The 144,179-nt window shown below is 41.0% G+C and overlaps 3 protein-coding genes and 1 long non-coding RNA gene across 10 annotated transcripts; 2 read left to right on the forward strand and 2 right to left on the reverse strand.

Moving 5' to 3' along the window:
* Positions 1–16,234: 16,234 nt before the first annotated feature.
* Positions 16,235–19,909, forward strand: LOC141740582 (uncharacterized). The gene is made up of 3 exons (XR_012586073.1): positions 16,235–16,547; positions 17,345–17,392; positions 19,487–19,909. It is a non-coding gene; the product is annotated as an uncharacterized LOC141740582 (long non-coding RNA).
* Positions 19,910–27,782: 7,873 nt separating this feature from the next.
* On the reverse strand, positions 27,783–32,073 carry NENF (neudesin neurotrophic factor). Its single transcript, XM_074579481.1, has 4 exons — positions 31,805–32,073; positions 30,527–30,587; positions 29,229–29,332; positions 27,783–28,582 (listed from the first exon to the last, which is right to left on the reverse strand). The coding sequence occupies exons 1-4, from the start codon at positions 31,952–31,954 to the stop codon at positions 28,406–28,408; spliced, it is 492 nt and encodes a 163-aa protein (XP_074435582.1). The 5' UTR covers positions 31,955–32,073; the 3' UTR covers positions 27,783–28,405.
* A 2,481-nt stretch (positions 32,074–34,554) lies between these two features.
* Positions 34,555–64,423, forward strand: PACC1 (proton activated chloride channel 1). 7 transcript variants are annotated; one of them, XR_012586076.1, is made up of 9 exons: positions 34,556–34,733; positions 38,580–38,676; positions 40,317–40,526; positions 42,643–42,797; positions 44,312–44,454; positions 50,675–50,819; positions 53,994–54,098; positions 55,882–56,142; positions 64,407–64,423. XR_012586076.1 is itself a non-coding variant. In XM_074579486.1 (8 exons), exons 1-8 carry the CDS (start codon positions 34,698–34,700, stop codon positions 56,041–56,043), a joined length of 1,053 nt encoding a protein of 350 aa, XP_074435587.1. In that variant the 5' UTR covers positions 34,555–34,697; the 3' UTR covers positions 56,044–56,612. The 7 variants fall into 7 exon arrangements, 4 of the variants coding, with proteins under 4 accessions (XP_074435587.1, XP_074435584.1, XP_074435585.1 ...); XR_012586074.1 differs by lacking the exon at positions 64,407–64,423 and adding an exon at positions 57,190–58,133; XR_012586075.1 differs by lacking the exon at positions 64,407–64,423 and adding an exon at positions 57,658–57,846.
* Positions 59,206–107,056, reverse strand: PPP2R5A (protein phosphatase 2 regulatory subunit B'alpha). The gene is made up of 13 exons (XM_074579482.1): positions 106,112–107,056; positions 87,587–87,783; positions 82,302–82,403; positions 75,272–75,364; positions 72,788–72,918; positions 72,516–72,575; positions 71,181–71,289; positions 68,706–68,759; positions 64,544–64,594; positions 63,703–63,822; positions 63,480–63,607; positions 61,260–61,361; positions 59,206–60,446 (listed from the first exon to the last, which is right to left on the reverse strand). Exons 1-13 carry the CDS (start codon positions 106,260–106,262, stop codon positions 60,314–60,316), a joined length of 1,431 nt encoding a protein of 476 aa, XP_074435583.1. The 5' UTR covers positions 106,263–107,056; the 3' UTR covers positions 59,206–60,313.
* Between the last annotated feature and the right edge of the window lie 37,123 nt (positions 107,057–144,179).

Consider the following 144,179-nt stretch of genomic DNA (forward strand, 5'->3'; position numbering starts at 1 on the left):
TTCTGGGTGTCATCTCAAAGCATGTGGAGGAAAAGAAAGCTATCAGAAGTACTCAGCACAGATTCACCTAGGGGAAATCATGTCTGACTGGTCTGATAGCTTTCTACGATGGCATGACTGTCTGGATAGATGAGGGGAGGGCAGTGGATGTTGTGTACCTTGACTTAGCAAGGCTTTTGACACTGTCTCCCACAGCATCCTCATAGGGAAGCTTAGGAAGTGTGGGTGAAATGAACGGACAATGGGGTGGATTGAAAACTTGTTGAAAGATGGAGCTCAAAGGGTCACGATTAGGGGCACAGAGTCTAGTTGGAGGTCAGTGACAAGTGGTGTTCCCCAGGGGTCAGTACTGGGTCCAGTCCTCTTCAATATATTCATCAATGACCTGGATGAGGGGATAGAGCGCACCCTCAGCAAGTTTGCTGATGACACAAAGCTGGGGGGGTGGCTGACACACCAGAAGGCTGTGCCGCCATCCAGCGAGACCTGGACAGGCTGGAGAGTTGGGCAAAGAGGAACCTTGTGAAATTCAATAAGGGCAAGTGTAGGGTGCTGCACCTGGGGAGGAATAACCCCGTGCACCAGTACAGGTTGGGGGCTGACCTGCTGGAGAGCAGCTCAGTGGAAAGAGACCCAGGAGTCCCGGTGGACAACAGGATGACCATGAGGCAGCAATGTGTCCTCGTGGCCAAGAAGGCCAATGGCATCCTGGGGTGCATCAAGAAGAGTGTGGCCAGCAGGTCGAGGGAGGTCATCCTCCCCCTCTACTCTGCCCTGGTGAGGCCGCACCTGGAGTACCGTGTCCAGTTCTGGGCTCCCCGGTTCAAGAAGGACAGGGAACTGCTGGAGAGGGTACAGCAAAGGGCTACAAAGTTGAGTAGCGGACTGGAACATCTCTCTTATGAAGAAAGGCTGATGGACTTGGTTCTTTTCAGTCTGGAAGAAAGACGACTGAGGGGGGATCTTATCAATGCTTATAAATACTTAGAGGGTGGGTGTCAGGAGGATGGGGCCAGTCTTTTTTCAGTGGAGCCCATTGACAGGACAAGAGGTAATGGGCACAAACTTGAACTTAGGAAGTTCCATCTAAACTTGAGGCCTGGACACGTTCCTGTGCAACCTGCTCCAGGTGAACCTGCTCTGGCAAGGGGGGTGGTCCAGAGGTCCCTTCCAACCCCTGTCATTCTGTGATTCTGTGAGATGGGAAAACTCCCACAGGTGGGATTTGAGGAAGACAGAGAGGGAAAATCATGTGTCCCAGACAAAAATTTGGATTAAAATAATCACCAAGGATTGTAATCAGGATGATGGAAAAGTCTGGGCTAGTTTTGTTTGTTTTTTTCTTTAAGAATGTCCAGGGCAAAGTTGACGCATTTTTAAATGCCGTATGTGCTCAGTCATTTGGCTAACATGCCTACTTCTCTGTTACCACCAAATTATCTAACGTGGTGGGATTTAGCTAGCCTCACATGCTTCACCACAGTGTGGTAGGTCATTTGACAGTATGAGGAACATGATATGGTAATTAGGGAATCTGTCTTTCTTCTTTTTTCACCCTCCAAAATAGACAACTTCATGCTTGTGGGAAGGTACCATGCTAGCAGTTCTGGGAAGCGACGCTTTCTCTTTAATCCCTGAACAGATACAATGCATAGAATTACACTACAGGCTTTCCTCTTGCTGGCATGACTGCATCTCCGTTCTCACGTGGAAATGCAACCTTTAGGGCTGAAAAAGCAGTTCAGGCCAGCTCAGCATTTAGCCCATTGTTATTACACCTTCTTGCTAAGACTAGCAAAACTTTAAAACCAGAGAACTCTTTGGAACTTCATCCAGAGCAGACAAGAGTCCGGGTTATTAACACTGATGCAAATGTGAAGCCCCATCTGCTAGAGATACTATCTTTTACTTGAGACAACCCATGTCCTTCTTGTAAATCACACAGTCCAAAACCTTAAAACTGACTAATACATCCCCAGGCACAGCTGTGATGTAGGAAGGCAACTGCATGCGCATTAAGCGATCACGTCATTAGGTACTAGCGTATGGACTAAAGTAAAGAGAGAGACAGCTCTATTTGCAATACTGGTAAATCTGCTGTAAAGTATTTGGAAACTCAATCCATATTTAGGATTCTATCAGGAAAGTACCAGGAAAGAACTTTTTTATGATACTCAGCAACTGAAAGCTAAGCAATTTCATTGATACATTTCTGGGCCGAGGCCTCGGGTTTCTTCTCATGACAAGTACAATTGCAGTTCCTCTGCTCTGACCTTTAGTTGGCTTAATGTAGGCATCCAAGCTTGAAAGTTGTACATTGTACAAAGGGAGTTTGAGTTTGGTTTTCTCTTATTACACCTACAAGTGGAATGCCAGTGTGATGTGCTCAGAAATTAATATAAACACTGAGCAGAACAAGTAGAAGCACTGTTGGACATAAGGGTTCAGTATAACTTGGGCACCATAACTTCATTCCTACAATACCATCTTGAAGATTTATTTTTTCCAAGCAGAAATAAACCTAAATAAATCTATTTTTCAGCCTTTCATCTTCAGTTGATATAGGAATAATGTATATGGAATTGAACAAGTTTTGTCAATTTTACAGTGCACGTCTTTGGAGTTACCCTCCAATGTATTTATTGACTGTCGCTTCATTCTAGCAGCCACTGTGTTTTCTGCAGCTAAAAGAAGGTGTTAAAACCTGATTTGGAATATGAACTGACAAAAGTTGGAAGAGAGAAAATGTCTCTGCAAAGCGTCTGTAATTACTTAACTTCAATTTTGCAATATACGATCTTAAAAGTTATTTTATCCCCTCTTGTTATGCACAAAGCTTATCTCCTTTTGAGATCAAAATTTACAGTAGTCAAGGGGAAAAACTAGGACTAGTGATTCTCCTTAAATTTGTTTTTACAATTATTTGTATAAATTCTCTTCTCCTATGACCAATTTAAGCTGTTTGTTTCATATGTAATTGTATCCAAGGGGAAAATGCAGCTGTATTAAAGATATGTGTTTATGTGTGTGCTTGAATAATCTATTATTAACTAGTGAGGTGATTTCCTGCAATAAGGAGGTTTTACTGATGCCCTTTATTTTATGTAATTTTATGTTAAATAAATTATATTGTATTTTAAAAGACAGTCAGGCACATCAGCAATTCTGGAAAAAAAGAATAAGTGCAAGCTTCTTAGATATTTGAACAATTTGGACTAATGGGCAATGCTAAGCAGTCTTGAAAGGGGGGGAGCACATATGCAGAAGAAAAAGAGCTGAGTTTGGGAACTAAAATGGAAAAACCACAGAGTGAGTAGGAAGCATATCTTGGGTAAGAGTAAAGAAAAGCTGAGCAAGAGCTTTTGGGGCAGCATCCTGCTTTACCAGCTGGGGGCACTTTAAGCTGTCTCATTTGTTTGATTCTTGCACAGCTGGAAAAGATCTGACCCTGTAAAAGGCCTTGTTAGTTTTATCTTGAAACTATAGCTGATAAATAAATTGGAGGGGGGAAAATAAAAACAAACAAAGAGTAAAGTCAGTTCTTGTTTCTGCCTTCTGTCTGTGGGAGATTTATACCTCTTCTGCGAGAGTGAAAGCACTCAAACAGCCTGTATTTGGCACAGCTGAGAGGCTGAAACTGCGCTGAGGAGCACGGCCTGGATACAGTGTCAGAAGTCTCCTAGAAACGATCTGGCATTGATGATGAAAGTTTCTGTGCTCTCAGCAGCAGAGGTGCTGCAGAAGAGCCCCACTCCTCCCCTGGCCGCTCCCTCCTGTCCCCTGGCTGTGGCAAAGGCTGATCCAGCAACCTCTGCAGCTGTGCTCAGGCTGGTGGGGTGGAAAGTCCAGTGAGCAAGGTAGAAGGTGGTAACAGGCATGAGCGGATGGGGGAATGCCTCAAAATGATAATGCTAGTTATTAAAACTAGTTATTATTTGTGAACTTGATAATAATTAAACCAGTTACTATTTTGGAGTAAAATTCTATACCAGTATCTTCTAACTGGAAAGACCTGAGTTTTGTCTATGTGATCAGGTAAAAATGTTAAGAGCTAAATAGTTCAGCTGGTGCCAAAGTTAAATGTGCTTCAGCAGCAATTAATGATCAGATTCAGCCTCCGCTGAGGCTGTAGTTTCACAAACCCTTCTTTCTCACAGTATTGCCATCCACTCGCTGTTCATTCTGGCTAGCTTCCCACCTTCATCCACATATTCACTTGTGCCAGTATAACAGTTTGTGTGACTGCACAGGGAATTAGATCAGGAAACTAATTCAGTTTTTTAAAAAATCTTTTTTATGGGGGCAGGGGAGGGTTATTTTCCTCAATACAGTTCAACGTGTGCCATACCAGCAGGTGTCCTGGCACAAATAAGGTTGTGGTGTAAAGTGGGAATAAGCTGGAGGGAACAAGGTGTTAAAGCCAGCACTGTTGCTGAAAGAGATGTTTGTGAAAATACACCTTGTTTTGGTGCAGAGCAGCAGGAAAAAGGGTGTAACTAACTCTTCCGGGAATTGCTGGGTTATACATGGTCATTTTGCTCAGAACAGAGACCTAGCTCTGAGTGCCTGTGGACCCCCATTCAGATCCCTCTTTTCTGTAGTAGGCTGAACAGAAATCCGATTGCTTTTAAGCTCTGGAAGAGTGTGCTGTATGAATGTAAGTTTATTCACTGATAGAAAGAAAAAAACCCCAACCAACCTAAAATTTTCTGTATGATACTGTTGGTCATTGGTGCAGTCATCTCATTGTCCTTTTCTCCATTGTGCCCTGGGCACTGCTGCTACAGGAGATGTTGCAAATGGCCCATCCTGCTGCACAGATATATGTCCCTTCCAGGTATTCAACTCAAATCTGCCATTCCTTGTGCTGTAAATCAGCCCTCCTGGACTGCAGTTGCTGCACACACAGCCTGTTCGCTCCTGTGTATCTCACAGCTTTCCCTGAACTGTAGTTCCCTCAGGTACAGGGGTTCCTTGCCTTCCTTTTTCTAGGTGTAATATAGGAAGATCTTGTTCTTTATCCAGTGCTTTCTACTTACGGTTCTCACAGCTAAATAAGCACCTTCTCATTTGTTACACAGAAAAATAGACATAGGTGATTGTCGCAGATTGACCAACATCACAGCCTGGTCTCCACCAGAGCTTGGAATAGTTAAATAGCTCTCCTCACTGCAGGTCACTGCCCAAGTCGTCTGCGTCTTTACAAGGGACCATTCCTTCTGGCAACTTTTTTTGCTAGTATTCATAGTTGTTATATTTCTTTGGCATGTATTTTTCATTAATATGAACTAATTGGGTCATTAAATATTAAATAATGTTAACAAGCATCATGGTTTGGGCAAACCTCAAACCAGGACAATGAGAGACAACCAAATTCTGCTGTATGCCTGCATGCATCTCTCATTGCACACTGGAGACCACGCTCACCTGTATCACTTCTCTTATTCCAGGCCTAAGTTCTTCTGGTGCTGTTACTGCCACCGTATGCACCACTGTCCTTGTGCAGTGTAGATAGGCACCTGCTAAACCCCTTTGGTATTGTGAAGCTCACTTCACCTGGGCCCTAAGGGAAGAGGCTCATCTCAAGTCCGAAGCGGAGAGGAGCCTGCGCATTGAAGTCAGTGACTTGATTCAGAAACCTAAATGGGATCAGAGTTGTGCCATATAACACAATGAGAAGGTAATGATATTAAAGAATAAAGAACAATAATTATCCCCTGATGTATTCTTTATTATTGATAATATTATTATCAATTTTGTTATAAAAACTGATTGATCCTTTCAGTTCTGTGCATAATCTTTTAACAGGTCAACTGCTCGAAGCCTTACTCCAGTTTTTACTCAGTTCTCAGTTGGGCAACTTTCCCATCAAAGTTGATGCCATTTTGCCTGCGTAAGAGGCCCAGTAAAAAAGAAAGAGCATTTTAGGATTTGTGCCATGTAGTGGTGTTAAGAGTCTTTAAAGCTTCACCTTAATCCCCAGCCTGACAGAGAAGCAAAGACACCCTGTCGGCTCTGCCTGGCACTGGCAAGTGTGCTCACACCCAAGGTTATCATTGCCGTGGCTCTGTGTTGGTGCTCCTGTCTATGTCACAGTAAATCAGTAATGTGCCATTTTTTTTCTCCTCACTTTACTACACAGAGTCCTCTACCTTCAGGTTGTCAGATTTCTAAAGAAGGTTGAAGCCACGAGTCTTCTCTACCGAATGCATTGTGTCAAGGAGGTTACATTGGACTGTCCTCTAGTGGTAAAATACTCTGCGTGCAACCTTATCTCAAAAGCAGCGTGCTTTCAGACACATCCTTCTCTGTTATTCACACGTTAATATTGTTCTTGAAGAACCATCTTGCTTTGAAAAGGTTGCCTAATAATAAAAACATTTAGGAAGAAGTTCTTAACAGAGGAACTTTGTAACAAAGTTGATGTCAACTGTGGTAGTGATGATTTGCCAACATAATTCAGTTTCAGGATTAGTTTTGATTGGCTGACTCAGCCATTCTTCTGTGTTATTCCTTGAACTTCCAAGTGGAAGAATGTTTGTTGGAGAAGCACAAAACATCAAGTTGAGGAATTTGAATTATTCCTCTGTTTCAACTGTAAAGTGTTGGCAAAACTTTGGATATCTTTTTTCCATACCAGTTTCTGTATGGAGAGTGGAGTGTCAATAATAGCTACTTCATCACAGTGTTTGAGGGCTGTTGATGGAAACAAGATCCTCAGGGCAAACAATATGTGGCGTAAAAAACAGTAATACATTGCCTGTTACAACAGGACCAAACACTTTGAGAGAATCCTGTCTCAGGAGTGGTATTTTTTATATGTATGCCTAAAATCAGGGTGAGCTCTTGCCATATGTAGATGACTAGTTTAAAGTTCTTTGTTTTTCAGTGAATTCTTACCTAATATCACAGACTCCAAAGCAAGATGGGTGCTAAGGAAAAAAAAACCCAACAGATTTCAAATGTTTATTTTCCTTTCTTTACTTTTCATATAGGTATATTAGAATACGTTTTGTTAATATTTTTACACCTAAATGATTAAATCATTGCTTAAAATCAGTGTTAATCACCTGTTGATTTAACCTTTAAATTAAAAAAAAAAATTAATTCTTTTGAGATAACTAGAAAGTAATAATAATTTCAGGTTACTGTCTGGTATCCATCTAATTAATGACACACAGGTGAAAATTCCACCAATTACCTTGTTGATAATTAATAACTCTTCTAATAGAAGAAAACTCACATGCATTTTTCTGCACTCTTCCACAGGAACAGGTATAGAAATAAAGAATGTCATAAGAAACAGAGCGTCACCTCCAGCCAGCGTCACCTTTTTTCCCCCAATGGAGCAGTAATACAAGGGACTTTAGATGTCCAGAGTACAGCAATTAGGTAAGACTTAATGATTTTCATGAGTCCAGACTGATGGGAAAGTGTCATTGTACAAAAGAAAAATCAGCATTCAGGTTGCTGTTAACTCTTGGAAAAGTTTTCATCTATATATGTTCCAGAAGGAGCCGCTGATGATGAGTAATTACGGCTCAGAGCAGTCCAGTTTTGTTTGTTTAGCCATGAACGCTAATTGTCCTGTGGCCATCAGGACATCGCTAGGAATTCAGTTGCCATTTGGCCATCACTTAACACTGACCTAAAATCTGCCTGTAGACAAAGCTGCCTCATGGAAGACATATCCTGAATATCTTGCTGAACTGTATGACCTTGATGTGAAGCGCTAGTGCCAGGGTTGGAACACACAATGACTTTGTGTTTCATCACCAAATTGCTACCTAACAAGACCCAAATCATTGCTACAGTGTTATTCTGACATATAATAGACTGGACCTCTAGATTAGTTGTCTCCTAGCGCCTGTGTGGATCATGTAGCTTTCTTTTGTGAATGGGCAAACAAGCCTGGGTTTTGTCATTAAATGCTTTGAAGCTGAAGTGTTTTTGTCTCTCTGTTTTCCGAGGCCACTATTCAGGACTCAGCAGATGGACAAATCCTCAGCTTAGGTCATTTCAGTGAGGCAACTGGGCAGTTAATGTAATACGGATCAAAGCTAACTTGAGGGGTGGTAGATGGATGCTGTATCTCAGTGTGTTTCAAAGTATTTTTATAAAGGCATCACTGAAGGATTTGCTGTGGAGGAAATAGGAGTAATGTAAGTTCTGTGATTTGTCAGACAAACCACACTCTTCTGTGCCTGCTGTCTGCTTGGGTGACTTGCTTTGTATGTAATGCCTTTCTGACATATCCCTAAGGTGAGTCAACATGAACAGCTCTGCCTTACAGCAAGTCCAAGAAACATCCCCTTTTAAAAAAGATTTCAAACTGAAAAATAGGTCTACCACATGTCTAATAATTCTCCAAATGTCATCTACTCTGGCTTGGATATGTCCTTTAAAAACACAAGAAGAGGAGCAGTGTTTTGATAAAATATTTTAAGAATTAGATTCTTGTCCAAAGGTTAAAGAGGCTGCATTTGATTTTCAGAACCTGAGATTCTGATTTCAGCTTTCGATTTCTATTGATACAGCTCTGCTGCTTCAATAGAGCCTGTCTGGCTTTCCAATGACATCAAGTATGGTCTGAAATCATAAGGGAAAACTATTTGCTCTCATTTTTCAGTCACAGTAGGGTATATCCAGAAGCCTATGAATATATTGATTTACAGTCTTTCTGAAAGTAGATTCTAATGATGTTAGCAATTGAAATCAACCCCCATGGACATTTGGTAGTCAAGAAACGTTTTATTTAATTCAAGCACAGAATGAATGTTAAGCTATACCAAGCAAGCAATTCTCACTAAGCAGCAGTAAGAAGTGCCTTGTGGACATTTCTTTCTTTACACTCTTTTTTTTTTCTTTTTTACTTTTTTTTATTTTTTTGTTTGGGACGAGTGTTTTTGTAGCAGCACAGTTAAAAAACCTTGCAAGGAAGTGCACAGTAGAGTGGTAGAGTGTAATATTTAAGCAGAGGGCACATCAAAAGTCTTGAGGCTTCTTCTGTTGTTGTTTTTTTAGGTGATTTTTTTGTTGTTGTTTTTTTTTTCTTTTTTTTTATTAGGAATAATTCTATTTAGGCTTGATTTGTTGTTTGGCTTACGTGTGATGGATTTTCCATACATATGTGTTATAAAAAGGAAACCAAACTTCTTGTACTGTCAGTTTTTTCATAAGTAGCTAATTTTGTGTCGTCACATCATATTAGCTTTTTTTACCGCATTGGCTGCATACAGTTTTCTCTTTAGAAGCTGGGAAAGTTGCTCATAGCCCTTAACTGTATCCTTCGCATCTCAGCTTACATTGTTGTAAGTGAAGTCAGCAATTGCCTGCCTTCAATTCTTCACTAAATATGGAAGAATTAACCTATTCCTTACTCTCTTATCAGAACTTTTCATACAGATCTTTCAAGTTTGTAAGGGTCAAGCCCTTTAAAAAATGCATTATTTAACAGGTAGCGGTGACAAAGTTGATTTTTGAAAATTAATTACTTCTAAATTAATATCGTTAGTACTTTGTTTATCCCTATATTTCCCTTCTATTTATTTATTCATCCTGTCTTCAGATTTTTGAGTTTCTAAGCCCTTTTGTGCCGATTTATGTTTCCAAATAAGCTGTATTTCTATATATAAGAAATAGTCTAGATGTGACAGTAAAGATATGGATTCTTTTTCATAACAAATACAGTAGATACTACTAATTTATATTACTAAATTTAATAGTCTTTTTCTCCCTGCTCTTAGATGAAGATCAAACCACTTAATACCAGGATTAACCACTGATTCTCTGGAATTTTATATCATTAATGACTGGGAAGTCTATTTACTATGCAAATAAAACTAAGTCATACAAATAGAATTAAGGTTACAGAAAATATTTGACTAGAAGATAGTAGATGTGAAAAGTACATGTTTGAATGGCAAGACGATTTGAATGAGGTTCTGGGTTGACACAAACCATTATAGCTTTATGGAAGTTAATAGACCTATACAAATTCACGAGTTGAGAATAAAATAATGAAGTTAAGCTTAAGAGAAAAAGGGAGAACTGTGTCTGGAACTTGGAGTCCACAATGAGGAAGTCTCTAGGATGCAGGAAAGATATACAGCAGAGCTGACAGTAGTGCTCCAGCCACTGGAATATTTTTGTCTCTGGCTCTGTACGTCTGATAGTTGGCACATAAATGGTTTCTTGTACATGCAAGAACATGCAATAGGTAAGAACGTCACTGAGTTTGTCTCTGGTCAGGCTAAAAAATACACTTAAATGATGCAGCCGCTGGATGTCTCTCTTGTTCTGCTTATGGGAATGAGGACTGGCCTTTCCGAGTGAAAAACGTACACCTCAGAAAGATAAATGGGTCACTGTGGAAGGCTAGCTGTCCAGTGCTGCCCAGCTGACCGAGGTGCTTTGACACCAGTCACCACCATATAGTGGAAATGCACCAGGTACGTTTTCTTTATTCCTGCCAGGGGTTTCTGGCTCAGGTCAGTTGAAGTTGGTAGTAACTTTAGCTAGACAAGCAACAGATTTCCTTCTATTTCTTTCTCTATTCTGAAACAGAAATGAGAGACGCATTCAGATGTTTCTATAAAATCCTGTTCTGGAAAAATAAACACTAGGAGAGACTTTTGGTTACCTGTGTGAATTGAGGGCACAGGACCAGATCTGTGTTTTGCTCAGCTTCATTGCTGAAGCAGTGGAAATCTTTCTGCATGTGCATTATCGGCGCTTGTTTGTTTGATGCATCAAAAATAAATGAATGCAGGAAAATGCTTAAGAAATCCTTTTGAGGTTAAGAACGTCAAGGTCTCTGACTTGTGTAGAATCAAAGAGTTTCATACTGCTTCATAGCACATAGCTTTCAGTGATTTGAAACATAGGGAAAGAACAGAGTGAAGCCTCAGGCAGTGATTCCAGAAGAACCTATGAAGGTGAGCACTGAGAATTTAGTTTCAGAGATTGAGCTAGGATAATACAGGAATTTGGAGTTAAGGAGGTATGCAATAGAGATCTTTAAATTTCAAGGTAATGTGGGGACTAGGTAATTTTTTCCATTCTTCAATTCTCCACACTATTTTCAGAAAGAGTTTCATCTGTATATTGTGAGACAGTATGTTTCCTTACATGAATGTTATTTGTTTAATTCGTTAAAACCAACTGAGATTACAAATTCTGAATGCTAAAAGCCTGCCATCTTTCAGAATTTTGCTGGATTTTTCTCTTTATCTCTCAGTATACATGAAAGAAGTTACATAACTTTTTACTTTAATGGTTGGCCAGTATTTGAGCTCTTGTAGTTTATTTCTGTCAAAAATGTTGATATAAAGTGATATATCTTTGTGTACATTCTTTGTAATCAAAGTGGGATTAAACTGAGGTCCTGTTTCCTTGAATGTAGCAGGAAAAAAGACAATAGGAAACAGCTCCTTTGGCAGTAACCCAAGCTTCTCTTTTCAATCAGCACTGCACTCAGAAAACTCTCTTCTTCTCTCTTTGTGGGAACTCAGCATCATTCTACAAAGTGTTTCACTGTTTTGGGGTGAGTTTTTTTGCCTGTACACGTAACATTTCTGACTGGGTCACACCATTTTGCTAAAATTATATACACACCTTTGTGTTCACATCCATGTGGTTCAGATGTTTTTTATTTGCTTGTCTTGTGGCTGGTGCTTGGGAGGTGATACCTATTTGTCTGCATCTTCTGTTTTACCACAGTTCTAATTCAAACCCATTTTCCTCTCTAGGACTACAAACTGGTTTCGTTCCACTCTGTTTCTGGTCGGTTTTCTCTGTAGCCTGTAAGGAAATCAGGCAGGGAAAGTATGCTTCTCACTTCTTTGTAAAAGGTGGGTTTATGAACCAATCGATTACTCTGAAATGTGCCATTATCAATTCTTTTGGGCTTCCCTTCTTTTTAAATGACCTAAACAGCACTAGGTTGTCCAAGAAGTTTTGCGCTCTCTTGTCTTGGACAGTGAAATTTTAAGAATATCAGAAGTGTTGTTTAACTGTCTAAACTAAACTGTAAACAGAGAATGCGCTCATTGCCATGTTCGTAAAGTCTAGGCCAGACAAACCCGCATTTTCCTATACTGAATATTTTAAGGCCTCTACTCCCTCTGGATTTTTCCAGGTTAGCACTGGGAAAGATCTTTGCCTAATCCTGATTATGTATTAAACAATAATCAGAAGTGCTTATTTAGTGCAAGAGACAGATTGTATGGTTGTTATCTTAGACTGGCAGTGAAACCCCTGGAGAGTTATTTAATTTTGTAAATTAGCATGCAATTAGAAAAAGAGGTTTGCTTTGAGGATTTTTGGAGCATGTTTGTGGGTTTTTCCCCAGCAAAATCAAGAATAAGCATCATCATAATGTATGGTTTTGTTCTATAGCTTTCAGCTAGATTTAGTTATTGCTTCAGAGTTCATCATTAATCCTATACTGTATCTTGCAACAATATTTGTCCTAGTGTTGTCAGAACTCCCTGTAGTGTGGATCTATTTAAACTCTGCAAAAGGAGACATGAAGGGAAAGGGATAATAGAGTACACAGATGAGTGCAGTATGGAACTCTGAAGTTCCAGTGTATTTTTAGTCAAAAGCAAATGTCTAATTCAAGAATTATGGAAGAAAAGTGGATCTGTAATTATGTTCATAATTAGAGAGGTCCTTTTTTTGGTGCTTAATGTAAATAATGTAAAAAGTGTAGGTTTCTGAGCACCATAGAAAACATCAAAGCTGATAATGTAGGAGGTTATTGTGGTCCAGCGAAAGGAGGGGTGCCTGCGTTCTAAAATAGTGAAAATCAGCATAGCTCAGTTGGAGCTCTTTATTTCTGTTGAGGTACAGTTTATGACTATAAGTTGTATAGAAACAAAGCAAACCAAAGAAACGGTTATGAAAGCATCCATCTAGGAAAACACTGTGGGAAGAAAAATACAGTGAAAACAGAACTCTTTCTAAATTAAATTTACTATTAAATTTAATAAAGTTTCCTAGTGGGGAGTTCCTGGAAAATATGGGCTGAAATGTGAAGCAAACTTTGACTGCGCTTTTAGCTTTTTAGCTGTCTTGATGGTATACTTACAAGAACTGAATTTCTTTTTTTTTTTTTTAATTATTTCCAAAGAAGCTTTCTAGAGAAAAATACCCCTGCTTCATAACCACCTTAAGAAGCATTTGCTATGGTTGTTTCCAAAGGAACAGCTTCATAGTTTCATAAATATCAAAGTTAATAAGCTCCTAAAAGCAAGGAGAATTGCCCGTAGGTGATTTCTGCTTATACAGAAATAGCTACGCTCTGAACTGAAACTTTCTCTAAACTTTCTCTGTAGGCCTGTTACCTATTACAGCATACTTTGCTGTCCTGTTCCTACTTCCTTTAGCTGTTTTGAATCAACAGGCGGTAGAGCAATACTTAAATGAAATGTACTTGAGGGTAAAACATGATCTAACAAATTATAGAAAATAAACAATATTAAGCATAGCTTGTGACTACAAGGAGATCAAAAACAGTCTAATGGGGACATGCTTTTTTTTTTTTTTTTAAATGCAACAGCTATGCCACATCATCATAAAGCCATACTTATGGCTGGCTTTGAAGAAACGATAAAATCTTTCAAAAAGTGGCTTCCAGAAAGGAGTCTGAGAAAAATTGTATTTTTTTTTCTTGTCTTGAGTTGGTATTTGGAGGAGCTGCTTCTCCTTTATTTTTGCTGTCTTTTTTTCTTTTATTTTAATTTTCATGGTGTTAAGGCACCTAACAGTCTTGATAACCAGCTTTTACTAAAGATATAAAATCATTATTTTCTGCACAAACTTGGTAATGTGTATAAGCCTCATAATGGTCATACTTAGAGAAAACAAGAACTCTTTCCGCCCCTTAGAGGTGCAGGGGAACCCAGATGCTGGCAAATTAACTTACCTTGTGCTTTGCTCTTCTTCCATTTAATATTTGTGTTGTACTGGGGGGAGAGAGGGATTATCATTATTAGACAGCGCACAGAATCCCGTTTATGAAAGGACACACGAGGCATGAAAAGAGATGCTAGAAAATTGGGTGTTGCTGTTAGGATTTCATAACAGGCTTTGAGTCCTCGTGGACTTGCCACTGCTAGAGCCTTAAACCAGTCTAAATGCAGTAGAGTTGATTTTACAGAAGGCAGCAGGAGACTGAAACAAGCCTGAGCAGAGCTGTTGTATGGCACGGGAATGGTCTGGTGAAAGCTGCTGGCACTCTCCCCATCGCCACTGAGCTGGTTCCACCCAGGAAGTGCAGGTGAACTGTGATTTAGCTCAGGGTATCTGCGTCCCTGTTTGGGGTGCCCATTAGATAGAAACTAAGAGGCCCTTGCCCTACTCTTCTTTACTGTTCCTGGTTTTAGGAATTTCATTTTATGCATAGACAGCTCTTCATTGTGTTAGAGATTTGTATTTCACATTCCTCAGGTCTCCTAAATTCTTTGTCAGTGGGGAAGAAACATTCATAAAACTGCTTATACACTGGCAAGTTTTAGAAATCTGTTATCTAAAGTTTTATGTGGAAGCTTTTATCAAATTATTTATTTTTGAAAGGTAATTCTAGAAGTACGGTGTTACTAGGATCACCCCTGGGAGACTGGGGAGTCTGGTTCCCTGCAGAAAATATATGCCTTCTTAGAAAAGATGATGAGATGTCGTAGTCTTGACTTAGGAGTGAGCTCTTAATTCCCTCGACTGCTGTTTTTTGACAAATCCATCCCTGATGCTCCGTTGCAGGGTGTGGTGTACAATAAGGAAAAACATTTTTTCTCCTTCAGGCAACACGTAAGCCTCTCCCTCTTTCCCTCTGTTCAACTGCAGTTGAACGAAAACCAACCTATAAACATAGAGGGAGAAACAGAATTCAACATATATTTCTTCTAATCACTAGGTACAATATAAAAAAAAAACAAACCACACCTTAATCCCCAACAGTTCTCTCTTTAAAATGCGCGTTATCTTCTTTCCCCACTATGCTAGTCTGAAATTATGAGGCAGGAACCAACCATGCAGTTAGGCTGGCTCTGTTTTCTCTTACTCTTGCTGTGGCTGTCAGCATCAAAATTTCTATTACCCCTCTCTCGCTTAATTTTGGGGGTCCTTCTCTACTCTTATTCTCCTTCTTCCACTGATCACTCCCTTCTCTGTCTGACTGGGGAAGCTGAAACTTAGCATCCTTTGGATTTCTCGGGGTGTTGTGTAATTGAATTGTCTAGAATGTTAATCATCATTTAATTATTCTGACATTCTTGATGAAAAAATATGTACATTAAAATCATAATGTAATTACAGAATTTGCTTTTAGCGTGAATATATTTCTTCTTGGTGACATTGAAATTATTTACTACTCCCAATATTTATATATTATTTTGACAGATATGCAGTGGGTTATGAGTAATTTTAAGGTGGCACAGTTTACTCTGTGCAGCTTAAAAGTAAGGATTTTCCCCCTCTCCTTTTGCCCCATCACATTTTATTATTAATGGACACATTTGAATTGTCAGCTTTCCCAAAGCCTTGGTGTATGGGCTGGAATGATCAAATTAATTTAATTGCTTAACCATGTCATTGCTAACTAGGAGTACTCAACACCCTCTTGTTCTTGCTTTATCTTTTCCCTAGCAGTTGTTATGTTTTGGTGGTTGGTTTTTTTTTATTCTTCCTGTTAGTTTAAACATAAGCATTCCAAGCCGAAATAGCCTGTAATGTGGAAATGTAGGCTTCCAGGAGCTGTGTGGGCTAGGAATAAACTTTTGACTTTGTCTGGAGGCAGGATGCTAAGACGGCTCAGCTGGCAGGTTTAATGATGATTGTCATGAATATTAAATGATAGAACCAAAACAAAACTCCCAGAGAGACACTTACGGACAAATCTTACATAGCAACAAAACCAGCTCAGACAGCTGGCTCTCTGTAGACTTTCTTGAAAGAAAACAGTGCTGAGGCATATTAGGATGATTTTTATAAGCCGGAAAGCCAATTTGTGATGCATTGTTTGAAAGTTAGAGGCCTTAATGATTTATAGCTTGAAGCAGAAATCTGTTTTCTGAAGTAGATAAATAACAGGTAAATTATGTGTGCTGTTCTCCCTTGTGTTAAGTGTTTCAGAATATTTTTGAGCTGTGTACTCACTAAAAATGTGTATGAGGGGTAAGCCTTACTGTTAAAGTTCATACCAGCTCTGTGGTCTGCAGCTATAGTCCCACTTCTGCTGCTGAAGTTACTCTAATCCCTTTTTTCATTTTATTTCCTTTCTAAAAAGACCACATTTCAGGGCACAGAATAATGAACTACAGTTGGGTTTCTTTTATTATTTTCTTGTGATTTGTCCCAGATAGGGTAAGAGCTTGCTATTTGTAGAGTTCCTCCTTCAGCTCCAGTGGTGTAAGCTAACTCCTGCTACATGGAAAAAATTAAAATTCAAGAAGCTTGGATTTATTTGAAGTAACACCAACACAGATCTGGGATGATTCCATTAACAGCACTGCAGCCATGCTGTGTTTCTAAAAGGATATCTAAAGGTGAGACGCTCTCTATGGCCTACATGGTAATCTTTGTTACACTTTATAAGTTAGGATCAGATTCTTGCTCACGACTTCCTTGACTTTTATGGCTATGTAAATTTATACCAACTTAACATGTGGTTCAGTGATTTTTCAGACACCAAAAGGAATGAGCTGAAATAACACAGGAGGTTTTCTCGGATAACTGCATGTAGGCATGAACCATTTTGTGGTGGTATTCCCGAGTATAAAAAGATAAAGTAAATCTAAACTAATTTTAGGTGCGATGAGTCAATCTAAATGAGTTGATGGAAAAAGATATAAATGAAAGGACAGTCTAGTTAGAGGAAGTTATGGGAAGTAATGCTTTTATATAAACCTTCTGCAGAATTCATTTGGCTTTACAAACCCTGTCTGTAAATCAAGAAATGCTTTCCAGTGGCTCACGGAGACCTCTCTAGTCATATGGTGCTAGCTGTCTTTGTTTTCAGTTCAATGGCGTTAAGAACAAAAAATATTTTTAAAAGTAGAATTTTAGAACTATTTATGTAAATAATTGATGCGGTTATTTCAGTGATATTACGTGACTATGAACAGTGTGTGCAATCAGAAACAGAAGTGGCCAGCAGGTTCCCAGCTGTGAAGAAAGCACATTCAGTGAGACAGTTTTTCAGCTAGTATCAGAAAATCCCCTGATTTATTTCTGTTGTTGTTAAATCAAACAGTCTAGTGGAATGGGAGTGATTTTTTTTAAGAGTAACATAAACCAGATACATTTAAAAGACTTAGACTAGCTTATATTTGTGTTTTCACAGCACCATGAGGAATTTACACGCATACTCTCTGAAAGGGCTTGCAATAAGGTGAGCTACAGTATTTTGAAGTAATAGTTTGTAACTATTTCCCTATGTATTAAAGTTTCCATAAATATATATTACTTTGTGAAGCAGATACAGCTAACATAATTATTCAGATAAAATCTTGCCTAAGACTTTACTTTTTTTCAAGCTGAAAAGCTGTTTTACATACTTAGGGAAGTTCAGGTTAATGTGTCTTAGTCTGCAAAGGCTACAAACCAGTTGTTTTGGGATTAGAGGCCCACTTCCTTCTTATTTGAAACATCTAGTCTATTTTATCATAAACTAGCTAAGCCTAGTGGATGAAAAGTTTACCTCTAGCTTCCAGCTGGACCTTCACTTTGCACATTTTGAATGTATCATTAAAACTCTTGACAATGTTGTAAAACACCTTTTATACAATGTCTTTAAGTGGCTGAGCCAGAAATACTGTTGGCGTCATCAGTATTCTATCAGTTTCTGTCAGTATTTCAACAAACAAATGACCAATGTACATATAGGCAAATTCCAAGTGATGACAGATGTGGATGAACATGGGTAAAATATATTCACTTCAGCTGAAAGATGAAGCACCACAAAGTGATACGTCTTTGGAGAGAGAAAAAGCTAGAGCTTCAGAAAGTAGCATTCTTGGTATTACAGCCACCTTAGGGTTCCACCAGCCCAAAAGTCCAACCAACATTACCTTCTTCAAATGCCTGGAAGTCCCAATAGGGATGAAAGACAAAGGAAATTCAAGGGAAGCATCAGCTCATTTACCAGCCGGGAAACCTAGCATTAAGGATTGCAAAATTGTAGTTAAGCTGAGAACTGCACCTTCATCTCTGTGTCCCAGGTCACCTCTTCAGCAGCAAACCTCCAGCCTTCTCTCGTGAACTAGAGTGGGCATTGTTTAAAGACAAAATGAGAAAAATTGCTAAATTTTCAGTCCATTGCTATGGACTGAATAGCAGCAGTGTAATTTTCTATGAATCCAGGCACCTGCAAGGTATCAAAGCAAAAGGCATCGGTATTTTTGGAAAATGAGACTGAGGATGTCAAGCAAGGAACCAACAGTCGTGAACTGTTTAATTCATGCTGATTTTCCCAGAACTGTATCCAAGGAGGATGTCACACTTTTCCGTTCTCAAGTTCAACCTTTTCTCGGAGTGCATCAGCAAGTTTCACCTCTTCTGAAACTGTACTGCCTGCGAGTTATTTATAATCTCCTGCTGCTGCCCGTAAGTAGAACTTCACTCACCTTCCTTCTCTCTGCCGTGGATTGTTATATTCCACTGATAAGCTTCTGCTTCAGAATCTTTTAGCAGCCTGTTTTCTTCCACTCCAAGACTTGCTAAACTCAAAGACGACCATTCAGAGAAAGGAAGTATTTACCCTGTTGTCTACAAAAGAAGAGTGCAAGGCTTTAAGTTCAGCTTTACATTCAAACACCGCTACAAGTTTAGGTCTGTTTGGATTCAGTTCATGTGTTTGACTCGTGGTCATCAGCCTATTATATGTGGTGTTGTAATCTCTAAAGCCCAAGTAGATATGCCAAGAAGTGGTCTCAAATTTTCACAATGCAAGGGTTAGATCCAAGTCTCTGCTTTATCTGCTGCCTTTGCACAATATGAGAAAACTTTCAGCAAAATCTGGAAGGTAAAATATGGACATTGGGACATCGATTTCTTTTCCTTTTTCAGAGAGGTTTCTTTAAGTTGAGGGAAAATTATGTCATATTTTGATTTTTCTTGGATGGCTTTGCACTCAGGTTCTTCTAAACTTTTAACTTCTCAGAAAAATAATGTCTCATGTCAAGAAGAACTGCAGAACGCTGCAGAACTGTCCCTGCCCATGGCAGGGGGGTTGGAACTATGTGATCTTCAAGGCCCCTTACAACCTGAACCATCCTATGATTCTGTGATTAACGTGGTAATCTGAACATTCATTAACAGTGCAGAATTTCTGATTGCAACAGCTACAAATAACCCTGGGGAAACAGGAATTGTTTATTCAAGAATAATTCCTGTGTCTCTGCAGTTCATCCAGGTGCACAAGCTCTATTTTTCACAGAACGTTAATCTCAGTTTCTATCTGTTATTTTGGATTTCTTGTCAACAGATAACCCCAGCCAAGAAGATCTAAGCATAAGTTTTGTAAACAAATAAATTTGGACTCTCACCTTCTACTGAACAGGAAGAAAAAAGCCAAAACAGAAAGTGCTATGTAAAGACCAACAGATGGGTAAGGGTACAAGTTTACATTGTTATCATTGACAATATTTGACAGAGGCAAAAATAGGAAGCACGCTGTCTGTTATCAGACCTGCATGTACTGCTCTGCTGTATCTATCTTACCAGTATAAATTGTCCCAGTACCACACTAAGACACATTCTCATTTCCCACCTATTCAGTTTTCTGGGTTAGGGTTTTTTTTTGGTCATGCCAAGATGAAAATCATGCCTATGCTATTAGAGTACTTCTAGCAATGATGCCCACCTATCATACCCTTAGTTGTTTGAGACTGATTGAAGAGAGTGGGGAAAAAAACCCACCTTTTGATATGGCACTGATTTTTCTGTCAAATCAGTCAGACACATTCTATATTATAACTATCTCAATCAGCATTCACACGTAGGGCTCTGAGCGAAGTAATTATTACAAATCTAAAAGTTAAGGTTTTTTTTTTTTCATTTGTTTTAACCAAAGCGTTTCCTGTATGGACAGAAAAATATTAAGCAAAAGAATAAATGGATGATGGATAACAAAGTCTATGATTGTCATCGCTTACGTCAGTTCTGGGGATTTCAAGATATCCCTGAGAATATCCAGTGTTCATCTGAAAATACGCAAATACTAATCAGAGCTACTTAGCACATCTTACTGATGTGCAGCTGAATCCCACTGAATGGCAGCTTTTTCACTCACAGTAGTAGTCAGAAGTTTTTTTGAAATGTTTTCCTCTTGGTTTAACTAGATCAGCTGGAAAATTAGTGTTGGACTTCCTATGTGAAACTTTTCACATCTCTTCCGTTTTCTCTCTTTGCATCTTGCAGATGCAAATTACATTGAACATATTTCAGATAAGTATATTTATCTATAAAAGAGACAGAATACATTTGTAAAAATCAGCTAAACCGTTTTTTTTTTTCTTGTCTTCTCTCCTGCACCGTCAAGTGAGTTCTATGTGTTCTTGGGAGTCTTGCAAGGGAAAAACTGCAGTAAATAAATGCCTTTCCAAACTATCATTTGTTGAGTGTGTAGCCTGATGGTGGTTTTGAAACAAAAGTTAAGGGAGGTGATTTACAACTGTGTTGAGGCTTCTCCTATTCCAAAGCACTGTACTTAAACAGATAAGCATCCTCTTTTAATTTTTACTGAAATGTGGAAGTCTGGCAGGTCTAAAAGTGCAGTCTAAAACATGATCCTGCACTGATACACTGATTCCTATGTTGTTACGAATTCGCAGCCAATATCATCAGACCACAAAGAACATGGCTACAGTTTTCAAAGAAACATAAGACCTTTTCTGCATAAGAAAATTAATACACAAACTAATTCACTTAAATTAATGAAATGCTCATATTTTGAGAAAGGAACACAAAAAGAATGGTGTCCATATACACATTACAGTTAGGAAAGAAATAACTTTGGTTTATGTCTAATCCCAAATTTTTGGAGAAATCTCAGACGCTCAATCTGCAGGATTCGGAGTACCTGCACTCTGGCAAGTGGTCTTGTTCAGATTTGGATGCAATAACTAATAACTGTGACAAACAGCTTCTAACCCACCTTACATGTTCTTAGTATGATTTCACTTAACTGCAATCTCTACAACTGCAAAAACAAAACATACTTTCATCTGCATTTCATAACCCCTTTAGTTGAATTTTTGGTTGCTTTTATTATTAGTCCTGTTGCTCTAGTTGTTAATCAGAGAAGTCCTTCTTAAAGCATGGATGATGATAGAATCTATCCTGCCGCAACAGTTGGTCAAATGTATTAGGATCAAAGTGAGGCACTAGGTGGGAAACAGCAACTCAGGTTATGCTTCCTTTAAGTGATGAACTCATTTGATAATTCTTAATTCCAAATTTCCTATAATTCCAAAGATATAATTCCAAAGAGTAAACTAGCTAAAGTAAGGCAATTCTTGGCACAGCAATTCATTAAAACCTCAGACCATTCAAACACCCATGTTAAGTTAGAAAGATGCAGATTAGAACCAGCACAGCAAAAATAATGACATGTGCAATGTTATTTGGAAGCAGCAAGCAAATTGAAAAGAAATTCTTCACTCTCCAAAAGAGGTGTGGGGTAAGAGGTGGGCTACAATAGGGCTTTACATAGCTTGCTTATTTTGAGTGCCATTTATAGATACTGAGGGCACCTGTTTTACTGTAATAATACAGAGGTCAGGGAAGCGCAGCTGACTGAAAAAACAAGGATAGCATACAATTTGCTTGTTGTGAGAGCAGTGTATACATACAGTGAGGACACCTGCCTTACTAGAATAATACAGAGGTCAGGGAAATGCAATTTACTGAACAAAACAACCATAACAGACAGTTTGCTTTTAAGCAAAATAAATTTCAGGCTGTTGACAAGTAACAACCTTAGATATAAAATAGTGTCATTAAATTAACACTGAAAGAAATACTGTGGTACTCTGAATTAATTTTTAAAAAGCAGTCTATGAAAACATGTTAAGGATATATGCCCACTTAAAGCCTTATTATCATACCACTGTTCTGCTGAGTGGGAACCTCAAGTGAAATAGCCTAGGAAGTGATTAAATGTGAGTGCTTCAGTTCCCAAACTGAAATAAAAACAAAAAGGAAACATTTTGCATTCTAAAATGCACTCAGTTGTGATAGTCTTGTCTTTAAGAACAGAAAGGAAGGATTAGAGCATCTCCCTCTGCTCACAGACATGAGTGAGGGCAGGTTGGATTCACAGGGATCTCACACTACAAGAGTGGGGTTTATATCACCATTTCCTGTTGCAACATTTCTTCATTGAAATGAACCTGAAATTTATTACAAATAGAAGCTGAATTATCTGCTTTGAGATCAGCAAAGGTGACCTTCATCATGACCTGAAGTGTCATGGGCCCACTAAAGTAGTTCACCCTTCTGTTTACAGTCCTAATCTATTTAGAAAATTTTAGCAGCCTGATCCACGTGTTGATTGTTTTGATGTTCCTCAGTGGCCTGACTTTTGGGTATGTGGGCATTTACATGATGTACCTTTATGACTAGTTTCCCTAGCTGGTCAGCAGTATCTTGCCACAATTCAGCAGCCCAGATAGGTTTACCTCTGCGCTGACAGTTGCTCTGCTTCCACTGCTTTAACCACCTCCACAGAGCATTCGCCACCATCCATGAATCGGTATAGAGATAACAGTACTGGCCATTTTTCTCATTCAGCAATGTCTAAAGCCAGCTGAATGGCTTTCACCTCTGCAAATTGACTTGATTCACCTTCTCATTCAGCCACTTCTGCGACCCATCATGTAGGACTCCATACAGCAGCTTTTCACCTTCAATTTTTCTTACAATACAACAAGATCCATCAGTGAACAGAGCATACCACTTCTCATTACCTGAGAGTTCGTTATACGGTAGAGCTTCTTCAGCACATGTCACCACCTCTTCTGCTGGCATTACAAAGTCTTTGACTTCTGGCCAATATGTGATCACTTCTGTGATTCCTGGACGATTGGGGTTTCCTATTTGAGCTTGCTGTGTGATTAATGCAACCCATTTACTCCATGTAGCATCGGTGGCATGGAGAGTAGAAGGAACTCCACCCTTGAACATCCAGCCCAGTACTGGTAATCGGGGCACCAAGAGGAGCTGTGCTTCAGTACCAACCACTTCCAAAATGGCTCTAACTTCTTCATATGCTGCCAATATTTCTTTTTCAGTTGGAGTATAGTTGGCCTTGGAGCCTTTGTATCCTTGACTCCAAAATCCTAGAGGTCAACCTCACATCTCTCCTGGTGCTTTCTGCCAGAGGCTCCAGGTAGGACCATTGTCCCTGGCTGCGGTGTAGAGCACATTTTTAATGTCCCGTCCTGTTCAGTCTGGCCCAAGGGGTACTGCATGCGCAATCTCTTGCTCAATTTATTCAAAGGCTTGTTGTTGCTCAGGGCCGCACATAAAATCATTCTTCTTTTGAGCCACTTCATAGAGAGGTCTCACAATCTGACTATAACCTGGAATATGCATTCTCCAGAAACCCACAACACCTAAGGCACCTTGTGTTTCCTTTTAGTTAGTAGGTGGGGACATAGCTATTATTTTGTTAATCACATCCTTTGGGATCTGGTGATGCCCATCTTGCCATGTAATTCCCAAGAACTGGATCTCTCTTGCAGGTCCCTTGGCTTTGCCTCTTTTTATAGAAAAACTAGCTTTCAAAAGAATTTTGATTATTTTCTTACCTTTCTTAAAAACTTCTTCTGCTGCGTTACCTCATACAATGATGTTGTGAATGTACTCTAGGTGTTCTGGAGCTCCACCCTTCTCCAGTGCAGTCTGAATCAGTCCATGGCAAATAATAGGGCTGTGTTTCCACCCTGGGGCTGTTGATTCCAGGTGTACTGGACACCTCTCCAGGTGAAAGCAAACTGTGGCCTGCGCTCTGCTGCCAAAGGAATAGAGAAAAACGCGTTAGCAATGTCAGTTGTAGCACACCATTTGGCTGCCTTTGACTCCAGTTCATATTGGAGTTCTAGCATGTCCAGCACAGCAGTGCTCAGTGGTGGTGTGACTTCATTCAGGCCACGATAGTCTACTGTTAATCCTCAGTCTCCATCAGACTTTCGCACTGGCCGTATAGGGCCGTTAAAGCATGAACGAGTCTTGCTGATCACTCCTTGGCTCTCTAGCCAAGGAATTAGGTTACGGATGGGAATCAGGGAGTCTCGGTTGGTGCGATATTGTCATCAATGCACAGTGGTAATAGCAATGGCACCTGCTGCTCTTTAACCCTCAGCAGTCCCACAACAAAAGAGTCCTCTGAAAGACCAAGCAAACTGCTATATCAAAAGCCCACCGATACCCTTTTGAGTCTTTAAAATACCCTCTCCTGAAGCAGTCTATGCCAAGGATGCATGGAGCATCTGGGACAGTCATAATGGGGTGCTTCTCCCATTTATTCCCAGTTAGGCTCACTTCAGCCTCCAATACAGTTCTTGAAATCCCCCGTCACTCCAGAAATAGTGATGGATTCTGCCCCTTAATGATTCGATGGCATTAGGGTGTACTGTGCACCAGTGTCCACCAGGGCTTTATACTTTTGTGGTTCTAATGCGCCAGGCCATTGAATCCACCCAGTCCAATACACTCGGTTGTCCCTCTCCTCCACCTGGCTGGAGGCAGGGCCTCTCTAATATTGTGCATAGTACCTGCTATTAACAGATGGGTTCACGCAACTTCTGTAGTGGTCCACAAATGGGTTCATATTCAGACCAGAGAACCGCTCACTGTAGACCAGGGGATGGCAACTCGCGTATTCGTGTCTGTAGGATTGAGGTAGGTTGTCCTTCCTACTTTCTCATATCCTCTCTGTATTCGTGGAGAGTGGACTACAGGGCACTTTGTGGCATGTACCTTCTCTCTTGAGCCAGTTTTGTAGGAGGGCATCTTCTGCTAACAGCTGCAATGCGGGTCCATACAGGGGAAGTGTGGAATCTTGTCTCCAGCCTGGACAGTTTATCAGACAGTTTTTCAAATAATTTCTCAGTTTTCTCAGTCACTTTCTCAGTCATTTTCTCATTTTCTCAGTTATTTTCTCCATGGCTGCAACAGTGAGGGGACGAGAGAAACTGTCTTCATACTCTTGTACTCTGCTACACCAACTGTAAATCAAGTGGCTATCGGCATCAGATCCTCCCCAGATCATTGTTGACAATGTATGGGAATACGTTGGTGGTGCACTCTGCACCAACTTCCATGACATAGGTCATTGGCATGGCATTTCATCAAGGTCTATAATCACTCACCAGTCACTATAAATTACCTCTCACACAGCCAGTTCTCTCAGGTACTTAATACCTTTCTCCATGGTGGTCCATTTGCTGGGGCAGCATTTGATATCATCCTTCAAGGGATACCTACACCTTACGGCTGACAAAAGTTGCCTCCAGAGACTGAGACTTTGTGGCTTTCTCCCAAGTGCCTTGTTGATGCCTCCATCTCTGGCCAGGTTCCCCAGCTGCCTGGCTTTTTTACTGTCGGAGTCTATGGTATTGGCCCCATTATCGCAGCATTGGAGCAATCAGGTGATAAGCGTCTCACCTTCACAACAGCTGAAGTCCTTTCTCAGATTACACAAGTCCTTCACAGAGAAGGACTGAATGATTACTTCTGTTCCCGAGTCATCCCTATCCATTGACACTGCCTGAGAAGGACTGTCTCCTGGATCTACTTTAGAAGAACCCTTTCCTTTACCTGTTTTAGAAGGACCCTCTCCTGGATCTTCGTCAAAAGAATTCTCTCCCGTGCCATCTGACTTGAGCTGGTCTTTGGTATAAGGGGAAAGGGAAGAAAATGAACTTCTTGTTGGAGCTGGAGTAGTGGCAGTACTGGTCAGTACTGGTGTCAGAGTGGCTCGTGGGATTTCAGCAGCAGCAAGTGCATGTCTTATAACACCTACTCCTGCACCAAAGTATAATATAAAGCCCCTGAAACACATTCAGGAGAGTCAGTAATGAAATCACGATTTTTGAGGACATAACAATCATTTCCAAAATCCCCAAGCTCTAGTGGTGTCATCTTGGGATAAAAAGAAGAGGTAAACTTTCCCAAGGTAAAATTAAACGTGTAATCAGTAACAAAATCCACTAGGTGACGCCCGACGTGTGCAGGTATAGTCGTGGCCCAGTTTATTCCAGCATAAATTGCAGTAAAAAACCATAGCCAAATAGCATGTTTTGCCCAGCACTCCTAACCAAACCACCACAAATAAACACAATGCACAAATGAATAATAGCACAACACATACAGCAGGTTAAGCAGCATTGCATCAACTAATTTTAAACAAAACTCTGTAAAGACACGATACAATATTTTGCTCGAGAACAACATGATGTGAGCTGCCTGTTTTAATTTCAAACCCCTCAGGACTCTCAGAGGAAAAAATCCGATACTCTCTCAGCTGAGCAAGCTGGAATTCAAACTATTCAGGCAATCTGTCAGAGCCCTGCTCCTGCCTCACGTTGGGCACTAATAAATCTGTCATGGTTTAGGCTGGGCTTACCACTAAACAAATGACAGATGCTCTCTTTTAAGCTCTCTCGCCTCTCAGAAGAGAAGAGAGAGAATAAGGGTGAGAGACTTAGGGTTGAAAAAGAAACTACCACTACTTTAATTAAATATAATAAAAAGAAAAGATAATAATATTAATAAGAAAATAATGAAATTTATACCTTACACACAAAACCAATATCGAGCACCCAGGATGGCAAGAATGTCACCAGCAGGCACTGGGAAAGTCCCAGACTGGACTTGGTGACAGACAGGAACTGGGTTCGGGAACTGGAGTCAGGAACACACAGATCAGGATCAAAGGCAGAGACTGACCCCTTTGATCCCTCAGCTTTTATACTGAGCATGGGGCAGATGGGATGGAGGACCCTGTTGGTCAGTTTTGGGTCACCTGTCCTGTCCTCTCCTCCCCGCAGATGCAACCCCTCTACGCTCTTCTGCTTCCAACCCTCCAACAGGGCACACAATAGAGTTAGTTAACCTTGGCTGTTACAGCAGTAAGTGTAAGCAAGCACCTCTCTGCATACCATTCCTTGGCATTAACTATAAACATCAGACCTTATCACTCTGAAAGCAGACACCGTCTGAAAAAAACACCGTACTTACTTAGTTAGAAGAGACTTAACTGAAAAGTAAAATTACTGAAAAGAAAATTGGTTCTGCTCTATCTCAAACCAGGACACACATGCTTTTACGGTCCTCTTGTTGCTGAAAGACTGCCAGAGAAACCTGATAAAAGGGGTCTGCTTTCCTAGCAGATCCTACAGGATCTGCAGTTTTATATTAGGTTAAAAGCAAGAGGAACATACGAATGCACGCTGCTTTGCAATAGGAATGATGAAGTCAGAGTAAGAACAAATTAAAAATAACAGAAATTAAAAGTGAGAGCTGAAATTGTCAATATAAAGATGCTAACAATATCCGCAGGATACTGAACTACTATAATAAACTTGTGTTGTACGAGTATGTGGTAAACAGGGGGCTATCATTTCCGGGTTTTGTCAGAGAAAGAGTGGAGGAAGCTAGAAGGAAATCATCATAATCTAATATAGATGACATCTTTTATAATTATTTAAAAAAATTAAAAGTGTCATTTATTCAAAACTAACATAATAATAGTCTTACTTAAAATGTCACAGTAGTTCTCATGGGGAAAAAAGATTTATTTTTCTTGGTTTACAGCTGTAGGCTTTGCATAAATACTCCACAGTAACTGTATTTCAAGAGATTGAGTGGTTTTACATCCAGTATTCTCAAACCTATCAAATATTAAATCCCACAATGCTTTTTAAAATGTAAGCCTCCATTACACCCGTTTGTACATGTGATAACCTACCCTCACTTGAAGCACAGAGAATTGATGTAAACTCATTCAGATAACGTATTCTCACTTTTCCAAGGAGTGGGAAACAACTTGGGATTTACAAAAAGACCAGTCATGTTTCAACTATTAAAAACTTCCTTATCTCTTCTAAGGAATGTAACTGTACATTACACACTTGTAAACAAAGAAATCCAGGCAGAAAGAACTTTCATATGAAAAAATTCCCGTAATTCAGAGAAAACAGCCCAAGTGTATGACACTAATACAGATCTACTTGTTTCCTGGAAGGAAGAATGCTATGTTAACTATGTGTGTACACACATAGATATTTTCTAAACAGAAAACTTACTTATGATAGCTAATTTTTGTACTGAACTCCAGAAAACAGAGAATCAATCCAATATTCTATCCCCAGGCATTCTCTAGGTTCAAAAAAGTTCCTCAAAACTCATCTTTAATGTTGAAATGTGGCTGATCTTCAGGTTTAAAGTCTAGATTGGGGCTGCCATCCTCATTCAGAATTCTTCGAGAAGTATAGCCAACAATTGGATATTTGGCCTTATAAACATTATTGAAGATATCATCCAGGGACGTCAGTTCCTCTTCTGTGAGTCCTGTCTAAATGAAATATGAAAATGAAAAGTCCTGTCTCAAAGAAATAAAAATACAGATATTTACATGCATTTTTCTTTTTTATTAATTGCTATAAAGCTTAGGGTTAGCTTTTGGGTTTACTTTGCAGAGCATGATTAACAAAGTTGATAGTATAGCCTGTAATTTTATTCTTTTCTTTCAAATTCAGTCCTGACAAAACTTTAATATATTCAGGTCAAACAAACGAGGGTTAATCTCCCTTCATTTTCCCTGCATAAGTAAATCACACCTCAAACAAGCAACAAGTCACTGCCAGAGATAGCATCCACCGCCATGTCAGTGACACAGGATACACTAAATCAACTGGGAAAGAAAGTGATTTACTCTCTTTGGAAGCATCTTTTTAAACAGCAGGTAATTTCCCCTTTATATGCTTATGTAAATTGTATTTATTCCACAGATTAAAAACTTTCCTCTTTAAGGCTGTTAACACTGTACCTTTCATGAGCAGTAAATGCATATCCATTTTATGTATTTAAAGAATATTAATTAATTTTATTTTGACAGATGTGAATCGCATAAATTAACACAAATATTTTAATATTATCATTCATCATCTTTCAAAAGAATATAACTTTGCAAAACAGAATTAAACAGTCTATTTTCTTACTATATCATGTGTAAGATCTGCTGGATCCAGAGACATCTTTGCAACTCCTCTTGTTGAGTCTTTTCCAACCAAAGCATTGTATGGGGCTCCTTTTCCATAAAATTCTGTCAGATTAAAAAAAAATAAGATAATCCAGCGATGATCTGACAATGTACAGCGTATAGTCTGCCTCTACTTTTCACCAGCCTGTTATACTTGTCAGTGAACTGAAAGAAACAGCTCAAGTCTAAGACTCTTCTTTCCAAAACTGACTTTTCATTTCCTGCTTTTTTATAATATAACCCTGTCTTTAAAAAAAAACCCAAACCAAAACAAAAGACAACAGAGGGTGGGGTTACAAAATGCAACCGTTGAACTCCTATACTGCGGTCTTAAAATATACCTATTATTTAGGGAGCTGCGCTTTACATTCTCATGAGAGGTTTGTAGACTCCAGACTTTGCAGTGGCAAGCCTTGTCTAACTTAGGTTTTGAAGATCAGCCAATGCGTACATCCAGACAAGCTGCGTTAACAAGCTTAGTACAAAGCAACAAGCCATTAGTTTGCTTGTGATGACATTACGGCAAGTGTCCAGGACCCCCATGGTACCTTCAGACATTTTACAGGAAATCTGGATTAAGTAGCAGGACTTCAAATTAAAACATCTGTAGTTCTTAGGGAAGGCACAAAGAGCAAATACAGAAATAAAAGGTTTAGGTGTAAATGATGAGACAAGAAACCTCATTAAAAAAGAAAATTTTAAAGGAGAAAAAAATTACTTAGCCCCCCACTCTCCTTTCAAAATCACAGTCAACTCTTCCAAGAGTTTTGACCAGGCCACTGGACAGCACGGGTAGGCAAACACCAGCACAAAAGGAAAAGATGAAGCTGCAGCAATGCTGATTCTGTGTAGTGCAATACAAGGACATCCAAGTTCACTTTGATGTGGTCAATTCATGTACCCAGTACAATAAAATGCTGTAGTGCCGGCTTGCGTGTGGCCTGACCCCACATCTGGTGAGGACTCAGGGGTCTGGGCAGGTATCTTCTGCATTTCTTGTCAGCACCCAAGCTAACTGGACTACACTGGTTTGTCTGTCTACGTGTACTGTAATCTCAAACCAGTGTAAGTTCTAGACAAAACCTGAGTGGGGGAGGTGTCAGAGGAGGAAAATCGATTTTTTTAAAAAAAGAAAAAAAGTATATTCTTTCTGTTGCAATTGAACTGCAGGCTTCTAATACATTGGGAGTATTTAAAAATAAATGACCGAATAATAGCATGAGAACAAAGCAGATGGCAGAGGAGAAGCAAACTCACCTTTTCCAGAAGTGACATCAAATACTACTCCCTTCACCGCCAGGTAAATGGGCTGTCCTTCCTGGAAAGAAAGCCATCAATATATCCTCAACACTTAAGCGCAGGCAAAAGGCAATTAGTTTTAGCTATGAAATTCATAAGCACTCAGGACACAAAGAAGAGAATTAAATTATTATCTGTTATATGTTTTCTCTTGTTTGTGTGTGTATACTAGCATACACATTATCTCTCTTGAAAGTTCTTGCTTGTGCTTTGAACTGTCCCTGATTATTTTTTTTTAGAATTTAAGCATATAGAATGAGAGAATCTTTTTAACATAAACATCACAATCACAGAAGACGTCCCTCTTGCAAGTCACCTCTCATCTGCATGCTTGTCTGCTAGAAGATGATCAACTGCGTCTTTCCATTCCTAATGCAGATGGATATTGCCCAAGATAAAAGGGTGTTTGGCCAACAGCATTCTTTATTTGATTAAGACAACAACAGATAAATACATAAACACAGACAAATCTGATCTGCTGACATCTGTTTTACTTAATAAGGCAGTGCTTCTGCTTTGTCTTTCATCCACAAGATGTATTTTTAGTCAGATGCGGGTTAGTTTCTTGGAAGTGCCTAGAGAAGACCCTGGGAAGGTCAGCCAGCAAGTTTTTCAAAAGAGAAGACAGATGTTTATCAGTATAGGACCTTATTGTTTTGAATATGATCTTCTGCTGAGATTTCTGCATCACAGAAAGCTAAAAAATGTTAAGTTGAAATTGGTTTGTTATTTCTATAATCTTGTAGGGGAAAAAGAGGGTCTAAATACATGGTTTAATTAATTATTCAGAGCAAACTACTTTGGCTCCAATTTATGTTAATCTGAAATTCACTGGCATGAGTGCCTTGTCAAGCAGGCAACGAATAAAATCAGAACATGCCATCTAATTGTACGCAACCTCAAAAGACCAAAAGCAGCAGCTGCCAGCAGGACAAATGAATATCAGGCTAGCAACACAACAACGCCAGCAAACTTCTGGCGAACGCCTAAAAAGCAAGTTATCCCGTATTTACTGGGAGAGAGGGAATAGCACAGCAGCACAGCAGGAGAAACCCAAGTTCTAACGTGGTTTCAGGGCACCGAGCAGCAGGGAAGGAGGCACCGCCGGGGGCTGTGCGGTGCGGCGCCCGGACGCCCCACGGGCCCTGGTGTACCGGCCCGGGCCCGGCGGCTGTACAGACCCGGCCGGGGAGGCTCGGGGGCCCCGACGCGGCTCTGCCTCCCGCCCGCCCCTACCTGTTGCCCGTCGTATCTGGCCAGCTCGGGCTCGGTGAAGAGCCGGACGGGGGCCTCGGCCGGCGGCCTGAAGCGCAGCTCCCGCTCGGCCGCGGCCGGCAAGGCGCCCAGCAGGGCGGCCAACAGCAGCCGCGCCGCGCCGCCCGCCATGCCGCTGAGGGGAGGGGGGACGGGACGGGACAGACGGCCGCCCCGGCCCGGCCCGGCCCGGCCCCGCCTCCAGGCCCCAGGCCCCGCTCGACCTCGGGTAGCGGGGCTGACGGCGGGGAGCAAGTTCGTCACCCGGCGCTTCGGTGGGCTGGTTAAATGGAAGTCGGTGGGAAGAGTTTAAGGCACTGAGGTTAAATAACTGCCCATGCCCGGCGCTGCTCCGGGGGGGAGCTGTGAGAGGGTCAGGGCTGCAGCTGGGGGGATCGGCTTACAGCTGCCGATAAAAGATTCCTCCTTTTCCTTTTTTTTTTTTTTTCCCCACCTTCTGGAGTTTCTCTGCTTGCTGTTTTAAATGTTTATTCGGAAAATCAGCACACGTAGGCTTCGTCTTTCTGACTTAAAAATAATAAACTGACATTGTTAGCCTATAGGAAGGAGAGAATAAATAGGAAATGTTCAAATTATGTGATTTCCCCGTGCTATAAATATAGCATGGGAAAACATTCTGGGCTGGCAGAAGAATAAACAGTTTGATGTTTGTGATTCTATAAAGAATTAAGAAAATTAGAAACTTGCTACAATTTAGATACATAGATCACATCCCTCGCTGTAGTACTGGCAAGTGAGGGCTTGAAGGATTTAAAGCCTGGATGTTTGATGCTGCAGCGCCCGGTCTTCCCGACTACCACGCTGCAATTCAAATCCCTGTTTGGTATCTCCACTCCTTGTACAGTGTCCTATGAAAGCTGAACCATTCCGAGAAGGATCTGAACAGTAAATAGGAGATGGAAATGGTTTTGATCTTTGTTTTAAGGATTGTTTATAAACTTTTCTTGCATAAATTCCGCATGCCCACCTCTGAGGACACCTGTTCCATGTTGCCTGAGGTAACACCCTTTTCCATAGGCTGTCCAAAGGCAGCGCTGAAGTAGCTAATCCAAAGCAACTTCTCCATAGTTCTCTTCTGGATGACAAAAGCATGGATGAGGCGCACAGGGGAGTGAGGGCGTGTCACCACAGTATGGACGTGACAACCCATGAGCCACTTCCCCATCCTGGTGCAAGCCTGGTGCATCCTGGTGGCCACCTGGGAGCTGACTGCCACAGGCTGCTATCTGCTGTGCAAGCTGAGCATTGGTCCTGTTGGGGCGAGGGATCACAAGGTTGGTACTGAGATTCTCCTTAAGCAGTGAAGTTTGCCTACATGGCCTAAACAATAGCTGGGCTTCAGAATGGGCTTCCTGTCCCAGCTGTCGGTCATGTCCACTTGCTGACTCCACATGCCACAAGACAGATATGGAATGTCAAGCAGAAAAGAGACCTTTAGTAGGGCTTTGGACAAAACAGCTCCTGAATGCTCCTGCTATGTGTGAGAGAGCTCTGGCATTTGCCTGCAGATATCCCCCGCACGGCTTGCCGCAGAGTCCCATGCTGCCGGGAAATAGGCAAAAGTCTACTTTGTCAGTTTGGTTCAATCACATTATAGATTTACCTTTTATTCTGAAATAATTAGTTATTAGCATCTTCCCAGGGGAGGGCTGCACATGCTGAATCCTAGCCAACATCTGTCAGAAGTGTTACTGATTTGGGGGCGAGTTAGAGCCTGCCTTTGAACAACAGACACGTGAAAAATTAATAACAAGACTTAAAATGTTCTCTTTCTGAAAGGAGAAGCTATATATTAGGATTGTTGTCAAAGGACTTCAGACCTTGGTTATTAATTTGCTAGATGTGGGTCTCAGGCATAGGAAAATGATCTCCTGAGCGGAGACTTCCACTACAGCGTTGCATCTCAATGCAAAGAAATGTTGGGCATGCTTTTTCTTGATGATGAAACATTAACAATTACTTCCATGCAGGGGAAGAAAAATAGCTGTGTAGGTATTTGTGGATGGGTGGCTCGTGAGTCAGCTCTTACGTGGCTTTGGCTTTTATCTTCCCGGAGCGCCCCATTGCTGCCGGCACAGCGTGGGTGGGTCTTCGTAGGAGCCCTGCAGAAGTTTTGTCTGGTTGCCAGGCGAGCCTGTTGTTTTGATGTTCTGCTAGCAGCCTTGAGCAGCAAAATATAAAAATAATAAAAAAAAAAAAAAAGTAATACCGTGTGCATCTTGGGGAGAGCTGGCAAAATTGTTTTATATTGCTTTTCCAATCTAGTTCAGTCTCGCATAGGAGAGTTTGTGTTGTGAAGTGTGTGGTGTGGAAAACACTGTCATTACACTGCCATACACAGCACACTTTTGTGTTTCCAGTAGAGTGAAACGTTCCCGTAAACCTTATGAAAAACCCGCTTTATGCATGCAGCGACCGTGGCGCTGGACGGCTTCATGCTGCCTAGAGCAAGGGAGCTGCGCAGAACCTGCGAAGTGAGCTCTGGAAGCTAAAACAAGACCCGGCTCCTCCATGGCGTTACGAGCCGTGTACCAACGGGGGCGAGGGCCCCCTGGCTGCCCGTCGCTGAGGCGAGGCCCGAGCTCCGCCACCCGGCCCCTTCCCCACAGCCCTTGCCCCAACGGCCGCCCGGCGGCCGTTACAGCGGCTCGCGCCGGACTACGCCTCCCAGCAGCCCCCGCGCCGCTGTGGCGAGGCCGCGGCGGCGGGGCGGGAAGGAGCCGGCGGGCGGGTGGGGGGTCCCGGCGCCTGCGTGGCCCTGCCCGGGCAGGGCGGCTCGGCTGGGTCGCGGTGTCGCCGACCCGTGCGGTACGGCTGGGCTGCCTCCCGGCCCCCGCTCCCCGACGCCGATGCCATGCTAAGACCAGAGGTCTCCGCATCCTACCAGGAGGTACGGGGGCACCGGGGCAGGGCTAGTGGGCGGCGGGCCCCAGCTTGCCGGGAGGGGCCGGGGCAGCCCCCGGGCGGCCATGCCCGACCCGGGGCTTGCCGCTCGCCAAGCGGTTACACTCTACGCTGTCGCCGTGAGCTCAGTTCGGCCCCGGTCTCTGGCTCTGCGGCTCGGCGGGGCTGGCCGCGTCGCTGCCGGGGGCCAGGAGCCCTGGCGAAGCCGGTCGCCGGCTGTAGGGAGCCCTCCGCAGTATCGCTTGCCCTTTCTGGCCCGTCTGCCTCTGCTCGAGGGCGGCTGAGCCGGGTGGGTCTCGCCGTGAGGCTGTGTGCCTTCACCTGGCTGGTGCTGCCCCAGCCCTCCTTCCTCCTTAGCGGGATGTCAGGTTGCACCTCACTCGCCAGAAAGAAACAGGCGTTTTGGGCGCGCTTAATATCTTGGTTTAGCTTTAAAGATGGTTAAAATAATCGGCAGCAGTACTTCTTAAGTGTACGAGCTAGGTAGAGCTGGCCGGTGAGCTCCGTAACTGGGGATTTCCTAACAAGGAGATGGTCTGTCGGGCGTGAGAAGCGACTTTGGTCCCAGAGCTCTCACGTATGAAACTGAAGGCCCCATTATCGTCCTGCCAAGAGCCCGAGTCAGCGCCTAGTTTGCATATCAATGTACAGACTCTAGCAACCGGAATTCCTTGCTCGCTCCTGTCTTGCACACTAGAGATAGAAGCTATTTGTGCCAAATTCATCAGCGGCAGAGACTTGCAGTAGGTCACTTTTGTTTGCAACTTGCAGGCAAAGGGAATGCAGATGTTTGCCTTCCTCTGCATGTGATGGGTAGTTTGGGGCTCTGTTTTAATACATTCTAATTTAGTTTAGTACTGTCTGTTTAGTTTCAGCTTCTCGTTTTTGTGCCAGGCTAAAACGCATTGGAAGGTGATGAATCAGTGGACCTGCAAAAGGCCTGTATGGACAAGTTCTCCTTTTATTTAAGAAGGTTTTATCCAGTAGGAAGGCTTTATCCTGTGATTATCAGGATGAACTTAACTCGTGTAAGGGCTTGTGTGTAGGAGAGGTACTTGAAAGAGTTAATAAAGTCACATTGATGCTTGAAGTTGCATTGACTGGACTATGCATGTTGTGTTTCCGCCTATGTTGTGTTTCTGCCTTGTGTATCAGCCACCATTGACATTGCTCCGTATGCTTGGGATTGTCCCAAACTCTGGGGCACAAGTCTAGATGATGTGTAAGTGCAGCGGCTCTGTTTCCATCACTTCTCTGGCACCTGGGGCAGTTTGTGATGCTCCTGCTCCTAGCAAGGATGCTCAAATGTTTTGAATTGCCTCTTCTGAGCTTCTGTTTGTCCCAGTGCTTTTCTGTGTGCAGGACTGAAAAGGAACTGCTGGGTCACGGACAGGCTCCTGCAGTTGTTTCTCACTTAGCTGTACGTGCAGAACAGAGGAATGCAGAACAAAGGTCTGTCTCATGCCCTTCCTGCTCTTGACATCTTATCCTATCTCTGCGTCCTATTGCAAGCTTAACTGCCCTGCAAGTTTATGTTCCTTCTGCATTAGCACCGTGCCTTGCCTCATTATCAAAAATAAGATGTAGGAAGAGCTGTCCTGTGAGGGTGAATGTGGTTGGCGTGTGCCAGGTTCACTGCTGTCATTTGCCTTGATTTGGGGATTCTGTCAAGTATGAAGAAACTCGAATCAGCTGTCATGCAGTAATACTCTGCTGGCTTCCCAGTTGTTAGGAGACTGTAGCTCAATATGTCTGTGAATTACTGGGTTTGTAGGTCTATGCTGCTGTGCCTTGCAGAGTCAGTGTGCTGAGTGCTGTACGCTCAGAATGTGGTGTCTGAGCCATAAACAGAGATAGGCTCTCGGTGGTCTGGAACAGGCTGCCCAGAGAAGCTGTGGATGCCCCATCCCTGGAAGTGTTCAAGGCCAGGCTGGATGGGGCTTTGAGCAGCCTGGTCTAGTGGGAGGTGTCCCTGCCCATGGCCGGGGGGTTGGAACTAGATGATCTTTAAGGTCCCTTCCAACCCGAACCATTCTATGATTCTATGGTAAGAAATGTTGCATATTGTGTTCTTGTTTAAACTTGTGTTGGGATCTCCTTGCTATCAGGAATAGAATTTACTTACTCTCTGTATAACCTCAGTTGATGAGGTGCCTGTGTGTGGGGAACTGCGGCTGAATCAGGGTGGTGTGGGAGTCAACTGAGAAACTGCAGTGACTTTGTAACTTAGGTTAAACTTTTTGGATCAGCTGTGGCATAAGTATCATCTTAGCTGTTTTTCTTTTTTAATCACCACAAGAGGTTCAGTGAATATTCTTCTTACGTCAGAATAGCTTATTTTGGATCAGGTAAAGAAATAAAACTGGTGTGTTTCTACAAAAAAGGAGCAGAGTTTTAATTTTCCCTTATTTTATTAAGATATTTGAAAAAAAATATTGTCTTCAGTTGGAGCCTGGTAAGTCTCCTGCAAATGAGCTGAGTTTAGCCTATTAGTAACCTGTTCACTTCACACCTCACACCATGGGAAATCATGCTTTATTTATGTGCAAAGCACTTAAAAACAACTTGGTAACTGCTTTCAACTTGCTTTCTGAAATGAATACAGAAATACAGCAGGAGGTGATGGAGACTTTACGTCAGACTTCGAAGACGTAAAATGAGTGGACTCTTTCCTAATAAGTGCAAATGATGATCTGTTAGTGGTATAATGATGATTTCAATACTAAATTAAAGTTGGGTGAAATAAAAGCACTTCCTTATGAATACACGCAGGTTACTGTTGAGTAAGTTGGGGATGTAAAGTTTAATAGCATTCAGTATGGCTGCTGCATTAACTGTGCCCCATTTTCCTTGAAACAGGAACAAAGCTAGTCTTCCTTACCTAATTAGGTAGGTGATACTGAGCATTTAGCTTGGACAGTTACTGTGTGACACATGATGCGCTGCAAGCTTATGCCCTGCTTTGCCTTGCTGTAGTTTGTACGTCAGTCCCTACCACAAAGAAAATTTGGAAAACATAGAGGAGGTGCTTTATATATATATATAAAGTCTAATGCTTCATGATCTCATGTGATACCTATCTGATGTGACAAGCTTCTGAATTTGAGGGAAGTGTCTTGGCAGTTTGGGCCCAGGGCTCTGAATAGCAAAACAAGAAAACATCTGGTCTCTGTTGCTGTTTTAGAAACACTGGAAGACTAATTAGTTGCATAACCACTAATATATAATAATATGTACAGTGAGCTCAAGTAAGTACCAGAAATGTGGGGATGTTTGACTGTTGTCTTGTAATGACCCACCTGCCTATGTGTCCGAGGCTACATTTGAGTTACTTGCCCTAATACCTGTCAAAATGCAACTTGCTCTTTATGCACCTCTTTATTAAGAAGTGCTAATGCTCTGTTTGTTGGTATGTGTTGTGGTTTGTTTATGCCTAAAATACGTTCTTGAGTGACAGAAGGAAGCTCCTGCGTATTTCAGAGGGCATTGCTCTAATTGGGGGTTTAAAGTGAGCTGAAGCTGCTGGGGAAACAATTACTTTGATCTTGAAAGAAAAGGTGATGTTATTGTTGAAGCAGCAGGGTAGAAGTAGGTTAAATTTAATGTGCCATCTTTCTCTCTTTGCAGCATGCAAGTCACTTAATTTTTAGCTGTAGATCTATGTAAATGTGGCTCTTGTGAACAAATGGAACAGATGTTGGGTGCTCTTGGACTGGGGGCATGTTTTTGTGTGTTTGGTTAGTTGGAGCCTCTTTTATTTGTACCATAGAAATTCCAGCAATTGCAAGTTGAGAGCATGTTTGGAAATTGAACCACTGTTTTAACTACACAGCTGAGTGAAGATGTGGAGCGAGTATCTGAAAACCCAACAGATGAAAGAGAAGGAGAGATGGAAGTTCATGAAGATGCCAGCTCTGTTATTTTACCAGGTGAGAACTATTGACCCAGAAATTACCAATTTTAAGTGCCTGATAAGGTGCTTCTGTGTGTGGGCTTGGTTGTTTTGTTGGGTTTTTTTATTGCATTTCTGAAAGCAAACAAAACACTAAATTGCTTATTTACTTATTTTGGGGAATAAGTGCTGATGAAAAGCCAAGGAGTTTCTCCAAGGATTGAGATGAGAAAGTTTCTTTATCATGAACTGTGCTCAATCAAAGAAGATTCAGCACATCTGGTTCTGAGATAGCATAGTACATCATCTTCCTTTATGTTGTATCTTACCTGAGTTGCAACGTCTGTGATGGCAATGGAATACAAGCAAAGGTTTTGCCGCATTTACATGAAAAAGGTGCAATATTCAACAGATGTTCTTTTAAACAGATTTTAGTTAGACTGTTCAGACCTGCTTTTGGAGGGTGTGGGGCAGTGTTAAATGGGCTTATTGCAGTTCAGGTGTAGGCATTAAGGTAAGCCAGCCTGAAAGTGAGTATCCCCTAAATGCTTTGCAGCTGTTCAAGACATACTTGTTTCAGTAGTGCAATTTTATGCATATTAATGTCCTAATTTCCTTGGCTGCCATCACCTGGCAATGAACTTGGGAACATGTGTGTGACGGTGGGCTTTTGTTAAGAGATTATGTGTTCAATAGGATTTAGGAAAAGGCTAGTGTTTGCTGTGGTAAGGAACAAGCACCAAATCATGCTATTATAGTGGAAGGGCAGAGTGTGTCATGGCTTCAGAGGGCCTGACTCATTAGATTACACCATGCAGAAAAGTCAGCGTAAAATATGCCTACTTATCTCCTTTCCTGTGTTGGGGTTTAATGCTCCTTTTGCATGTTCAGCCCTACATCACTCATGATCAAAACATGACGTGTAACTCAAGAATGCAGGAACTTTTTCCTTACAAGTATTGCCAAAGGAAATGGTGTATGCAAGGAGTATGGAGAAAGCGGTGTCTGTGTACAAGTGAGACTAGTGTGAAGATCTTCAGAGAATAAGCTTTGAAGGCAAGGAGACTGTGAGAGAATCGGGTCAGTCTTTTTCTAGCTGTAATCGGAAGAATCCTTCTGTGACGTTTTATGTAGTATGCACAAGGAGTTATAAACTAGAGTCCAAAAACGAGAGGGTAACAAGTGTCTAGTAACTTCTACCATGATGGAGATACAAGGATAGCTGTGAAAGAGCATTAGAATATTAAATTTCTCTGCTGGTGCATATGCTGAGTGTGTAAGAATCGCTTCAGATTGTGAGGGAGGAAAAGGAGTTGTTTTTTCCAGGAGGAAAGATTGACCATCAACAGACTTTTTTTCTTATGAACTTTGAACTTTGTTTCTGAGTTGTGCTTCTTGAAAATAAACCTTGTTTCCTGCCTGCTGTGTCCTTAAGCAGAGTGCCAAATTCAACATGTGAAAAAGAGGCACAGTCTTTGGATGATTATGGCTCATGCTTGAGAAGGAAGCATCTGTCTGGCTGATCATCAAATCCAGCAACAGTTGTGGTTTTTTTAAATCGAGCTGAGTTTGAGGCTTACTGTCTTCTCAAGGGATTCATCTTTAAATGAACACTACATAAATTTAGCCCAAATATCTGTATTTTAAAGTCCTAATCCATATTCTGTTTGGTTCCAGATAGTGAACTGGGTACCACTGCCCCTTCTTTGCGTTTCAGCAAGACCTGCCTAAAGAATGTTTTTTCAGTAATTCTCCTGTTTATTTATCTGCTGCTCATGGCTGTAGCTGTGTTCCTTGTCTACCAAACCATCAGTGACTTCAGGGAGAAGCTCAAGCACCCAGTGATGTCTGTCTCTTACAAAGAAGTGTCCTTGTATGATGCACCTGGTAAGACTGATAACAAAAAAAATGAGTTAAGTTGTTTACATTTATCTTGGATTGTTTTACACTTTTGGTGTTGATTCTCCAGGGCCCAGAGTGCATATAATGCTCTGAACCAGGTCTTTCACTTCTTTTCTAATCTACGTTGTGTCAACTTTGCATGGAAATGTTAATACCGTAGGACAAATTTGGGGGGTTTTCATGCCAATAACATGAATTACAGTAGCTGTGGAGCATCATGCAACATTTGGTAGATAAGAAGTGTTTGCAGACTCTAGAATGAGCCCTCTTACAGGGAAAGAAAATAATTCCATATGGAAATACTCCCAAAACTGTGTTGTTCAAACAGGGTAGCACATAGGATGTGTATCAGGACCTCAGTGCTGCACTGCACAGTGAGGTGCTGTTGACAGTAAAGAAGGTGAATTTTTCAAACCAACCACAAAATAAGCAGAAAGTGGTACTGTGGTTCTGTTCTGCGTTGTTTACAACTTGGTATTACATCAGTAGGCAATGAAAATGCGATGTGACTGCAGGGAACAATGTTGGCATAAAAATGCAGTGTGGCATCAGAAAACTGTGTTGCAGTTTGCAGGAGGGATTATGCCACAGAAGCATTTTTGAATAGTGAGTTCTATCGTTTTTTTTGTGGTTCGTGTTTTGGTTTTTTTTTTTTTTTTTAATTATCCAGTAACCATTCATAAATAGAGCTGCGGTAGCAAATGCAACTCAGTCGTATGTCAGTTTCCAATTTAAAAATAACACTTTTCTTTGAAGTGTTACCACATTTTACAAATAACCACTCCAGTAATTGTGGCTGAAAGGTGAGTGTTTCAAGTTGTTGCCGTATTCCTGTAGTTGTTTTCTGTATGGTCAGTTAGGCTCAGTTTTGTAACTAAGTCCTTGTGTTTGGACCATGTGGATCTGATTGTAAGAGCAGGCTTCCCCTCCCCCCGCCTTTTTTTTTTTTCCCCACGTGGGCTTTTCGTACAGCAATAGGAAGAAAATGTCATTTAAAGAAGAAAAGCAACATACATATAAATCCACAAGTATTGTCAGGGATCCCTGCCAGATCAGAGAACCTAAATTAATGTAGCCCTTTACTTCATTGCTCTAACAAAGTGATGAGATGGCAAGTTGCAAGCGTGGAGCACTGAAGAAAGGGATAAAGCGTTTTTAGACTGATACATGCTGACTGCTTTGATGTCTCGCATTTTTGTGGACAGGTCGTTTCAGTTGTGAGAGTTAATCATATCTAACAACTCAAATCATACTTTTTTTGGTAGTTGGTCTAGATTATCTTCAAGCAAGCTTGTTTCCAATACTAAATGTGGCATATGTGGCATAAGAGGATTTTAGGCCTTTTATTTTTCTATCCTTCTACATCTGAGGTGACCGAGGGTTTTTTTTAATGCGTGCTATTGGCCTGAAACCATAGATTTATAGTATATATGAGTGTGTGTATATATATATATACACACACTTCATCTAGGCAGGTGAAGTAGTAGCCTGCCTACCTAGTGATACAAGTATTAAGGGATGGTAACAGTCAGTACTTGTTTGGGTTTTTTTCTTTGATTTTTATTGTGACATTGTATTTAGTGAACAGAAAATGCTAGATGTTCTGAAGAGCATCTTTTCACTTTTATAACGTCTGCCAGTGATCTTTGATCTGTCATGTATTACGAACATTATTTCCAATTAAGATTTGATGTGTTAAATGATAATATCTGAAAACACATACATGCTGAAGCACTACATGTCCCACTGGACTTCAATAGCCTCCTAATTTACTTTACACATTCATTTCATTTGGGGCCAGAGGGACTGATGTGTTCGTTGCTGGCTTGTGGGAAGACTGGGGAAACTTAGTAGCTGCTGTGAACCTTGAATTGTTGTAGCAACATGAACCCTGATTTTTCCAGTGCATTGCAGGGGTTCTGTCTGCAGAAAAATGCACTGTTGTCCTGCTCCAGAAAAATGCTGAAGCATGTGGTTTAATTGGATTGTTTTGCTGGATCTTGAGGATAGCTCAGTATCCTCTAGGATTAAATCCCAGAATGAAAATCTATGTACTTGGGAAAGAAATCAGCTCTCTTCAACGTTTTTTCTCTCAAAACAGGCATTGCCTTTTATCCAGGCAAGGCTCGGCTGCTTAGCTGCAAGCATCATTACTATGATCACATTCCGCCTCTGATAAATCCAGGTCAGCCAGGAGACATTGAATGCACCACTCGGAGAATCAACTACACAGATCCTTTTACTAATCAAACTATGGTAATAATAATGTAATAGAACAAAGCTTATTCAGTGGAGGTTTTCTGCTTGTAATAATATTTGAAAGTAAAATTATTTACTTAGTGCTGCAAAAAATCCTTGCTTCTAGTTTTTATTCAAGCCGTCTGTCCTTTTGTTTTTAGAAATGTAAAATACCCCAGTCAGTGCGTATATGTGTTATGAATGATCAGCTGTCATGTGGGTGTGTGCAGCATGAAAACCTCAATGGGACAAAATAAGTAATTTTTCACAACGAAACTCTCACTTCATTCCTCTCCTAAATGAACTGGCAAGCATGCTCCTTTATATAGTAAATCTAGCTTTGATTGAAAGCAGTAGCAGTTATTCCATTAAAGCAGGATAGCTTATCTCTTTTTATATGTTTGCTGGGAATTGCGTACTGTTTTTGTCACACTTGGGAGAATCTTAACTGGGCACCAAGTGCTCCATTACACTGAAATGCTGTGAGCCAATAAGTTGGGTACATAGAGTGATAGTCTGTCTTAAATTGCCCTTAAAAATGATGGGAATCTAGTATTAAATATGGTCATTTGTATCTAAAGTGTTTGCTCAGATTGTTTTTAAGGAAACTAAATGTGAACAAACGAACAGCCTAGGTACCTCTTTGGTGAGCTTTTATTCCTCTTCATGTTTTGCCTTTTGTCTAGTTACCATTTCTTTCTGGGAAGCAGCTCCTTAGTATATTTGAAAGTAATATTCTAGGTGCAAGTCTAATTTAATTCCTGACACTAGTATGCTCTTTTTGCATGTTTTAACAAACTAAGAACCTGCATTTTATGCTGTGTGGTAGATGCCTTTAGAAGCTGGCTGATCCAATAGGCTCTAGTCCCGCAGTTGAGTGGAGAGGCACTGAGGCAGAGACCTCTGAACCACGGAGAGCCCTGTTCAAATTGGCTGAGTCCTTTTGCAAGCAACAGTGTGCTGTGTGATAAAATGCCCGCACTACTTTAAGTTGTATTCTGCCTGCAAGCATTTTCTGTTGGGTGTTTTTTGGTTGGTTTTTGGTTGGTTTTTTTTTTTTTTTTTTTGTGTCCCCCCCGCCCCCTTCAGCAGCTTACTTTTGGTGCTGGGGGCTGTGAAACTTCCACTTTCCCAACGAGAAGCCTGATGCTCTCTACATCAGACTCCAAATTAACTTGTTTCATGTCAAGAGCTGAAAGTTCCTAGACTTTAATGCTCAAAACAGTTTTGATTGTCCTTCTGCAGAATTCAGGTTGCAGGGCCTTAACTGTTAATTCCACATGAACCCAAAGAGCTACAGTAGAACTAGAGGAGATTTCTTAGAAAAACACTAAATCTTGATGTAAAGACTTCATTTCTAAACTAAAAGGAGGGATTCTATTGGCATTCTTGTTAGATATTATTCTTAGTAGAGGCCAAGAAAATCTTGGTGTGTATTAGATTTCTATAGAGTATTAGTGACAGATGGCAAATTCATGAACAGGAAACGAGGATTCCTCTGCTACTCTCACCATCTCTCTGTTTGCTTACAGAAGTATGCTTTGGTTGTTCAAGGCCCTCGTGATGTGAAGAAAAAGGAACTTGTGTTTTTGCAGTTTCATTTAAATGAAACAGACCAAGATTTTAGTGCCATTGACTACCTTCTGTTTTCTTCTTTCCAAGAGTTCATCAACAGGTACGTAAAGGGATGAGCCTATAACTGCATTGAACTTGCTACAACAATACTAGTAAGGGCTAATGAAAGCAGGACTTTTTTTTGGTAAAAATCAGACAGGCTTTTGTATTCTCTCTCTCTTTTTTTTTTTTTTTTTTAATGTTTGGGTTATGTTGATGCTCTTTCATGCCTTAGGTTACTAATCTTGCTTTTTAGAAATGAATCGAGGACTTTTTCAGTGACAAAATCTGCCCTTCAGCTATACTTCAGCCATTTGTTGCTGCATTTTCTAAAAGTTTGAAGTTTGTGCTGGCTTACCGGTGTCTGCTGCTGTGGGTGATCAGGAAACGTGCTGTCCTGGGCAGCGTGCACAGGAAGTGCACTGAGAATACGACTGTTTCTGTACCTTTTATTTTTTTAGGAAATTACTGTAAAGACCAGATCCCTAGGTGGCTTTGTTGTGATTTCATTGAAAGATTAACTAAATTTCTTTGTATTACTCTAAGATTCTACAGAATTATGTAATTTCATTGATGGGGTTTTCAAAATTGCTTTGTATTGGATTGACATTGGTGCCATTGGAGTGACTGATCAACCTTCTTCTAATTTTAACAGGAGTGGAATTAATCCTGTCCTGAACTTTCTTGAAAGCTCCACCCTGTTTCCCACCTTGTGAGAATAAATTCTATATTTACCTGTTTAATTTTTGCTCTAATTTAAATTCAGGTTCTGTTCTTCTCTCTGTGATCCAGATTAAAAGCCAGGCAGGAGATATACATACAGTATGTGTATGTATATATTAGTGAGACCTAATAGAAGGCCTAATATATATAGTGTGTGTAGATATATATATATTAGTGAGACCTAATAGAGACCTAATAGAAGGCCTCAATTTGGTAGTAGTCAGATGTCGAGTGACATTAGGTGAAGGAGGAGAAGAGAAATAACAGATTTTATCGTAACAGAGAATTCTTAGAGGCTTGGACATGATCGTGCTGGTACTTTTCAGATGGAGCAAAGACTGGAAGTGTGTAGTCACAGTGTCTCTGGGCAGCCAAAGACCAATTATCTGAATTTGCTTTTTACAAAGCATTTCTACTTCAGTGAAGGAGAGATCTTAAGTCATTAAGTTCTTTCTGTAACTGTACTTAAAACACCTCATAAAATGCTTATGTTCCAGGTATTTTAGGCATTGATATTTTAGGGTGAGAAAATACCAGTTAAGAGTAGCGATGCATGCAGAAGGTGCTACTTTTTCTTTCTGTGTTGTTTTTTCTCAGTATTCGTGGCTTGTGCTGCAGTTAGCGGTATGTACAGTGGGACCAATTCCAGCAAGGTGCACAGCTGTTTTGTACTTCCAGACACAAGCACTGAGACCAGCCCCTGTGAAACTGAGCGGGAGGCACAGTTGTGTTGCATCTCATTCCTGCGTCTTCGCAGAATGAGCCAACATATCAAGACACAATTTGGTCTATGCATACTGAAGTCCTGGAAGCCACATTTCTGTGCTTGTTGTATCAATTTGCAGATAAGCCATTTTAAAGAGCTGTTTCTTCCCAAGTTAAAACATTTATGTCCTGCTTAAGTTGACAGTATTTCTGCAAGCAAGCTGCAAGTCTGCATGCTGCTGTCACAAATGCTTGTGCCACCTGTTGTGCAAAGGCTAGATGTGCAAAACAGCAATAAGCAGTACTGCAAAGGTCTTAGCTTCAGGCTGTGTTTGAAGTGAATCTGTAAGAATCATCTGTAAGCTGCCTGGGAGAAACTTGGATTGCAACCTCGTGCCTCCAGATTTGCCAGGTCAGACTGGTTAGATGGCAGAATCAATCCACGAAGAGATGGGGAAGTGTCGCTTTGTTCCTAGAGAAGCTGCCTTGTCTCGGTGTTGGAAGGCACCAGAACCGAAGCTGGGAGAGTGAACGCTGAGCCTGGGGTATGTTTGCAAAGTGAAAAGGTAGGAAATGGTATCTGTTTGGGGATGCATCCTTTGTGTCTGTTTGCAGCGGGTAGTAGGAATGTGAGTTAAAACTGGTTTTGAACTAACCCAGGTAACAGTAAAATTGGTAAGAGTATGTAGGCGTTTAAACTTAGTAGTAAATGACCTGCATGTCTAGGGTGAAATACAGTAAGAGAGCCAGTTGTGCGCAAGAGGCCAGTAGTGTCTCTCTTCTAGCATCCTCCAAAGCTTGGTACAAATTGTATGGCTTAGTGTTGTGTATTGCTGTTCTGGTGGGCATGAACTGAACAGGCTCAGGGGACGTTGAAAGTTTACATTTTCTCCTGACTATGAAGTGCATGTGACACTGCATGCATATGTGGAATGTACTCGTTCTGTCCAACTTCCAGCAGAAGAGAAAATAGAAATGATTTCTGGTTCATCAGCAGATGCTAAATTTAGTCAGTGAGAAGTCTGGACTCAAGATATCTGTAGAAACTGTTGTGTATTGACAACGCAAATTTTGCCCTTCTGTGTGGGCTTTAGAAAACTTCAATTACTGGCCACTGTTAACTACTTTTCCTGACAAATTGTCTCACTGGTTATGAGGGCATATTATTAGCACTGTGTCCAGCAGTTCACGTAAAGTGTTATCAAAGATGCTGAGATCTATGCTCAAACTCATGAGATACCATAATTACCTTTACAGATTTTTGCCATGTCTGCACACAGCTTTGTTTGGGCTGGGCAGGCAGACTGCTGTAAAATATATGTGTAGGGTATTCCATCATTTTAAATCACAGTCCAAAACACCTTGAAATTGGTGAGCTCTGCTCTATCTACACCACAGTTTCTGTGCAGACAGTATTATGTACAGCTCACTTTTGCTTTAAATAGCAATAATCGTATCAGTGAAGGCAGCTGCAAGCATCAGCCATAAGCAATAATGAAAATGGCATCTAGACATTTGTGTCTTTAAGGGTTTTTTGAGGCATAGGAAGTGGTGAGGACTCAAGTAAGGGCCAGTTGTTTCTGTCAAGGGTTTTATTTTCTGCAGCTCTTCTGTTAAAATTGGATCGACAGACTACATGAAACTGGCACTGCTTGCTAGTTTTGTTCTGGCCTTCACAGAACACTGCTGAACTGTGTGCTGTTGTTGGCCTGTGAGTTGGAGGGATACTGCCACTGGCTTTTTTCTTCTTCTTTCTTTCCTTTTTTTTTTTTTTTCTAAAATACAGTGGCAGCTGCTGTCTGTACCATATTAATTGGAGGGAAGGAAATAATGAAACCCTTGCAAATTACCAAAAAAGTATATCTAAAAATACATGTTCCTTTCCTAAACTGTCATTAGTATAATACATGGGTTTAAGAAGAAAATCCTCTGAATTTAATACTGACAAACTGTTGTTAGCATAGCATGTAAAATAATTTGCAGTCCTGTGAAATGATGAATACTGGTCTGAACAGGTCAGACATTATTTCAGGGTCTAAACAGAGCTCTGTGTTCACTTCTCTGGTCTGGATTGCTGCGTGCAGAGAAATAAATTATAACATAGAAGGGTCGAGACTTTTGGTTCCATGCCATCTGACCCTTTATTAGATCCCATGGCTGTCTGAGAGTTTCCTAATCTAGGGGAAAAAAAAGCAATAAACACAAATTGTGTTTGATCTGTCTGTGGTTTTGACTGTTGCTGCTGTGTTGGGATCTGCTGGTGGGACGTCCTAAACTGACTCCGGCTCTTGTGGGTTGGTCCATAGAGTTTGGTGTTAGAAGGATTTACTGCGGCGCTAGAGCCCAGTCCAGAATCAGATTAGCAACTCCCACAGTTGCAACAAATATAATCTCCTATTGTGTCAGTATGTGCTGGGGCAATGGTTAGGTAACTGTCAATAGTTACCTGAAAATACTGCGGAGAGCAGAGCTTTGTACTTCACCTGAGTGAGACAGTGGCCTCTTGCACTTCTCTTTCTTTGCTGTGATGAAGGAATTTTTTGCATTGTCTTGAGGTACCACCAGAAACTGGGGAGAGCCTGGTGCAGAATATTCCAGGAATCTTGCAGTTTAGCTGAAGGAAAGTGTTAAAGGTGAAGAACTTACTGAACAACAAACAAAACTGTGCAGCCTTTGTAGGTTGTCTGTCATTGGGGTGAAGAGAGAATTAAAAAAAACTGTCTGGAGAATTGTTCTTCAGATTAAAATCCCTTGCTTGTCTTGTGTTCACTTAATTGTGTGTGGTTTTTACACTGTGTTATTTGCCTTTTGCTATCATTTGTGCAAAGCTCGTGCCTCTGCTGTGCTCCCCCCTCTTTTTCCCCTGACTCTGTGGCAGTGGTCTGGGTTATGGGCACAAGCAAGGAGATGCCTTCTCAGATCACTTCTCCTAAGATATTATTAATCTTTCTTTTTCAAGCCTACAATTACTGTCTAAGGCAAAGTATACTACCGCTCTCTGCTTACCATCTAAGTTGTGGCTGTAACATTCAGCTCTCTGTCATAGCTTCCTGCCTCAATTTTCCGTGTTGGTTTGGAAAACTCTTCTGGGATGCTGTATTTAGTTGTGCATTAGGCATATGACTGGCTGGCAGAGTGCTAATTATGTATGTTTCTCTGAGTGGCAAAGCACCATACTCTTCCATACTGTTCCATCAGCGGCTGCTGTTACACACAGGCCGAAGGGGGAAGAAATCATTGTCAGATTAGGTCTCCCTATATCATTGGTTTGTACAGTGAGGAGCAGTCAGGTGGTGAGCTTTGTTCATGTGCCTTGCTTGTATCTTCCTTCTGGGGGTTAGAGAGGTGCACTGCCATCCTGTTGGGATCGCTAAATAAGCAGCTAATGTTACAAATCCATAAAGATGTTCCTAAACTAAAACACTCTTGGAATATAATCTGTCTTGGTGGGTACCAAAGTGTATTAGCTTTTCTTTCCAGAAACACTTCTTTCTATTTATATGCAAAGTGGAGTTCTGTGTTTGAGCCCTTGTAGACAAGACATCTTGGTTTGTAGGAAGAAAAGGAGCCTGAAACTAAGGAGTCTGAAAACTAAGGAAAAAGATAGGAAAAGTACAAATCCAGTCAGTGCTGGTACAGGGCAAATCTTCCTGATTGATCTGTTCTCCTGGACAAGAGCTTCCTTCTTCAGCCCTGCTTTTCTTCTTTACTTCTTTGCATCTTTCTCCTGAAAGACCAAAATACCTTAATCTCCCAACAGACCTAGCTGCACACTCCCTCTGCCATATGAGTGAAATATACTCTCTCCCTTCACCTAGGAAGGTGGATTTAATCTGAGTGAAAAACCCTTTCTGTTGTCTCAAAGACCAGCACACCCTGACATATCTCTGCAACCTGAAATCTATCTTTAGTAAAAATCAGCGGTCTGTGCTTTAATGATTCTGACTCATTGCAGTGGTTTACCCCTTTGTTTCAAAGGAAACCTTGTTGAAAAAGCAGCCGCAGGGCCAGGTTATTTTGTAGAGATGACATTAAAGTGGCTAAAATCACAGTACTGAGGAGCTCCAAGTAAATAGTGTGGTTAATTCACTGTGCAGCTGGTAGAGAAAGGATGGAGACTAGATATGCCTTAGAGCTGCCTCTTTACTGCTTGTGGTGTGAGGGGTATTGGAAGCCTTAAAATGGGTTAAGGTCACAGTATTTAAAAAAAAAAAGGGGGGGGGGGTGCACAAAGCAATCCTGTTCTGGGATTTGTTCTGCTACAAATATCTGGGATCGTATATTGGGAAAACAGACATGTTATTGCAGATGGGAGCCTTACATCAAAGGTATAGTGTTCCCAAAATAATAGGAATATGCTGAATGTAAATTTCAAAGTATTCTAAGTATGTCTGCATTGCAGCCAGTTTATTTGCATCCCAGAAATGGGGTGAAGCAGCATGCCCTGCCTCTAGGCTGTTCCTTCCATCTCTTGCTTCTGAGCTTTGTGGAACGCTGTTTCCTGGCATCCTGTCTCTGTTCCTTTCTGTCCCAGAGGTGACAGATGAGCAGAATGAAGCTCCTCTATAAGGAGAACAATCCCTTGGGGCAGGCAGAACTCTAGGGTGGTAGGGCAGCAGGTAGGTCTTCTGCAGTTGAGAAACACATGAATGCAAGTGCTACCATTAATCAAAATGTTTTTTGACTTTAAAACAATACTAACAATGTTTTAGGTATGCTGACTTTTAGCAGTTGGAACCTAAAAAGAATTGTGAACACATGTTGAAGTGTCTGTAGGTCTGGCATTCTCCTGCCTAGAGCGCTCAGATACCGCTTTGAGTTTGGTCAGTAATGTAATGATCTTTTTCCTTTAGTCCAGAAAAAGCAGAATTCATGAAGGACTGTGAAAGTTCATACTCCAGCTGGAAGTTTTCCGGAGGCTTTCGAACTTGGGTCAAGATGTCCTTGGTGAAAACAAAAGAAGAAGACGGTAGTGAGACTGTTGAATTCAAACAAGAGGTAAAAAAAAAAAAAAAAAATCCTCAGGAAGAGTTTTTGGGACCTCTCAGTTTATTGGTCCTGGGGCGCCACTGGTTATGCCATAGTTTTAATGATAACTGGCAAATAGAACCAGTTCTTGGGCAGATAGCAATATGAGTTGGAAGAAGGGTGGGTGAGTGGGTTGGCTGGTTGTTTAAGTGAGTGAAAGAAACATCAGGAGCTTGGTCTTTGTTTCATTGCATCCATTACGCTACTTGCCACTGAGCAGTTTTGGCTGTACAGTTGCTCACATTCTTTCTTAATATGGAGGGGTTCTGTAGAAGCATAAATGTCTTGATGTGCATGTCTGATGGTATGGCCAAGTGACACATCCCAGGAAAACATCTAATGGGGAGGCCAGAAAATCGAGGCCTTGAATGTGTTATAAGTCACAGCTGTGGTCTGAGGTAAGGGTCTGGAGAGACAGACATAGAAATACTAACACTTGAACTTTAGTTCAAGGTGGGGAACAATTGCCAAAGGAATTGTCTAAATAATAGCTAGTATTGGAAAGAGGTATTGTTTAGGTTACCACAAGGGCTGATGTTAGGATGAAGAGGTAAACATAAGCCTTGTGTCCTTTGTAGCATTCTCATGTCTGCTTTCTGTTTGGGTTTGGGATTTTTATCTGCTGAGTATCCTTAGAAACAAGGAATAACTTAACTTTTTGTATCATTTAAAACTAGAAAATATGCAGGTGGAAGATGCAAACTTAGGTAGAGATGAAATGAGTTTGACTTTTGTTCCTGTTCTGTTCATACTAATGGACAGGAGAATAATTGTGTTTTGAGTTTGTTATCTTGCTCCCGCTGTTGGTCTGGGAGAAAGAGTCTCACTGGTGATGAGAAATGAGAATTTTAAGAGCAGTCCTTTTCAGAGAGTATGTGCTTCAGAGACAACACTGTCTCTTAGTCTCTGGTACACTTGGAAAGAATACTTTGTGGAGATTAAAATGAAGCAGAATGTTCAGTTCTCCTACCTTTAGTTCTCACAGTTAGGGCCTTATGTGACAAAGCCTCAAGGGAAGAGCAGAGCTGTGACTGCGAGGTGGAGACCCTCCTGTTCCACTGGAAGAGGACAGGAGGCAAATCCCGAAGTCACGCAAGTCCCAAATCAATGCCTTAGTTCGGAGACGAAAGGTTGCATCAGTCAGCTGCTGCCATGTAAGCACTAACAGCAGTTGTCTGTCTGTCCTTCATCACATACAGCTCCGTATCACTTGCCACTTGGTACTTACCTAGTGTAGGATTTTTGGAAGTCTTCCTTTGTGTGCCCAAGTCCAACTTGTCACAAAGTGGAAATAAAAGGCCGAATCAAACTCGGAAAAAGCTGAGATCTTTGTGACCATAAACATCCATTTAGTCCAGTAGTTATGGATCAGTAGTCTCTGATCATCTGGGCAGGTGAACACCCTTTGGGGGTTTTTGGTGTTGCGTGGTGTTTTTTTTAAAAAAACAAACAATTTAGGAAATAGGAATCAGCAGAAGTGTGAATTTCAGGTTTCAGATCCCTATTAATAATACAGTAGAAGTCGAAATAGCTCAGACATGAATTGCACTTGCTTTGTTTGACAGTAAAACATCTGCTTAAATGGCATAAGAAAGTCCATTCGCCTTTCAAATCTGAAACTGGGAGATGGCATACCGGAAAGATGGATATAAATATTAGGTCAAATAGCACAGTCAGTTAGTCTGCTATCTAGCCCAATAGTCATTACTTTGTCTTTTCTTCCTTTCCCGTTACTTTCCTTTAGCTTTGTGTACTGTTTGTTTCCTGGTGTGCAGTTTTCTTGAACAAGTGTAGCTGGGGTGATGGTATGCTGCAATAACTAAATGAGTGGTAGAAGTATAGGGTAACAGCAAAGCTGTTTGACCAGAAAGCATGAGGTGGTGAAGCTCCCATATGCTCTGAATTAGACACATGTAGTGTTCTGGCTCCTGCTTCTACGTGTTCACAGCCTAAAATCTGGTCAGGGCAGGGCGTGTAGGGGTGTGGAGAAGGCTGATAGAAATCTTCGAGTATTTGTGAAGAAACTTAAGCCATGGTAGATGGGAAGTTTTTGGAGTAGGTCATCCCTCGTACAGTGTCTGCCGAATCACTGTTTTCATATCTATAATTCCCATCAGAACCCTGAGGTGAAGTTATGGTACGCTATACTCATTGTTTCCAGTACAGTATTAAACTAATGTAGGAAGAGCAGCCGTACTGCTGTCTGCGCACACGGAGATGTAAATATTCCTTTGAGGGCTGGAGATGGGAGCAGTCCTTCCATCGTTTGTTGAGCTGTAACACCAGTGTGCTTGCTGTTAGGTAACTGCCTGGCTCTGCAGCGGTTTGTGTTGTCTCCTAGCGGCAGTGGGGTTAGCGCAAAGGGTGTTATTGCCTGCGTACAAACTCTGTGTAGTTCCCCTCTGGGCCATGGGGTGTGTTACAAGACAAGATAAGTGTTTTTCTGAGGCCTGATGCCTTAATACTTTCCTGATTGTGATTCTAAAGACTATGGGTTCGTGTGGCTGTAACATCGATCTGGGATCTTAAACTGTACCCTGGCCATCCCAGCTCTGTGGAACTGTGCTAAACAGCTCTGCTGGTCAGTCCTAGTTTCAAGTGGTAACCTAGTTCATGGGCAATGCTGGTTTTAATTGGTAACACCTAGGCTTCTTTCCCTTTCATTTTTATTCTGCGCTTGCTGGCATCTTCTAGTTTATTCTACAACTGATTTTTCAAAAAAAACCCAACCAACAAACAAATCTTCCTGTCACCGTCTGTAGTTCTCTCGTAAAGAAAATCAATTTAGCATTCATTCATGAGAACTTTCCAAATGCTGTATTACTCCAAGTAGATCAATCTTGTAAATGAAATTTCTCCCTTTGAAAGGGAAAAACTATTTGATAAAATAAAGGCCCTGGCTATAAAAATAGCATTGCAGTGTTTTACTAAGTAGGGAATAGGAAAAGATTATGAACATGAGACAGATGGAGGAAACTGCGCTTCCCATATTTTGGGAGCCTGTTGTTCCAGGTCGAGGAAGGCTGAATTGGAAGTTCCTGACCAGTCTGCTGTTTTCACCTTCTCACAAGCCTTTTCTGTTGCACAGAGGACTCATTACAACGCTGAAGAAAGTAACCTGCGTTTTATTTTCCTCCTCTCCAGACTAGTGTGGTTAACTATATTGACCAGAGAACTCAACCAAGAAGTGACCAACTGTTTTTTGTGGTATTTGAATGGAAAGATCCTTTTATACAGACTGTTCAAGATGTGAGTAACACGCTACGGAATTGTTGTCTGACTGTACATGCTCATGGTTTGTGTGTGTGTTTTGTGCATACATCTGCCTCACTCCAAGTAGAAATTCAGAGGAAGAGTGAGACTAGATCTGAAATTTCAGTCTAGGCTCTTCCTTATATCCAGTAATGGACGTTCTGTGGCGGTCAAGACCATCTGATGCCTTTCCTTGGCGTGGTGACACTCAGCATTCTTTTTCGCGGCTAGAGGTACACGTAGCTAAGAAAAAGCATCTGTCCCTTGTGCTCTAGCAAAGTTAGCTTCAGGTCAAGTCTGAACTTTTTGCTTAACTAAGTGTACTTGGATAAAGTGATTTAATGACTTTTTTTTTTATTAATTGACAAGCAAGAAACCTAGACTTATATCAAAATAATTAAAAATAAATAATTAGTGTATTTTTTACCTCTTATTTGAATGGAATTTGGTACTGCATTGAAATGCAGGAAAAGCACTTTAAAATTGAGCTCAATATGCTGCGGCTGGAGGTGTATGATGTGCCAGACAAGACCAGTTAGTCACTGGAGGGCTTAAAAGGTGTGCGCCGCAGGTACATGTGCTTTAAGCGTGTGAGCTAGATCTTGTTTTCCTAGTGTTCTAACGGAGAAGGTCAGGTACATTTGATCTCCCCAGAAAGATACAGATTGGCAAAGCATGCAAAGACAATCTGTTTAAAATTTTGCATTTAACGTGGCCCTCTCTGACAACTTAAGTCCATCACCAGCAAACCCCACAGCCTTCTTTTTTTTTCCTGTCTGTAAACACAGGCAGTGAGGGGCAGGATTGTATGGTTGGTCCTTTGCACTCTTGCTGTCCGGTCTGTGCTGGGGCTGGGCACCTCCTCAGGGCAAGCACCTCCCTGGCCTGGAGAGCCCGGTCCTGTTCCCAGCACCTCTTGCTCCTCTGGGCCAGATAGGGTTCACACCTCCGCCTCCTTCATGCTGACAGCTGCCCTTGATCCGATGGATTAGGGGTACCTGTTTCCTCTTGCTGAAGAGGCCATAGTTCACAAGCACTGGCAGCCAGCGCTGCTGCTTTTAGGAGGATTAACAGATACGGAAAGCCTGTTTAAGACCTTCTGGCTCTGGTGGTGACGAGCAACACCGTGCTCATGCTGACCATCAGAGCTGCCAACTCCAGGGCCAGTCCCAAAGCTGTGTGCTACTTTATTGCTGCCTAAGCCTAGCTCTGCTTGCTTCATCTGAGATCCTAGAAGTCATTCTTGTGCCTAGAGGTGTGAGGAGAATTGCAAACTATACATAAATTTAACTACTTGTGAACCAAATGTCATTAAACCTAGAAACATAAAATACTTGCTGTGGGTCTGCAGAAACAGTTGCCGCTGTCAAAACCGAGTTTAGCATTACAATGCTGTCTTATTAAAGCCTTCCAGTAGCTGCTTCTTTCAGCTTTGTCTTCTGGAAGATCTTCTTCAATGTAATTATTTTTGTAAATCTTTAAATGACATAGTAAGCGTAATCCTTAATCATAAAATTTGCAATTTAACTGATTTTTTTAAGCAATTCACCATCTAAAAGGAATTTAGCAGGTAGTACAGTGTGTTCTCTTCCTGATGGCAGGAGTTGGAAAAACCGTGGTGTGAGGCAGATGCATGGAGAAGGCACTACAGGCCACCTCTGCGGCATAAAGGAATATGCTGCAAAACACTTCACTTCCAAAAATGGAATTGTTTGTTATTAAAAGAGGTATAATACCTGCTGAATGAGATGAGGGGAATAATATTTTTCATCTCTTTCAGATAATCACAGCAAATCCCTGGAACATGATTGCTCTTCTTTGTGGTATCTTTTTGGCTCTGTTCAAGGCAGCGGACTTTGCTAAATTAAGTGTTAAGTGGATGATCAAAATCCGAAAGAGACATCTGAAGAGGAGGAGTCAAGTAATGAACCACATAAACTGAGACCAAGACTGCCTTCTTTTAACTATTCATAGCAGAAGGGATACAAAATAACTGGAATACACTTCGACCAGCAGTACAGCAATTAAAGATGCAAACCAGGTATGTTTTCTTCAGGAAAAACGATGGCTGGAGGAACAGCCTAGTGAACTGGCCTTTGACCTTTAGCAAGGAGCTAACTCTAGGTTAACAGGTCTAACAAACTCATGCTTTTCTATTCCCAATTTAACAAGTTTACCTCAATATACAGGGGGACCAAGAGAGAAGGTGAGATTTCACTAATGTTCAGAAAGTCAACACTGTAATGGTTAAGTTCTAAAAAAATGGGTGGTGTTTTTGAATGGTTCTCAGGAGAGGAGAACGTTTAACTTCTGCATGAGCTATGACCTGCACCTGTTACTGTAACGCGGTTACTTCCTTGACTGTGTTTAGTGGAAGGTAAAGTACTCAACAGAACAGTCAGTCTGGCCTCCCCTCTCCAAAGTATGTCTTAAAACAAAATACACTGGAATTCTGTTGTGTGTCATTTTTGATTTAAAGTATATTGACTTTAATATTAAAAAAAATACTTCAAATAAGATACTGTGTATGTTCTCTGAAACTACCTGCTCTCAGATTCAGCTGGAGTTTTGCAGGAGGTAGTCCGGGCAGAGGCATTCCAGCAAGAAGATTCAGTAAAAAGCAAAAATGTATTCCTTACCAGTCCAACGCAAAGTAAACTCCAGCAGCTCACTACCTTGGCATCTGAGCTGATGACAGATTTCAAAGTCTCAGGCTGCTGCTCTTCCCTCTTCCCCCCAAGCCTTTGCTAGGGAAGTGAAAAATAGTCTTTCATCAGCCTGGCATTTAAATGTGATTGTTATATAGAGAATGCATGCTAACTAACCGTGCTGTGGTGGCAGAGGCTTTTTCTTCCTTATAAGTCCCTTATTAGTCTAGATGCCTGACTCGGCCTCGTGGAGGCTGCAGGGCAGCACTGCACCACTGCGTTTGCTCTGAAGGCTTTGTTGCAAGGCAGGCAGCTATGCCAAGTCATCTCTTGCTTCTTCCATCCTCTACTGAAGTATTAATATAGTAGTAAGCATAGCAGAAGTATCCTGTCTTTGGGGTTTTTTTTGCCTCCTAAGGAACTAAATGTATTACTTTCAGCTGATTTCCAGAGCAAATCAACGGACTGCATTGACCACAGCCTTAAACAAGGGAGCAACAATTCACTGTAATAAGAAAAACACCACACGGGGTCTCCTGCGTCCGGACAGGTGAGGGCGGGAGGAGGTTACAGCCTACCAGTCACTCGCAGTTACCGCTCTTGCCTCTTCCTGGGTCCTGTGTTGGTGCTTCCAACAGTTCATAATTTGAATGGTTTAGTCTGAGCTGACTTGATCACGCTCTTCTGGGGAAAAACAAGGTTTTGGATGCAAGAACAGGTGGTGTTCAGTCAATGCTTTATATTCAGTATCTTGCGATGATGGATGTTAAACAGGTCCAGCAGGGCCACCACTGTACTGCCCCAGGTGAGGTAGGTGAGCAAGTGAATGAGGTTAGAGGAGAGGCCAGTAGCAAAGGCCAAACACGACCCTGTTGAAGCAAACTGTTTGAGAGCTACTTCATCCCTAGGTGCCGGGGGCAGGAAATAGGGAGGAGGAAGAAAAATGATGAAAACCTCCACACTTAGACCACCTATATCAAGAAAAACCCTGTTGATTTTGCTACATAACAGCCTCCGCTGGTAGGAAAGCAGCCCACCGACCTCCCTGGTCCCCTTACCGCCCTTTGCTTTCCCACTGCTGTGCGCCTGTTCTACAGGTAAGACAAAGACAACTGAGCTCTCTTACCTCCTCCCTGCCAAAGAAACACCCAAGTGTTCCTTCAACAAATTATAGTACAGCAGCTATTTCTTGGATTTTTAAAAAAATGTTTAGAAACAACAGTTTGATCAGAACTGATGCCTCCCACTGCATTTTGTGTTCTTTTTTTTGCTAATTAAGGTAAGCTGGAAGGCAGCTTAGTCCCAGCTCTGGGGTAAGGAGGAGCTGTGGTTAAAAAAAAGGATGCATTCATTTCTGCAGTATTTAATGTACTTTTTTTAAACCAAAAAAATATATTCCCAGAGTAGTCAGCTTCAGTCACTACATCTCTGCTCTTGAGATCTTTTGTTTTATAAGGAAATGTTGTTACTAGAGCAGACCAGCTGATTCCAGCCAAGAAACCTTTCTTTTATATACCTATTTATAGGAGTGAGTCTAGTAGAAAGTGTTGCACAAGTTGTTTGAAATGGCCTCTTATAGCTACTGGCTTGGTTTTCTAATACTTACTCTTGATGGCTATATTTGCAAATTTTTTAACAACTCGATTACAAGTGCCTGTAATTTGTTCTTTGTACCACTGCAAGTGTTAAATTATATTCAAATTAGGGAATCTATTTCCTGAAAATATTTTATATCTCAAATTGAGGTTTTTATTCTTCCATTGGAAGAAGGTACTGAAGAACTAAACTGAGGTAAACGCTGTCTGCCTGACAGTCGTCTCCCTCCAGAGCTGGCAAATGCCCCCTTGCAGGCTCCACAGTGTTTAAGGTTGGCTTCAGGACTTCAAGAAGCACCATGAAAAGTAAATGATTACCCCCAACCCCCCTCCAAATTTTGGGCAGCCACCTACCATGGCAGAGTCTCCCTTGGGCAGCTGATTATGTAGTCTTTCTTTTAAGATAAAACTGACACATAGAGAGTAGCAACTAATTGGTTTTCATCAGATGGAGCTACTGTGACTTCAAGCAGAGTGTTATTCCCTCTGTGAAACGCAACTTTTTAGAGACACAAATGAAGTAACAATAAAAGGGTAATAAAGTCAACTCAAACAGCATAGTAGAAACTTTTTTAGCCTGGAAACTGCTTGAAAATCAAGACAGTAAACCAGCCAAGTGGTAAGTAAGACAAGCCCAGGACCCCTGCCTCAGCTGTTCTGGCCACCACAGAGCAGAACAAAGCCTTCCACCCTACCCACAAAAATGAAACCCCAGCATTGGGCCTCTGCCTCCAACACTTTTGCCACTCAGTGAAAAGCCACAGGCTCTTCAGACACGTGTGCAGTTAAAAGGTTGTTCATAAAAACCACTCTAATTCTCCTGGTCTTTATAAACACAAAAATGTGATATACAGCACTAAATACAAACATAAAGACTTTATTGAATGCTGCTCAATTCCCCAAAGGTCTTTCATTACAAAAGTTTTCCACACAACTGCAGTTTAAGAGATTGGAATGGTACTCTGATAAAAGATGTGAAAAATACTTGATCAAGTAAACAGACAAGACTTCTATTGTCAGCTTTCCACCTTTAAGAAACAGACTGCATTTTCTTTAAATAAAACAAGGAACTATTTACTGACATCCTTCCCTCCTTACTAACAACAAAAAGTAATCCCAATTTTGGTCTCATTCTTCAGTCCATGAGATGCTAAAACTAATGCAGAACCACCCAACGCGGTCTCCAGGAGACCTGCAACTACTCTGCAGGGAGTCCTGGGGCTGATGAGGAGCATCATTGATGGGCTCTCTGGAGGAAGCTCCATCCTCAGCTGTAGCAGGAGGAAATGTCTACTCAGCCCATGACCAAGAGGCAGCGAGCCTGGGGCAGAGGCACTCAGCAAGCAGTAGGTCAGACGCACAGACCACCCCAGCCCCTTCGAGCTGACTTCCTCTCCCTACTGCGCCTCCTTCTAACGTGAGCGTTACATAAATCGACATCTGAATCCAATCAGGAATTGAAGGACAGCACCACATCCGAGTTCCTTTCAATGCTGTGAGGGGTACATACTGAATATCTCGAGTTACTGGTAATGTACCTTGGTTTTATTTGAGAAAATACAGCACAACTAGAAGCCTTTTCTATCACCTTAACCAAAGTATGCAGCGATGTGAAAAGCACATATAAAACAAGAAAAAAAATGTACATAGCAAACTATACCACCTATGTGCAACACAATCAAAAATTCAAGTCATAATTCTCACCACTCCCGTAATTATTTCACTCATTAAGGATGATAATTCAGTTCTATGAAACATTGGAAGTGACAGTATATCAATAATTAGACAAATTTACAATATGCTGTGGTAATGACATCACTTAACTGCTGTATTTAAATTCAAATCTTTACATTTGCCAGAGAAAAAATTGGCTGTTTCTATTATACTGATGAGGTTTCTTTTGCAAATCCTTATATATTTCAAAAGGGTACAAAAAAGTATGTCTGCCGAGTAGAGGTGGTCATTTCTTTTATTTGGCACTTGTATTGTGTGCATTTAGCACGTTGTGAGTGCTGTTCTGCTTTTCTGCCATAGCCTTCTTAAGCTTTAGCTCCTCTAGCTTTCTCCACAACTCTTCACGTTCCAATTCTTTCTTTTTCTCTCTGTAGAAAAGAGTGAAGTATCAGTTTTGGATGTGTTTTAAGTGCAACATGGAGGTGCAGTTACTTAACTACTGTGATTTACATCTAGCATGTCCTCTTCTGAGTTTTTATTCAAAGCTATTTTTAGAGGCAATTACAGTTTCCTCTATTAAAAACTGCGTGTACAAATTGGTACTGGTTAGTGGCAAAACTGTAACTTTGCTCCAGCGGAGTCAGACAATGCCGTAGTGCGGCTTTGCACAGATGAGTGCAGTTCTAAGGAGGTTCTTTATCACGTGCAAACAAATTAAGCGTCTCTGGGGGAGAAAAGCACAACTCTTGAAAGGAGACTGAGCCCGTGGTCTCAGCTGGCCCCGGATAACTCCGACCCTGCCTCCCTTACTCTGACAGCACCGCTTAGGAGGTTGGCGGGGTAAGAGAGAGGTTTTAGCTGAGCGATGAGGCATTCTCCAGCTCAGCTTTCTTCAGAAAACAGCCCCGAAGCAGCAGAGCTGGCTCCTGGCAGCCCCTCGCAGCTGATCCCAGTTTTACCACACAGGAGTGAGCGTTCCCTGCCCAGGTGGGACAGGGAGTGGGCGCATTCCTGACGCCTCCCCGGGCTTCAGCTCCCACCACAGCGCGGACATGCCCCTGCAAGGGTGCTTCTTACTTAGGTGACACCCAGCAGCAAACATCTGCTGAGCGGTTCCACTGCAGAGCAACTCCGCTACAGCACCCCACAGCCATGACTTAAGTTTTGTTTCTTTTCAGCTGGTACATTTTAGGTATGTATTAATCAACACACACATCTGGAAGAAAAAAAAAAATCAGTACCTTTGTCTTTCTGCTTTATATGAGCTTGTAAGTTCATCAAAAAGCTTGCCATTCATTTCCATCAGGGTTTTCAGCACGTTATATACTAGTGCCACGATAGTTCTAGAACAGAAGAAACACAACCATTAGAATTACTCAACACAAAATTAATTTCAGTAAACAAGCATTCAGTTTCTTTTTTGGACTCAGCTTCTTTAAGGTCAGTGAGTTTCTGAAACAAAATCCTTTACTATAATTTCCTCTGTAAATTAAACTGCATATTTAAACGTTTCTTGAAAAGGCTTTTGAAAAGACCTTAAATTCCTGACTCTTGTAATTGCACAGGATATAATTATTAGTACTGTGGCTGTACTATAAAGCCATTCAGTTATGTTAACATTTATTAAACTGAGTTTTAATAACAATTTTGTAATACTCGAGGAATGAAATATGAGTCTAGAAAAAAAAAGCTTCCGGCTAATAGCTTGGAGACTGGGCAAAAGAATGGGGCAGAGGAACCACAGGCACATGGTTTAATACTAGAAGTTCTACCAGAAGCATTTCCGGGCAGCTGACAGTTTTGCTGCACAGGCCCCATTAAAGAGCTGAGCTGAGAACATCAGATCGTGGTTTGCGGTACCTTGGTACCTGTAAGAAACTGAACAGCCGGGGCAGCACTGGCTGTGTCTTACATGGCTGGCTGTATGTCTGTGTTAGGTAGTACTCTTCTTTTTGTGAAGGTATTCATATTTCAATAAGTTATCTTAAATATTATATTGTTTATCTCCTTTAAGCTCGCTCTTACTTATACAAAAAAAGCAAAAATAGTAAAAAAATTAAACACTGAAAAGGTGCTCATCATTAAGCTTATCACTAATAAGGAAAGTAGGCAAGCTGGCTTCCCCATCTTTCCCCTTGCCCACAGTTCACCTTCACCCAGCAGTATCGGTTGGGAGGTGGCAGAGCAGGGGTGCCGTGCAGCCTTGTCACCTTGACAAGTGAGTGAAAGCAGCATCTAAGGAAGTAACGAAAGGACCAGGTTTGCCTTTTCAGTACACTCTGGCCGTGGTGGCACGAGGAAATGCCCCAAGATTCCATCGGAGGCCCTGTGCTCACTCAAAACACAGTACACTGGGCCTGTCTACACATTTTTTTATTTTTTTTTCCAAACGCTGGGTTTCACATGGTTTGGAGACAAAACGTTATTCAGGGTTTTGGTTTTCTGAGAGGAAAAGCTTGATTTTGAGTGAGTAGTTAAGCCCATGTCAGACAGCTAGATGGATACAGGCACGGTTCTCTGCCCTCCAAAAACAGGTTAAAATCAAGACTTTCTTCCCCAAACTTCCTGGTCCTCAAGGTATCCAGTTATCTTGAGTCTTTCACTTCAGAAAAAGCAACTTCTGTCTGCAGCTAGAGAAAGAGGGACAGCCTTCACATTTGTTGAGCTCCCAAGTACTATTAATGCTTCAAGAACCAGTTCTCCATAATTTATATGCTGTCTCCGCTGATATATGTGCAACTAGACACCCCATCTGGATAAATTCAGAATAATTTCAGAGCCCCAAAGGGCTTAAAACAGGGCATCTGATTTACTTCAAAGCTGTGGAAGGCTCCTGCCTACCCTGGCCTTTGCCTGTACGAGCTTTCCGTTCTGCAAACTGACTTGCAACTCAATTCGGGTGCTGGACACAAGCAAACTTTGCTTTTTAGTATTTCACTGTAATTACTGCTTCTTTCAAACGTGAGATAAAAATACTAACGTTTAACTCCCAGCATTAAATACAAAATGAAGTAGTCACCAATTTCTCATCCCTACCATCCTTTATAGTGGCAGGTATTGCTCTTCTCTAGCATCTCTTCCCCTTCTTATCTCACCAGGCAGCAATAACTACTCATGAAGACATTCACAGAATTCTGTTCATCTCAAGTCATAAGACAGCAAAGCATAATTATAGCCGAAGAATCCCTTGGAAATTGCTCATTTGCATTTTTAATTAATGCATAAGATCAAATGTGATTATAATATGAAGACCATCATCCAGTTTCCTCATGCTTTTTCAGTAAATCCCAGCTGTCCATAATAGCAATGCACAACAGTGAAACAGCTGAAAATTACCCCCATTTTAGCACCCATAATCTCATTTAAGTAAAAATGAAGTCACATTTAGAAGCTTACGATGCAAACCTGAAGCAGAGGACAATTTATTTCTGGTACTATAGATAAAGTTAAACGTTACATACGGATTCCAGTGTTCTTTGGAGATCTTGTATAAACTGCCAAACATAATTGGTAGAATTTTATCAATGTTCTCCTCAATCAGGCTAAGAATATATTCATTATTCCAGAAGTACAAAGCTCTTTCTGCAACCTGAAACACAAAGTTTAGGGGTCAACAACCACAAAATACATTACTACAAGTTTGAGGTTTTTTTTTTTTTAATGTTTGTCTTTTTTTTTTTTTACCTGAAAATGTGAACTTGAGACAGATTTGGATATTTGCTTAAATAAAGGCTCTTCTATTTTTTTGAATTGTGTCGGTTCTATTACATCTAAGATTTCTTCAATTTCACCTAAAAACATTACCTGTTTGTATAAAAGAAATATATCAAAAAGTGTGAGAATGTTTTAGATTGCCATTGTAAAGAGAAACAAACAAAATACAGCTTATACATTAGTCATGAATCCTGCAAGGAACAGGGTATGTAATTACAATGCATTAGACATCCATCAGTTCCAGCTGCCAGGTTACAGCTCTCATCTTGGATTTCTTCTTGTGTGTAATTGCTCTAAACACTTCACAGAACTGCTTCAGCAGAATATGTTTTTTACAGTTAAAAAAACCACACTAAAACATTTTATTTCTTCAAGAATGGCTGCAGAGGTTACCATTATCTGAGATCTCCAAAGTAGCTTTTGAAGTGATAAATAGTTAATTCCCGGTTTAGATTACAACCGGCAGAACACCAGGCAGGTGGCACAGGAAAATTTAACACCGCTCCCAACACTGGGACAACAGCGTTAAGGGACTCCACTTTTAAAGAGCTATTGGGAGGTGGGATGTGGTGGCATTAATCAAGCTCCTGATTTTTATACTCATTTTCACTGCATAGAAACGGGGGGAAAAAACTAATTACCCAAGACCATTTACAGTTATTTTTTTATTACAGAAAAAGAACATATGTATGCTTTACTAGACGCTTACTCCGTATCTCGATTGCTAAATTTCTGCAAGATTGAGGTGTATCAACCTGACACGCTACATTTTACATCACAGCAGACACAAGAAGGAAGAGACAAAACCAACCTCTTTCTGACTGCAAGTTTTTGGCCAAAATTTGAGCAGTCCTCTGATTACCTATATTAAAAATACAAACAAGTTAAAACAGAACAAGTTTCTATTACATATTGGATAAGATTAAAAAAAAAGAAGTACTAGTTGGCTTTTCCTTACCGAGCGGTTCAATGAAAACTGAATACAGCTAAATGTAGTTCCACTGAAAATAAATGCTGCCTCGTCTCACTTAAACATTTCTCTTCTTTAGGTTATCAAAATAATTTAGACCCTTATCACCTCACAAGTCGTTGATTATCTGTTCACACACTGCTTCCATCCCAGTACATACACTAATTGATAGGACGCTGATAACACCCAAAGTATCCCAAAATGGAGTTAGCCCCCCTGTAGCTAGATTTCCCAGAATATTTTCTCTCTTCTAACTCATCCACGCTTTGGGGAGCACCTGTCTTGGTAGCAAGGTTTGAAGCCCGAGAGCAAGCAGTATGCTCTGACTGCACAAACAGCGCTAGAGAGAGGAGTCATGGCCTCTGACACTTCCTTTTTTATTTCTAGCATTTGAAATGTTAAAGACTGGAAACTAAAAAAAAAAAAAAAAACCAACCACACAACACAACAACAACAAAAAATACCACAAAACCCCACAGATTTGAACTTACAGAGAAAATACATTCCACTATCTACACTGGAAACTCTCTTACACAAGACTGGAAAAAACCTTCCGGAAACTTAATTGGAAAGTACAGCCCCCAAGAGGCAGGGGAGGGGGGGACGGGACATGACAAACAGAGGCTGGAGGCCTGGATCCTAGCAACAAACATCTGACATGGCATCTCATTTACAAAATTAATGCTGGCTTTAAAAAAAAAAAACAAAAAAAAAAACAAAACAGCAGCACTGTAACTGTATGTTTCCCAAGCAGAAACATTCTCAGAGCCTTATAAACTTCAACTCTGAGGGAAGGACCTCTATTTTTTATGGTACAACAGCACCTATTTGATCATATACAAGTGTAAAACTTACTCAACTATTTGAATACCTTCCATATTTGATTTTGTCATGTTGATTTTTTTTCCCCCAGCTTCCCAGCGGGCTGTTTTATTCATAACTATGTGAACTATCAAAAGTGACTTTCCAGAGAAAAAGTTAATATGATTTTAAGTGCCCACAAGTCTTTATCCTAGGATACACGCATATCCTGCTACTACAAAACTGAATGTCACTTCAAGTGACACCAAGCAAATGCAGAAACCTCGGGCAGCTGGTAAAGTCCTATGCTCAAATCCACAAGAAGAAAGCAAATTATGTGGGAAGAACAGATCCCTTCCAGATCCTCGACCCTACAAGTTCTACTCGGCTGGCTGAAAGCTACAGACAACTGAAACACCCTCACCTGGCACCCGATGAAGGAGCAGGAGGCCTGGGTCAGCCCACGCAGGTGGCAACTTTGCAGCCTGGCCCACAGCGGCAGAGCTCCCTCCCTCCTGGCCACAGGCAGGGCAGGAGGAGAGCTGGGGCAGACACGGCTCAGTGATGGGGCACAGAGATTGTGAGCCCCCCACCCCCAGTTCACTGCTGTTACCTGATGAAGCGAGTCCTTCGCTCACCCGCCTCTCCTCCACCCTTGGGGGGGTCACACTTGTGTGAATTAATTACACTTGTTTCTCTAGAGTCACAATTTAAAGCAGTCTATGTAAATACATTTTAAATTTAGGGCCATTTTCTGTTAATTAGCTTGTAGCTGAATGACTCCGTTATGCACTATTGAGGTTTTGTATCTTTTGAGAACAAACCCGAACATTTACAGGTATAATCGCTCATTCTGCCGACACCTTCCCTTGCCCCAGAACAAAGCAAGGAAGCCAAAAAAACTTCAGACGAGCACATTTGCCAAAGAAAAGCTGTGAGAACCTACCATACTCCCCTAACTGGAGCATGAATTTACTGGTCTTGAAAGCATAAAATTGAGTTAGCTGGAAGAGTCCAGTTTCCAGCACTTGTTATTGTAAGAGTGTTGAATATACTTCGCTACACAGACTCATATTCTGAACTGATAAAGAAATGGCATATTCTGAATACAACAGTGCAGACCTCACCAAGACACCTGTTCCTTGCTCCTCAGAGAATCAGTTTCCATCTTGAGCTTTGCTTTCCTCTTAAAATGATGATAAATGCACATTTATGTTCAAAGATTTTATTCAAAGAAATATTCTACATGAATTCAGATTTGAAATCCCGCTGCTCTTACTACACAAAACTCTTAAGATCAATAATTCTTCCCGAGCTACAAAATTCCCATAAAGTTGACTTAGAACAGTAGGTACCTGCTAGAAAACATATCTTCTGTACAAGGACTGCATGTTTAGCCCGCCTTCTTCAATGTAAAGGCTATTGCACTTAGCAGGGTTAGGTAACAAACTCTTCTTGTCAGCTCTGCAAACATCAGGACTGACCTAAGGCAGGCTACCATAGTTACAAGAGCTCGGATTGAACGTCCTCTAAATTGACCCTGAGTGACAATTCCTGCCAGAAAAATAACAGTAAGGTACTTGTGAAGACAGCCTTCTGATGGAGTTCTTAAAATATTACTTGACCTAAAGCCAAAAAAAATTCCAAATGCTACCTCATCAGTTGCCCCAAATTTTAACATTTACTTTTCGAGCATTTCAGAAAGTTTCTGAAAGCTTCACTTCCTATCATCTTACTAACTTTATAAAGCCCATTTTACTACACAGTCAGAGTAAGGACCAAAGCAAGCACAGGCAGTGACTCTGCAGAGAGTTCTTGTATCTTCTCCATTCTGAATTCAGCTTTTCTGATTAAGAGGCAACCAGAATTGCATATACTATAGCCCAGGTGAAGTCTTAGTGCCCTGTGGCACTCCTACTTCAAAAGCCCTGCCGCCTTCACTTCTAAGTTTGGGCTTGGATCCTGCATCACAGTTCTGTAAATTCACACCAGGAAGTTCTGACTCTGTCACGTTGTCACTTCATTCAATCTTGCAGGTTTTTATGTAATACTACACATTTTCTGCTCACATGTCAACTTTAACTGTGAAAACGCCTGGGTTGTTTTATCGCCTGGCTCAAGGAACAGGGCTTATGCAATTCCTTTCTCCTCACCCAACAAAATAAGTTTATTGACCAGTGTATCTGGCACCACTGCAGTATGGGGGAAAGAGGAAGCTTCAAGCAGTCAAAGCAAATGTATAGACAGTCAAGTGAACCACCTTCCACCACCTACAGAATAACTTGTTTTCTGATAAGGAACACCAATACCCAAGTGGCTGTGCAGAAAGCAAGCTTCCACTGAAAGACTGGTGAAGATCTACGTTGTTTCCACACAGCTGCTTATCTTTTTTCTTTGTAGAAAAATTTACATTTTGCATAAGCTCGTCATTTTTCTGTCACAAGAAGGGGTATTTAAATACCAACATAACCTTAACAGAAAGGTTTCTGATTGTCCACCTAAACCCAGTTTCTGTTCTAGCTGGTCTGACATCAGCCTGTGGCCCCGTGAGCTGCTGCACTGCCCTGAGCCCACGTTCTTCTTTACAGGCACTGCCAGAGCCCTCGCATGAACCACTGCAAACCCCTTTTTAGCTGAGCTGTCAATATGTATCACGGGAGATTCAGTCTGGCAAAAGCCACTGATGCCTGAAGCACCTGTATTATAATGGCCAAGAGCCACCCCAGTAACTGAAGAGACAGAACAGAAACATCGCATTTGGAATTTCAGAGTTCTTGCTGTCTAAATGAAGTGGTGTTATTCTTTCCAACTTTTATTTTGGGAATGTTTATTCCCTGAAATATTTCAGCTTTATGCAGTGTCTAGGCACAAGCCATCAGCACCAAAAATACTGAAGTTTTAGTTCTCATCAGGAAGGAATACAGTTGTTAGATGCTTTCTCATATGAGGTTGTTTACGTGGTACCAGTGGTTCAAACTTTTATTTAAATTTGTGCTCTATATTGGTCACAGGCTGGAGATAACTGTATTTTCAAATCCAGAATTTTCTTAACTGTCCTAGATTTTAAAATTATTTTAAAAAAATGCCTATGGATCATTAATCAAAATAGCACAGATAGCACTTCTATACAATTGTAGCAAGTTACACTGAGATATTTAGTTGAAATTAAAAACAGAAAAACATTCAACTGAAAAACACTTACAGGCTCTGTTAAAGTTGTATCCTTTTCCAGGAACTGTACAACACAATAGGCCAGCTAGAATGTAAGTCATATGATTATTTAGGTTAAACAGACATTGTTTAGACATCGCAGCATAACTAAATATCACAACTTATAATGGAAGCACTTCAGATCGGGGGGGAAGGAGGGGATGGACATGGACAGATGAACGACGACCCAACCCACAACACCCCTACACAGCCATTTTAAATTCTTCCAAACTAAACACAACAGCAATTAAAGCGGCAAGATATACAGGCCTGCTCTATCTTACAAAAACTTCCTGCATACCAAAAACCTTCTTTTTTTTTTTTTTCATCCTAGAAGAAAATTACTTTTAAGCTTGACAGATATTTCCCTAACTCAGATCCAACATCCAAACATATTTTTCCTCAACATCCATTCCTGTATTAACATTACAAAGATATAATTTTCAAACATCTGCATTGGGGTAAAAAAGGTGTTATTTTCAGTCAAAAAAAAGAAGTTTTAAAACAGGACTGACTGAGCACACATTGCTCAAGTACCAGACATCCACAGCATACAACATTCAGCGCTAAGATTACAGGTGAAATAATTTTAACACATTTCGTGGCCACAAGAGACCAGGCAGCATCTGTCCAGCTGCGTATCCTGCCCCCAGCGGAGCCCAACAACAAATGCCCGTGGAAGAGTGCATGAAGTGGGGGAAGCACAAGGTGATGGAGTCACCCACGTGCTCTCCCAGCCTCCAGTGATTTCTGTCCAGGGGTTTTCGCAGGCCAGACTGTGATATTATGTGTTATATACTGACTTATTGTTTAGTTACTTAGCATACAGTTAAGAAACTAAACTAGCATACCTCTGCCCAGTACAGAAACCATACAATAACCTATGATTCCATGACTAACGTAGTTGCAATCATGGATTCCATTAAGACTGATTTTAAGACGTCACAGTATTTTTTATCTCACAGGAATATACAGGAAAGACAAAAATTACTTACATGTAGAGCACGTACATTTCAATACTTAGAATGCTTGAATTCAAGCATTACCTTTTTTTTTTTTTTGAATCTGTTATCCCAAAGCAGATAATTACAATGCTGTAATTGTATTTCTTTTACCCTTAGGCTAAGGATGCATATGCGTAGATTCAAAAAAATAATGAATGTCACACATTAATCTCATACAATCCCATTATATATATTGTATAGTAATGCTTTATTATTTGAGACACAAAGACTCAAACTTAATTCAGTTTTAAGGCTTTAAGGGTAAGCTAAACTTGTACTGCAGCAACAAAGCAAGAAGGCCACTCCTGACCGCAAAGCAGACTTAATGCAGGTTCACACTTCAGGATAATATGAAACCAGAACAAGGCTGAAAGTGCACATGGCACTAGTGGTTTATGGAGGGATAGATGAGTAGCCTGGTCACCAAACCAAATGCTACTTTCAGCAACATGGTACAGCTGAATTAATAGGACCCTTCCACATATCGATGAACCAGATCAAAAAATATAGAGAAAAGGACAGCTTGCTCTTCTGAGCCACTACACCTTTGCCACGTGACTGGTCCCTTTCGTATCACTGACTCAATTCCATAAGCAGCCTACTGCATAACAATAAACCAAAAAGACAAGTGATTCAATGAAATTAAAACTTTATATGAAAATTAGGAATTAACTAAGCTCTTGACTTGATCCTGTTTGTAGGCTGTATAGTCATAATGATTTCACTTTAATTAGAAACTCACTTCCTTGTATCTTTAGTCTGTAAGGAGCTGTATTAGTGAGCTAAGTTAACAAAGCAAGGTTTTAATTAGGAACAGCAGAATTACTTGCAAGTTTGCATCAAGTGTATTCAATACTCAAGTGCTATATGTCTGGAAAGGATATGCATTATTCCTCAAATAAAATGCTGAACGTCTGTGCAAAGTATAAGAATGGAAGTCAAATGAAGAACTAAAGCGTTCTGACAGCGTGTCATGGATCTACATAATTTCTAGCTGATCCAGAGAGCTACTATGCATTTCTGCCATTTATATCCAACACTCTCTTCCCCTCCCCATCACTGCAATGGTTTTTGAAATTTAAAAAAAAAAAAAGCACTTCTGAAATAAGTACCTGGCCATACTCAAGGTCCCTTTATACGCAGCATTTAGGTTACATAAAGGAAGTGATAACAGAACAAGGTCCTGGGATTAAATGAAGCTTAAAGTGTGACAAGACTAGCAAGCAAAAAAGCTTCCCACTTCAACTGACATGACTTTGACTCGCTGTTATATTCTTTCACTTTTAATATATGCTAAATATTTATCTCAAAATTAACATTTAGACGTAAGAGATCTTAACAGATCTTTTTGAATTTGCAAACATTTTGGAATATTGATATTGTAACACAGTGCTGTAAATTTCAATAGTTTCAAACACAAATACAAAAAACCCCACCGCTCTTAAAAATAGGCAAAAGCTTACCTGTGCATGAAACAAAGCTAATCCCTTTGCAGTATGCATGGGAATCAGAACTTTCATAAGGAACTGTTTGTGTTCTGCTTTCAGTGGCAGTGCAAAACCATTGATAATACTGAAAATATGAATAAGCAGGATTTATTTTAATTAAAAAATAATTTTTTCCTAGCAAGTCAGTAAGTTTTGTCAATTCAAAAGCTACTTCATTCCTGATTCAATTTCTCAACCTGATTATTTTGAAGCCATAAAATAGCTCTACAGACACACAACCATCACAGTGTTGGTATTGTGAAAATTTAGACTCTTAGCAGGAATATCAGAGAACTGCAGCAGAAGTCAAAAAATTAGACAAGCTGGATTATTTTTATTGTGACAGCCATTAAATAAAATCATCTACAGTAAGTCTTGCTGTCTAATTGTGAAGCTCAGACAGATGCATCAGGAGGCTGATCCATTTCACACCCAAAATCAATAGCAACTTGCAGAGGAAAAAAAAATAAAAAGAGATGGCATAAAATTTTGAACTATTTTAACAGTGCAGTTTGAACATTTGTTTTGAGATTGTTGAACAACCTTTCCCTCCAAAAACAAAGTTAAAAAGTTGTCTCATTGATTCAGTAATGAGTTGATAAGTCATAGAACAGACAGAAGTCCTTCAGGCAGAGGGTGGGATTCACCCCCCTCTCCCCTACATTTTAGATAAATCTGTGAAAATAATGGTATAATTTTCACTCAATTTTCATGAAAATTTGTTCCACAATAGTTTCACAATGTTTAGATTTTCAGTTAGACCAGTAATATTTATAACATTTTCTACTGTGAAATATATGTGACAGCTTTGGAAAAAACAGTAAAATACTACTACAAAAAAACTTCAAAGTTAAAAATTAAATTAGTGAAATAATGTCAAAAAAGACAACTAAAAAATCCGAGCACTTACAAGGCTTTACTGAATAGAATTTAAAGAGAACCAGCCTGGTGAAGATTAAAGCATTTCATTCAGCATGAGGGGAAAAGTTAACGTTCATTTTCTGAATCAAAGAACAAGTCATCTCTCAAATGTAAGATAAGCAAGAGTAGATATTCCTAACAAACAAGGACCCTTGAGAAATATTTTGCCAGTCATCTTTTAAAATTTGCACTGAAGAGCAATAATTTATACTGTATATCCTAATTTGATATTCACATGGTAACCCAGACAGTATTAGATTATATCAGTGACTGCACTTCATCACTCGTTACTGTAATAATTCTCTCCCCTCCCTCCGTTCCCAGAGGAAGAAAACGGAAGCAAACACCCACAATAACGTTTTATATTTTTTTCTGTCAGATCAAACTTACCTTCCTAATATCTCAAGAAGTTCAGCAACACCATTGAAGTGCTCTGTTTCATATATAAACCTGTTACAAAAAAGACAACCATCAAAAATCGAAAAAGGATCAGAGATTCCAAAGAAATAAGCTCTAATAAGCTTCAAATATTTGAAAGCCAGATCACAGACCAAACCCAGGTCTTTTATTTCAAGAATAGATCACTGCAGACCCAGACCATGAATGCAAGATAAAACATTCCTCAACTTAATCACACATACACATATATATACACAGCATACCTGAGGAAAATGTTGTTAATCTGTTTCCTGATGAATGCTCTTAAACCGAGGAATTTTCCATAAATTCGATGAAGAACTGTCTTTAGGAAATCACGTTCTCGTGGGTCTTCACTATCAAAGAGCTCCAACAACTTTCAAAATTAAATTGAAATGTATTACTTTTGAAAGACTTAAATTTTGTTATGTTACTAACCATTACTAACCAATTGGAGTTTTATCTTTCATTTACAAGTTTACATTAGAAAAATTAGAATCAGTTCAACCAAAAAACTTTTGTTTGGTTGGCAATATTATATTTTCAAAATTAGATTTAATAAAGCTGATTTTTTTTTTTTTAAATTAAACCCAGTAGCTTCATTCCCTTCAAAGGTCTACATACAACAGACATCAAAGCCATTCCAACAACTGTTACACTTTCAAAACAAAAATGAAATTGTGAGAATGAGATTATCAAACCTTAGGTAATCCTTGGTCTTTAAGAAATAAGAATGAATCAAATCTGTGACAGTTATTTACAATTTCTTAATTAAAATCCTATACTACTCATCTCAAAAAGCTACTTGTGTCTTGAAGGTTAAGCAAAAGCATAATTCTTTGCAGAATCATTTTGCAGGATAAGTGGATGATAAGACTCATGCATATTTCCTCAGGGGGAGAAGAGGGAGAGATACATTTAACAGAATGATAATGCATTAAAAATGAGCCGTTGGGGGAAGAAAACAAAGAGGAAAAAAAAAGTCACTGAAAGTAGAAGTTGGTTCATTTCTGTCCAAATCTACTATCAATATTCCCTGCCCCCCGCCCTTTATTTAAAAAAACAAACAAACAAAAACAAAACAAACCAACCAAACAAAAAAAACAAACAGAAAACCACCACACCTTTCACACACCCCCACCCCTTTTTTCCTCTTACATATTCTGGGTGATGAACATGTTTGGTTTTGTTCCTATACAAGAAATTTCACAATTAATGATTAAATGGGGGGGGTACTGTGTATAAAATAAGCATAAGATATGTAATTATTAACTGATTCTCTACTAATACAGACTAAATGCTGCAATAAGCTAGCAAGGTTTTCCACACATTTTTTTTCTCTCATAGAAAATTTTCCAAGGATACAGAAAAGACCATACTCACTTGAAGACATCAAAAGTAATTCCAATCCCATTGCAGACCATTATTTTAGTTTGGGGATTTTTTTTTCCTGCATGCCCAAGTGAGAGCATATTCGGAAACGCTAACTGTGCTAAACTAGTCCATAACTTAGCTCAAGCAGTCGCTACAGTCTCCTGCTCAGTGCAGGTCTGCAAGGTCGGGTATGTCTACACCAAGCAGCATAAGGGACTGGAAACAGCTGTTCAGGAGCTTTGTTCGGGCTCATTTCATTTTTATATTTAGAAGGAATTTCTCAGGGTCACTACTCCACTTTTTTCCATATATAGCTAGCTGTTCATTGCATTGTCTTTCTCGCTCGTACTCCAGAGAAAGATCAAGTGAAACGTCAGGAACTGAAACTCTGCAACATGGCTCTTAGGAACCACGGGTCAATTAGTAAATTGGATACCCACAGCCAGCAGCAGCTTCAGGCCTAAATTTTGTAGGAAAATTGAATAAAACAGAGAAGAAGGAAACACCTATAAAACAAGAACAGTAAAATCAAACAAGTGGAAATTAAAATGCAGTCATTGAAGGTGGGGAGGGAAAGCATCCATCTCTGTTTTTAGCTTCCATTGCTGTACTGTGACAGCCTGCCACCACTCACTCTGCAGATACTGAGCTTTTTCTTGACAAAAAAGTATTTTGATATGATAGAAAAAGTCCCCACCGAGTTAACCTTGGACAAAAAAATGCTATGGTATTCTACAGCCTAATTCCTTGAGAAGTTATATTTAAAATGAAATCTCACTTCACTTTCCTGCTCATAGTTATTTTGCGTGGTGAAGCATGATTTTTTCTAGGTACTTTCTTACTTGATTGTCTTTCTGTGGTTAACACATGATAGTAAAGAGAACTATACTACCTACAAGTTAGCAGATGTTGGAATGCAAATTCATGTACAATAAGTACATGAGCTTTTTACATGAAAAAAGTTTGCTGTTAAGTTTTCCCATGATAAATCTATGAAGAAAAAAACCAAACATAGAAGCACTACAATTTAATCAGCATATTGTTGATATGACTGGAACTAAGCTACAAATCACTAAAACCACAACTTCTATTTACAAGTTACAAATATATTGCATTGCAAAGCACTAACGTTGATATCTGAAAATAACGTGTTTCTGAAGTTATTAGTTGCATACAGCCTGTGAGGTATGATGTGCTGTTTATTTAGTGTCTGGCAGAAACCACTGTTGGAATAACTAAAATTTAACCCTCAGTCAACACGAAAGCTTTCATATCTCCTTAGCTGTACAGTCACCTGATAGGTTAAGCTTGAGAGGTGATCTTTAAATCCGGGGGTGGGAAAACTCTGTACTTACCTGCTGTACAAATTTCTGGTCAATATACCGCTTTGCAATGCTCGGCTGAAAATCCGGGCTCTCCAAAAACCTCAGGAAAAATTCATACACCAACTACAAACATTGAAATGAAAATTTTGAAGTCAGTGAAAATTCTGAAGTTAGTAAGCACACCATAACACAGATCTCAGCCCCGCCACCACCACAAAGTCAGTGGGACTCTTCACATGCTTAAAACGTACAAAAGGAAACCGAAGCCTAACACATCTCTGCTTAATCACAGCCTCCACTGGAATCTACTGAAATAATTACAGTAAGTATCAAGAACACTTTAATTCCCAGAAGAGTCAAAGCTTCATAAATAATCTACTGAAAATATCACTATTAGACAAACAATCTCTAAGTATTACATACATTCACATTTCCTACTAGATTAACAATTTATTATGTAGAAATAAGTTACCAAACACTTATCAACACTGAGGGTAAAATTAAGTGTTCTGACATCACATAATTCCTTAAACAGATGAGGAAAAGTCGGCTAACTAAGTGTTCTTCAAATTCAGTTTCATATGCAAAGTCCAAAAATGAAAAGCCAGATTAAAAAGCTGAATGAATACATGGAAACGTAAGAGTTCAGCTTAACGTTAGGTTTCTATATCCTGGACATTCAAATTCAAACAACAGGACCCTCTTGCAGATTTATTTTCAGCATCTTTTATATTTTGTAGTATATTATTTCTATTGAGTTCAAGTCCCCATTTGCTATGATCCCACGATGCCCACAGATGGAAAACCAGACAGGAGACAGAGCTAGCGAGGGCCTGAGGTAGCAGAGAGGGGCACGAAGGCGGCAGAGCACAAGTCACGTATTTTGGGGTTCATCAGAAGTCCAGGACAGAAAATACTTTACTTTTGTCACAACAGCAGATTTATAAAATACACATAAGGCATCTCTTAACTAAGACAGAATTGAGAGGAAAGACATCTTATGTTTAGGTACATTCAGGGCTGCTTATGTTCTCAATGCCTGTTTCTTAACTCCATGTTAGTTAAACAACTGATTAGCAATAATACTAAAAGGCAATTTAGATACATAAAGACATCACTGACTGGGCTTCCAAATAAAACCTACACAGAGCTGTGGTCATACTCACAGGCATGTATTTCAACTATTACCACTACGAGTACTTATTAAAATCTGAGTAGTTCATAATTATAATCATGAAGTTCACTCAAGAGAAATGCTTGACAATAAGTACTTTTTATCTAGAACATTTGAGATGACAGTTACTTACGCATAGCCTCAAGGAGGGCATGCTGCATCTGCAACGCAGACGCTCAGAAACACAAGTTCCCCTTAACTTCCTTCCCCTCTGACAGACTGTAACAAGACCTTTTCATACCAGCAGTTTAAACGTATACAAATTTCATGTAACAGAGCTGTATTAAAACCCAGGCTTCCCCGTAGAGCCTTAATTTGTCTTCTTGTGCATAAACACAATAGCACACAGTTGCACAACAGACAACATAGGACAGAATTTTAAAGAGCCTGGTAATAGACAACCCAATAATATAATTTTAAACATTACCATACTCCATCCTCTGTCTTAGAAAGAGGCCAACCATGGCTGTTTAGTATCTTCAATGACATATACAGTGGGATCGAGTATACCCCAGCAAGTTTGCAGACAACATGAAGCTGAATGGTGCAGCTGACATGCCTGTGGGACAGAATGCCATCCAGAGGGACCTGGACAAGCTCGAGGCCCATGTGAACCTCATGAGGTTCAACAAGGCCAAGTGCAAGGTCCTGCAGCCGGGTCAGGGCAACCCCTGGTATCAATACAGGCTGGGGGATGAAGGGATTGAGAGCGGCCCTGAGGAGAAGGACAGGGAGGTGCCGGTGGATGACATGAGCTGACAATGTGCACTTGCAGCCCAGAAAGCCAACTGCATCCTGGGCTGCATCAAAAGAAGTGTGGCCAGCAGGTCAAGGGAGGTGATTCTGCCCCTCTACTCTGCTCTGGTGAGATCCCACCTGGAGTACTGCATCCAGCTCTGGAGTCCTCAGCACAGGAGAGATATGGACCTGTTGGAGCAGGTCCAGAGGAGGGCCACAAAAATGATCAGAGGGCTGAAGCACCTCTCCTGTGTCAACAGACTGAGAGAGTTCAGGTTATTCAGCCTGGAGAAGGCTCTGGGGAGACCTTATAGCAGCCTTCCAGTACTTAAAGGGGACTTATAAGAAAGATGGGGATAGACTTTTTAGCAGGGCCTGTTGCGATAGGACAGGAGGTAATTCCTTTAAACTAAAAGAGGGTAGATTCAGAGTAGATACAAGGAAGAAATTTTTTACAATGAGGGTGGTGAAACAATGGAACAGGTTGCCCAGAGAGGTGGTAGATGCCCCATCCCTGGAGAAATTCAAGTTCAGGTTGGCTGGGGCTTTGAGCAACCTGATCTAGTTGAAGATGTTCCTGCTTATTGCATGGGGGTTGGACTAGGTGATCTTCGAGGTCTCTTCCAACCCAAAACATTCTACGATTCTCCTGACCTTTTTCAAGCTAGAAACTAGATGAATTCATTCATTGTTTGAATTGAAATGGAACATATATGGCTGGAGGGAACTTATTAGCACAGCTTCATAGGGATTAATTTTGGAACTAAATTTCATTCAATATTTCTGTAATATATTCCTCTATTAAATATTTCTGTTAGTGACCACAACAAAGAATAGTCACGTGTGATAACTGCTTAGACGATGCCACAATATGGGAAGCTATCACAGGGGATGGGGAGTGTGTGTGTGAAGTATGTCAGGTTATCAATAAGAAAGGACAAGTTGATCCTGAAGGCTCAGAGTAATAGATACAGGATGAAACTCAAGGACTGCAAAGTCACAGTTCGAGATCCAATAAAAAGCTCTGCTAAGCATTTGCAAGCCTTTAAGCTGAGAAAGGAAGTGATCCCGGTTCTGAATGCTGGTTAACCATAGTACGACTAAGATCTATCTACACAGTGCAGCCATGGAAGTGACAGATGAAATCCTGGGATATTCCAGGAAGATACTGCCAGTACAGATAGAGATGCACAGTCCTACGCGTGCTTGAGAAAATTTATTCAAACCTGCAAGGACACAGAGAAGGAGCCACTAGAGTTGTCATCGATAGAGCACCTTTTATGAGTGAAGACTAAATTGGCATACTTTGTTTCCCCTAAAGGACAAGGAGAGGAAGGACAATCATGGCTTCTTTCCATAAATAGATACGAGGACTGCGATAAACGCCAAGCAGAATAAGAACTAAGTTAAAGCACAATGCTGCAACATCTAGGTACAAGACATCCAAGATTAAGTTTAGGATATCGATTAGAGTCAAGACCAAGGTACATCTCATCTATAAAACAGAACAAGTCGATATCATTGCAAGATTCTCAATATATGACAACAAATTAATCAGCTACATGTCTTATTTCTAATATAGGGAGAATATGAATTAGTAACCATTTGAATGCTTCATATAAACACATGCAATTCCAGAACCAGGACTGTTGCTATTGTTCTTAAAGAGCTTTCAGAAAAACAAAATTTAGTGCTCAAAAATCCCATTTCTGAGCTGTATCGTAGGGAAGTGTCACACACTGAAGGAGTTTTTATGCAGTTCTGATGCATACAGAATCATCTAGCTTCCTGGTAATTAGTACTACTGCTCCTAGAACATGTACAAATGGTAAAAGGTAACAAATAACTTTGGAAACCCTTGGGAGTCTTGGGAAATCCATGAAGCTTTATCCAAGGCACTTCAGGAAGCAAGCTGCACAATGGTCACTTCTGGATAGTCAGCCTCTCCCTCCTCCTATATGCTAACGTTTGCAAACTTAGAAGCACAACAACAACTATCAACTAGGGGGACAAGAATGGATTCTACCCACAACGGACATTGGCTGCTCCTACCTAAAAAAGAGACAGGTACACTCAACTTCCTTGAGTTTAACTGAGGCATCACCATTGGAAATACTAGATCAGGGGAGAACTGTTGGATTTAGTTATTTTGGTTCTCAAAATTGGTCTGCTTGGGTCAAAGAGCTAGGAAATGTAACTCCTATTACTTTGGTGATTCAGTCTTCTTTCCTGCTGAGACCACTAGAATATTATTGCCTTAAGGTAATAATTCCACCAACTTTGCAACTCCCTAAGCTCCAAAAAATACACAGTGACTTTAATGACAACCTAGTTTGGCTGTTACAAACTATCTTGAGTATTGCTTTAAAACAATGTCTTTCAAGTGACACTAATTTTACTGAAGGTCTAGAGTCTTTTGTTGTGACTACATGCAACAGTAACTTACTAAGCCATTATTTATGATGTTATTTTATAGAGAAATGCCAACAGATTCAACCACAGAAGAGATTCAAACTTTTTTCTTTTCCCTTCCAGAAAACTGGCTACCTGACTGCCATATCAGGATAGAATTCTGAATTTGTTTGTAGTTTAGCAATCACCTCACCCACACCTCCAAGCAGTTCTTTAGACTATACCAAAAGTAATAATGGGTTTTGATGGGGGGAGGGGGAATGGGTGTGCATCCCCCCTTCCTCCATACACAAAATTTGATGCTGCCAGCAGCTTTGTGCTCCTGGAAGGCAATTAGTAAGTTATCAAACTCAGTCTTCTACCATCCATTAGCACATGAACTGTAAAAGAAAGGAGACAAAAACACAAACTGTTTCCATTGTGCTGCAGGGAGCAACCTAGTCCAAGGACAGCGTGAACAATTGATGCAGGAGAGTGAAATCCACAATCAGTGATCAGACAGCCTGGCCAAAACTCATTTAGAAAAGGGCAAAGAAAAAAGCTCTTTCAATTTATCTTAGACAAGCCTAAAGCACAAGTGAACTGGTCACAGAAACCACAAGTCTTTTTATAGAAAAAAACAAAACAAACAAACCTATAGATTACTTATGACCTAAAGTGAACTGAGCAAACATTTACAAATTTTGTTCTTGACACACAGGGGCATTTTGAAGTCAGATGCCACTACTGACTATAAGAGATATTTACACAGCCCTTGCACCCTCCCACCCCTCCAAAATCCAGCCTCTCATCTAGTTCAGTTATAGCCATTTCTCCTATGAATTAGAATCAGTCATATGTGAGATAATAATCATCACAGCCTTTAGCCTGAAGAGTTATTTTTTGTGATAACTTGTTTCTTACGTGGTTTAGGTCTCAAATCCTATCTTGAACATCTACTTTTCTGTCTCTTTTCCCAAGAAACAGGTGATAGGACAAGAGGAAATGGCCTCAAGTTGTGCCAGGGGAGGTTTAGACTGGATATTAGGAAATTTTTTTTACACTAAAAGGGTTATTAAGCATTGGAACAGGCTGCCCAGGGAAGTGGTTGAGGCACCATCCCTGGAGGTATTTAAAAGACAGGTCGATATAATGCTTAGATATGGTTAGTGATGTTTTTTTGTCAGAGTTAGGTTGATGGTTGGACTAGATGATCTGAAAGGTCCCTTCCAACTTAGGCAGTTCTATGATTTATAGCCAATATGAGAAGTCCAGTTTTTAAATACATTCGTTGATGTATTAGAACTGTAACATCACAGGGACACAGTAGGATTTTAACTCCCTTAAGAGAGGAGAGAGAATGGTATGTAGATGCGTGACAGCAATTAATCTTCTATCCACTACTAGTTGGGTAAAGGTTGCTACGTAACTTTTATTTAACAGATACTAGTTACTTAAATTCAGCAATTGTGCTGGTTTGGGCTTGGACAGAGTTAATTTTCTTGATAGCAGCTAGTATGGGGCTATGTTTCGGATTTGTGCTGAAAAGGGTGTTGCTAATACAGGGTTGTTTTCTTTATTGCTGAGCAATGCTCACACAGAGTCAAGGCCTTTTCTGCTCCTCACATGGCCCTGCCAGCAGGCAGGTTCAGGGGGCACAAGCAGCTGGGAGAGGACACCGCTGGGACAGCTGACCCCAACTGACCAAAGGGATATTCCATGCCATATGATGTCATGCTCAACATATAAATCTGGGGGAAGGAGGAGGAAGGGGGGAGACATTTGGAGTGATGGCGTTTGTCTTCCCAAGTAACCGTAATGTGCGATGGAGCCCTGCTTTCCTGGAGATGGCTGAACACCTGCCTGCTGATGGGAAGCAGTGACTAAATTCCTTGTTTTCCTTTGCTTGTGTGTGCAGCTTTTGCTTTACCTATTAAACTGTCTTTAGCTCAACCCACGAGTTTTCTCACTTTTACCCTTCTGATTCTCTCCCCCATCCCACTGGGGGGAGTGAGCGGCTGCGTGGTGCTCAGTTGTTGGCTGGGGTCAAACCACAGCAGGCAATGAACTACCTGACATATGAGCCCGGATGACTACAAGTGATTCAAGTTTGCTCAACTTTTAGCAGTTAATTAAAAAATAAAAAAAATAAAAAAAAATTCAGCAGTATTGCAAGTCAATCATGTGATTGATACAGCAATGCTATAAAAATCACAAGACTGGGACAGGAGTGCAACAACAGAATAACTAACCAACCGTCACCAAACAACAACACCTATATTGTAAAGTTTTGCATGGAGGGAGGGAAAAGGATGGGATAATGAGGAGATATCTATTTCTTGCTCAAAAGGCAAATAAAGGCTATTGCTCCATTTTTTGTTACTGTCACAAGAAATTGTTAACATCCACTTATATTTTATTGAAATCACACAAAGAAGTTGCTCAAGCGCAGAAAACAAACCTCTTAAGAGCATAATTACCTAAAATATCCATATATTTTTCAGACATGCATATACCACTTTTTAACAGTGCAATCATTCCCTTAAAAACAAAACAGCCAAACCAACGTTTTTTAAGCAGTCTGGAAGACTTACCTTCTGCCATATTTACACATGTTAAGAAAATCACCATTGTTTTTCCCTTCCAAGCATAGGAACTCAGTTGTATTATAAAAGGAATTTTGACATTCTTACCAAAGCCACAAAATGACTCAAGTATCCATTTATAAGAGGGCTTGAAAATAAACAAATCATATACCTGTATGTGGGGCCATGAGGCTTCAAGAGTTGGTTCATCTTCTTCTGGATCAAAATCCGGGTTATCACTAGGTGGAAGTGTTCTGAAAATATTAGAACTAATCTGCAAGAGAAAAAAAAAAGTTTACGCTTCTTATGCTTCCACAGACCATAGTCGGCAATGTACTGCTTTTATCCTAAAATTACATGAAACAAAAACAGCTTTAAAAAATCACTTTTATTCTTTATTTTGTGAAAACTGTTAAATCCAAACAGCCCAAAGTCTGAAACAGGTCAATGAACAAAATGAGAAAGTAACTTTTTTCTCAACTGTTTTACAAGTTTGTAGCTAGATACAGTCATATTTAAAATTCTTCTCTGAAACCATGAAAGTTAAACGAACATTTCAGTTTTCCCTAATAAAGGCCAATTTTTAACTATGTAACACTGAGAGCTGAAGTTTTATATAAGACATCAAATACAGTATGACTAACCAATTATGACTTAAACAGAACTCTCTTCACGTGTAAGACAGACAATCCCAAAAATATATCTAATTTCATAGTTCTTTACTTAACTTCAAGATATTTGTCATTTTCAGGTAAGAGCTGAAGAACTGCTCACAGTTTTTCCACCTTTCATAATCTCAAGATGTTTCAAGGTTTTGGGAAGTCAGAAATACATAACAATTGTGACTTTTTGTTTTAACACAAAGTAACTTTGGAGAAAAAAATAGCTAACAAGTTACTTTAAGTATGATACAGTCACATCAAATCAATTTCAAAAGGGCAAATTTAAAAAGGTTTCTTCGGGGATTTTTAAAGTATATGAAGTCTAGATAGAAGACCAATCTTTCAGATGTCAAAAGGAAAATAAATGTCATCTCTTCTGTCAGATGTAACATACCGGATTTTAAATCTCTAACATGAATAAAAGAGAACATGAAGTTGATTTTGTTTCTGCGTTTTCTACTGTGTTTTTAGGAATACAGTTAACCCAACTTTTCCAATCATCTTTCAAACTCCTTAGTCTTTTCGATCAAACCCATTTCAAATAGCTGCTAGCCACCCTAGCCTACTAAACACAAAAGAAAGAACATTTGACAGTTTGCAGCAAATGCTACTGCGCAGCTTCCATGGAGTCTCCAAGGTGTTTGAAAAATCCTGCAAAAGGACTTTAAAAGATCCTGAAGTCATCCAGCTGGCTCTGCATAGAAAAATCAGCTGCCTCATTAAACAACATATAAAGCTGTTGCATAAACTGACTTTTCATTTCCTCCTAGGCGCTTCATTCTATGACCTGTCACTGTCTCCTGGTGGTACACAGTAAAGCTTCAGATGATGCTGCTCAAGAGTAGAAAGGCCATGATGTTCTGTATGGATGCACACTACAGCAGTCTTCTAGTTTACTGCGCAGCAGAAAAAACAAAACAGTACAGTTGACCTATATGGTTGTAAACGCAAGGGAGGACAAGAGAAACTGGCTAGGAGAAGAGGAGGGGGAAATAGGAGTCTGACAGAATGTGAATTTTAATCAAGCCCAAAAGCCAAGGCTACAATCTTGATTCTGTTATTTGATATTGTCTACTCTAGGTATTCAACAAAAACACCCAACATACAAATCAGTCCCCTACAGAGACTTCTGCACCTCTGCTTGCACGTCTTCTAGTAATATCTCTTGAAAATGCATCCTTTTATTTCTAGATGCATCTTGCTGAACCAAACCAGTCAACCCTTTAGCACAGAACCTCAAGTACAGAATGCAAAAGTTGAGTCCAGAACAAAAGTACTAATTACTAAACATACTCCTACAGCAGAAACAAACAGCAAACCTCTTGTCCAGATCCTTGGAGATCTAATTTTATGTTTTTCAGAGTATTCAGTACTTCTACTAGCATTAGTGGTTTCCTGAGAACATACGAAACCTACAACAAACTGTGTACCCGTTTTTATGTACTAGCCCATCTCCCTAAACAACTGGTTCATTTACTTTATGATGTTTTAAATACTTTTTATTCCTGTATCATTTGCTTCTTTCTAACGTACTGCAAATAGTATCAATCAAAAAGGTGGTTTGAGTTGAAACCCTCCCTGTTTTTGATATGTGCAAATTCTTCTCTGTATCTTCTCATATTATTTAAAACATCCCTTTCCTTTCCTAAGTGAGTCTTTACCCCAAAACTGTGATTTAAGAAATACAAATCATAAAAGGATCTTACAGCTGCATAGGTTTCCAGAGAAACCCAGCATCAGCTTTCTAAATTAAATCTCAAAGTTTTTGAAAGTGACATGAAAGTGAAAGTTAAGGTATTAAGATAGAGCACTTAAATTTTATTAAAACAAAACAAGAAAAAAAAAAGGTCCCTTATTGTCTGTATGCTTCCCGAGGAGCTAAGCATTTGGAGAGATACTAGATTCAATTCCAATTTCTGAGCATGCAGATAGGGATATCTGATTTATTTTTTTTCAATTCTGAATTTCTGAAATTCTGTGCAATCTCATTTACATCAGATTTTTATATATGGTGGTGGGGAACGAGAAGGGGCTGGCAGGCACAAGGAGATAGAGGAGTAATGTGTACTGGAGGGACATTTCTGTTATGCTCCCAAACCTGATAAAGGATAGAGCTTTCTGACTTCCCAAGAAGTTTTAAAACTTAAAGTATTCACAACACCAAACCTTAACTTGCTGTTAGCTTCAGGGTACTTTCAATTGTGAATTTCCAGACAGAGAAGATACTAATATTTTAGATGACCTAGAAAGGAGGTGCACAGACTACTGTGCTACCCTTCAAAACTATTTGTAAGCAACACTCTTCCTCAGTTCTTAATTCAAAGGCTTTGGCAAAGGAATTATAGGAAAATCAGGTTGCCTGAGGCAACAAAAAGCATATGTCCTGCCCACCTACCTAAACAAGAAGATTTTTTTTTTTTTATGGTCTTGTTCCACCCTTGGTGGCTCAAAAAGACATTGGTACCATTTCAGCTAGTGCTGCCTACTTCGGGATCCATGCAGGGCAGGAACAACTACATGAGCCATTATTGTGTGGTACTGGCCCAGCAGCTATGACGGTAACGGAGACAATGTGAAGGGACGGAATACTAGGAGACCTCCTCACCTGCACTGGCTTTGTCTACGCACCAGTCAGGAAAAACATGGTTTTTTTTCTTCCCCTCTTGATATCGTAAGGGATTGTTGACTTTGCCTCCCCAAGACTTGGGCGACTCCAAGGAAGCTGGGCTGATTCCTCTGCAAGTTGGAGGAAAGGGATCCCAGGCGCAGGGAAAGACAAGGGGCTTTGGAAAGGAATTAGCTCCGCTTCTGCCACTAATGCCACTCTGGCTTTTTTCAGGGAATTTTTGTAGTCTGTTCATCCTTTACTACCAGTCAGATCATAGGTGGGTTTCATTAAGGCTGATTTCTACTTTTTCATCACAAAAACACTATCCCATAGCGCTTTTTCTTATAACGTAGTAACACTGAACAGTCTGAAAAAAAAGATCTTTTAAATGTCATAGAAGTTTTGCTACAAAGAAAGGCCTCAAGCCTGACACACGTGCTGTTTGGAGGGAGAGACCCATCCAGAGTTCTTTCTGAAAGCTGGTACTTAGTCCTAATTCACAGCAAAGACCTTTTCTGCTGCCAGTTGCCAGGGAGACTAGAAGTACTATTCAGGCTTGGAGGGATCTTTTGTCTCAAGCTCTGAAAAAGCTCTCACTGAAGCAGAAGGCCTTCTTCATTTTCTGTCATTTTAGGGGAGAAAATGAGATGGAGATTTGTTATGGAACAAAAAACAAGCATCCACAGAGCCCAATCATTTGCACAACAACAATAACCTCAAAAGAACAGCTCAACAACACCTTACCTCCAAGAAAAGACAACAACTCCAATATAAAAGAAAATCTCCCTTCAACAAGTATGATAAGCTAGTTAGTATACTCTTTCTTTCTTCTAACAAGAGGCCATAGAGGGCAGACAAAGTAAGAAAATACTGCAAGGATTCAGGCTTGCTGCCACCAGCAGCAACAACAAAAAAAAAAAGTAGACAAAGAAGAAGTGGACATACTCTGTCCTTGATTGTCTTGTGTGAAAAAAACATTTAAGGGCAGAAACACAGGTTCTTTAAAAAAACAAAACTATATAAAAAAACCCCACAACAGTGTCCTAGATCTTTTGTGAAACTTAATAAGCATCTGGTGAAACAGCCAAAATTATTAAGAGGGTTTCAATAATCCTAGCCCTTCAGTATAATGCCAAAATTTCTACGCTTTTTTATATTAAACTTCCGATCTTCCGTATCAGCTCCTCACAAAAAAACCCAAACCAAACCACAAAACTAAAACCCACCAAACAAAAAACCAAACCAAACAAAACCTTGAGAAAAAAATAGCATGCACTATATAGAAGACTACAGAAGTCGTAGGACATATGTTTGAACTGGTCTCCTTATGTTCCCAATAACTACTTTTGAAGTCAGCACTGTGCCTATTTAAACTTAACTGAAGTTTAGAGAACCATTAGCCTAAATGCACGGGCACTAAACACATTCATTTTACAGTTCAAATTTCTAAAAAAAAAACCAATTTTATAATATTTAAGATTATTGTCAAATGTCTTTCGGTGGCATTCCCTGTACACGGAGTATAGGTATATCTAACACATCACTTACATGGCATTTGAAAATGCATATAAAAAACCTGGGAAAGTCAGCAGATAATGACCACAAGTATTTTGCTGCTTATTCAACCAGCCATTTGTAAAAATTGCACAGTACAAGTCATCCTGTGGTTGACAACTTGAGCAAACCCCTTAAGACTGCTCTAGCACAGCTCTCCAAGGCCAACACTGTAACAAACAGCCAGAAAAAGTATTTACAAAGAGTTGCTTTCTTACACTGATAAACCTTTCTGTTGACACTAGTAGCCACAAGAATCTTTACCAGAAAACTTTGGCCTGTCACTCCACTGCCATTCTTAAATAAACAAAGACAGGCAGCACCAAAATATTTCAATTTTCTGAATGAGAACAACTTCAAAGCTTACCCAGACTGCAAGCATCTGCAATATACCAGTTCTTTCATTTTAATTAACCTGAACGCATCATATTTCAGCTAATAATTAAAACTTACAAGTTGTTTGTTTTTACAAGCCTTTCTAAACAATTTGTAAGCCAAGTTATAATTAATAAATTATGTTTCGTAAGCAGAATAACCAATAGCAATTCTGAGTTAGATGCCACCACAGTTGTCAACTGATTAATTTAAGATATTTTATTAAAATTCAAAATGTAACAAGAGCACTCTACTTACCATTTTCACTATGTCAGCATAAGCTGATTCAACAATCACTCCACGATTCGTTGAAACATATTCAACCAGTTCATTCAGTGTTGCTCTCTTGATTTCTTTGCTTTTCAGGTCTGAAACAGAGTCCATGAAGTCAAAGAGTACACAACACTGTTGCAACTTCTGACAAAAGAGATCTTGCTGTTCATTGAAGGTGGCATCTATAAAAGAAAAAAAAAAAACAACACAAAAAACAACAAACCACCACATCATTTATGTCTGTAGAAGCAAACTCAGGATCTCTAAGTTTATTTTGTTGACTAAAATTTGCATAGCTATTAATTTTTTATTGTGGGGAACAGTGTGCTTTATAGTAAGCAAATAAATAAGCAACATTGTCACAAATTAAAATACCTGTTTAAGTATGTTAGAATGATAGACCCGCCTCTCAACTTGTGTTTCATACAAGAAGTAATGAATAAATATATGGCAGTAAAATGTATTTAGGGAAAAAAGAGTTCCTGGATTAACTTTACTTGAAATACAGAGACATCAACAAGTATTAACTCTCCCTCAGCAAAAGTCATATATGGAAGCAGTGCACCATACTAACCTTTCATTCATCCGATTTGTCTCATTCTGTTCCCTAATCCTTTATTATGTAACCTGCTTAAAAGCTGTAAAATCTGCTTTGAAGAAACCTTGTCTTTTTACCCCAATGCAAAATACTTCACATACTTTTGACATCATGTGACGAATGTTTCTCTTAAGAATCAACTCCAATATTTCAAAAGGATTAATCCTGAATTTTCATGCTTTGGTCTAAATAATTGTTTATAATCTTATTCATGTAAGGTTTTCCAGCTTTTTTTGGCCTATTAAGACGATGTGTTTGGTTGTGACTTGGCATTTTCATTTTAGAGTGCAGTTTCTCTATAAGCTGCTAAGCAAAATTCCTCCATTAGTATTTCACATTAGCTCTAAAGAAGATGGATTATTAAGTACAGTACACCTCAAAAATTTAATACAGCCTTAAAATATTGTGACTGGTCAAAAGTTGCATGATCACAACAAAAGCAGCCGCCATGGTTTTAAATGAGAAATTGGTTTAATGTGCCTTTTGGTCTTGTTTTTTATTATTTCTTTGGGTTCTAAGCCACTCCACCAACATAGCATCATCTTATCTATGAGTCAGTTGGGATTTCCCTTGTTCTAGTGAAAAAAATTTATTTCCAATTTTATCTGCAAATATGAACTGCTTTCCCCTTGAAGAATTTAAGACCTGTCTATAACCAGGCTACTAATCAATCCCTTAGCTTCATTCGTTCATTACAGTATTGATATTAGCACTGCTGTTTCATCACAAGGAAATTATCAAGACAAGAAAATGGCAACTGCCTTGTAACACTGAGCACTGAAAATCTTAAGTCTCACTTTAAAATTTGAACAAATCACAAAAAGATCACACGCTTCTCTTTATTGTTTTAGGCTTATTCTAATTAAACAAACTTAATTTTAAGTTTTTAAGTTTAACAACTCAAATGCTCTTTGATAATGCCAGTTCCTCAAGTTTCTTACCAAAACACCTCCCATTTAGTGTCTGGAACAACCAACAGTCAACAGTGGTTTTCATATTCAGTAATTATCTGATAGAATTCTTTTGTTTCTATAAGCAAAAAGTAATTGCTAAAATGGACTGAAACGCCTCCACTGTAATCCCAACTGCTCGCTCTGCCCTGAAAGTTCAAACACCAGAATGTTATATTGTATTACCTTTCCCCATCTGACAGTTATGATCCTATTAAGTGAGCATAACAACTTCAGCGAGCTTTTGAAAAAGCCAGCAATTACTACTCCCTCATAAAGGGCAATTCATACTTTTGAATGTTAATTCTGCAATTTTAACCATTTTTCCTTTGAATAAGATTCTTGCAAGATGCTTATTTCGCTCAGATAACTACAAAGACATGAATTGTTACACCCTGCAAAATAACGAACATCAGCTGTAACAACATTTGTAAGTTACATAACATTTCAGCTCGGATCTTCTAATATTCTACAGCCGATGGCATGAGTAAGTACCGTATCATAGCAACAAGGCAATAACACTGACATGCTGAGGATAAAATCCAAAAAGCCTAATTTAAGGAACCAACGCGGGAAGGAACAGCTTTTTTTTTTTTTTTTTTTTTTTTTTTTTTTGATATTAGCCCCAAGCTGATAGCCGGACTCATACAGGAGTCAAACCTACTCTTATTTTTCCTCACTACAAACTTAACTAAGTTACAAAAGCCCAGCAGTGAGGTGCAGCTAATACAGCGTATTTGTTTGATGTTCAATAAAATGAAGTATCATTGACCAAAATTTACTTAGAAGTTTCAAAAACCATAAGACAAGACCTGAATACTCCTAACAGTGGTTAAAACAGACTAAAGACCTAAGGTTAAAACGAAGTAACAGGAATTCAGACAAAATAATCAAATCACTTATTACCTTCCCTAGAATATCAAAGTCCCTGCATTAGCCACTTTTAGTTTGACATTAGAGTAACAGAGATCTTATCTATCCTGCCATGCATCACCAGTCCATTTCATTAGCAATCTGATCGCAATTAGACATGTTTTCTCAAATGAAAAACCTGCCCATTAATCTGTTTTGTTACTCTTATTTAAAGTAAAACCACAGGAAGTATTTTCTTTTACACATACATCCATTTTCCATACTTATAAGGGGAATCATGAAATAAAGACATCCGCAAGACATGAAAATTATGTGCAACCATGGTAATAACTAAGGTAACAAGAAAGCCAGTTCTGTTGTATCAACACTACCTGTCTTCATGCACTCAATCCCTGCTTGACATATAGCACATTTAGCCCAGGAATGTTACGAGAGGTACCATGGGAACCATCAAGTGATTTGGGAACTGTGCTTGTCAGATAGCTTTCGTAACTTTTTAAAGCCTTGTCTTTAACTATCCCAAATACAATGGAAGCTAGACAACTCTACACCACAATAAAATCATATTGCAATAATTTGTTCCAGTTCTACGAATAAAATAAACTGTGCCACCATAACTGCATCAACACCAAAGCTTTTAGCTTTAGTAGTTTAACAACTTGTGTCAAGATTCTTAAATGAATTAAATTTCAATTTAATATCTATCAAGATTTGCACCATATATCTGAAGTTCAAGATAATTGCTTTTCTTCAAATACACTAAGTACCATAAGGATCATAGACGATAACACAGATTCAAAGCAGACAGCAGACGTTTCAATAAAATAACCCTGTCGACAGGCTGTATTTTGAAGGCAGCGGGGGGAAGCCTGAGTTCTATCAGCAGCCTGTCCCTGAATTGCTGCACGTTGTTGGAGAAGGCACTTTAGAAAAACACGGGATGGAAGGAAACAAAACACGAGAAAGCCTAAGGCAGGGGGAAAAAAAGGAGCAAAGGCATTTAATCCTATATGGAAGAGTGTCAAGACACATACATTAAACCACACCCCAGAAAATGGCCTACACACCATCTGACTGAGGTCATCAAAATGCAATTGCCTCAATTTTATTTTCTAGAGGCTGCTCAACAGAACTGTGATTTAGGAAATTCTTTAAATCCACTGTTAACCTTCTCTGAAAGGCTGGTTGTCAGTTGATCTGAGATCCTTGGGAATGTAGTAATGAGATTTTAGGCAGACACAGAAAGCCAATTCTTCATCAGATATGACAGCGGGAAATCCCAAACAGAAAAATTTCCATCCAATACCATAAAAATCATTGTAAATTATGACCCACTATGACTCTTTTTAAGGATATTGATTGCCTCTGGTCATTTCCACAACAGATGGTAAAATGTTTGTAACTGATGAAAACAGTTCATTTGATCCTTGCAATTCATAATACTGAAATTCTCAACAGATGATGTCTACTATTTACAAAAACCTGATCATTACATACAGTAGCAACAATATCAAAGGATAAAAAGTAACAAACAAGTTGACTTGGAAGTTCTTTGTGAACAGAAGTTATTAAATATTAAAACTGCATGATTTTACAGATTTGTCTCTAAAGCTAATGCTTTCAAGTTTATAAGGTCATCAAACCAAGTCTAAGCATGGAATGGAGTTAAAACATTATTTTTTTCAGGGAGGTCCCAAACAAAATATATATAGGGAAAGAGAGTTCACAATCACAGAACTATCTCACTAGTCTATAACTGGAAAGACAAACACTACCATTGAGTCAGGGGACTACAATGCCATCTTCCCACAGTATACTTACCTCATATGTTTACAGGCATTTTTCCTGGAAGGAAGAGACAGATACTTCTCCTTTCTCAGGAGACCTGTTTACCAAATACCTTCTGTACAAAGCCAGAGAACCTAACGTAATTCTTGCTTCAGTAGCAGGAACCAGAATCTAAGTCCACAAAAACTCCTCTCTCTCAACTACTCAAAGTGGAAGTTCAAAAAAAATTACTTTCCCTGCCAATACAATATAAACTCTCTCAAATATTTGCAACAAGTTTCCAATTTTATTTTTTAAATATCTCTAATTAAATATTTCTACTTTTTCCTGAAGAAGCTACCCCCGGAACCTGCAGAAGCCAGAGATACAACCATAAAGTTTTCCTCTGGCAGCCTCTTAAAGCAGCTCACACCCAGCCCTTTCAAACACTTAAGAGGACAATGATATTATGGAATAAAGTACCGCATCCCTCCTCAGTAATTCAAACCTGGTGGCCAATCCTACACTTCCACATAATTCTCTGTCCAAATACAGACAAGGATTGATACATGACAAGGATTGTGCCATAGTTATGCTATATTCCACAGTGTGAAGTTTAGCACTTATTATTGTTAGTCTCTGTTGTCTGGCTACACTTACTGTGCTACATGCAGCTGTACTCAACAGTGGCGGGATCTGCTGGAGCAGAATGGAGCCTTAACACTGACATGAAGAGAGGTGCACATGTACTATGAGACATCAAGTGTTTGGTTTTGTTTGCTTTTTTATTTATTTCTTCACATCAGTAAATTAACAACACTATTACGCAACCTGTTCTTTTCAGGGATATTGTGAAGTCTGGAGAGGGGTTAGTCTGGTAAAATCTGCCCTAGCCTACACAAATCAAGCATAGGGAGTCCTGTTTAACCTAAATTTAAGATTTATTTTTGTACTGGGGACTTCTTGTGTGCATTATTGCTGCAATCTCTTCTAGCATCTGGGTGTCAGTGTTTGTCACAGGCATGGTAAAGCACTGTTAAGAAATGGAGTTTTGATGCAATTGATGTTACAACTGGAGACAGACAGACCATGTTTCTGGGTTCCCAGAAGTCCACATCTTCAGCTTGACAAGCAGCAAAATAGCTGGCTGACAACAAAAAGGAGAGAGGTCTCTCTCCCCTCTACCCCCCTTGCCATTTATTACTCCCTTCCCCTCCTCTGCTCCCAGTCACATCCATCCCTCAACATTGGCTCTGGAACTCGTCAGACTTTTCTGCAAGCTGCTTTAACTCAATAACATGGCCATATTAGTGAGGTTAAACAGCTTCTGGAGGGGCCTGATGTGCATCAGCTCTGGCACAAGATCAGTGGTGGGAGCAGAAACTCCTCTTTCAGCTGTAGTGAGCTGTTAAGTTAGCTCACCGTCTTGTTTGGAACCATATCATCCAACTATTGAGGTATGAGATAACTGAAGAATCCTACCTACACGTTAAGTTCGCTGGTTTTTTGAATAACATATTTTGGTCTTTTGTTTGGTTTTTTTTTTTGTTTGTTGTTGGGTTTTTTGGTTGGTGTTTTGTTTATTTGTTTTAAATCACCTTAAGCTCCTTTTTAAAGAAAAATGTAGCCCCTGTATAAAATCTCACAGTATACTTGGCTATACTGGTAGTCTGTAACATTCTCCAGTAATTCCATACAGTCGTAAGAGAAGTTCCCATAATTCCAGCTTTTGGTAGCTCAACAGCTGAACTGAAACTAGTGGGGCTACTCAGTGAGTATTCATGCAGCACCTTGGGTACCCAAGGAATCTTGTCATCAGTATCTTCCACAGAAAAAAACTGCCACCCTAAGGAATAAGTATAATTTCTGAATAAACTAGAGTTGTACGCTTCCCCTCCCCGTACCCTCCATTCAGAGATCAACAGCATATATTTTCAAATTACCTGTTACCCCAAAGTCTACATCCTGTTGCTGGAACTCTGGGAGGGGCTGAGTAAGTTCCTCTTCGTGTTTTCAGTAAACACAGCTCTGACTTTCCAGGTCAGATAAGGGAGACAGATAGAACAACATTATGTATCTTAAAAGTTAACCAGCTCCCAAAACAGTAGTAGGTTTGTTCACTAGAGAAGGAGTTTTGCAAGGCAACAAAGTAGAATGGTATTCTCAATTATGCTACAAGGAAATTCATACTACACATAGGAGATAACTAAAACAAACACTTGGCACAGAATTAAAGGCACAGAAGCCACATTGGTCAATCCCGTCTAGGACCCATATGCTCATACTGACCACTTAACCTCTTCATTTCAGAAATCAAAAGGACTGCAAAATAGCAGTCGAGATAACGAGCTGAGCTTCTGCTGTGCTTCCACTTATAGGCAAACTATTCTGCAGACAGTGATCAGGCAGGACTTGCACTGAGATCCACATGAACAATACTTCAAAAACACGCTGTGACGCCCTACTTGCTCAACTGTCCCTATAGCACATGTTTCTCCAACCAGTTGTGCAAAGTCAAATTAAAACTGCCAAAAACAACCAACCTGGTACAAATCATACCACCTTCCAAGCAAATCTCCATTTCCTTTTGAAATAGCTAGGACATCACAAATTTTGCTCATTAGAATATTCTGGATTTAAGAGTAGTTCTGTGACACATGCCAGGGAATAAAGGAAAGAAAAATAAGGAAAAAAAACCCAACAAAATAAAACAAAAAAAAAGAAATCAAACATTAGAAGTAAAACTAGATGAGGGTAACAATCAACACTGACTTTATTCACACACAGCATTGTGGTTTATGAAGTTAGTTACAAAGTCTAGGCTATAGAGAATTTCAAAGTTGTTTACTGAAAATACTCCTGGAAAGCTACCTTCCATCCAATAACAGATATTGTTTGTTCAGACAGTCTCATCTGCCACTCCACGTGGCCAGCAGTTGACCTTAACAAATCAGTCCAGAAAATCTGAAAAGCCTATGCTGATCTCACAACATCTGTCACAAATTCTGTGCTATGACTCCTTGCAGCGATGGTAAACTGCAAGTGTCTTAGCTAGATTGCTTCTACCATCTTCCAAGCTTTCTTATAATCTCATATAGTTAAGAGTTTCCAGCTACTACCACATTAAATCCCTTGATTTTTAATGAATATTTGAGTCAACCAAGACACTTCAGACAAGTAAGAAAGTACCCTGCTGAAGTGCTTTCATATTAATAGCCCTATTTCCTACTGTCTAATTACAGAAGACAACATGCAGTCAGATGCAAAAAGTAATAGAAACTATTCTCTTGGTCCTCAAAGAGTTAAATAGTGAGACTCTAGTAACCAAGTTTGCCACAAATTACTTCATTCTACCACACTTTCTCAAAAAGGAGATTTAAAGCACCATTGATTCCTTAAACAAACAACCCACTGAACATACCAACCACTGGAAGAGGAACATAAAACACCCTAACAAAATTTAACAAAATGTACAACTTGAACAATACAAAGGTTTCCTCAAGAGCACACCGCCAGTTCAGAATCTAACTGAAATTTAGCTACATGCAACAACAACCAACCACAAAAACTAGGGGGGGTGTAAAAATAATATTGTCCAATGACCTGACACGGTTGAATCAATGCTGCTTTTGAAAGTACTGAGAAGTTGAGCAACTGAGATACTATAGTAAATATAGTATCACTCTAAACAAAAGGCAGAGAAGTTTCACTTACACAGCTGAAGCGTACGTTTTCAAAAAACAATTATGCTACTCCTCTTGTATTTGAACCAAGCTTTCTGCCACCAGTAAGCCAGCTATTATGTTCCCCAGTGCATTCATTTATGTTTTTGGCATTCACTGCTACTGTATTCGCTGTCTTCATTTAAAAACCATCAAGCAGTTTTAATGAGTGATCGTATGCCAGGATGGGCCTATCTTTAATATAACCAGAAGCTCTAAGAGTTTCACATTCTCACCTCCATACAAGACATTAACTAAAATAATGGTTTCACTGGCTTGACAATGGTGCAATAGCTCCATTTTAAGTAACAGTGATCTTAAAATAATTTAAAATAGGAACCCTGCCTCTTTAAGGAATATGGTGCTAAATCCTATCACAGAATTAACATGCACAACCAGGTCATTAAACTGGGAAACAGGGGAGTAATTGATTTCTGGAATGGAAAATTGTTTCTTGGAAGCTGCGAACACGGAATAGATGGCAACCTTTAACTCAAAATTGCAAAAGTTGACACAAAGGCCTGAGATTTAAAACTGCTTTCCCAAAACAGAAAATACAATTCATGAATAGCCTTTGCTACACTGAAAGGAAACAAAGGTTTTTGTTATGGTAAGACGTACATGCTTTCAAGAGGTCCTCCTCTCAAGAGGGCAAATAAAGGCTAAGGTAAAGTTCTGGGTATGCACACAGGTCCTCTCTTTAAAGTCTAACTCAGGTTACGTCGTGTTGGCCACAAGCTGAAAGCACCCACAGAGAGGCTGGCACACAACAGCTTGTTACTCCTGGTAACTCACTCATGTGCCAGGGAAATTAACCACGAGGGAGACCCAAGAGACTCTACAGAAACGGAAAGAGACTACAGGCCATGTTTCTGAGACTGTTGAATCAAAAAAAAAAAAAAAAACCAAAAAAACATCAGGAGCACTATCAGTAGGATGCTGCTTGTTCCTGACACAGGAACGGTTAATTATACTGCTCCCCAAACACCAGGATTTGCTCTTTAAGAAATACTATTTATTGAACTGTTCGATACAATTTTGGATTTTCACATGTAATTTTTAAGATTTAAAACAACGTGTCAGGTTGTGACAAGGTAGACTCAAGGAATTTTTTCACATCTACCCTGCTAAGAATTAAAAGAAGAATAATCTGAACAGCTCTGCTCCCTCTTTTACCCCCCAACAGCTGTAGTGCTCTGTACGTACGTTACCAGGATATAAAGACAGCTGAAAAGCAGGTGACAAAGTTGTGTGCCACAGACTCAGTAAACACTTAAGCTCAATACCCATTATACAATACACACTGTATTAAAAATACTCTCTATTCATAGGAACACAAACACTTTGCTTGACCAAAACAATTTGTTTTGCAACTTTTAAGCTTGAAAGGACAGAAGCTGTATTTATCATTTGAATAAGTTCCCTTATTTATTAAGCCAACTGCAAAACTCCTATCTGATTGAAATTACGGTGTGTTATCATTAGTGAGCACTCATAATGCAATATGCCATAAGTGGATCAGGTGTGGTATATTCTTTTTTTAAACCCATTAACTTGTACTCTTCCCCAATCATTTCCGCACCTTACCTAAGAGTAAGGTAGGTTTTGAATAAGATTTTGAATAAGATGCTTACTTGCCCCAGTTTGGCATCACACTAGAAAATGCACGTCAACATTACAAATCAAGTTTGTTTGTATTTTCACAGAAACTGAAGAAACACTTATGCCACTTCCACATGGCAAAATTAGCACCGACTGCAATATAAAAATACCTTTCATTTGAAACCAAGGGGTAGCTATTAAACACTACTTCACGAAGCACAGAAACTCATTTTGCAGTTAACTTAACACATAGCTATTTTAAATGTGTGAAAGGGATGTATAGGGGAGTAATTTAATAGGAAATCTGTGCCAGAGGAAACATGCAATCGAGCTTTTCAAAAGCCATGGAAAAACCTCCTCTTCCCTTGAATGCCTATGTAAATCCCGGTGGAAGTTACAGGTATTGGATTAATTCCTTGGATAAATATATACATTATGAATTGGCTAAACCAGTGCTTCTTAACTTTCAAATTTCAGACAAAGACGACAATGAGATGCTTTATAATGATAAGTGTTACAGTAGGAAGAGCTAAGATTAGATTAGACTGGAAAGACAGGTGAAATCCTGGTTCTGCTGTATTCAGTGACCTAACTCCCAGTGACCTCAATGGGAGTAGACCATCCAGAGCAGATGAATATTCAAGCACTTGCAGGATCTCATTACCCACTTCACTTAATTTAAGCATTTAGCCTCATAAATAAAAAGGTTGAGCTATGTTTTTTCATTAATTTTACCCATACTTAAACAGTTATGTTCTATCAAAATCTGTAAACATCAAGTGTTCAGTAATGAGTGATGCTACAATTGAGTATATTCCCATTTGACAAAATCTCTTGGCTATTTTTAAATTCAGTTTACAGCATTTTGATGTACTGAGTTTATTTTACTCCTGCTTCCTACTCTTAAGGGAAAATACACAGAAATATGAACTACCAAACCTTGTCCTTCCTGACTATACTGTGGGACCCAGCCTATGCCTCTCAATGGGGTTCTGACATTTGCATCTTAATTTTTCATCTCAAAATGATGACTGCTTTCCTACAGAACCCAACAATGCTGAAATGCACAAATTTATTTCACATACATAATTCAAAACTCAAGTTCAAGTCTCATCATTTGTTGCCGTTACATACATGCGGAACCAAGATTTACGCTGCTTAACAGGACTTCAGTCTTAACACGTATGACATATTTTAAGCATAGAATTTTTAATTAAAACATCATACACTTTTCAAAACCTTTACCCGATTACACTAAATTGGAACTTTTTTTTAAAACCCATTTTATTGCCCCACACTTTCCCATAGAATTTTACTTGGTAAAAAATAAAATAAAAGCTGTGGTTTTATTATTTGAAGGACCAACCGTCTACAGAAACAAAGTAACCTATTAAATCACCTCCTAAGAGTTCACTTGTTTATGCAGTGATGTCCCTTGCCAATTCTCAAATACAGCAATAGCAGAAATAAAGCTGTTTCCCCTTTTATATTCAGACAAATTGCAGTGACTTTTTATCCCTGCTCTTCTTCAGATCAGTCTTCCTGGTCCATGCTATACTGTCCTTCTCTAAACTCACTCAGTCCACCTGCTCTTTCGGTTCTTATGAGAAAACCTGCTGTGCTGCTTTCACCTCTGTTATCCAGAGCTCATCAACTCTCCAAGTATGATGTGATGGTCTCAGATATAAACTTTTAATTGGTAATTTGAAAAACTAAACTTGGATAACATATTGAAAGTTTTCCTGTTATGGTAGGGAGTAGCTTTAATGGCTTTAATTGTTAAGGGTTTAAAAATCACTTATTAGAATTAGAACATCTTCCTTCTGCAGCACTATTCTTGAATATATACCTGCAAATATAATTTTTGTTGTTACTCGCACCTTGACTTCCCAGCTCCACAGCAAAATTCACATTTCTCTTCTGAACCCTATCGTATCAATGAAGCTGACAAAAACTACTAATGTCACCAAAGCTTTGCTTGGTAAGATAGTGATAAATGATGGCAAAGAAACGAAACTTGAGATGAGAATGAGACAGAAATATTTTCCCAATGGTAGCCAGGCAACACAACAGTACAATCTTTTTTTTAAAAAAGTCTATAGCCTTTTCCCTTCACCATATTCATAGCAGCAATACATGCTACTGCTTTAGCAGGCTGCAGGCCACCTTCAATTCTGATCAGACTGATGTCTCTTCCTATAGTTTCCATACCCTTAAAATACTAAGGCCTAGTATCCTGCACCTACATTTCACCAGCTTTTCTCAACTTTGCTCCCGTCCCCCCCAAACATATAGTAGCCGGAAGCAGTACTACTAAACACAATGATTGAAAAGTGAATTTCGTGCTCTAATCATGGTCATTGCAGTTATGTTCTCCTCATTTTTAAATACTCAAGTAAAGACTCTCATTTGATGAGTCAACTCATCTGCAATCAGTTGCTGATGTACAGAATAAAAACCTTAACTCCATGAAGTTTCAGGAAGATCACGGGACATTCAAAAACCATGGCTGGCTGCAATGAAAAACTATGAAGAAACCAAAAGAGAATATAACAAACATTTCCAGAGAGTTTCAAAGCCAACAAGAGCATTGAAAATCGAAACACTGTGCTTACTACAGCTATTGGAGAGGAGCTACTTTCTGTGCTCTCTTCCCACTGACACTTCTCCCACCACTTCCATACTGTCCCTTTGCCTGTAACACACTTCTGGCTTCTTGCTTGTAGAAAAATACATTGCAAGTTTTCCATACGCTTAGTTGCCATGCCCAGCACTACTACAGACAAGAAAACCAAAGAAAAGCCATGCATAATAGCCTCACACAGCATAACGAGTGAGAGTAGCATAGGAGATACTGAAGTATCTATACAGAATAGCATAGTAGGTACCGAATCATCAGTCTTGCTACTGAGCTACAACTCCTGAGCACGTCTTAGAATTTGGACCAAATTAGATCAATTTTCACGTGCTAAGCTTCAAAGTACAGCAAACATTAAACCTCAAGACAGTTAACTTTTTTTTTTTTTAATATTGACAACATACAATTTATTTTTACTCTGGTCTTAGACGCAGTTTAAACTGTTTTTGCTGAAACTAAGAGAATTAGCCTGAGGAAGAGTTCCAAATAAAACTGTCCATACTTGGCATGGAAAACTTCAGTCCAAACAGTTCAGCAATGCTGTAAGCAGCTGAGAATAAGGTCTTGTGAAGGAAAATTGTAGGCAACCTTAACTATGATGAGCTCTGCCTTTTAAGTCAAAAGTATACTATGAAATAGGCACCTTGTAGGCAACATATTTCATTTGCCATGAACCCAGCAAAACTTAACAGAAACTAGTTCAGTGGCTCTGATAAAAATCAATGATTCAGACATTAAAAAGAAGCTGTCACTGTCAGTCCAGTTTCTACTACAGCATTTTGCCAAGGGAGTCTTAGACAACAGATGTTATTTACTACCTATTCATCTAGTTAGGCTGTGGTTACAACCTTCAAAATCCACACACTGTTATGAGACTGTAAATACAATTTTAGCCTAATAGATTAAAACAGGAGTCAGGACTACAATGGCACAGAAGACAAATTTTATATGCTTCCCAAGGGAAGTATCTTTTTTTGTAAGAACATAACACATATTCCTTCTACGCTTAAACAGAATTTTAATCTGTCTAGAACTGTTGGTATGACACCTTTTCAAAAGCACTGAATGATTTTAAGATAGATAGATATTAAAAAAATAATAATCTGTAGGCTGAGGTAATCTTTTGATCAGATAGCCTGGAGCAATAAGTAACACCATTTGTATTTCCTACAGCAACTAACATTAAATTCAGCACCTACAAAACTAATATCTGACTAAACTAGAAAGCAACGAATATGGAAAAAGAAATCTGATACTAAGCTGGCACACAGAAGATGTGAAAGATTTAAATAGAAAAGTTCATGTGAAGACTGTCAATAGGCTCTATATTTAGGAGTGGCTCTTGATGGAAGTATATTCTAAGACCAAAAATTCAAGTCTAAGAATAAAAAAAGGTCAATTTGTTAAGAATTAAAGACTAAATGTTCCACTCCATAAACTAGGAACAGTCCCTTAATATAGGAAAAAAAAAATTAAACAGACCATTTTTCATGGAACTACTCTAGACTATTAAAAAAAAATTCTTAAAGCTTCTTTAGCTATTACAGGTTCTCTATTTCTCAAGATTGTAACTTCACTAAACAGAAGTTTTGACTACTTTATAGTGCACCCTGCTGGGATTATACGTAAGAGTTAAAAACCTAAATTCCTCACAGAACGTCCTCATTCTTCATCTGAAATAAAGATTATCTCTCTTAAGGAAAAACTCACCCAAGAAGACCGTAATTGCAAGGGCTGTTGAATACAAAACATATAGGATGGGGGACTACAGAAGAGGAAATTACAATGAATCATGAGAGATACCAAAAAAAAAGTGCTAATCTGAGAAAGAAAACTGTCATTTCACTTACAAATATATATTAAGGCTGTAGTAAAAGTAAACCGTTCTAAAATTTTTTAAGGACTTTTTCCTTTGGGGAGCAAAGGCAACTTAATATGAGAAGAAAACTGCTCTAAGCTGTTTTTACCTCCATTTATTTTCATCACTCTGAAGCACACACTATATGACCCAAAACATTCAAAGTCTAAGGTTTGAACTGACACTGATAGATTTAATAACATTAAAATTTTATCCCTAAGCAAGCTTATTAGGCCTTCCTGTAAGAATTCCGCAAAAGCTTAGGTTGAACACAGCACCTGGTTCTCAGTCAAATCCAAGCTCTCTCTCAAGGGTTTAAGTAAAGAAAACACATTAACACCTATTTTAGACGCCATATTTGAATGTTGAAACTACACACTGGAAGGTATTCTTAAAAATGTCTTATTGCTGTATACTTCACCGCTGTAACTCTCAGCCCCACAGAGATTGTTATAACGACCGTGAGCCTATGGCTGAAAGATTTTTGAACCGCTTTCCAGTTCTTCTGCTGTAAAGGCCAGAGTCCTCTCTGTGAGGAGACAGTTTAATTTGGAAGTGAATAGTAAGAAACTTTTTTTACAGATTTGTTCTCTGAGCATGATATAGGAAATAAGCCTGCGGTGACATGCACTTTCCCAAATGGATATTCACTACTGAGAAGATCACAGAAAGGCATCAGGAAATGTTTATTCATTCCAGCTGCACTTGACATGTTTGGTATACAGGGGGGAAAAAAAGGTACATTTGCTTTACAACCTGACAGATCACATTAACTGTGCTAAATAAAAGGAACGAGTTGTGTTTTCTATTCACCATTTACCACCTGTATTTTTACATGCTTCTTCAACCAAAAATGACAGAAACAAGTATGCATACTTTTATTGTAATGAGTCAGATCAGGTTCCAAGGTCAAGTCGTATCTCTTTTTTCAAAAATGGACGTAACTGCATGTGCTATTGCAGTCTTTTAAAATTACTTGCTATTGAGACAAAATTACCACTTAAGATTTTAAAAAAAAACACTTCCTTTGCCAGATTTCTTTAAACTCACTCTCAGAATCACAAAGTGATAAAATCCTGCTGTTAACCAGCACCTCTTTTTGGCTGCAGAGTTTTCCACATATTTGTATGATGTACACTATAAAGTAACAAAATGAAAAGGAGATGGGGAAAGAAATAAGCAACTTCAACTTCTTATGGGTTTAACAAGCGCTCTTTTTTTCTTTTTCTTTCAAATACAGGCACTGGGTCTTCAGTACTTCTTCTTCAGCTTTTAAATAATACAGTAAAATGGACACTGATGAATAACAAACACATAGGAAAGCCACTAACTTAATTGAAGAATATATTACTAATTCATTTTATGTATCCTGACATCAGTCAGGCTTTGCTAAGCTTTTATCTAAAAATTATAAATAATACCACACACAAAAATAAGCTGAACATTAATGACAACACACAATCCTGCTGCCCCTCCTCTCAATTCCACTCCCCCAACAAAACCTCTGAAGTAAAGAGCACCTACTGTTTGGTACTGTTACATACAGTTTACAGACATATTTCTTCACCTAGCAGCAATACAATATGCAGCCAAATTAAGGAATTTTGGTAGTACAAAGCAGCAGAACAATTAACTCCAAAAATATGTACTTTTAAGATTATCTGTCTACAGGCCTTCAAACAACAAAACTATGAAAGCGTGTTACACAATCTAATCTGGCCATTTCAATAGCAAACAAACGACAGTCCCTAGATAAAAGGAAAAAACACCACACCACTATCTACCCAAGAAGGTACTTTTAAAAGTGGATGGGTAATCTTTATTCTTCTTCTGGAAGCTCTCTCCTTCCAGTAAAATAGATGCCTGTCTGACAAACCTATTAGGGACTTTGAGAATACTGTTTATACTTATTTTAGAATATTTTTCTTAAAAGTGATGAAACAAGACAGTAACTATAAAAAAGATAAAATATTTTACAGCAGCATAATGCCAAACTGCTTTTTCATCTACAAAACACTACTTTTTTCCCACCACAGGCTTCAAACACCTCAGATTTAACCATTTATTTGAAGATATCTGGAGAAGTAAAAAAAGTCTAGATAAATTTCGTAAGTGTATACTGAGCACCCTTAGGCATCAGCATAATGACTGTACTTTCCTTTTTCTGCCCCTCCCTGGGAGAGCTGGCTACTACTCTGTAGATGATACTACACTGGCAGCATCACAACTATTACTGAATTCCATATTGGCTTTAAAGAATAAAGCAAAGCTTCATCTTCCCACGGTGTATGTTATTAATTCAAGAAGTTTTACAAAATAATATATTTATAGAGAGAGCAAACACTATCTTTCTGGAAGCTTTTTTGGTTTGGGGGGAGCAGGGGAGGTTCAAGAGAGGACAGGAGAGAGGGAGCCTCAAGCAGATGGAGAGAAATCATTCTACGTCCATAGCTACATTCAGGGCAAATCTAACATCATAAACCCAAGGGAGCAAACACGCAGAAGAGTGCTGCCCAAGTTTCTGCTAACTGGCTAGCTGGGATACTATAATGCAGAAAAGTGTATTTTGCCCACAGTTTTATGTTCTGAAGTAGGTTTAGAGGGCAAGTCTGCAAATTTAAACCATAAGCATAAAGACAGATGTGATTTTCCTTTAAGAATTTAAGGCAATTCAAACTACTATAAAACTGTGCATAACTGAAGAAATTCCTCTGACAGTTTATGGCCCTAAATTTCCAAACATCTGAGCTGCTGATACCATGCAAAATTTCTCGGTGTTATAAGAAAAAAGATGTAAAACCGCACTCACAAAACTATAAAATCTAATCACAGAGAGTTAAAAATTTTAACATTAAAGTCCTAGCTCAAAGAATGTAAACTTGGACATTTTGCCGATTTAAACTGGAATTACTCCCTGCATAAAGTATGTATGCTTAACTGTTTGCTGGATCAGGACTCAAACTTTCTGAAGTCTGCCACCTATGTGCAATATTTACCAAGTGCTTTTACAAGGTCTGAAATGTGGTTTTACAAAAACGATCTCTGAGGAAAATATACTATCTAAAACAGCATGTGAACAGCAGAATCTAAATATTGATTTCAAACAAATTATTCTGGTTATAAATCCCTCAAACCACACTAGCATACCAAGACAGGACACAACTTCACAGAGAGAAGAAAGGCCAAAACAAGCAGCAAGAACATCCCTGCTGTTGTTAAAAGTAACACACAAAGCCGCTGCAACAAACACGCTAAAGAAAAAACCCCTCCCCTTGTTACTCTCCTGCCCAAACTTATTTGCACTTAATAACATTTCAGCCAGTTTTATGGTTCATGTACATCTGCCACTCAAGAGTAGAAAAAAAAAATTGTTCTGAAATACGACACACATGACTGTAAAAGTCAAACAGAAAAAAAGTACTTAATATCTAGGAATATTTTTAAGTCTGATGTATTTCCTTCAAATGCTGCAAATCATCAGAGACTTTTTTCCACCATCACATGAAACAGCTTCAAAAACTTCAAGACTTTAACACTAACTAAAGTATAGTTAATATCCTGGGTCATGGGTACTCTGTCTCCCTTATTTTCCAGGTCCCTGTCAAATACTTTAACAACAAGTTCATATTCTCTGCCTAACAACTATTTTTATAATTTTTAAAAGAAGGAATTTACAGAAATTTATTTTGTTGTTCAAAGGTGTGGAAGGCTGCAATTAACTTTCGTTTCACTTCTGTAATCTAATGAACGGAATGTTTTCAGATTTTTAGCTCCAGTACAAAGGATAAAACCTTGCTATCTATTTTAATGTCAGCAATCTACAATTTTCATTCACTTGTGAGCATTTGCACACAGCAGTATGCAGTAGAAGGTCTCTGAGACAACTCCTGATCATTAAAACGGGACAGGCAAAACGTCATTCAAACACCGTCCAAAAGTGATGGGAAGGAACCACTAAGCCAGACGCAAACTCGCTCCGGTAACTCAGGATATTATGCCACAGGCACAAGAGTTCCTCTTTGCAAAATCCCCCCGTGGGAGGAGCCACCACTCGCTCCTACGTTTCAGCGCTCAATTCCCTGCACTCCTAAACTCAACTTACCGTCTACGTTTTTTCGCTGTAAGCCCTCAAAAAAGCACACCTGCCCGCCCGAGACTTACCCCCGGACTACCCAGAAGAGGGTTGGCGACTTAGAGGAGTCGGTGCCCGGGACGGTAAATGGGAACCGACCCGCACGACCTTGTTTATAGGAGCGGGGGAAGCGAGCCCATGCCCACAGAGAATTCCTCCTGCGGGATCCCTACCTGGAAAGCACCGGGAGTGGAGGAGGACGCGGCTAAAGGGCAGAGGGTGCGGGGGAAGGGGACAAGCCAGGGCAGGCGGCGACAGGGCAGGCAAAGCGCTGTCACCAAAGGCAGCCCGGGGCACCTGCAGCCGGGGGGGGGGAGAGGGGGGGAATCTGGGGGGTGCGGGAAGAGGAGGAGGGAGGACAGACGAGTACCTTTGAGCTGGGGCAGCGGCGAGAGCTCCACCTGGCTGCCCTGGCTGCGGAACTGCGAGGAGCCCTGCGAGCGCTTCTGCCTCTGAGCCTTGCGCACCGATTTCCGTGTGAAGCCATCCACTTTCTCCGCGGCAGAGATGGCCGCCGACATGGCTGGGCGGTGAGGCGGCGCGGGGGGACGTCGCTCTCCAGAAGCATATATCGAAGCGGGCGGGCAAAAAAGGGGCTTAAAAAAAAAAAAAAAAAAAAGGAAAAAAAACCCCAAAAATCAAGTCCTCCCTGTCCTCACACACACACACCGACGGGCAGAGGGGAGAAGAAGGCTGGCGTCCGAGCGGCGGTGCCGGCGCGGGCTGCTGGGCGCCGGGGAGGCTCCTGGATCTGGGCTGCCGCCTCGCTCCTCAGTTCCTGCTTCCCTCGCAGTTTCCTCTCCGACGGGAGCCGGCTGCCGGGGAGGAGCGGAAGGAGGAAAAGGGGGAAAAACAAACAAACAAACCCAACGACAACTTCGCCCGGAGGGGCGGGCAGGCGCCAAACTTTCCCGCGGCGCGGACGGGACACGCACCGGGCTCCCGTTCTCCTCAGGGCAGGCGCGGGCCAGGCTCGGCGGCACTGGTGCCGCCTGGCTCGCTCCGCGTCCCCCCTCAGCCGGGCTCGCCTGCACCAGCCCGCGCCGAGCCCACGATCATCGGCCGGACTCGCCCCCTGGGCCGAGCTCGCCGGGGAGGCGGCTCTTCCACTCCCCGCTCCCCAAGTCGCTGGCTTCCCCACACGCCCCTTCTCCGCCTTCAACCACCGCCGGCTGCTCCCCGCGCCTCCGCCGTCATTCTGCCCCCTCCCGCTCACGACACGACGACCGCTAACGAAGTGTCCCCGCCCGCCGCAGCCCCGGAGCCGGCGGGCGAGCGGCCGCGCAACTTGGCGGAGCCGAGCGGAGTTGAGGGGAGGGAGGAGGGGGAAGGGGCGGGGCGGAGGGGGGAAAGAAGGGGCGAGAGGCACTGGATGATTGACGGCGATCGGCAGCCAATGAAAAGAGAGGATCGCGAAACACCACCCACCCTGCGCGCAGGGTTTTGAGGCGGACGCGGGAGCCGGGGCGCGCAGCACGGGGGACGGCGTGATTGACAGCAGGCTCCTCCAACCGAGAGGAGGGGAGGGGAGGTGGGCGGGGGTCGCCTGGCGGACGTAAAAGGCGAGGGCAGGGGGAAGGGGCGGGGATAGAGGGTGGAGTCGGTGGTGGCTAGTCTGCGCCCGCGGGTGGGCGGGGGAAGCGGTGGCCGTTGGGCGCGCGGCGCCGCCGTTAGCGAGCCGGCAGTGAAGCCCTTTGCTCCTTACGGAGCCCAAGTCGTTTCGTCGAAGACATAAGCCGTCAAGGGGACCGGCGCGGGGGTGGGGGAGGAGGTGAAGCCGGCATCCTGGGCCGTCGCACTCTTCCCGGATTTAGGCTGGGCGGGGCGGGGAGGGAAGCGAAATGATAAGGCGTGTGGAGAGAGGACGGCTGTTCCACCTGGAAGCCTCCCCCTCGGCCCGAAGCATGCTTGCGGCCTCGGGGCCGGACCGTGAGCCCGCTGAGCGAGGCGGGGATCCCGGCTCCGGCGTTCCCCGGAGGCAGGGCAGGGGCTGCCTGACAGCAGTAGAGCTGCTGGGAGAGCAGCAGTCGCTCTCCATGCCTTCAGTGAGCCGTCGGCAGCCGCATGTGGCAGCTGGAGATGCTCCTCATGGGGGGGAAACTACTAAAAGCGTGTTTAACCCTAAGCGATGGGCACTGGGAGTCAGGACAACATGCAAAAATGGTTTATGCTATCTTCAAAGCTCCTTTTTTGTTTCCACCCTCCTGGCACCTCAACATTTTTGGTCTTCTTCACAGCTCCAGATGATTTTGGCTCTTGGGAATGTGTGTTACCATGGTGTTTACTTTCTCCCACTGAGTCACAGTCTCATTTTGCAGGCTGAAAGCACAAAATCGCCTGAAATGAGCATGTGCTTAACTTTAAAGAAGTGCATGTTTATGGAGTTACTAATTCTTCTGTTTTGTACAATTTGTATGCTTCAGGCTGAAGTTAGGCTTTGAGAAATGAGATTTGTGACCGCTGCAGCCTATGAAAATCATGATGATGCGTGCAGTACATGGCTGCACGAAAGTCTGACTTTTGCCCAGTGCTGTTTCTGTATATGAACAGCCCCCCCTTTGAACTGCAAACATGTGGGATGCCTTAGCTTGTAGTAATCCACGTAGAGATAAGTTTTATGAACATCAGCACATTTCTTTTTGCTACATAGTTTTGCCTACCAATTCAGCAAATAAGTATTTGTAGTATTTTTAAATACACACTCAAGTTTCAGTAGCTGGGGTAGGACATAAATACTGTAAGGTAATCATGCATGTTTGTCAAATGCTTTCATGAGTTAAGAGTTTAATCTTTATGTGTATAAACCATAAATCAAAACCCGAGTGTAGATTATAGTTTTATGCGAACATAAAAGAAAGCTGAGACTGCGGAAGCCTGTTCAATAGAAACTGTTGTCTGTGTTTCCTTCTGTCATTCTTTCCTTTTTCTTTTCCTCTGTCAGCACAATTTATACTAACTTTTTAATGTATGACTACTGTGTACCTCCCAGCTTTTTTGGTTTTGGTGAAATAATGTTTAGTGTTTGGAAATAGAGAGATGGAGAGTACTCTTAAGAGAATTCTTTTCTGTATACTTTAGATACAATTCTGGTTACAGCATGTCTAGAAATGATAGGGAACAAGTTTTATATACTGTTATCTTTCTTGTAGGTGTGTAGGCTTTTTATTTCTTTGTTTAATGTATAATAAGATCCATTTTACAGACAAAATGTCAGTCTTTAAGCACTTGTTCTTTAAACAGCCAACTCATGTATTCATTACAGTAAAGGAAATCCTTGCATTCCTTACCTGGTTAATGTGGATTTCACAGCTCCTATTGAGAGACCGCTAAAGGCCCGGAGCCTGTATCTGGTGTGTACCTCTGTTCCTGCCTGTCCTCCAACAGCTGTCATTTTCTTCTGCACCCATTTTTAGAAAGTGACACTGTCCAGTGTGTCCTGTATACTGTTTATTGGCAACTCAAGCCTTGCTGTCTGTTCCCAGTGTAAAACGGTCTACCTTTAAAGTTTCATGAATTAAACATTTTGGAATTTGTTAATGAAAGGCCTTATGTAAGTTCTAAGTAATATAAAAATATTTTTCTGAGATATAAAATATGTTCTTCAAGGTTGCTAGGCTTTGGAATGGGTGCCATGCTGTTTAAAACTATGTTGTAAAAATACGTTGGCAGTTGACATTCATGACACAAAGACGTCAGTAAATAATAAGTGTAGTCTTGCAATGAGGGGATTTTCGTATCAATTGCACTGGAAGATATTTTCAGACCGTATCTTCACCTATCACTCATAAAAGAAACATTGCTGAAATCTGAGTCAGCCAAAAAAAAAAGAAAGTGTTTTATTTTCTCAAATAAACGAGACGTATTTTTAGCTGTTGAGTTTTCTTTTGTCTTTTTAATATAACTCTTCTGTTTTGGAAAAGAATCATCTGCAGCTCTGTAGACCAGCTATGGTTTCCCAAACTGAAATGGTAATGTTTGAATTAATGTACACTCAAAGTCGATGGAATTACATGGGTGTATGAAACCATTGGAACATACGGGCCTGCGGGATTGGGGTGTTCTGAGAAAAAAATGAAAGTGAGAGCTCTGACTGGCAATCCGAAATAGCTGTGTTTGAGAAGGCTGCACATTGCTCTTCCCTGCTTTCTGCACACACTGCTTCCTACACAGCTGTCGGAGCCGCTCTGAGTCAGCTTCTGAACCCCCGGTTTTTAGAGTGTATTTAAAGGCACACAGCGATGATGACAGGTTATAAGCTGCTGGCTCCAAACCCAATTCGTAACAGTCTGAAGTGTCCATAGAGAATGTTGTGTATAGTAATTTTATGCCAAGCTATTCCCACTCTTAAATCAGAGCCCTCAATATGCACTGAAGCATTGATTCTGCAAAATCTCGCAAGTGTCTCTAACTTGACTTGGAAGAAAGCTCGTTATCATTCATGATCATTACTCAAAATGGAGAAGCAACATTCTGGAACAGATTTAACTAAAAGTCACACTTGCAGTTCTTTTCATTCAATCATAGGGATTTATTTCCTGTACCTTCTTAGCATCTTTTTACCCAGGAGCGAAACCTTTGGAAAGGTGAATGAGAACATGACATAGCATCAACTTTCAGAACCCTGACCAAGTTGGCTTGGAAGCGTGGCGCCTCGAGTGCTGGGTTGCTGCCGAGTTTTTGCTGCAGGGACTTGTTTGGTCGCCAGCAGACGAGGAGTTAACTATTGCTCCACTTTCCCATTCTTCTGTACAGATGCTTAGAGGCCAAACTGCAAGAAATCTAGTTCTTCTCAGAGACAGCAGGAGGAATATTTTAGTAAAGAGGATGCCTGAAGTGGGTGAACCCTCAGCCAGGAAGGTTTGTGGAGAAAGGTTATGAAAACTTACTTTTATTTCCTTCTCAAAATGAAAATCTTTAAGGAAAAGCCCTGTTGGCTGCAGCCGTGCTTGTATTTGCTGCTGCACTACTCCATCAGTTTTTCAGGATATTTCAACTAACTTAAATTACTTTCTGGACTAAGGCTGTGCTCTTTCAAGCATGCATGGAATTAAGTTTAAGCACTCGGACTGTCCCAGTAAAATGAAGTGAGCTATTCACATACTTCAGGTTAAACTGTATGTTTACATGTTCTGCGGTCTGCACTGGCTAGTCGCTATCTAGCAGAAGTGTTCCCAAATCTTCTGCTTGATAAATCCTTAAATAATATAGAATCAGTTGTCTCTCAGGGACCATCTGTCACCTTCCTCCCAGAGCAGGATTTGGAATTCTGGGATTGGAACTCAGAGATTAGTTGTCGAGATCTTCTTTGTAAGGGCCCTGAGTTCGATTTCCTTCGGCATACCTATGAATACATCACTACCGTCTTTCCAGGCAAAACTATGTGTATGGGTATGTGCAAGGCAATGGATTGTTAAAACTAGCTGTGATTCATGTTGTTATTTTAAAAACCTTTTAATTAAATCTTCTGTCAGACAATCCGGCCTGATTGTGTTGCCAATAAAAAAATGTATTTTAAGAAGTTCATACACACAGGCACACACATGCACACATACACTCATTATCGTAACTGGCAGTCCAATGCAAATGTATCCCAATTTAACTCCTTAATTCTGCCTGTGTCTTGAACCGTCATTTTGGGTGGAAACAGTGCTGTCTGAGAACTCAACAGCAGTCTTTCTGGCTCAATAAGATGCAAAGCAGCCCTCAGGGATATAGGTTTACAACTAATCTTTCAAATTCAGTTAGCATCTTTGCCGTAATGACATTTCCTTAGGAAAAATGTACAGAATATAAGGTTATATGTATTTATTAATCTGTTCTCTGTGCTGAAGATTTGTTTACTTTTCATATATAAAATGAGGAAAGACCTTCAGCAAGAGGAGGGGCTTCATAGTATTTTCAAGTGTAACAACTGGCACCTCTATTTACTGAAATGCAAAAATAATCCCCCACCAACCAGCTACCACCGCCAACAACAAAAAACACTGCAGCCTTTCCACTACCACTTTCTAAATGCTTTTGTCTGTGGCAAACCAGATCTGTGTAAATGCCAACAAGCGCTACCCTCAGCTTTACAGTCTTCTGTAGATTGTTCAACACAGCATTTAGAAAATAAAAGGGAACTATTTCTGTTATGAAATGTTTGCATGTCAAAGCGAACACCTGGAAGCTTGAGTTCTTTCAGAAATAATTCCTAATGCTCAGTGAAGGGAATTAAACAAACAAACAGCAAGGTTTATTCTGTCAGCTTCTCAGCAGGCTAACAAGAATTACTGCATGCTAAGAATCAGCTGCTCTTGGAAACTTAATGACTGTGCCAGCCAGAGAAGTACAAAATGTGGCCAAGAGATGTAAACCAGATATATAGGCTGTAGCAAAGAGAAATGAAGAGGATGGGGAAATCTTTCCGTAAATCCAAGGTGGAAAGGGTTTGCTGTACCAGGGTTTCCGAGCACTTCAGCAGCAGAGAATCCTTTCTGTAAGGAATTGGTTTTGCATCTCAAATTGTAATTCTATTCCCTTGTAATTCTATTCTCCTTGGAGAATAATAGCAGAAAAGTATTTTTATATTTTCATCTGTCTCCGCTATGATTTAGCAACTGGAAACAAAGAGACAAGTCTGCCAAATAGCCAGTTCTCCGTGGCCCGCTACCAAGTGGGCTGGCACCTATTGTCTGCAAATCTGCCCTCTCAAACAACACTCAATTTCAAACTATACCTTTTCAGGGGCAATTTTTAAACTTAGTTTTTCAAAAGCAGAATGAGTGCTATTAGTAAGGAGGAGTCTTAAATATTGATTAATTATAATCAATCCTTCTAGTCCTGGGTTAATGGATGAAATCAAGTCACACGCGCTTGTGGATACTACTAATTTGTCACATAGGTTATGCAGCCTTTGTGTGCAGTCGTTTCACGTTTTCAAGTTTTTTCTCAACTGTTTTGAGAGCTGCAAAAGAGACTTAGAAGAGACAGCTGTGGTTCTTACGTGATAACATGATTCCCAGAACTGGATCTTTAGTGGGGGGGAGGTTGGGGGGAAGAAGTAAGACTTGAGATAAAGCGGTAAGCGTGGGTACACACACAGAAGAAACTGATGCGAGCTTTAGAGATGTAAATAATGTTTATAGCAATTTAGTCATTTGTCTTTTTGGCTGTAACATCCAGAAAGATTTATTTTTGCCAGCAGATGAAATAAATGGTCTTACTGAGATTTCAGAAGTATGTACCTGCATGTTGGGACTTGTCTGCCTTGAGGAAACGTACTGCCTTTCCTATAGCCATAGAGCCACAGTGGTCGAATTAAAGCAGCATAGAAATGCCCGTGATTTTTCCTTATGTAGATGTGCTCTTAGTCATGATGGTAAAGGCAGCGGTGCTCGTTTCTACCGCAGTATAATGTGACATTATAGCAAAAGCTGTCTCTCACAGGTCACCGTCTAGAGCAGGATCCCAGCGTTTCCCTGCTATTGCTGAAGGATGGAGCACCGTCGGTGACCTGACTTGCTCTCCTTCCAGCGGATCTGACACCACACTCACTAAGCACAGACCGTGCAGCAAGCTCACTTAATCCTACCCGGCGAACACATGAGCCACAGTTTGCGTTTCAGTCTGTAAATTGTTCTTTTGTTTTGCAGGCTTTACTGAACACAGTTTTATTTCATGTGACTGTGCTATTTATGGAGGAGTAAATATTGCCGGGGGTCTATTTAAAAAGGCCAATGACCTGGATTTTTTTCCATTTGAATTATCTCCAAGAGTCAGACATGTTTAACAACTGATTTTTTTTTTCCCTTGTTGCTGTAGATTGCAATCTTTTCTAATGTCTTAGATCAACACCAACTAAAAAGACGAAGATTTTGAGAGAAATAAAACTTCATGTATGAATGTGATTAGACAGTGTACGACCTTGCCATTTTTGGAAGAGATTAATTCCATCCTGAATTACCAGTTATCAAGATAGCATGTTTTTAACCTCTGAATATTTGCCTTTTCATACCATTATGATAATTTCAGTTCGTAACTCTGTTTTGTTACGTCTATAATTTTTTTTTTACTTTTTTTTTCCTCAGTGTGTTTCCACATACTGTAAATAAATAAATAAACCATGTTTTCAGAAAGGGAAGATTTAAACAGAGCAAATGTTCTTCTTGCTGTTCTTGCAATCTAAATAGCAGTATTGCTTTACTATTTAAGAAGCAGAAAGTTAAACATTTCCGAGAAGATAGTGCTATATTTTCACTTTCAAGAAAGAGCTTTGTGAATGCAAACAGGTAGCCAAATGTCAGGTATATTAAATATGTTTGAGTATTCTTAAAAGGTGAGCCAACCATAATTTTTAATAGATCTTTAACAGTATAAAATGAGTTGATCACAGTAAATACAATGGGCTCCAACCTGAAATTTTGCTGTAAACATACTTATCTTTAGCCAGTCATGCAAAAGCATAAAAAAGATACAATTTTTATACTGAACGCCATTCAATATATGTTCTAAATTTTGTGGGGTTTACCGTGCCATTACAAGGTACCCTGGCTTCAGTGTAAAGCCAGCATCAGAAGTCACAGCCCACTTCTCCCCTGGAGAGCTGGAGCAGGACGGGGATGGGATTCTCTCAGGCCAAAGCCATCATCTCACCTGACTGCATTTCTTTAAAATCTCATCTTTACTGGGGAAGGAGCATACTGGGCAACGCTTAAATAATTCAACGCCCATATGAAGCAAATGATGAGCACATCTTTAATATTATTCTGGCTCAAATCACACTCTGCCATGGAGTAGCCATGTTATACAAGCTGCCCATGCACAAGTCCTACCAGTCCTGCTTAGCCCTTCAGGAAAATGCCAAAAAGCAATGGCAGAACTTCCTGTCCTGTTGATGTCTTAGGAGAGACAGTTAGTTCAAGGTGTTGGGAAAGATATTCCACATAGCTAGGCAAATTAATAGAAAATTGCGTGACATTTATTCAAATGAAACAAAACTGAATCCTCGGAAAAGATATTTTACAGAGAATAAAGCCTTTTTTGAAGTTTTTCCACTCAAGCCCCCCACTGATTATTTTGACCTTCTCATTTTTAGTGTCCCTTTTCATCGGAGTTTACCAGCAGGTTATTTCACACTCTAAAAAGACATCGTCTTCCTTGAGTAAAAATTGTTACTGTGAAATGAACTGCTGTCAGTGACACCTACAGCCTCCTTTAAGATGAGCTGTACAAGTGCTGGTTCATTCTTGGTAGTAACATATGTTTTCAGTTCTCGTTTGTATTACTAAACAAGAGTTTTCAGAGTCTAACTCCAACCATCTTTCAAAATTAAATTAGCTAAACCCTAATTATTCAGCACTGATCAGAACAGATTGCAATGACTACATATGCTACCCTGTCTATCTCTTTGTTAAAAAGCTGCCAGCTTCTAAGGAAAGAAAAAAATTCAGACTATATTCTGTCTTAATAGACCTCAGAACTGTCTGAGGTGAAGCAGGATGATTATAGTATAAGCAATCACCTGCTGTAATTCTTTTCTAGACTATTTCTCACTGATTAATAAGTTAAAACACAAAACCACAGGGGTATCTCAGAATCTTCTTCCATTTTTCACCTTCTGTAAAAATTGGTGGCCTGATTCTTCTCTACTGTAGTTTTTGGAGGCCATAAACCCACCAAAGCTGTCAAAGTTACATCGACATAAAATGTACTAACTTGCATCATTAAGGAACAACTCCTCAAATAGGCCCGAAGGCCAGATTTTGTAATAAAAAATGTAAATACGCAGGAATGCATTTTTCTGAAATTAAAATTTATTTTAAAATATATTTTTTTCTTTAAAATTATCATTAAAGTGGGTGTCTGTAAAGTAAAGCCGTCCATTTTCTTACAGAACAGGTAGGCAGCTGATGTACAAGCTGGTCTGTGAGTAAGGCTTGATGCTGTTCTGAGAGGCTTGGTTCTAAAGGCAACTCATGATCCTGGCCTCCCTGACATGTTTAAAAACATTAAATATATATGGGGATAGGACTGGACTAAGACTAATCATATATACTATCTTAAATATATGTATTCGATATATATATTTATATATTCTGAAATATGTGTATTTCAGACCAGGGTACCTCTACCTCTTTGAGTACACTATTGGCTTGGGTTGGACGTGTTGCTAGGCTAGCATCCATCTCCATAGCCAGTGCCTGTCGGATTGCTTCTAGTGTCCTACCAATGTATTATGTTAAATGACAAAGTTGCATTTAATTTTATACTGTATGTTCTATTCTAGTTATCTATCTATCTGTTACGACTAAATTGAGTTCAAGACAGTCCCACAATTTGACAGAATAAAAGGGCCTGCAGTGTTCCTTTGCACTGTGCCACTTCAGCAGCCCTTCACTGGGTTATAGCTGCCTAATAACTGCAAAGTTTGCTGCCAGGTCTCCCAGATCCACGCAACCCTTAACACCAAAAATAGCCGACAAAGACAGATGCATTTGCTGCATCCTCCTGCAAGTTAATGAAATGGTCCATAAGGGTTCTGTCCCGCTGTGAGCGGGGTATCACACAAAGCACTGGTTCCCACCCTTTCTGTAGCTGGTGCCCACTGATGCTCACTTCTCGCACTGTGCCCTGCTGGACCGCACACGCTAACTCCTTCCTCCCCTTCAGCGTCTCCGTGCTTCTCCTTGTCTGGGGGGCTGCTGCTGCCGCCTCCCATCACATTTTCACCCAGGTAGTGTCCTGTTCTCCCACCGCTTCCACCTGCTGCAGCCAGGATGCTTTCTGGGCCCAGCTGGAAAATTCAGATGAGTCTGTCCTGAGTTTTCTCTGCTCAGAGCTGGCACGAGTCCTGCAGAATGCAGTGCCACAAAGTGTAGCACTGTGCCTGGGTCTACTCTGCTTGTCTTAAAATAATGATTGAGAGGGCTTTTACATGGAAAAAAAATGCAATTACCTTTTCCATAGGTAATGCATCATGCTGGCTCTGCTTGCAGTGCCTGCTCGCTACCCCACTGCTTGTGGAAGCTTCTTGTCTTCTAGGGAGTCACCACTGGGGCCACATCTTTGAAGCAGCTTGGAAACTTATGAAATAGGAGAGCATTTCATGGCTGATAAATTAGGGCAATAAAGGAAGACCGTAATTGGGTTTGGACATGGATTACTGTGTATGTTAAAGACATTTAACATGCGTTTATCACAAAATAGCATCAATGCACCCGTGCTGATACTTGATAAACAGTGTGTGAAAAATAAAGGCAGAAAAATGTTGGATGTTCTTTCAACGTAATCCTTGGTAAAACAGGATCGTCACTGATCCCCAAATACTCGATGTTGTTACTGATTTCAACGGTATGACTTCAAAAAATAGATGTTGTTGCATAGACCTTGTTTCTCCTGTCTAGCCTGAGAATGATTACTCTGACTTTTGTGTTTTTATGGCTATTAAGAAGCATCACTAGTAAGTTCATTAAGTGAGAAGAGAGTTTTAGTAAGTGCTGTTGCCGTGCCCTGAATTTCTTGTGTAGTATGTTTTTATTCTCTCCATGTCAACAGCTGTACTGGGCCATGTGTCAGGTGTCATGCTGTGAAACCCACGCCTGCTTTTCCACTGTGCAAATTGAAGCATTCAGAAAAAGAGGGGCATATAGTTAAAAGGTGTCTTCCAGTTTTATACAATACAGGCATGGTCGACTATTTTGCTAGATCACTTCAATCAATAGAAGATGGGATCTCTTCTTATGTCAACTTCTGTTAATATTCACTGCATTTCCAAAATAATGTAGACAAATTGCTATAATAACCGTATATATTTGATTTCTGTGATTGGAAATGACCCATTCATACCTCTGAATATATGTCCTAGGTCAAAAATTGTTTTCTGTCTTCAGCAATTTTTACCACAGCAGTTTCAGAGGATGTGTAAGTTCTCAGCTTTTTATTTAAAAAGTGTCTTCAGTGTAGTCCAGTGTTGAACATACTGCTGTCTACACATATAATTACTAAACACGACAAGTGTCACTTTAGTATTTGTTTGCCCTGTCCAACAGGGCAGTGGGGATTTCAAACACATTTGTTTCTGCAGTTTTATTATTACCATTGACTTCCTTTTTTGTAGGAAAAAAAAGGGTGAAATTTCAAAATCATTGTTACCAAAGTCTTACTTAAATATCTGTGTTAATTGACTGGCTGGTCAGCTGCTGTTTATGAGATTGAAGCAGGCTCAGTCCTGAACTCCGTCTTAGAAAGAACCCTAAAGCATCCCTTTTAAACACCACTTAAACTCTATTTGATCCCAGGCATATGGGGTGGCCAGCATGTTCTACACATCTTACGAATTTTAGACAATGTTGTTATGAATGTTGTATTTTTAATGTGGAACAGACCGTCTGCTGACTGGGTCTATACCACATACTTGTCAGAGTGATGAAGAGCCATTAACTTTAATGGTTGTACCAGATAAAGTGGAAAGTTCTCAAACAGGAAGAAGGAACAGAAATTAAGAGAGTGGCAGTTCCAGAGGGACTCGCAGAGGGAACAAGGGGGAAGATTTATGAAGTCCTTCAAAGGTTTTGAATGGGGAAGAAAGGCGCTTTTTTGAAGCAGGAGAAAATAGATGAGATTTAACTGTGAGACCCTACAATGTTAAAGAAAGGCACCTTGATTTTGAGGAGAAGCAGTGAGATGCAAGAATATTGTAGATACGCTAGAGGATGTCTGACATATTGCCAAATAACGCTGTGGAAACTGAGGCTTGGAAAATATCGTTAAAGTTTATTATTCTGTGCACGATGGTGTATTTCCTTTGTGAGCTAAGTGCAGAGTTACTTGTTCTAGAGTTCCGGACAAAGTCTGCCCTGGACACCACCTGTCTCTCTACACAGACCATCATCCCATGTAGGTGCTGGGTATGACTTGCCGAGGCCTTCAGCTTCCAAAGGCCAAAACACCTACAAAGCTGGAGCTATAGAAAAGGATTCATGAAGATCACCGAGAACCTGAAACTACACCTATACAAGTAAAGTAAACAGTGCAGGCACTGTTCCCAGGTACTGGGACTCTCCCATCTCTATCGCTGTGTTACTGGGACGGCACCTGGCCCAGGCTGACCTTCCCAAGCCCCCAGTATGCCATGCACAAGTGGTGCTCTGGTTTTGAGGGTAAAAGTGTGTTGCTCATGCCAAGAGCTGGTTTCCAAAAAGTTAAATGTATCAGAATGGAAGTATATGTAATCTATGAAACACCTGGAAAACAGCTCACGCTCATTTACATTATATGTTTGCACAGCCTACAGTTACTCCTTGGCCAAGTCACTGTATTATCTCAAACTGCAAAACCTGTATGTGCTTTGCTTCCCTTTGTCCGACTGTTCTCCCTTTAGGAAGGGATGCTTTCCAGGTGCTGGCTTGTTGTTTCTCATGCCTTAGAAAGTGGATGCCACAGCCCAGCCACTTTATGCTTTCCAAGACAAGAGGAGGCTGTCAGCAGCACTCGGAGGAGTGCTGTTACTGGGTTTATAACTAGAAAATTAGAACGTTCTGTTCATCTGAGTAATAATAAGCATGTTATTTGAAGTATTTTTCTTTTGCTGGCTAGTACAAAGTGAAACTAGTTTTCATTAATTTATTTATTTTCCCCGTGTTCTTTTATGACCATCCTAATTTCTAATTGTTTTGGGTCATTTTCTTAGCTCCATTACATTAAATAAGTTCATCACCTTCACTGAAGATATACTGATTTACATTAGTTGGAGAGCTGGCAGTTTCTTGAGTCTTTTCTTAGTAAGTCTATTTTTTTCTGTCCACCCCCCTCCCCTTATTGTATTACATTTGCTGTTATCACTGACCGCTGATCTCTTTTAACTGCAAACAATCTGTCATTGTAGGAATTGCAGCACTATGTGATTTAGTGTTGCTTTTAGCTCCACAGACCAGAGCTTAAATTCTTTGTATTACTTTCATAGGTCATATCATGCCGAGTGTCTATAATCAGATTGCATGCTGCTGTCATTTTGCTGTGTCTAAACATTAATTAGGCCTTCAGAGGAGTAAGTAGTTTTAATAACTTTAGGTGAGTTTTAATAACTTCGTAAAAAAATGGACCTTTTATGGGCCAGATAACTGAAACAGTAGGAGCTATTTTCCAATGCACAAGCATATGCAGGTAAAGAGGTTTTATTGAGTGATTGACTGCTGTTTCGTAAAGGTTTGTGGTTCTGTGAAGAAAGGCAGAAAAAACAGAGAAACTGAGATAGGGCAGTAAGAAAGTGATAGCCACAGCCACAGAAGTGCCAAGAGCCTGTCAATGTTAAACATTTATTTTTTTAAAGAAAGATGACCTTTGGGTAGAGTGCTAGCTATAAAGGTATTGGATTTGTGAGCAAAGCCTGTCTCTCCTGCTGCTTGATTCCTTTTGCATTCAAAGACACAGGATTTCTTTTTCCTTCTTTATAAATAAACAAAACTGAAAAAAGGGATATGGATCCCATTTTCTTCTTCTACAGAAAATAAACTGTACATTCCAAATTCGAGTTAGCAAATGGTTAAAAGAAGCGGCATGCTGTTCTCATGGTTCCCATCCAGATTATGAAACTTTCCATTTCCCTTCTCCCTGAACCAATCTGTCAAGAATTGTTGATTTTGGACTTTCCCAAGGGCATGGACCACATCCTCCTGTGGCTGGTACCATAAGGTGTGCTGCTTTCCTGGTGATTAGGGTAGTTCTCTGCAGAAGATGCTGTTGGGGATGGGGAAGGCAAGGGTATATGTATTTTTATGATGCTTTCAAAGTTAGAAGATGGCATTGTCAACTGAGCGCAAACTGGTGCTAGTATGCTCACTAGATTTCTCTTACTGCTCCCTTCAGTGCTAAGGATTAATGGCTTCCTAAAATGCTTGTTCTTCTTCACAAGAGAAAACACTGGAAAGCTACTTACACTCTTCCATTTTCATTCACTGCTGCATGTGAATTAGAGGCCTATCAAGGCCTAGTTCAGCCTAAAATTCCAAACAACAATAAGGCAGTAGGATTATTTAATTTTTTTTGGAATGAGAGCTTCAGAGTGGTAATCAACAGATTACGTCAGCATCAGGAGTTATTTTAGAATAGTATAATGTTGTCATGCTATATTGTCAGTGCGATGCATTTGAAACTATCAGATATTAAAATATTGGCTTCTTGGCAACACTTTCTTTCAAACTTCATTTCTGTTGCTGTGACCTTTATCAAGGGTCCTTCTTCTGTAGATTAATTTAAAGAAAGGAAAACAAACTGTGCAGCAGAACTAGTGGAGCCTGGTTTCCTATGGTAGGTGTCTGATGTCCTGCAGCCCTACACCCCGTGAGCCCTTATGACCTCCTCAGTGCCCCAGTGCTCCTGTGGGCAGGACGCAGACGGTGCCATGGATGGCTGTGAGGTCTGCTGCACATTGACCGGCCAAAAACCCCACGGCTGTTGAGCTCTCATAGCGATCTCTTCTCATGCTGCAGGAACCGCTGTGGTCTCCCTGCCACAACCCACATGCTGATTTGCATGACATTCAGAAGAGCTTTTATCTTTAAGACCCCTGCCCTTCTGTCAGATCGGTTAAAATTGGCCAAGAGACTCAGGATTTATTGTAGAGGTACATCTAACGGACATACTAACAGACGGTATGGTTGCGTAAGTCCCGTTTCCTTGAGAAAGCAGACAAAGATGTATCTGCCATCAGATTTTTCTGGGAGTAATAACATGGCCTCCGTTTTACAGACTAGTACATCAGTCAATGTGAGGCTGGAGGTGGCAGCCAGGGAGACTGAGGAATGCAGTGCTGGGACACAGCTGGCCATCGCTGCACCAGTCAGCCCCACAGGGCTCAACCCTGTCCCAAGATACACCTCATCCATGCCCAGCCCTGGCCACCATGACTGCCCTTGAGCCAAGGAGCTCCATGGGGCCCGCGCCTCAAGTGTGCAAGACCTGGCCACCATGACTGCCCTTGGGCCAAGGAGCTCCATGGAGCCTATCCCTCGGCTTGCACAAGGTCTGCCCCCATGGTTCCCTTGCAACTCCAGGGTCACCTATGAGGCAGGTCCCAGCTCTTCCAGCTTCTGTAACACTCCTTGTCCACCTCCCGGACTCTTCCGTGGGGACCAGAAGAGGTCATTAGTCAGATGCGGATAATCTTTACTGGGTACCCGAGAGATACTGACTTCTCAGCAGTAATAATACCCTGACTCTTGGGGGTAGTCCCAGATTGGGTCACCCTCTCTGTGGAGTGCAATGACCCTCTGCTCCAGGATGGGATAGGATTGTGGTCTTCAAAATGAAAAGGAATTGCCAATGAGGGGTTGTGATTTGGCTACCTTGCTGTAGTGCTGTTTCTGGTCTGAGGATAAAAGAAAATGAGCATGAGATATAAACAATGCATATGGTATGGGGAAAAAATGTAGTATTGTTTGCAAAATAAACTTACAAAGCTTGCTGCTTTATTTACATAGTTAATTTCATCTATCAGTTAACAAACAGGCTTTCCAAATTTGCTATTACAGTTCTTTCACTTGTAACAAATTCCTATGACTCTTACTCATCAGGTAAAGTGTTCAATTTATCATGTACATAATTTTATTACCACCATGATTTTTGCAGAAGTCTTCTCTAGTATGATTTGTTTTTAATGAGCTAGTAGGGCTTTTTTGTTCTCATGGTCGATGAATTGAAAAAATATAATTGTACATGCTTCTTGTCAAAACGAAATTGCAGCTAAATGGTATTATACCTTTCACACAAGTGAAGAGGCATCGCTCCTCTGAAGAGAAGACTTGTTTCACTTTCAAGGAATGTGTGCTCTTAAGTCAGACCTGCTAGTTATTTTTAACAAATGAAACTGATGTATGATACGCACGCTGGATACCCCAAATAACCCTGCTTTATGGAGCTGCTTTATTTGCACTACATGGCATTGCCAAATGTGTTGTGAGACTAGTGGTATTTAGTGAAGTTTCTAAATGATGTTAGTTACATGACTACATAAGAATCATTATCATTTTCCAAACTTGACTTATGGAATATGGATGCTTTATGCAGGACAGAAAACCTGAGTTCCACATTGTAAGGGCTTGGTCAACATGTCTGATATAAACATCTTCAAATCTAATCAGCTTTGTCTGCATAGTATTATACAATTACCCATGCAGAATTCGATGCAGCCACTTATTCATTATTATCAGTTTATCTTTGAATGACATTTTTGTTAAGTCAGAGTGGACAGTGTGAACTTTATATCTTTTAGAGAAGCTGTAACATATTGTGGTAATTTTGATGTTAAAGTCCACCTGTGAGAAGATACATCTCACTGCTTCCTACTACCAGTGCCACTCAGGACCAAACACAGGTGGTAGTAGTGTTCCCACAGTCTTGTAGCAGGAGCCAGAAGTCAGTCTTACAAAATATTTTTAAGCAAGGAAAATTGCAAGGTAATTAACTTTTAGATCCCTGTCATCATGTCTGGGCAATGCAGAATTTATGAACTGATAGCTGAGAGAAACTGTCTGTTTGAATGCATATCCACGCCAATCAGTAAGAGCTTGCATCACATCTCTGGTACCTTCGCAGAGAACCATCACCAGCTATGAACTGCCAGGATGGGCAGAAATGGGATTTTACAAATGGGAACTGGATTGTATTTTTAGCTGTTAGGTCAGTTTGTTCAAAGTCTGGAAAATTTAAATGCAGATAGAAACTCACCATGATTCATAGTGCGAGGCCAGCATTAGTTCCTCATGTTCTAACAAGGAGCTGCAGTGTTTAATATTAGATCCACTTTTATAACAGAAGAATAAAGCAGCTGGATGATGGTGCTGTTGTGTAGTTTCCACTGAATATGCTGTCCTTATTCAAGTATTTTTATGGACTGAAAGAGTGGTGTGAGCTCTTTTTTTTTTTGCTTGCTTGCTTTTTTGCTTGCTTATTTTACCACCTTGCACTATTTTCCTTTTGCTTCTACAGTGGCCTATTTTTCTTTGTCATTTATTTTATGATATATCTTCTTCTGGAAAGTAGTTGGCCTCGCTTTTTTGATATGTCATCCCTCAGTGTTGCTTCAGCAGTTGAAAAGAAATGCGAGTTCCAAAACATCATGGCTGCAAGCAGGTGTTAAACAAACAAAACAAAATTTTTGGGCTGTTCTCACTGACTGGCTGTACAATAACTGTATAGACATAAAACCAGATGTGATTCCAGGGCCTAGGTGAAATACAGATGAAGGTAACACTCCTACCCATAGTGGTGAAAATACTCCATAATGTTGAATATTGACATCTCACTATTGCTAATGGCATGTAGAGAGCACTCCTAACTGAGTGCTCGCTCGTATGTTGGCTCTGGTAGAATTTAGGATCCAAATTTTCTGCTTTTAAAGACCTGGCATATTTGTTTTTCATGAAGCCTGCATCTGATGATGGGGTTCTGAGATGCAGAACTCACCCGAGGCTGCCAAGCACCCCTTGCCTGTGGCAGGTTTTCTACAGGGGCTTGAGAGTCTGCACTTCTACACCAGCCATGCATCTGCACGTGGTTATTTTTATCTATATTCCAGAATAGCTCCAGGCCCATTCCCCGGGATGCTGGCTAAGCCCACAGAAATACAGTAACTACTTCAAATAAGATACATATATCAGACCCCAATACTCATATGGATTAACACACATGACTGCATGGATTCATACAAACTAATCTGGGGCACGTATGTAAGGTGTCTGAATTAGGGATCTACACACCCTCTACAGTCAGCGGAGAGAGGCAGTGGATAGATGGGCTGAAGTTAAATTCTTGCAGCCTCTCAGTGAGCAGGGAATGATTAGGCATTGATGCTTAAGAGGCTCAAATGTTTGGAGTCAAATGGAGTAAGAGTTTCCACCTCTGAAAGACGCGGTAAAAAGGGAGGGGGAAAGGTGACTGTGTCACCTTGGGTGAAAGGCTATTGTGCCTGCATTGAGCAGGCTGTGTATGCACAGTCATGCTAACGGCAACCAAGAATTTAACTGGAAAACTAGGTGAGAAGCAACACAGGTAGGACAAATGGAGACATGATTGTATGAGAGGTCCCCTAGAGTCATGGTCAGTTGAAGACAAGGGAAAAAATGATATGCCAGACAAAGATGTGGTCTGGGTTGTTCAGCTGATGTCACGTTTGAGCAAAAAATTGTTCTTTTGTTCCTGCTTTGTCCTGGGTTTAACTGATAATAACTGGAAGATGGATGGAGAGCAGCTGTGTAATGGGGATGTGAAGACAGCCTGTATCAGGAGAAGAGAGGAAAGGCCAATGGGATGGCCAGTTTGGGACAGTATAGAAAGATAAAAAGCAGGTCTCAGTTCTGAAGCCGGGGGATGAGGACACGAGGGCGGGAAGCCTCCCATTGTGGCTCGTGCTGGGACTGCTGGGGCAGCTCGGGAGGCTGAGGCTTCTTGTACAGGCACCACATCTCAGCCCACCTGTGAGGTTGCTGGGGCAGGTGTGCAGCTCTAGCGCACTATCAGGGAGGCCAACAGGACCTCAACATGCCTGTTTCTGCTGCAAATACAGGCAAATACATATCATGCCTGTTTTGAACTACCAGAGTGTCCAAAATGTTTGCAAAACCCTTGCTAATAATTGTATTAACTCAAAATAGCACACTTGATAATCGCCAAAATTGTAGGGAGACCATGTGTTTTGATTATGGTTTTGGTATGGTTTGTTCTACTTAAATTTGAAAGGATCCTATTTTTAGTAAACTCTTGACAACAAATGAGTACTATGTAAACATAACAATGAAGCAACTGATTCATAGATTTGAAAGTTACCTTCTCCTGATCAGGACTGTTAGGGATTTTTCGTGTTCTTAAATATTTCCTCTTTTTATCTGGGCTTCTCTGCTGTGGGTGTTGAAGTCCACTGTGGCTGAAAGATTTATGTGGTGCAATGGCCTTAGACAGGGGCTTATCACGGGATGAACTTTCTGAAAGCTCAGGATCTTTGGGTCTTTCATTGGACCAGCCTTTATGAATAATGCAGGCTATCTCCATTTTTAATATTCCTTAATTTTAAACTCTGAATAATGTTCCCTGAGTCTCATTTCTGAGCAGTTGTTTATTTGGGTGACTTGGGACTACAATGACATTCTGTTGGACATTGAAATTGCATTCAGGTGAAGTAGTATTCATATCTGCCTTAACATTTCACCTCTTAACCTCCTAAATCCAGACTGCAAGTTGTCAAGGTGAGGTGAATCATTTCTATGTCATGTATTTACTCTTGTAAGGAATGTCTGTGGGTACATCCAAGGTAAGGCTTCCCTCCAGAATGCCAGGTTATGTTAAACATTCTAATAAAATTTCCCCTGCTCAGGGATGAGCACAACCCCTATATAGCACTTAGGTGCTGCTTAGACCCTCAAAATTAGGCTTCTTTGCAGCTTAAGGGATATGTAGGACTTCCAAAGAGTGGTGGATTTAGTTCCTAAGTCCTTGAGGTCCATTTGTGAAACGACATACTTGTAAAGAAAAGCAGGCTGGTGTCAGCAGCGGCTGGTAGAGACCAGCCACCTTCAGACAGTAAGTTCACCCGTGAACATAAGCAGGGTTCTCTTCATTTGTGGTTTCTTCTAATTCACACTCTAGCTACTCTTTAAAGCTCAGCCTTCCTTGCAGCAAGGCAACTTTGTTTTAAAATCAATCCTGCGCTGTCTGACCATTACCAGAAATACCAACCCGAACCACTGGTGACCTGCAGCTGGAAGAGTAAGGAGGGCCCAGAAATAGAGCGCCCCATAGTGCCAACGGCTCAGGAAGGTGCATTGCAGACCCCCGGCCACGCACTGTGTTTTAAGGCATGGCTTGTCTGTAAATATCACAAAGTGCAGGTTCCTCTGTAAGTGGCTTTAGCAAGACACTGTTGCGAGGTCCATGTACTGCAGGCTTTTCTCTCTTCATGCACAATAAAAAGGTGAAATTGCTGAAGATGAAGCCTTTTGCTCTGTGACTTGCTAATTTCAGTTTCCAGACATCTCTGAGTTAGGAAATGAGTCAGATGGTTATTATTTACTCATCTGCTCTGCAGTTTCTGCTGTCTTAATCATTTCAGTTGTAGCTGGGAGTGTTACCTTCTTCAAAATAAAGGCTTGAAAGATGAGCGACTAATTGCAGTCTTCACTCCGTTGATTACACAACACCAGTAGGTACAAGGCTGGCAGCCATACTGATGCCTAGGATGATGTACGTTCCTGCAGTGTTGTTGTGGTTTAACCCAGCAGGCAGCCAAACACCACGCAACCTCTTGTTCACTCCCCCCACCCCCCAGCCCCCCGCCCCCACAAGTGGGATGAGGGAGAGAATCAAAGGAAAAAAGTGAAATTCATGGGTTGAGACAAAACAAGTTTAATAGGGCAGTGAAGGAAGAGAAAATAATAACGATAATAATGATAAAAAATATACAAAGCAAGTGATGCACAATGCAATTGCTCACCACCTGCTGACCGATGCCCAGCCTGTTGAGCAGCGAGAGCCGATCCCTGCCCCCCGGGCAACACTCATTTATATACTGAGCATGACGTCTATGGTATGGAATATTCCTTTGGCCAGTTTGGGTCGGTTGTGGTGTCTATGCTCCCTCTCAGCTTCTACAGAAAGCTGAAAAAGTCTTTGACAGCTTAGCAACAACTAAAAACATCAGTGTGTTATCAACATTATTCTCATCCTAAATCCAAAACATAGCACTATCCCATCCCAGAACGAGTGTTCAGAGGGATTGCCCAAGTGTTTACTCTATACGGAGAGTTAGAAGAGATGCGGTTAGTAATACAGGGATATCCAATATCGAGGCCATAGCCCAAGGCATCCTGCAGCCCCTGTGCACAGATGGACCCCGAGTCCTGCCGGATTCTGCAGTCATGGGGCTCAGGAGGAGTTGGAGCTGATCCACAGAAGTGCTCCAGAACTGCCATCCTGTATCCCAAGGCTTAGACAGCACTGCTGTAATACATCATATTCCACGGTTTGTCTCTTCTTAAGCAAAAGTGAAAAAACTCACCATCCTCTTTTCTGGTCCTTTAATAGTCTCTAATTTTGACAGATTCTCCCACTGCATGACATCCCTTGCAGTCTAGTCCCACTCATGTGAAAATGGAAAGAGAGTTTCACAGTGGCAACCATCTATGAAATATTTTCTCAGCACGCATACGTCTGTGGCAGACATCACTGTGGTATCTGAATACCTCACAAAACCATCGCCACAAGCCCTAACTGCTCACACTTGCCTAGATGTAGGTTTAGAAAGTGTGGTATATTTTGGGGCTGTCTGAAGTTTGAAGTGACTTGCAACAATGCCTGACTTGCTTGTATCATCTTCCTTCTTTATGCAACGGTTTAGTAGCTCAGTGTCGTGTTGCTTTTGTTATTAGAGCAGCGTGGTAGAGGTACAGGCTTTTCTACAGAGATTTCACATTCACGCGCATCTGCTAGCGCTGTAATTGTTCCTTTGATAACAAGTGCTGTTAGTGCCTTGTTTGCTGTCTCTATCACTGTCACATAACTGTACTAAATGTCACTTATCATTGGACTTCTGCCCTTTCTATATGTGGTTTTTTTCAGTAACCATTAGACTTTCTCACTGCACATCCCTGTATGGTTTTTTATTTCACTTTTTTTTATTTTTATAGCAGCAGCTAAAGGTCCCAGTGAAATGCAGGAGCTGTGGTTTGAATCCAGCATGCAAATCCATAAAAATAAGTTGTCCCTGCCCTAGTTAAACAGCTTACAGTGTAAATAATAAAAAAGGGCAGCTGATGGGAGAAACTTAAGCCATTTCTGTACTACTACATTTCTGACACTACTAGCATTTAGCGTCCCTCTCAGAATTGTTGGCAGGATCAAGACGCTACGAGAATGTAAGTGCTGGTTCCAGACAGGCTGAGAAAAAAGGGGGGAGGGGAAATTCATCAGTTAGCCAAAGAGTTTCTCTTTACTGCAATATGTACACAAACTGTAACCCAAGTATCACACCAACATTAAGTCCTGGCCACTCACCTACTTCATTAGTTCAAGGATTGTGGTGCTTTTAATCTTCGTGATCTGGGTCATCGCCGGATTCAGGCTAATGTTTGAGTCAATACGGGGCTTCAGTTTCCTACTCCTACCACTGTGTGTTTTGCAGCCTGTCTGTTCTCACTCGAGTCGAGTAAATAAGAAGGAAGTCAGATTCTGAAGCTTGGCTTGTTTTGGTTTAATAGTCATGTCAGTTAGTTTCTTTCCTTGCTTTGTCGCTAGGTTGTTTAAATGACAGACACGAAGTAAGCAGGGATTAATACCCCCCCACACTCAGCACTGTGCAGTCCTTTGTGTCCTCAGTTCCCAGAGATACAACCTTCAAAGTGTTCCAGGCGAAAGCCAGTTTTCTTGGCTGGGGTTGTGGGTTAGTTCCCTGAGTGGTGTTTTTGCCTGGTACCTACCCCATCTGCAAGGTGGACATCACCGAAGTGCAGGCAGTTCTCCAATGCCCTTCTCGTGCTTCCTCTCTCAAAAAATCAACTGCTTCTGCAGCTGACACAACCAGCAGAGAAATAATCCTCAAGTGGACCAGTCCAAAGAGTTGCAGGAGATCTCCCTGGACAGTCAGACTGGTAGTAAGATAAAGACAGTTCTTCATTTCTACTAGGTGAGCCTGGGCTCTCAGACCCCTCTTCAAACTACCGTCGCCAACTGTGGCATGAAGACGTATAGTGAGGGGAAGCGGCAGTCTTCACTTCAGATGGAAAATTCCCTCCATTTTTGCCTCCAGCTTGTGATTGCCTCGGAGAAGGATGTGTTAATGTGTGTACCAGGGCTAAGGGGATGCTGGCTCCTTTCAGGAAGTGTGGGGGAGTTGCTCCAGTAGTGATCTCCTGTGGTTGGGAGTAATTAAGTAGCTGCTAGTAGAAAAGCAGTAGGGAAGATAGATGTACACACATAGGTACCTTATCCAGTTTTGTGGGGTAGCTGTTAATTTCTAATTCAAATATCTGATAAATCTAGATGTGCAAGAGCCTCAGAGAGAACTCGCATGGGGAAAAATAAGGTCTGTACTTAGGGAAACCTCTTTGCAATGGAAAACAGGCTGGTGAGGCAGTCTGACAGTAAGAAGAAAAACTATACCTCTCTCAAATTGTATTCGTTCCCTGTCTTCCTAAATGAAAATGCAGGAATAAGCAGGTAACAGTATTGCCTAACACCCACCTGTCCTGCTGGAATAACTGGGCTCATGTTGGCCTTCTGCTGCAGCTGGTTTGTTAACCCATCTGATAGGAAAGAAGAAGAAGTGACTGTTAGAAGGAAAACTGGAATCTAGATGATCATACCCATTGGTTTGTTCTGAAAGAGTTGCAAGAGAATTGGGAGGAGTCCAGACTGGAATAAAACCTGGGAAGAGGTTTGGAAGCTGTGGAAGCACACACAGAAGCACAGCAATGAAGGCAAAAGTGGGGCATGATAAAAAGATCCCCAAAGAAAAGCCTTGGGAGAAGTGATAGTGAAATAAACAAGTTCAAGCATGGGTGACTTTACTTGGGACTTACACCTAATTGACACTGAGGTTTTACTAACAAGAAAATGATTTTTCTGTTGATATATATATTGCCAGTAAAAACTGCACTCTGCATGCTGAGCTATAAAAAAATATACACCAGTATACTCTGTTTTGCTGTGTGTAACTGGACTAAACCATACCAGTATAATTGCTACTATGCCAGAAAGGCATTATGCTGCTCTGTGTTAACATAATTAAAGTAGCAGAACTTGTAAGCATAGACGAGTCCCTGAAGACCTTGGAATCTTGTCTGGAGTCAGGCAGAGCTGCTGGTCTCATTTGTATTGCGTTGCTTTTTAAAAATATTTTTCTGTTTTGGTTTTTGCACAGAAGTATTTCCTTATTGTCATATAATCCCTCTCAGAGTACTATACGCACTTAACAGTGTATGGTTTGTTTCTGAAAGGTTTCTTCTTAATGCGCGGGGCTGCTGAAGCTTTGAAGAGAAACCCTGGATCACTTTTTTAATGAGGTGTGGAAAGCAAACTGTGGGAATAAGTGGACTTGGCTGGACTGTAACTTCCCTAGATCCCCTGGGAGTTTTGATTGTCCAAGGGATGCAAGCGTTCGATGTTAAGAATATCCCAGAAGCATGAAGTTCCTGAAGGAAATACCAATCATCATCATACGCATCCTAAACCCTAACAGCTTCTGAGATTTCAAGCATTTACACTGCGCCCCTTACTTCAAAGGAAATATGCTTGAAGGGGAGTAGTTAGATGGTTCACGATAAAGTCCATAAATATAATAAGGCAGCAAAAAAATATTCCAAACCAATTAATAAGATTAACATTATAAACCTGTCTGAAATACAGTAACTTCAGCAAAATGTATGGGGGAAGATTCTGACCTCCCTCATCCTTTGAGAAAGGCAGAAGCACTGTCCTAAATACTAGGGAAAAGAATAGTGAAGGCTCGTCATGCCTCAGCCCTTTGGAAAGATAAGTTAGATCCAGAAAGTATGAGAGGCATTTCTACACACGTCAGTGCAAAGAGGGGACATACTTTTCTCTGAAGCACTTGAAATACTTTATCTGTTCAGGAGGAGGTACAGCAACAGTAATCAATGAGATATTGGCTAAGAAACTTGTGAAGTAATCGGGAGGATTTTACATAGAGCAAAAAAGCTGTGGGGGTTGTGCATGGGGGCACAACCGCCTTTCTTTGAAGAGAGTGAGAAACGGCTTTGTTCTGTGGTCCAAACACTGCTAAAAGCAAATGGACCCTCTCTTTGCTCAAACGAGAAGGATCCTGCTTCTCTAAGCAAGAATATTTGGATTCTGCCTGTGAGGTGCGGCACAGCTTTGCATGCTCGGTGTCTGCTGAGTGTGCAGCTGGATACCTGCGAAATGCTGGGTGACCACAGACTCATTTCCATGTATACTACAGCATTCCTTCGGGAGGAGAGGCTCTTAATAGGTCTGTTCATAATGGACGTGTAAGCATGCGAGCTTTTTATTACCTGCCTCTGCCAACTCACCAGGAAAGTATGCCATTCCTGCACCGACGGATATGTAACCAGGGCTGTTTAATTATCATGTGGCTGCGCTGCCAGAAACACTGGCTCACTCTGTCTTTGGGCTTTTCACTGATAGACACAAAGCAGGAGGCTTTTGCTCCTCCGAGTTACTACCGGTATTATTGCAGTCGCTGGAGAAAGGCAAGGGCAGACCAGGAAAGAGTTAGGCTCTCTGTTTATGAAGAAAGTTGAGGAAGTGCTGATTTTAGTGCAATGACGAAGTCCGTGCCTGAAAAGTGTATGATATTTGAGATATCACAATTCTAAAAAAAAACAACCAACAACATTTAAAGGACTTTTTGCAAAGAGCATCCATTATAATACTTCAAATGGTAGGATTTAGACACAAAGAGTTTTTCTCTGCCTCTTCCCATGCTTGCAAACTAATGCTCTGAGATGGACCGGCGGTGTTGCCATTACAGTGCTGTGCAGAAGAAGCCTGATTACAGATACGCTGTTACGAGCTTGAGAGGCAAAAAAATACAGCAAAAGAAAGTTGAGGGATTAAGAAGGAAAAAAGAGCGCAAACCCTAGCCAAACCAAAGCCACAGGAAATGGAGTCTGAATGTAAGAGCAGGATCTAGACAGAAAGGGATTTGGCAGGAGAGAAATCGTTGCAAGGACTTCAAGGAGAAATATAAGGCCCAGTGCTGTAAAACTCATGCTCATGATGAGTCTTTATCCCTGCAAATAAACACATTTGCATGACACTCCAATAGCGTGTAGGTCTAGGATGTTAGAAAAATACCGTCTGTTAAAAAAAGGGCAGCAACACTGAAAAGGGAATAAAAAGTAGGAGCAGTGTGGTGTATAGGGAGGAGGGATTGCTTGCTTTAAGCTCTCTTTGGCTGGGCAGCAAGGCTCATATCCACGGAGACAGGTAGCGACTGTTCTTTTCCAAATGGGTAGGGTGTTTGTTGGGAAAACAGTGCCTCTGGTTGTGACAAAAAGGGGTACGTTTCACATATGGTTATTTGCCCGTTCTTCTGTTTCTGTCAGGATACTCCTCGTCATGCTGGATTCCTTCCCAGCCTCCTGTGGATTTTGGAAAGCCTCCCATTCAGCTGCCATGTGGAAGGCTTTGAACTTAAAAATGGGAACAGCCGAAACCCAATGCTGGGGGGACCCTCGTAATCCTCTCCTCATTTCTTTTTCCCCAGTCAGGACCACCAGGAAGCTGGCAGGCGCCGTACTGGGACTAGTCGTGCTGGCAGCGAGGAAAAGTGGGGTTTGCAGCACAAAGTGAAAACTTTTGAAGGCAGAGGCATGGGTGTTTAATTGGAAGCCAGTGCTTGATTATGTTTTAGGATGGAATTGAATCTCTTTGTGGAAAGGGAGGCATTTGCCACAGGAGGGGTTTAGCTGTGCAGGGTCTGATGAAGAGACACTTGTCCCAGAGCCATAAAAGCGTGTGGAAAGGCTCCAGAGAGAAGTACTCCATTACTGTGGAAAAGCAGGTAACATTAGAATTTCTTTGCAAAAAAAAAATCAACAAACTACTTTCCCTTCAAGGAATAGAAACAATGATGAAGAAAATGCCATCTGTGCATCAGCTCCCCTCTGACTGTAAGTGTGTCCTAAGTCAGGAGAAAAAGAACTGCAAACTAGTCAGCTGACAAGCACCAGCAATTAATTTAGCTGTGGCATACAGTAGGTAAGTCTTATATGAGTGTGAGTTGTGCGCTGCTAAATCTGGCTCATAAAGCAAACATAACTTTGGGCAGCTACTCGGCAAAGTCCTACCCTGCTTCATCCCATTTGGAAGGATAGTCATGGCACTGATATGTAACGTCTTTATTTGCCAATATGTCTGATGTTTGCATATAGGGTCTGATCTAGAAAGGCAAAGAGATGCCCTGGGATATGGCTAATATTGCCTTCTATATCCTTGTTACACCCAGTGGTGTGTTTACCTATCACAGCACATTTCAGAAGATCCCCTTCTCACTAGCCTGAGGAGCTGCAGAGAGCTGTTGGTGTCAGAGATCACGACAGCCTGCTTTCTTCACTTCCTTCCTTACACTCTTGCATAAAGCTGTGGTCACCAGCATAGAAGAAAAAATAACACATACTTTTGGTTTTGGTCCTTCTCTTTAAAGGCTTCATCAGGCTTCTTCCTTGACGCAACAGAATTAGGCTTCAGTCCTGCTGGAGAGACCCTCACGGTGGCGTGGGCACTGCAGAGCTGCAGAAGATGGCGCAAAGTGCTGCACCTCACGAGGGCAGGTACAGCCAGGCCCACACGTGCCTCTCACAGTTTGCTTTGGGATGAAGGTTAGAACGGCAGATTTCAGGAGGGATGTAAAAAAGTATCCCATCAGCTTACGGGGATTTCTTGCAACTTCGAAAGTGGCTGTTCCCTGGTAAAAGATATCTCACAAATGAGGGGTTCGAGCCACGCAGGAAATTTAGATTTCACAGGGCTGAGCACTGCGTTGCTGGTGGGCGTGTGGGATTTCAAACACCCAAGATAAGAGCTTTGTTCCTCTACAAAATACATGGGTGAGAGAGAAATCTGAGTAAACAAATGGGGCAAATTAAGAATAGTTACTTTTCCAGATTTTATGCAAACATAGCTACCCCCTTTTTTTTCCCCTCCAGTGTATTTGAGAAATAAATTCTTTCAGTTTTGTTTAAAAATCAGCTTGTCTCTCCAGGTCAGGAAAATGCCTTGTTACTAAAATTCTAGACCTTGCACAGAGATAATGGGCTAATTTACAGATGGGAGGTACTGATCTCTAAAAACTCTTCCTTAAGGATATATCAAGTTTACTGATCCAAGCCTAGCTCAGGAAAACATGCTCTAATCCATCTTTTCCTTCAATAACGTGGAAAAAAAAAAGAGTAGATTTTAGACTTTTCTAAATAATTGATTGTCCTCCTTAATAACACCCAGTGGACCCTGTGTGAGTATCTGAGTGAGGGAAGTATATTGCATAACTGCGTCAGTCCTGACGCATTGTCCTGTTTGTACCCCACAGCGGTTCATACATGTTCTTGAAAGAGTGTACACGCTCCTGGCCAGATGATGCACCACTGAGCTGACAAACACAAAGCTATCCAGGAGATTCCTGGACCCGCTTCTTACTGTGCATCTTGAGGACACATCTCACTCCATATCCTTTAGGAAACGTTTAGGTGCTTGTCCTACCTCACCCACCCAGGGCAAGCAATTCTGGCACAGTACAGATGCTAAAGCAACTTGGGAAAGGAGTAACAAATTCAATCAAGTAATCAAATTCAGCAGATTAGCTGGGATTTTTTTTTCCCTCTGGGATGTCTTTTGCTGGTCACTTGTATTTGTGTAGGTATACAGCATCCAGGAGAAGAAAAAACTCTCCACTGAAGAGGTTTCTGAAAAAGAATAGATAAGGCAAGATAATTCACTAGAGCAGTCATCAACAGAAGTTGCAAGGTAGTATTCTAGCTTACGGGTATTTAACTTTCAATAATGTGCATGGGCCAGGTCCTGATAACTGTAAGGATATCCTTACACACCAAACTGGGAATTGTTGGAGTCAGCAGCATTGATTACGCTTTATATAAAACTCAGTAATATCACCCAATATATCATGAGGGAGAGGATGATTTATTGAAGTAAATCATGCAACAGGAACATTTTTGTGCTGTTACCCAGAGAGGAGAGCCAAGCTGTTGCTGCCTGCGGACGGATGTGTCAGAAGCGCCCTTTGCTCTTCCAGCACATCTGCCCAGAAGGTTAGCTGGCCATCGCGCCGTAGGCCAGCTAACCTCACCTCCTCTCAAGGCTTTGTCTTAAAAACAAGTATTATTAGTCGCGTGAGAGGTTTGAATACTTGGAAGAACGACATAATTAAGGACTTTCTAAGGCAGGCACGCAATATATCCGTTTCAAACTACAAAGCATTTGAAAGATCAGTGGTCAGGGATTTATGAAATGATTTATTGTGTCAGTGACCACTTAGATACTTCATATCAATGGATTATTTTTCTCTGTCACAGGAAGAACATTTGTTTTTATCCAGGGCCAAAACCTGAAGTCATTATTCATTTTATTACTTAGGCAAAATTCTCATTAGAGACTTAAGCGTTTGGCTCAAGGCTCAACATTTCAAAGGAGAATGTATTTAGAACAGAAAACAGCAGAAAGATCTTTGTAAACATCTGAATGTCTCTTTAAACTCATTCTACAAACACATTAAGTCTGTAGTGCTGCAAACAGAGAAAGTTAATTCGGCCATAATTCCCACTCTCCTTCCGTGCCAAGAGATGGATGTGTTTACTCCTCGTGAAGATAATGTTGTTTACGCTCTCCCAAGCTTGCCTGTGCACCTCCCCTCTTACCACCTTCATGAGAGGTGAGCCCTGCTGGCCTGCTTTACCAGCCTGCTGTGATGCTTATCGCCTTGGCGTCCAAAAACGTCTCGGATAGCCTGTAAGTAAAACCAAACTAGAGCATTAAAGCCTTTCAAGTGTGCTGTCAGTGAACAAATGATGTGGTCGCTGAGGGAGCCTAGAATGAAAATAAACAGTGTACAGATTTCAAATTGGCCTGAGGGCCCCCCCCCACCTCCCCAAGAGATATTGAAGGGTTATAGCGCAAACCTATCAGCAAGCATCGCTGGTGTGCACTGGGCGTACGTATTATCGTCTAACTCAATTAGAGAAGTCGTATCTGTATAAATACAAGGTACCAGATGATTCTGCAGCTATGTTTTCAAGTTTAATTGGATGCTTTCAAAATATGGAAGTGGCTCACCTGTAATAAATTATACTTTCATCAGTCTTTAACTAGATTTGACTGTTCCTTAGGGCAGGAATTATCTTTGGTCGTGGTGCACATATGGATGACAATTAAAAATTTAGTAATGTATGTGTGGAGAACTGGAAATTACTGTAATTTGCTTTGTTTTTCTGAAGAGCCTTAAAACTTACTTCTGCAGACTTGGACTACAGTAGCTCTACGTTTGTACAGTGGCAAGCTATAGGATTACAGAGGTCAGTTTTCAGCGTTAGAGTTTCCTCATGTAAATTACACCACCTTCCATCCTGAAAACACATTCTCCCTCTTCGTCTATATTTCAAAGCATAAGAATGACATTATTCTCTGAATTCTCAAAATTAAAGTGATGAACAGGAACAGTTTTGGAAGGAGCGACCTAAGTTTCACTTAGTCCATCTTCTTGATAGCAAAGACAGAGAATGGTTTTCTTGAGTGTCCAAACCTGCATGAAGATGAAGCAGCCTAATTCACCTTCACTCAATACAGCTTTAAGATTTTGATTCACATCGTCCAATATGATCTACTGCCCAATAGCGCAGAAGGCTGTTTTATTATTCCACAGAGTATTCCCCGTAGTCAAAACATCGTTACCTGAAATGACACTCTTGGCTGTTCAACCAGAGATAAATGTGTGTAAGTACTAATTTAACTCCAACTGCAGGGCAAATTCAAGCAGATCTCAAATACTGGTGCACAGATGTGAGGCAGATTCATCATTCAAATAAAAAGTGCATTTTTTAGGTAACCTCCTGTTCGGAACTGTGTAAAGGCCATCAGCTATGGTCAGATAAGATTTTTTTTCCCTCTCCTGTGTTAACCAAACACTTATTATGCACATGGACAGCTGATTTACCTGTAATTTATTAACCTGGACAACACTTGCGTATTTCAGGTATTCCAAAATAAATCTTTTCTATGGGATCTGGGAAAAATGGGTAGCAGAGAGAGATTAATGGTCTTCAATAACTGGTTGAAAGACAGAGCTCAGAGGGTCACGATTAGGGGCACAGAGTCTAGTTGGAGGTCAGTGACAAGTGGTGTTCCCCAGGGGTCAGTACTGGGTCCAGTCCTCTTCAGTATATTCATCAATGACCTGGATGAGGGGATAGAGCGCACCCTCAGCAAGTTTGCTGATGACACAAAGCTGGGGGGGGCGGCTGACACACCAGAAGGCTGTGCCGCCATCCAGCGAGACCTGGACAGGCTGGAGAGTTGGGCAAAGAGGAACCTTATGAAATTCAATAAGGGCAAGTGTAGGGTGCTGCACCTGGGGAGGAATAACCCCGTGCACCAGTACAGGTTGGGGGCTGACCTGCTGGAGAGCAGCTCAGTGGAAAGAGACCCAGGAGTCCCAGTGGACAACAGGATGACCATGAGGCAGCAATGTGTCCTCGTGGCCAAGAAGGCCAATGGCATCCTGGGGTGCATCAAGAAGAGTGTGGCCAGCAGGTCAAGGGAGGTCATCCTCCCCCTCTACTCTGCCCTGGTGAGGCCACATCTGGAGTGCTGTGTCCAGTTCTGGGCTCCCTGGTTCAAGAAGGACAGGGAACTGCTGGAGAGGGTACAGCAAAGGGCTACCAAGATGATTAGGGGACTGGAACACCTCTCTTATGAAGAAAGGCTGCGGGATTTGTGTCTCTTCAGTCTGGAAAAAAGACGGCTGAGGGGGGATCTTATCAACACTTATAAATACTTAAAGGGTGGGTGTCAGGAGGATGGGGCCAGGATCTTTTCAGTGGTGCCCAGGGACAGGACAAGAGGTATCGGGCACAAACTTGAACACAGGAAATTCCACCTGAACATGAGGAGGAACTTCTTTACTTTGAGGGTGGCAGAGCACTGGAACAGGCTGCCCAGAGAGGTGGGGGAGTCTCCGTCTCTGGAGACATTCAAAACCCGCCTGGACACATTCCTGTGCAACCTGCTCTAGGTGACCCTGCTCTGGCAGGGGGGTTGGACTAGATGATCTCCAGAGGACCCTTCCAACCCTATGATTCTATGATTCTATGAATATGCGATGGCCATGTTTAGCATACACCACACCTGGAATAGTTAATGTCCTTTTACTTCCTTTTTTAAATTGCAAAGGCAAGTGCTCAGGGCTGTTGAAGTGCCGGATTTTTTTCAAAAAAACCTGCCTGTAATGCATAATTCTGTCTCTTTGTGCATCTCTTAGCACAGTCTCCGACTGCTAGTTTTTGGCATGTGATTGGACATATTTGCAACGCCCAGATGCATGGGAAAGGGATTTTCCCACCGGAGCCATGACGAACCTTTTGGGAAAGGGACACATGCTGCCGGGGCTGCCCAACTGCTGCGTGAGGGTGCCAGGCTCCTGGCTTCTCTTGGCCTGAGAGAGCGGTGCCGGCGGCAAGTAGTAGACAACTGGATGCAGAAAAGGCATCCCAGTCGAGGGCCGTGCCACCTTGGTTGGGTCCATACCACTGTGCATAGGCAGCCATCCTGTAGCTCCTATGCATGCTGTGCCGTGCCCGGCCTTCTGCTCTCTGTCCTCGTGGCTGCCCGAATGTGTGTAGCACCATCATCCAGGAGCAAATACAGCCGACACACTCGGGCACTGGCTGTACCCGAGGTGCTTTTGTGAGCTTGCAGGAGAGATAGTAAGTGAATTTAGTTCCCAGGGCAGCCTCTAGGTCACCCGTAATAGGCCACTCAACAAACAGCGTTGACGCGGAGCTGGAACGGCAGCGAGTGAATGAAACTTAGCTCTCTCCTATTTGAGCAATGGAATTTATTCCCAGCTCTGACCTCGTGCAAACTCTGTTACCATATTTATCACACGGAAAGAATGACCGTGGCTGCTGCCGGCAGCGCGGGCAGGAGGCCTCCTCGGCAGTAGGGACTCCCAGCCTTGGTCCATACGCCGAGGAGCCGAAAGGCAGCCAGTGGTGCTGGAGGACGGAGGGAAGAGGGATGTCCTCTGCTCTCCCACCTGAAAATGGGGATGTCACCAAAGGCTGCTGAACCCGCACGGCACAGGGTGTGCGGAGCTGCGCAGGAGGCTGGGCTCTGCTGCTCCCCGGTGCTTCTCTGCCCCCCTTCCCCTGGGTGCCTCCAGGTGCAGCGGGGCACGACCCAGAGCTTGGCCTCCAGAGAGGGGTGAGGAGAGCTGGCCTGAAGCCCCGCTCTCTCCGGCAGTGCCGTTGCAGCGGGAGGTGGCAGCCCGAGGAGGTGGCAGCCTGCCGTTCGCCCTCACGCCTGAAACCAACAGCGGCCTCTCGGAGACATGGGTTTGCAGTGAGAGATGCTGCGCTCGCTCTGCTGGCTTCTCAGGGGGGACTGAAGGAAGGGGGAGTTCTGCATGAAAAACATATCTCCCCTTCAAATCCCTGTCTCCTCTTGTGCCAGCAGGCGCTGCTTAGCTGCTTGTACAGAAACTGCCCGTTCCTGCACTCCCTTCTCTGCTGCCTGCCCCTCTCTGCTGGGAATGTGCTTTGCCAGAAACGGCGACTGACCTCCCCGAGCATACAGGAAGCGTCACGCTAAAAAAAGAAAGCAGCTTGTGTGAACAGAGCTAAACTTCCCACAAGGTGTAATTTTTCTCCCTTTGTTACTTCTAAATGCAAATGCATCACGATAAAGAGACGCAGAGGAGGTGTAAGAGAGCAGGGGAGCGAGCCCTTGGGACCCGTCTGCTTTGCATTCGGATATCCCGAGCCTAGAGAGACATTTGTGCTAAAGGTTATTTCAAAGTAGCTCAAAGGGGAGGCTTATTCTTACTTGAGGATTTTTGTTAATCAGCTGTGACGCACCTCAAATCATTCACCTCCCTGGGCTTTATCTGAAATAAGGCCGTGTTTTTCCAAGCCGCATCCTTGGAGGAAGGAAACATCCTATTTTGGTCAAAGTGTAGGTTCTCACAAGAGTTGTGAGAATAAAAGCCAAGCCCAACGCGCAGGCACAGCAGTGCTCACGCCGCTGCTTGGCAACCTGCAGGGACCCTGCCGGAGCCAGGCGGCCTCCCGGGAGTGGGATTTGCCATGGACAAGGGCTGCAGAGAGGGATTCCTTGGCCCAAGCCTGCTTTTTCCGGTGGTTTGTGGCAACCCGGCAAGAACATGCGAAGAGAAAGAGGTTGTGGGTTTTTTTAGTGGATCTGGAGCTGGTGGATCTAATGACTCAGCTGCAGGCTTGCTAAGCAAAAATTGCTATCTCGGATAAGTCTGAAGGCAGACCATAGCTTCCTGCTATACGTGAGAGATATAGAAATGTAAGAGGCCACCAACAAATTGCAGCCATGGTAGCGGAAAATTCTGTTGTATGTTATGGCCTGGTGAGCAAATCTTTTCTTTTTCTGTGGGTGTTTCAGCCCTTCTGTGTCAAGGTGGGGCTGGGTAGTACTGCAAATTGCACTTCCTAGCCGTCCGCTTGCATCGTGACTGTGCCAAAGCTGCCCAGAGAAAGTAGAATTGCAGCTGAGATACAGCTGAGCAAGATTAAACTGCTCTTTTTGTTTGCACTGTTTATCTTCTCCCTTGCCAGTGCACTTCCCCGCATTCCTCTGCTGCACTTTAGAACAAGTAAGCCTTTTGAAATGATTCTCCTAGCACACAGAGAAACCACCTCGGGCAGCCATCAAAAAGCCAGGCTCAATTTAAGTGAGGCAGACTGGCAAGAAAGAACAAAGGTGAAGCTTTCTGCCTTGGAAAAGTGTGAAGCCGACTGTTGCGGTCTGCTGCAAAGGAGATTTTATTTAGAAACACACATACAAATACGGTCATGTAAAATACCAAAGAAGACGTTCAAACTGTACTGGCAGCAGATCTCTTTCTTGCTAATGATGTGGTACAAATGGTTTGCGGCTTAAATCAGACGAGAATAATATAAGAAAATTTATCTACTGCTTTTCTGCCTCTCCATTGGGTTCACACAACACTGTCTTCATCACTCCTCTTGGCATCGGTTCCTCTCCATAACATGAGCCTTCTACTTCCCCCATGCTCTGGCCTTTTGAAATGCTTTCATGAGAAGTGCTGTAGGTCTCTCATGTTTAAAGACAAAGATTGATTGTAGAGGTATAAAAAATACATCGGTACTTACCGTTGAGCTGGGGAAAAAATGCTTCTAAGGTATCATCATTTTGCCATGATAGGATGCTGCAGAGACTTACATATTAATGTTTGATTTACCACAGCATGACTTCAGTGGTGGAAGGTGAGCAATGTGCAAATGCATCAACACAAGGCACCAAGAGCAGCAAATGGTTTCATGCATTGATCTGTCTGATGCTTTGACAAATCAGTAAGTTCTGCCTTTAAAATCATATAGAGGAGTATCAGAGGCTTCAATGTGAAGATGCTAATCTTTTCTGAGTTGAGATTTTTGTTCTCATTAACTCAACCTTCATAGTTTTCCTTCGGTGAAGAAAGTTTCTGGTTTGATGACGACAATGTCCAGACTGGACGCATGGCCAGGAAGGCAGGTCACAGCAGTGGAAACCCAGCTGCAGTTACGCTAGGAACTGCCTTCAGTGGCACATGGGCTTACAAAGACCCTATGAGGAAATGATGGCTCCGCGCGCTGAACCTGTTTGGAAATAAGCGTATGGAAAATAAACAGCTTTGGTCGTGCCAGGTTTGGTTGGGAATGCTTCTCCTTTCAACAGCTATTCGAATGCCAATCTATTTTTAGCATTCCAAATATTTTTACAGCACAGTTTTGGCATGCATTTTCATACCATAATGTGGAAGGGTTAAGTTAAGGTTTTGCTTTTACTTTTTAAAATGAAACCAGAGGCATAATGCAATGCCTTCTTCAGCCAAAAGCCTGCCAATGAGTGTGATTTGCCTTGCAGTGGGATAGAGAGTAAATATAAATTAGAATCTAACACCTGAAATATGGTGGGCAACACCTTCCGTTATTGTAAACGAGCAGAACTGTGGTGTTGATGCAGCCTGGATGATTTATATCTGCATGAGTCTGACCCTTTGTCTGTGCAACTCACATCAGCCATGGCAGGTCCCAAAACAGTCTCATTTTCTGCTCCTGGATAGAGACTTTCCCCCGGCTGCCCCATGGGACTGAGCAGAAACGTCTCCCATACCCAGAGCGAACCCATCAGGGCAGTGCTTTCCCCTTCTGCATGACCCTGTTCCTAGCAGGTCACCTTGGCATGAAAAATCGCTTGTCTCTGCAGGTCTGTTCAGGGCCAGATCCCAATTTTGGCTCCCTACAATTACCCCTGCTCTATTTAGTGACCTAGGCCTCAATGTTGAAATGTTCACTGGTGCCAAAGGTCCTTGGAAGACAAACTCCTGCTTTCAAACGTCACTGCAGAGCCTGCCTGGAAGCTCAGAGGATGAAGGCTTCTTGAGGATTCAGGCACTCCTGAAGATGAGTGGGAAGGTGGGAACCAAAGGCGCTGATTTTGGATCCAATCACATCCTGCCCACGTTGCTGTGGCTGATGCTCCCCTACTCTGTTCAATGGCAACGCCATCATTTTGGGGGCTTGGGGGTCTTTTTTTTACTTCACCAGGATACAACACGAAACAGAGGTGATTTGGGTTGTGAGCTGTCAGTGGGCTGCCTGTCAGTCACGAATGGGTGTGTTGTGCCTTGGTCGCTGTCAGTTGATATTGCAGGAGCAATTACAATGGTTTATCTGTGCTGTATCGCAGCGCCTCAACCCCAAATGGGAGGCTCTTTTCTGGTGTTGACAAGTTTGGCGAGCCACAGTGGTTTGATGGTAACTCTTACGCCTTGTCAATGTGAGATCAAATTAATCTTGCTACGGTAGCGGGGTTTGCAGCACCCGAGTGTTGCTGAGCAATGGAAAAACTGGCAGATGTCAGAGCAGAAAGGGGCTTCTCTACAAAGTATAAGTCATTAGCAGTGTTACAGCATATTTGGTAAATAGATTGGGAAGTCGAGGCAAAGCTAAGACACTGCTATCCAGCCGGAGGTGTTCAGGAAACCACTGCGTGCTCTAATTTTGTGTAATTAAATAGCTGCCCTGTTTCGACCGAGAGGTGGTTAATCTTCAGCAGCAGATGAGCAAATTTTGTTTATAATAGGCAAAGGCTGCCTGCAAAGGGCTTGGGTTAGATGCAGAAATCATATTGTCAACAAGAATAATACTTGATTACTAAGAGCTGGGGTCCTGGCCAGGAACAACACATCTTCAAGTTTACGCCCTTATGATCAGAAGGATAATCTATTGATAATCCAGTTTTCACGAAGAATAACTGGAAAAGCAGTCCATGAGCAGCTGAGACTGCATTCTGCTGGGTGCCGTTGGTGAAAGGATGTATTATCACGGTCCTCAGCACTTAATCATTGAGTGGAATACACAAAAATAGCCAGGAAAGTTGCAGGCTGTGCTGAACGGGTTGAAAGGTTGTGGGAACATGTTCTGGCACACCCTCGTGCTGTGGTGAGACACGCAAGGGGCAAGGGGAGGGAGGATTTTGGTGGGCCGGGAAAAAGGGGAATATACTCTTATTTCCATATAAACCACCTTCTCTCTTTCTGTCTTTCACTCAGCATCATTTCGCTTCCTGGAGCAGAAATGATCTCCATTACTCATTTAGTGTAACACTTTTCTAATGCATATAATGTGGAAATGTCTCAGCTGCAAATCTGT

The sequence above is a fragment of the Larus michahellis genome, chromosome 3 (assembly GCF_964199755.1).
Source record: "Larus michahellis chromosome 3, bLarMic1.1, whole genome shotgun sequence".
NCBI classification, from domain to species: domain Eukaryota; kingdom Metazoa; phylum Chordata; class Aves; order Charadriiformes; family Laridae; genus Larus; species Larus michahellis.

What these genes read in the sequence shown, in the direction of transcription:
- NENF (XM_074579481.1), bottom strand. Translation starts at nt 31,954, where the DNA reads ATGGCGGGCGGCGCGGCGCGGCTGCTGTTGGCCGCCCTGCTGGGCGCC. An exon ending in CCAGATACGACGGGCAACAG is followed by an intron (nt 30,588 to 31,804) that starts GTAGGGGCGGGC and finishes CTTTCTTTCCAG; the next exon opens with GAAGGACAGCCCATTTACCT. An exon ending in CAGATCTTACACATGATATA is followed by an intron (nt 28,583 to 29,228) that starts GTAAGAAAATAG and finishes TATTTCATTTAG; the next exon opens with ACAGGACTCACAGAAGAGGA.
- PACC1 (XM_074579486.1), top strand. Translation starts at nt 34,698, where the DNA reads ATGCTAAGACCAGAGGTCTCCGCATCCTACCAGGAG. An exon ending in CAGCTCTGTTATTTTACCAG is followed by an intron (nt 38,677 to 40,316) that starts GTGAGAACTATT and finishes GTTTGGTTCCAG; the next exon opens with ATAGTGAACTGGGTACCACT. An exon ending in CTTTTACTAATCAAACTATG is followed by an intron (nt 42,798 to 44,311) that starts GTAATAATAATG and finishes GTTTGCTTACAG; the next exon opens with AAGTATGCTTTGGTTGTTCA.
- PPP2R5A (XM_074579482.1), bottom strand. Translation starts at nt 106,262, where the DNA reads ATGTCGGCGGCCATCTCTGCCGCGGAGAAAGTGGATGGCTTCACACGG. An exon ending in ATTAACAACATTTTCCTCAG is followed by an intron (nt 72,576 to 72,787) that starts GTATGCTGTGTA and finishes TTTTTGTAACAG; the next exon opens with GTTTATATATGAAACAGAGC. An exon ending in TAGCTTTGTTTCATGCACAG is followed by an intron (nt 68,760 to 71,180) that starts GTAAGCTTTTGC and finishes CTTACATTCTAG; the next exon opens with CTGGCCTATTGTGTTGTACA.